At 46.9% G+C, this 122107-nt stretch overlaps 3 protein-coding genes across 6 annotated transcripts; all 3 read right to left on the reverse strand.

The window, feature by feature from the left end:
- Positions 1 to 2312: 2312 nt before the first annotated feature.
- LOC112900711 (MEIOTIC F-BOX protein MOF-like) lies at positions 2313 to 4381 on the reverse strand. The gene is made up of 3 exons (XM_025969533.1): positions 3515 to 4381; positions 3223 to 3399; positions 2313 to 2540 (listed from the first exon to the last, which is right to left on the reverse strand). The coding sequence occupies exons 1-3, from the start codon at positions 4379 to 4381 to the stop codon at positions 2313 to 2315; spliced, it is 1272 nt and encodes a 423-aa protein (XP_025825318.1).
- Positions 4382 to 10070: 5689 nt separating this feature from the next.
- On the reverse strand, positions 10071 to 86604 carry LOC112899565 (beta-hordothionin-like). 4 transcript variants are annotated; one of them, XM_025968076.1, is made up of 3 exons: positions 86326 to 86604; positions 86159 to 86227; positions 10071 to 10465 (listed from the first exon to the last, which is right to left on the reverse strand). In XM_025968076.1, the coding sequence occupies exons 1-3, from the start codon at positions 86555 to 86557 to the stop codon at positions 10359 to 10361; spliced, it is 408 nt and encodes a 135-aa protein (XP_025823861.1). In that variant the 5' UTR covers positions 86558 to 86604; the 3' UTR covers positions 10071 to 10358. The 4 variants fall into 4 exon arrangements, with proteins under 4 accessions (XP_025823861.1, XP_025823860.1, XP_025823862.1 ...); XM_025968075.1 differs by lacking the exons at positions 86159 to 86227; positions 86326 to 86604 and adding exons at positions 10549 to 10617; positions 10711 to 11012 and having other exon boundaries at positions 10093 to 10465; XM_025968077.1 differs by lacking the exon at positions 10071 to 10465 and adding an exon at positions 85718 to 86072.
- Positions 23506 to 24407, reverse strand: LOC112899568 (leaf-specific thionin DB4-like). Its single transcript, XM_025968082.1, has 3 exons — positions 24129 to 24407; positions 23966 to 24034; positions 23506 to 23879 (listed from the first exon to the last, which is right to left on the reverse strand). Exons 1-3 carry the CDS (start codon positions 24355 to 24357, stop codon positions 23779 to 23781), a joined length of 399 nt encoding a protein of 132 aa, XP_025823867.1. The 5' UTR covers positions 24358 to 24407; the 3' UTR covers positions 23506 to 23778.
- Positions 86605 to 122107: the final 35503 nt, after the last annotated feature.

The raw sequence follows: 122107 nt of genomic DNA on the forward strand, positions 1-122107 counted from the left end.
TCTTACTGGCCAGTACTTTTAAGGTGGAGTTTTGACGTGTTTTCTAGTAGTGGTTCCACAAAGCCCTGCATTGTCAAGAATAATTCAGCTTAACTCTCCAACAACCCTTCCACAACCAGATAGCCCAATTACATCACACTCACACAGACACATAGGCTTGCAGAGCCAGCACACAGCCTTAATTAACTTACCAGAGAAACTCAGACATTCTCTCTGATAAAGGATTCAGAACTACTGGAAATTCAGAAGGTTAAGATTGCTACCATTTCAAACCAGCCTAGAATCATTAATTAATTAGCACATACATATTAAATTACTTACTATGTTTCTCTACAAATGCATCATGCATCATGCACGTTGTCCTTTCTGTAACTATTGTCGCAGTAATCAGGAAACACCATAGCTAGAGTTCTCTTTTCAATAAAGCATATCACTCTTGGTTTTTAAATATTTTCCAGGCATGTATTTATCAACTGTTAGTTACTAATTTATATTTAAAAATTTTAATTTTTACCTACACTTTCATTCATCACATAAGACAACAATTTGTAAATCTTTTGCTTATCAAATGGTTGTGAATATTACTTTCATAAAAAAACGTCATTCTGACAACCCTATATATACCAACAGACTGCAGCTACTCATTTAAGGAAGTGCCCTCTATGCCAATATAATAAGGTTAGAAATTTTCTATTAGCAAAATTCACATAATTTCAGTATAGTCAAAGAGACCAACACAAAGTATAGCAGCTCAACCAGCACGTATAGCTTGTTTTTTTTAACTATGGACGTATTTTTCCAGCAACCAATATTGTATTTTAATATGGCTAATAGCACATATGGCAAAATGATATAAAAGAAGTTATAATAAGACTTGATATCATGAAGAGTTTTTTATTTTATGCAGTCAATTCAAACAACGGCAACATAAGTGATATGGCTGTAAATAATTAAATACAAATTAAAAGACCAAAATTATCATCTTAATAATTGCTCATAGTCTTACTATTTTATATGGTAACAACTCTACTCCTAATTTTGCAGATTAATGAAGGTTTTATAGATTGTGGGATGATTCCTACTAGATAGTTGTGTTCATTATGCAAATAAATCACATAATTACATATGGGAAGGCAAACAATCAATCTTAAATATCATCAGGGTGATATCATAGCTGCAACTTGATCATACATGATTTACATACAGTGAAGTATATGATTGCATGCATGCATGGCTGGCTACCTATTCTTGACTTTCCATCTTATCTTATAGTACAAATCGACAATTTTTCATAAGAGTGGCTAATGCCTAAATTTGTTTGTGCGAATGAATAAAATGGCAATGACTTTACGACAACCAAGTATATAATATAAAATGTATTTTTCAGTGCATTATATTCGTTTGCTAGGAATTGCAAAGTTTGGTTCAAGTCCAGCCTTGATTTTAATTTGCATAATTATCATCAGGCACACTGCAACCCCAATCCTCTGATAAATATATCTTTGTGTTCCTAGCTGGCCAAAAAATATATTACAAAAGAGGGACATAAGTGATGGATATGACGGGCAGTTAAAAAGTGTTTGTAGAAGGCGTATCACAGACTCTTCCATATGAAAACTTGTCTATGATAATGTCTCTTTAGAAAGAAAGCCATTTGCAATATTCTACATTCCAGTAATCTGTAAAATCCAATTGAAATTCTTCAATATCCCAAAACGTCATAAAAGGTCGTCACTTATTGTTAAATATCTCAAAGTTTTGAAAAATACATCTGCAATTTTTAGCATCCTAGTACCTTCTTCCGTTTGTGTTATTGTGTGCTCGCCTTGATCTCATCAGGAGGAATTTACCTTTGTCATTATCTCTTCAAAACCCCAGTGAATTGGTGAAAGCTCTAACAAACCGGGCTGTGAGCGCAAACCAGTGGCAGGGGCGCATTCGTCCAGTCCTGGAAAAATGCCGCAGTGCATTTATTTGCACTCTGTGAGATATATAAGATCAGAGCAGCAGTACCACATATAACTAAGAAAGAAGCATACACTTTCAAGAAAAAAAAGCAGAAAAGTGCACAACAAAAGATGGCATCTGTATAAGCAAGGGAGCTAATCAGAACCAACGACTCATGCATATCATTACAGCATCATACTTCAGACAACAGATCATTAACAGTTCAAATTCTCTGATTATTAATTCCACAAGGCACCACGCAATTCCACGGAGGGCAACCATAAGTCATCTAGGGAAAAAAAATCAGAAGTAGATTTGTTGCCTGACATTTTACAACAGACAGTGTATCTCAAAATAGTTTATGACTAGCAAACTCGACACATCACGAACCGATATTTCATATTGGTGAACTTCATTGAATTCTTTGGTGCAGAGATTCCCAGCAGAAGCCTGCGCAGTATCGGAATGTTGGCATCATGTCCATGGTATCTGAGTTCAGTAGACTCCAGCTTCGGACAGTGCAAAGGCACCATGTTTTGAGACTCCTCCTTTGACTTGGCATTGCCTTCCCCTCCAGTGGAACTATCTGAAACCTTTCCACCATAAAGGATTTGTGTACGTTACTGGTAACAAGATAAATTGAGCAATTGTGTAAAATATCAGGCTAATAGAAAAAAAATGAAGTACCTTGCAATATTGTACAATAAGCTTTTCCAAATTTGGAGAGTTTCGCAAACAGTGATGCAATAACCCAAAGTTATCATGTAAACTGCACGAATCCAGGATTAAGGTTCTCAAGTTTTGAAGCGCAGGGTCTTCAACCAGTTCAACAGTTGGTGCCACCTGAAATCAAGGTACAACTTGTTAAGCATCCAAAGAAACTACCTGCTGCACAGAGAACTCAGAAATAAATAAATAAAAGGATAACATATGGCTACTTTCCAGAATTCCCATTTTCCATTGTCAGTAACATGTTAAAATTTCAAATTTTGGCTTTTCTCCTAATTTGGATTGAATTTATGTTCTAATCCTCTTTAACTCTAAGAAACACGTTTCTTTGATACTTTTCAATTCATGTGAAATCAACCAGATAAATTTATCCAAGACTTCCATAGTAACGGTAACTAGGTAGGGTAGATACCATGCAGGGCTCGTGTTAGCCTTCTAATAATAAGTAGTTTCAACAGTAAAAAATCATATCACAGTAAGAATTTATGCAGATCAACAGCAGTCACATATTCACAGTAGACAGACAAATTATAAGTGTGTTCCTACCCAGAAGTTTTCCAAAGTAAGCATCTCCATATTAGGAGTCTTCTGTAGGAATCTTCCAAGAGCCTTGAAATTGTGGACATCACAAACGGTAGAGTTTAGAGAGAATGGGTTGAGAGTCAAGGTTCTCAGATTGTTAAATGTTGGGAGTTTATCAAATAATTCCGTATCCAGAATTGCCTGAAATAGATAAACAGAAATTAAATCAAGCTAAGGATAAACTATCATGGAACCTTCAAATGTCAGTTAACAGATATGTATGCATGGAGCAACAACATAGTAAGGAAGGCCATACCATTGCTTGGAAATCTTTCATCGCCAAACTTGCAACATTGAATAGGCTGCCAAGAATCATGGCTTCATTTCTTGGAGAGAACTCATCACGTTTCAAAGTAACTGATGCCCTCACAAGGGAATTCCCTACATGTAATGAAACACCATTTCTATAGCTGTTGTTGTGAAGAGCCAGGCTCAGGGCAGCGAGACCAGAAGCCCTGATAACAAATACATCTGCAGGTGGGTTTGTACAATACTGGATGGCCAAGTTATTCAGCCTGTCGGATTCAATGCTACAGAACCCAATCTGACATTGAACGAGAACCAAGTCTTCCAGGTGCGGCCACCAATAATGGAGCAGCTTCGCGAAAGAATGGTCCAAGGAGACACCAATAAGCTTCAACCTTTTGAGCCGACGCCAACGGTTACTGGAGCCCAGATGGGGCAACTGATACAAATCATGGCCGTCGGAGGACATGTTCCTTACCTCCAGCACAAAGGGGTTGCCCCTGATGGCACGGCGAACCCATGCATCGATGTGTCGACGCGAATCGTGGCCAGCAGAAGATGCAGCCAGCCGGAAGGCATCCAAGCACGGGGCGTCGTGCAGCACCAGCAGCTTGCTGACGAAACGCTCCATCCTGACCGAGGTCTCCGTCCACGGCTCGTAGGGCGACCTGCGGAAATGCATGAGGTCGAGGTTGATGCCGGGCACCGAGCGCCATAGATCCGCCCACCTCTTGGACAGCACGGTGGTCTGCACGGCCTGCTGGGCCGGGAGGAAGGAGAGGACGTGGCGGAGGAGGTCGTCCGGCAGGGTGCTCAGCCGGTCGCGGCAGATCGAGCCGCCGTCCGCGCGGGCCCGCTTGGTGGCGGCTGCGGCCATCGCGGGTTCTTGATTTACATCAGCGAGGCGAAGCCGAGGGGAGGCCGCGCGCGCGCTCCACCATGAGCATGACAGGCGGCGCGCTCTCTGAGCTGAAGAGGCGTGTCCACGGATTTGGATTCTGGGCTGGGGACAGCGGCTTTGGAGCAAAAGGGGGAGAAGAAGCTAAACCCTAGCTTGTCATCAGCCTGCCTTCCCCAGGGGAGAGACGAGAGAGGAAAGAAATGCGGAGTGGGTGGGATGGGACAGGGAGTGGGACGCCGAGCCGACAGGCTGCCATCACATCACATACCATACGAAGCTCGCCCAGGTCTGACAGCTGGGCCAGAGCTGACTCGCTGAGCGGCAGGCTATCTGACCAGATTCACTAATCACTACCGTATGTCTAGTGCTCGATAAGAACTACTGTGGGATCGTTTCAAAAAAAAAAAGAACTACTGTGAGATGCAAAAATGAACTGCTGCCAGCATTAGAAAAAAAAAGACAAAGGAACTGATGTAAGATGGCAGTGAAATCGATGCAAAAATGAACTGCAAGGCATCGCGGTACTGTCTGTCTAGCCGGCAGTCGTTGCCAGGAGAAGTGTAGGAGATAGCGTGGTGACGGACATCAGACATCATCAGTACACCACAGACCACACATCCAGTTCTCGTTCTCGATGTCCCTGGGGGATGACGGGCCGGGGCACCGTACGGTCCGTACCGGTACCCTAGCTGATCGGCGAGGCAAGCATCCAGCTTATCTACACGTAGTAGGGACTCGTAGGTCGGTAGGTGTCATGTCTCCCGAGTCCTGAGACACGGCCAAAACAGCGGGATTACTGCATGATCATCAGCAACGCAAGCTAGGTGCTGGCCGCGCACGGAGGCTGCGGACCTCGAGCTGTCGATGCAACGTACGCGCGTGAAGAACTGAAAACACAACAAACTTGAGATTTCGTGACGCCCAAAAATTTAGAGAAGAGTCCTTGTGTGCTGATGAAATTATTTTAACAGTTTCTCCATTTTGCCAGCGATGAAATTTTACAGATCCACAATGCCTTCCATCACCTCCATATATCAGTAGGTCTGCCCGGCCACTATATATTCTATTGCAAGTTGCCAGGGCTTTCTCTCTTTCCTCTTCTTTCGCCAAAACAGCAATGTTTTAAATCTCCTACTGTGACATTTAGAGGCAGGACTCTCCCACTCTCATAGCTAATAGTGGATCTAAACAAAGGACTTTGCACTACCGGAAACGCGGTCTTTGCCGAGTGTCCGGGGCTTTGCCGAGTGCTAAATATCGGGCACTCGGCAAAGAGACTCTTTGCCGAGTGCTACACTTGGCAAAGAAAAACACACGATGAACTCCCTTTTTGCCGAGTGCCAGGCACTCGGCAACGAAAAACACTCGGCAAAAAATATTTTGCCGAGTGTCGGCCACTCGGCAAAGGAGGACACTCGGCAAACGAGCGCCACGCAATTAACGGCGTCATTCTTTGCCGAATGCCTAGTCGAAGACACTCGGCAAAGAGGAGTTTTGCCGAGTGCCCGGTCAAGACACTCGCAAAATATACATATTTTTTTCTCTATTTTGTCCAAAATTTTTTCTATTGTCATTCTACATTCTCCTCAACAACATATGTAATTTAGGTTCATTTCTCAAAGTGTCTGCTATATTTCGTCAATTTATTTTATTTTATTAAATTTCTTGAATAATTCAAATTTGAACTGCGTGGTCATTCGAATAGTGGAAAAAAAGAATGAAAAATTATTATTTATGTTAATGAGCATGCTTTGAGGCCTTATCGAAAAAAGGACCAGAAATTTTAAAACTACTATTCACAAAACATGACGACTAAATTGTGTTCGAGTCGTGTTTAAATTGTATAAAAGGCAAATTTGGTCGGAAAGTTATGAAACTTGTCGAGATGTCATGTTATCATGTGAGGATATTGTGATAAAATTTTTATAAGATTTCATGAAAGTTTGCAATCTACGATGCTTAACACCTAATTGGACTTTATATAAAATCATACACCTCTTTGGAAAACTTTCAATTTGTAAGCATCGTATGTTGTAATTTTAATGAAACCTTGTCAGATTTTTATCACAGCTTCCCCATGTGATATCATTACATCTCGAGAAGTTTCATAATTTTCGGACCATATTTGCTTTTTATACATTTTAAAAACAACTGAACAATAAGTTCGTCGTCATGTTTCGTGGACAACAAATTTAAAATTTCTGGTTTTTTTCTCGATAAGGTCTCAACGCATGCTTCAATAACGTGAATATCGGGTTTTGATTCATTATTTTCCATTATTCATGTGACTTGTAGTTCAAATTTTAATAATTACAAGAAATTCAATCAAATGAAATAAATTGACGAAATATAGCAAACACTTCGATTAATGGGCACAAATTGCACATACTATTGCATATAATGTAAGTATCACAACAAAAAATTTTAGTGCCAAATAGTGAAAAAAATTAAAATTGTTTGCCGAGTGCCTATGTGAATATATAATATGCCTGTATGAATATGTGCCTCTGTAAAATGGTGTGGAAAAAAAATTTAAAATCTTTTAAAAAAACTCTTTGCCGAGTGTATAAAAAAGGCACTCGGCAAAGTGACCTGAACTTTGCCGAGCGCCCTCTGGTTGGCGCTCGGCAAAGACTAGGCCCTTTGCCGAGTGCCTATCTTTGCCGAGTGCCATCTCTCAGGCACTCGGCAAAGACGCCGTCACGGCTACTTTTCTTTGCCGAGTGCCTGCCCTGACACTCAGCAAAGCCTTTGCCGAGTGTCGGGCACTCGGCAAAGACGTCTTTGCCGGAATATTCGCTACCGAGTGCCCTTTGCCGAGTGTTACACTCGGCAAAGCGTTTGCCGAGTGTTTTCAGAGTTTTGCCGAGTGTCCCAGACACTCGGCAAAGGTCCTGAATCCGGTAGTGTTGGTAGGTACGTAGGAAATTGGATAATGCTATTGTGTATATTTCAAGCATGATGTTAATTCTAGGAAGATGGACCTGAATCCAGCACAGTTAACTTTTCTTCTATGACTCCCGCAGTTTGTCGTTTGATCGCTGAACTTTCAAAGTATCACGGATTTTTTTTCCTGCTACAATGATGTCTAGACTGTCCTTTTGGCAACACCTGCAATCCTGCATAATGTAATAAGATACATCAATTAGTCCATATCACCATTTGCGTTCATGCTATCATTAACTAGTAAAAAATGGCATTCAATTATAAATTCTACAAAAACTAGAAAGCTCCAACTAATGTTTTATTTGGCTATTCAAAAAAATATTGCATGGACAATTTCTTATAAGACATTCAAAAAAAATATTGCATGTTATATGTTCAATTAATAATGATAAGGAACACTTCACAAAAAGAACATGACAAAGGGGGAGACCCACCCATGATTTTGTACAATATAAGAAGGTACCATGCTTCAAACACGGGTCGCAAGTAGGGGTGGTAACGAATCATGACTCTAGTGATCTCTTCACAATCTAACTTGGCTTATATATATATATATATATATAGCTCAAAATTGTATAAGATCAGAGCCCAATCCTATTAGGAGCCGGCCTTAATTATCTAGACTAAATTTTAAGAAAGCTCTTTACCATCCCTAGTCGCAAGTCGGGGATTTTTAACGACTACCGGAGTCCAATATATGCTCTAACTGGTGAGAAGCTTGGCTATATTGATAGAATATATATCACTATCAACTTAAAAGTGCATGCTAAAATGAAATAAATAATAGATTCATTAACCTTTGTGTTTCTGATCGATCTCAAACTAATGAATGCCAGAATACAGAATGAAGTCAAAAGCTCAGCATAAAAATACTAGTTGAAAGGTGTGTGCTCACCTCTCTATATATGAACAAGATTAATCCCTCTTCTGCAACCTTGCTTTATGTTCAACCTAATTACATATATTGCACAAGGTCAGATGCGCCATGCCTCACTGTCCTCCTTACAAATATTACGAGAAACTGCTGAAGTACAGTAGCGAAATACAAGTGCTCGATTCACAGAGAGGTTGTAATAATGAATACGAAAAATGAGATTTATTCAAATATGTGAATAAAACGAGATGCTGGACAACATAGAGATTAAAGCACCAAGATGCTGTTTGATTGAGGATTGAAAACGTAAACGCAAACGGTATCAAGTAGCAAGCACCGGTAATTTATACAATGTAAGCTAATTCCAGTTTTGTTTGGTTAACCTGCGTAATGGAATCAGAACGCACCGTCTGGCCGGCGCTGGAGCTTCCACTGCCACCCCTGCGCAAACAATTCGAGTAATGTGCCAAACTTGCATATGTAGTTCAAGGTAATCTAGAATTACAACAGAAAAAGTTTAGGTGGAAAAAGGAAAAAAATAAATATGTTTTGCCGAGTGTCCAGAAAAAGCGCTCGGCAAATCACACATTTACCGAGTGTTCGCGATACCGACACTCGGCAAAGCTAACGGTCGTTTGCTGTCGTTCGCAGCTGACGGAGCTTTGCCGAGTGTCCGTTTTTGCCGAGCATAGGGCACTAGGCAAAACGGATTTTGCCGAGTGTCATTGTTTGCCGAGCGCTTGACACTTGGCAAATCTATTGTTCGCCGAGTGTTTCTTTTTGCCGAGTGCGGCACTCGGCAAAGGTCTTATTCGCCGAGTGCCCGACGAAATGCTCTCGGCAAAAATTTTTGCACTCGGCAAAGGTGCCGTCTCCGGTAGTGTGCATCGCGCGTCCGTTAATGCCTAGAGTTCGGCGGTATCAAGTTTCTGATGGGATGGTAACAGTCAGATTACGACTCGGTATCTGTTTACGTATGTGTCGAAACAAACAGAAAAGTAACATATTCCATTAGCAGCGTGATCGGATCATAGGAACAAATGATCCAACCAAACATACCTTCCCCTGTAGAGAGCTCTGAATGGGAAAGTAACTTTTCTGTTAATGGAATATGCTTCAGCAGTGCACGCCAATATTTTTCTCTACTGTGTCAGGGAAATAAGGGTTGTGGGGGGACGAAATCAACGAAGAAAGAGTGAACATGGTGATGAAGATATCTGTAGCATGAGTCTCACGACCTCTATAATGTGGAGACAGGAACGCAACCATTGTGCTCGCGTGGAGCGTGCACAGATCGCCGGGCCAAGAGATGGCAGGGGACCATCCTGTTCGTATGTAGTGTGCCTGATGCATGCAGCCAACGCTGCTGCCACAGCTGGCGACTACGACGAAAACAGATCGTTGGATCTGGAGCCGCCATTATTAGGATGAAGGGTGGTTGCGGGGAGATTTGGACTTGGTAGGTGGCTTACGAAGCAATTAGGTTTTACCACGGATGATTAATTTCAGGGCTGTAGTAGCCATTACAGGAGAGAAAACTTAACAGTGAATTGCTCTCTGAGAATGCCATAAAAAAGGGTGTGATCCAAGCTTCATGCTACTGATATGGTCATACAACACACAACTGCGCATTTGCATTTCATTCCTAGTTCATGTGCTGATTTGCAAGAATTCCTCGAAAGACTTTATGGTTATAACGTAATGTCCCAGAAGAAGAAGTTAAAAAGGAGCTACAACATTTATATAGGCCTAGGTCGAATTCCGCAACAGCGAACTAAGCAATCAAATCCTGAGAATAAACTCTTTAAAGAAAGAAGTGTAAGTCTGCGATAAACAAATAAAAACTTAAAAGTAACATAAAACTGTATATTCATTATAGTGATTATATTAACCGGCCAAGGGTACACACATAAGTCCCGATAGAGATGAGCACACATAGGTAGGAACATGACATCCATCATGGTTGCCTTTATTGGAACAAAGGAACATGAAAAAGGAGCGAGCACACACGTATATAGATAAGATGGCACACTAGCTTGGATCTGACCCATAAGATCCTTCTATGTGGAGTACCATCCATCATGATGAGACCTTGGTCTTCGACAACAAATCCCATGGCATGCACATGCATGATTACGCAGCAATGGACGCGATGTGGGCATCCCCATTGCAGAAACGGTCACATGCATCACTGCAGCTTTCCATGTCGCTCTTCATCTCTTTGCCAACAAATTCTGGAGCTAAAATGGTATAGTATGTCTTAACAATAAACCTTTTCAATTTTCCAAAGAATAATTAAAATTATCCTAGATGATAAATTTACCATTATTCATGGTGTCGCACATAGAAGACACACATCCCAACTTGCAGTACTCAACTGTATCTGGTTCACCTGCCAAACAATTAATCAGCTAGTATGTAAATAAGTTTTTGTCTGTGAGAAATAATAAACAAGCAAGATGGAAATAGTATGTTTCCTCTTTACCAGAGTTCGGGAGAAGGTTCAATTTAGGAAAGCCAGATGGGCATTTAGTGCCTTTTATAATTTTACAGCCACATGTTGTTGCACAGACTGACCGAGCCCCCCTCAGACGACATACATTGTAGCAGTTTCTTGCTAGAGTGCTCTTGCAACAACTCTTGCCCTCTACTTCCAAGATTATCCCTGCTAGTATCAGCACACAAATGATTACACTCTTAAGACCCTTGCTCCCCATTTCTTTCTAGCTTTCTGCAGAAACACAAAGAAATGGATTGGGTTATATGCACTGCAGAGAAGAGAACCATATGGCTCCTATTTATAGGGAGAATAGATGATGGTGTGTGAGTGTCACAACAGGTGAATTTTGAAGTACATGCATTGAGATGATGCTTACTAGATAAACTCGAGACTTCATTGGGGTTGGTACCAATCCACATCTATCATTGAAGGTAATTAAGATGGTGCATGGTTGTGATAGGCTACCTGTTCTTGACTAGATCTTATTGATCAGCGACTAGCAAAAATTGTGAAGAGTAGTTAAGATGGCTCTGTCTCAGCCAATGGAAGAATGGACAAGACTTCAATGGCGACCAAATAAAATCTCTGTATATTTTGGCATAATTGTTGAGAGTATGGCTGCAATTAGATCAGTTATGCTAATTAAGTCGACGTTCTTTTTAATATATGGCCGGTAAGAGTAGGATCTATCTCATCACCTAATGACAGCGTCTATTGATATATGGTTTACTTTAACCAAAATGATAACATATTTGACAAAAGACAAAAGAAAAGTAAATTGAAATAAGACTTGGTATCACGAGACGGCTCTAGGTTGTGTGCACGATCTGGATTATTTCCAAAGATGAAGCCTATCATATCAGTTATTACGGTCTTGCTCTACTTCATTTCAAGTCGGATGCCACCGCTTCATCTTTACCGTCTTCTTGTCGCGTTGCTGGATCACTCATTGCACACGCTGCGCAAGCGACACCTGTCAAGTAAGACGGGACATCAAGTCAACTCGGCTCGGCGTAGCTTAGCTCGAGCTGGCTCGGCTCGGCTCATTATCTTCACGAGCTAAAAATTGGGCTCGGCTCGGCTCAGCCCGTTTGCCAGCTCGAGCCGGCTCGTTTAGCTCGTGAGCCAGCTCAAAAACGTAAGAGCAGCCATGGCCGCCCGGAGCAGGGGCCCGGGACCGTGGGTGCGGAGCGGAGCCTGGGGCCGGGGTGGCGCCGAGGTGCACGGCGGGGAGCGCGGCGCTGGCAGGCCGGGGAGAGCTGCAGCTTGGCGGGGAGCTGCAGGCGGCCCTGACTCTGCTCATCGCCAACCTCCACATGTGTGGTTGTCTCCTCCCCGGACTCCACTCGGAAGGCTCTCACGGGCACGCACGACCGGCACCTCGCCGCGCACGCCGTCCTCGACTCTAAGCGCGCGCTTGGCTTTTGCGACCGCTCTGGAATACCTTGCCGGCGTCATGGCGTCGCGCGTCTTTCTCCCTGCGCAGCCTCGCGGCGACGCGCGCCTTCCGGGAGCGGAAGGTGCCGGGTCCTGGTGGCCTACCTCCGCGGCCGCGCCGGCGTGGAGGTGGACGTCAAGGAGGCCATGTATGGCGGCATGATCAACCTCGTCGCGAGCGTGCTCTTCTGCGCTGACATCGTCAATGTCGGGCTGTCGGCACCGCGTCGGCGCAACCGCGCAGGGCCTGCAAGCGCTCGTGGAGGAGCTCATCGCGTCCGTCGCCAGGCCTAAGTGTCCGAACTCTTCCTGTTCTGTTCTCAGGTCGCTTGACCTGCAAGAATGGCGTCGTTGAGTGACCGGCCACCTGGGCAATAATTTTTTGGTTCTCGACGGCATCATGGACCGCTGGCTGGCCAAGGCCTCCTCCTCCTCGTTCAGGCATGAATTGGATTGGTTGGATGGATAGTTATGTAGGTGAGACTGGATTGGACGGGATTGGATGATGAGGACTATCTAATAGGATTAGACTGGAGGGTAACGTGATATCAATTGGATGCTAATTGGAGATATCGTTAGTTGGATTTTGGGTGATGATCCATTCCCAGGAGTACTCTCACTACAAGAATCAAAACAATTGCCAAGAGGTATTTTATAGTGGCCGAGGGGGATTCACACATCAGCCTTTTCCCTTTTTTAATGAAGGATAACACTATATACATTGGCCAGTACTCAAAGCTCTGCAAAATTCTCGAGAAACTAGAAGTTGACAAGACCATATTGAAGGCCAGAACTAAAGAATAACACTAATCAACTTTTGTGAGTTTTATATAAAGATCCCCTGAAATGTTGGACAGAAGATCAACTAGTTGGGAAACATGCTCCTCTTCTTTGGATATGATTTCAGTTAGCTTGAGCTTCTCGCTGTGGTCTGTGGACATCCACCATGTCCGGACACATGGAAGAAGAGGCCTTCTTCGATTTGGCGGAAGAAGAGACCTTTCTGTTAGTCTTCTTGAAGAACTGTCAGCAGTGTTAAAACGTAAGAAAACATAAATACCTCAGCTAGTAACGAAAGAAGCTAAAAGCCAGAGTACAACATACCATGCAAGAACGCACTGTGAGTTCCTCCAAATTAGGTGAACACCGAAGAAAGTGTCCCCATGTCCGAAAGTTGTCTAGCCCGCACTAGTTCATTATTCGTTCTGTGACAAGGCCCTCAGATTCTTGAATTTGCTAACACCATGGATTCCTAACCGATCACCAGAAGCACATCAGAAAGCCACCGCAACAAGAAAAATGTGAGCAAGATACATCAGCAACGATAGAGAAAACTGTACCACTGCCACAAAGCGTTTGAACTCTAAGCTTATCACATTAGAGATACCGTCCACAAGCTTGCAGCACTCAATTCCGAGGCTCTTCCGCTTTAACGTCACAGTGTTACCATAGGTCAATCGATGCTTTGGCAAGTGATGGCATCTCGTTCAGATGAACGCCACCTGCACACTCCGAAAAACTGATACGGCCAGATGAGCAACAGCAGGGCCCACGATGACAAGGGAGCTGTCACATGTAATGCGGCCTCCGTCAGTAACCAGGCTCTTGAGCTTGGGCGATGTAATTGCAGCAAACCTGGTGCAGCCACAGCCTTCCAGGATCAAGTTCTTGAATGAAGGAGAGGTGATCTCACGAATGTCACACTTGCAAGCTCCAGATGCTCAAAGGACCATCCTGATACACATTGGAAAGATGCATTATCCAGAGCGCTTGCTCCGACCGGGGATTTGCGTGCCAGCCCTGATCTGATCAGGAGGTAACCTTCGTTCCTATCTCTTGGAAAACGCAGCCAATTAGGTAGGGAAAAACTGTAACGAACTTATAATCCTATCTCCTCTCGTATCGTGTGCGATCGGGCTCCCCGGTCCTCGGCATATCTGTAGCAACCGGATCGAGGGCACAGGTTTCTGATGGAGGCTTACATCAAGTTTCCTCCAGAGCTCTCCGTGCACGTGTACTGACGGCTGCCCTCTCCATGAGCAAGCAGAAATGTGAGCGACAAAAGATGGCATCCGCATACCAGGGGAGCTAATCAGAACCAACAATGCATTCAAGACAACAAATCAGTACCAGTACAAGTTCTCACAATCTGCGTACCATAATTTTAGAGAGCATTTCACACAACAGGCCAGTACTAGTTCAAGCTCTCGCATTCTGGGCTCTACTGATAGAAAGTAGATTCACTGCCTGATATTACAACAGACAGACTACGTCTGAAAATAGCTTTAGGCTTGCAACTTGACAGAAACCAGATAACGGGAAGGCCACCTTGAGTCTGGTTGGTAGGTACTTCATACATTTGTAAATGTAATAGTGTTCTTCGGTGCGGCGATGTCCTGCAAAAACCTGTCTAGTTCTGGAACATTGGCATGATCGTAGTATATGATTTCAGTAGACTTTAGCTTTGGACACTTGAAACGCACTAGCAGGTTTCTAGATCCAGAATATGTCTTCTTTGACTTGGCATTTTCTTCAGAGTTACTTGCAGCAAATAAGGTGAGAAGAGGTTACAGTGGGCCAAGATAAAAATAAAAAGAAATACCTTGCAACACCGTACAGTGAGCTTTTCCAAATTAGGTGAGTTCTGCATGCACTGATGCCATAACCCAAAGTTATCATGTAAATCACAATAATCCAGGAATAAGTTTCTCAGGCTTTCAAGTGTTGGGTATTGAACCAGTTCAACAACTTGTGACACCTGAAATCAAGATACAATTTGTTAAACCATCCAAGGTAACTATCTGTAGAGAATTCCAGGGAAAAAAGGATAAACATATAGGTTTTGCTTTATTGCAGTCCCGTAAACTAAGTAGCCAGCATATCATTTTTAGAATAAGAATGCTTTTCAATACTAAAACATTTTTTTAAAAAAATATAGGGGCCTGGGGCAGTGCTTCTTTACATGAGAAAGGGATCAGCAGGGTTAAGAGAAACACATTGTAACAACAACATGATGTGCTATTTCTAATAAAGGAAGCTGTACAGAGTGTTAGATTGCACATTACAGCGAAGAAATAATCAAAACTTGCAACATTCAACTTGCAACATTCAGAGGGTTAAGTAAATTGACTACCTTGCGAAAAGTAGTAAAAAGCTTTAGAGAATTAACTCTATACACAAGGTGCACATTGGAATCTGCCAATGTGAAACTGACAGATAGCCATGCCGGTGGTATTTTTCCAAAACAGCTGATCTTGAAGTGAAAATGAGCCATTTGGCCAGGAAACTTAAATGTTTTCTTCTAGGGGAAAAACAAAGGAAATTTATATGTTCAGCAATATATGCATGAACTAATTCTTAGCAGTTGGCACAAATGAAGAGAGCAGAGTACTTTTAATGATCAGGATTTGCCTTTTTCGCAACAGTAGGGAATACCCTTAGCCTACAGAACAAGTGAAACATAATCTCAACATCATCATTCACCTTGTTTTGGTCACAGTATGGCTATTTTCCAGTGTTTCAATTTTCGTATCTCCAGTCACATGCCGAAGCTTCCATATTTTATTTTCAGTTGTTTTTGAACTATAATAACTCTCTAAGCAACATATCTCTTTTTTTTTAAAAAAAATGTAAGCAACATATCTCTTCAATCGAAGCCAGTCAGGGATCATCCAACTGGACAACGGGACACTGATCTACTGAGAACGGAAACTAGTGGCCACGGCACCATCCGGCTTTCCCGGATCTTGGGCGCATCCTCCCGTAGAAGGTCACTCCGGGACTGTGAAGCCTCCTTTGCGTCTCGGAGGATGTGAGGTCAGCACCTCCTCCACCTGCACTGATACTTGATCCTTCTACCGGCTTGGTACCACACCTGCTAGCCCTGGATCAGACCCACCCGCATAATGGGTAAGTTGTGTGCACGCTTAACATAGTCCCACTAATCATAGTTACCCCCAACCAGTCCTCATATGATGGAGCGAGCATCTTTGTCACATGCGTATCCACCGCAGTGGTCTGCTACTGCACGTGTTACGGGTGCCTCCAACTCCTCAACCAAGTATCCACAAAAGATGCACCCACCACACGTGCTCCGTAGAGTGTGCCAAGATACACACTCCAAGCCCTCGATCCAAAGATCGAGTTAAGTTCGCTTGCTCCCTGCTAAAAGCCCTAATCACCAACTCCTCAGAAGTGTATATCCACTCACGCCAAGACTATCCATCCATTCCTACACATACACATGCAAGTATACCAAGGCATCTCATATATATCAAGTGTATAGGTTTGAAAGGAATTCAGGCAAATAAATGGACTATGCAGGTTCATCTCAATAACAGAATGTAAACCGAGCATATCTAGCATGCAATGCCTAATAGGTAATCAGATCGTAGATGGCCGTGAACCTAGGTTCTCCTCGTAGTCTTCTCGGCTCTTCCGGTAGACCTAGTAGTCCTGGGCGTCGATCGGCTCCTCGTTGATGGGTCTTATTCATAATTACGAATAAGATCGGGGTCAAAGTACAAAAATACCCAAGAGTAGTCAAATAAGATCCAAATTACATCAAAACCTACTCTAACGGATAGTTCATGATTTTAGAAGAATTATAGAACTATTTTCATAATTTTCGGAGGTCCGGTTGATTTATTATGAATTTTCTAAGGAAAAATCTTTTCAGAAATTAATAAAAGGATTTCGGAAAAGAAAAATACTCGGCAGTGACACGTGGCAGTACCAGAGCATGCCACGTGGCATGCTGACATTAGCATGACGTTAGCACGACATCCCTATGGGGTCAGCCTTGCTGCCATCAGCGTTGACCGGTCAACACTGACCGGTCAATGGTCGAGGTCCGCGATCAGCAGGACCCACTGGTCAGCCTCACCCAGAGGCCGATAGGTGGGGTCCACAGGTCCGGCTGGGCTAAAAAAGAAAAAGGAAAAAGGAACATGGCTCGGGTTTTGGGCTGAAAGCAATGGGCCGGCTCGGTCCGGCCCAACGACTTGGCTCGGCACAACGGGCTGGCTTGGCTCCAGGCCTGTCAGGCTGGTGCACGGCCTGCAGGCCGGCTTGGTAGGCTGGCTGGTTAAACAGGCCAACTTGGCCTATGGCTTCGAGGACCGGCTTAGGTCTGGCTCGGCCAGACACGCCGGCTCGGCTAGATGGGCTGGTTTTGGCCCGACTGGTCTGTCCCCCCCCCCTCTCTCTCTTGCAGGGCGGACCCATGGGTCAGCGGCTCTCACTCGCACGCTAACGAGTGGGGCCCGCATGTCAGCCTCTCCACTAGATCCGGTGTGGTTGCGCCCAGATCCGGTGCGGGAACTATGTGTACGTGCGTGCATGTGTGTGCAGCGGTGTGTCAAAGATGGCCGCCCGTAGGGTGCTCGGCGAAATGCCATAGTGACACCTGCAGGCGCGAGGCCACGACGTCCCCACCGCATGACCATGGCGCGATGGCGGTGGCTCGGCGAACGGGCGACAGGGCAAAAGGCACGGCCTTGGCAAGGCTAGGCACGAGCTCGTGTTCATGAGCACCTGGCAGTCTAGGGCCGCGGCGCCGTGGCGGCAGGTCAACGGCGAGGCAAGCAAGGCGAGGTCAGGCAAGGCACACTGTGTGTGTGTGTGTGATCGCAGCGCCTGACACTCCAGGGCTGCGGCATGGCGCCGACTAGGCAGAGCGGTGGCAGTCCATCAGAAGATGGAGCCATGGCTCGGCCTTGGCCGGCAGCTTAGGAGCACACGCACGCGCACGGGTCCTGGCATCCTAGGACCATGGCGTGGCCGTGCTGTGCGCGGGGCACCGGCACTCCAAACTCGCGACGAGAAGGCGACGTCGGCTGTGGGAGACGGAGGCGGCACGATTAGCTCTTGCAAGAGAACCAGCATGGGGTGGGGGCCTAGGAATTCCTACGGCGGGTTCATCGGTGGCGCTAGGCATCACGCCGACAGCAAAGGGGGTCGAGGGAGGTTGGCGCGGCGGCGGCTTACCGGTCGGGTCTGGGGAAGAAGAGGGCAAGGTCGTGGCGAGCTGGTGCAGGTGGATCGAGGCCGTGCAGGACGCACGGCAACGGCAATGTAGACGTATGAGCGTAGGCTCAATGTAGCTCCAGCGGCGGCGTCCTTCTTGAGCTCCTCCTCCTCCTCCTCTTCTCCTTCCCGGCTTCTCCTCCCTCGAGTTGTGGCGGCGGATAAAGGAGAAACCCTAATAGGGTGCTAGGATTGCGGCAGTAGCCGATTGGGAGCTCTTACAGGGGCGCTCTAGGGCTCGATTGGGCACGGACGTCGAGGATTTGGCAGGGAGGGCTTGGCGCGCACGAGGGGGTACGTAGCGGCTATCGTGCGATGCAGCGCTAGGGTTTGGGGCTCGGAGCGGTCACCGGTGAGGTGGAAAGGGGCGCGCAAGCGGTTACACACTTTTGTCGTGGAGCAGGGGCGGTGCGGCACAGGGCGGAGCAGGTGACGCGAGCGGGGTAGAGGCGTGGGCGGCGTCGCAAGGTGGGGGAAAAAGATGACAGGTGGCCCCCACCTATCAGCGGCTGGTTGGTGAAAGGGTGAGGGCGACGGCGGCGGGTCAGGTTGCGCGAGCTGGGCCGGTGTGGGCCGTGTGGCTCGGGCTAGGGTTAAGCAGGGCCGAGGTGGGCGAGTGTGCGGGCTGGGCTGAGGTGCACGGACCAGGTGTTGTGCTGGGCCAGTTCCAGGTAGTGTTAGGTTAGGAATTACCTTTTTGAATTTAAATTGATTGGTGGCCCAATCAATTTAAATTCCGCACAATTTGGTTTAAACAATTTTAATTAAAACCAAATTAAATTTGAGTAAACAAGTTTGCATAAAATCCAAATAGCTCCAAATTATTTTACACTAACATTTTAATGGTCCTTAGTTCAAATTTTGAGTTGAATTTCTAAGAATTTGAGACAGAGAGAATCCACGGTTATATTTGGATCCAGTTAATAGCACATATAAGAAAATTTTTTAAAAACTCATATTTTTACACAATTATAAGGTTCCAAAAAAATCCGGAGGTTACCAGGACCCATCGATCGATGTCGATGCTCATCGTGATGTTCGAAAAAAGCATTCAACCGGAACGCATCCAGGCGGGGAGCTCTGTGTAACATGAGGATGTTGTTGGTGAAATCCTCCATCCTTTTCCAGCCCTTTGTCCAGTCCTCTCTGGAGCCCCTTCGGAAATTAAAGAAGTCGAGGATTATGCGAGGCACCGAACGCCACAGATCCGTCCACCTCTTGGACAGCACGGTGGTCCGCACGACCTCCTGCGCTGGGAGGAAGGAGAGGACGCTGTGGAGCAGCTCGTCCGGCAGGGCGCTGAGCCGGTCGCGGGCCCACTTGGCGGCCGCGGCCATGGCGGTCTTCTTCAGCGCGGCAAAGCGACGGGGGCGCAGGCAGTTGAGGCCTTCCTGCCCGAGCTGAAGAGATGGCTCCGGACCACTCCAGCCGCCGCCGATCCCCGCCTAAGATTGGCGAGATGCAGCCGCCGCCACTACTCAGATTGGCGAAATGCAGCAGGAGGGGAAGAAGCATCTTCCGCAGGGCGACCGCCGACCGGCAAGCGCACACACTTCTGACAGCTATCAGTCTCTCATGTGGGCCACTACGAAACAGAGCGAGATCAGCAACGTGGGCTGAGACCTCAGAGCAGGATCCCGGCCCAAATTGACTAGCTGTCCAGGATGGATGGAGGCCGCGGACCTCTCGTGCATTCAGAGGAGCCAGTCTACGCGCTAGTCTACAAGTTATGCATCTTTACTGCAGTTTGAATTTGAATATGCGTTGCAGTCTGTTGTTTGGTCACTGAACTTTCAAAGTATCTGAAATGAACGTGATGTCACCTAGAGGGGATGAATAGATGTATTTATAAATTTTCACTCCAAAGCAGCAGATAAAATTCACAATCTGCCAAACCCGAAACTTTCGGTTTGCAAATCCGGAATTTCCGAATCTGAGCAGGGCAGTAGATGAAATCGAAACTTCCGGATTTTGCAAACCAAAACTTTCGGGTTTATGCAGAGCAGAGTGAACATAGAAAATGAATACAAATTCAAACCCAAATGCAGAGTAGGCTCAGTGAAGTTTCTGGAGCAGATCCACATAATTCCTGCACACAGAAACAGTACCAACCAAGTAGATCAACTAATTTCACAAATATCACAGTTAGTGCAATCAGAAACAAAATAGTGGGGAACACAAAGATTTGTTTTATCGAAGTTTCAGATTCACTACTTGCTACCAAAGATATTACTAAAGAATCCTACTCTTTATTGAGGAACTCTTTAGGATGTGAGTCTATTCCACCTCACTTTCACCGAGTCAGGTATTCTTCCAACCACTTCCCCACTTCACTAAGCTTGCTTCTTCCCTTGCGGAGGCGAAGTGCAACTTGTACAAACTTTCCGTGGCTCACCACACGATTGGAAGCTCGCCGGGCAACCTAGGAGGCAAGACCTCCAAGAGTAACAAATGCGAGACACACCATTTCGGCCAAACACAAGTGTTCAAGATTTGTTGTGTTCTCTAGTGATTTCAAGCAGTCACTCTCTCAAATCCAACTCAAGGATATTATAAGAATCACACAATCTCACAAAGAGAGGTTGGGAAGAGCTTAACAAGGCTACCAAGCTTTCTTAGAACGATCAGCAAACAACAGAATAATGACTGGAACAGCAGCCCACCAAGGAGAGCCCTCAAGGGTATAAATAGGTGGGTCCAAAGAAACTAGCCGTTATATGACAAACCGGAACTTCTGAATTCACCAACTCGGAACTTCCGAGTTTTCAAACCAACTAGCCATTAGTGCCGTATATGCAAAACCCAGAACTTTCGGGTTGCCCCTGTTAGTTCTAACCAATGTGCACTTGAGGTTTTTTATCTCTCTCAACTCATTTGGGTTACTTGAGCACCGAGACTAAACCAAAACACAATCTGATGCATCCCTCTTGATAGTACGGCATGCCTATACTCAAGATCAAAGGTAGATTACATTTTAACCATCCGAGCTTCACAAAAATGTACCAAGCCTGCCTCGATCAATCTCAACCTGAAGGGTGCAATCAGTTCTGTTTTTTTTTGTTTAAGCACATATTCCTCGAGCTAATGACTTGAACCATCATATTTGAATGAAATTCACTTCTAGTTCAAATCACCATCTTCACAATATGATTCTAGAAAAATTAATACTCGCTAATATAAACACCACACATGATCAAGATTCTTCAAGTTGAATCTAAAGAAAGTTTCTTCACCCTAGCGTTGGTTCCTCGGTACAAACCCGTTGCCCTTCTCCAAGCTTAGTCCCTCGAAACACTATCCCGGATTCCAGCCCTTCGTCGTTGCGTCACATGGAGCTCCATAAAAGTTTGTATCTCAATTAAATCATCCATGAAATCCATTCTTCATAATTCTGTGCAACTTATATCTTCTATTGATAGATTATCCGTTTCTTCATAAGAAATTCCCTTCTAGTGCTATGATTTTGTCAACAAGGTTCATTTGGATATGAGAATAAATAGTTGTCATCAAACACGTGACTGTATTTATTGCTTATCAATATCATCATTTTAATCATAGTCTAATCACAAGTCTTGTCATATGAGACCTTTATCTTTACTTTCAATATCTTTTATCACAAATATTATATTGATATAACAATCAATTCATGGTGTCATTCAATTCACCAAAATCCATTAACGACCTAGATGCACTTTCAGTGTCACAGATTTTTTTCCCTGCTACAAAGATGTCTAGACTGTCCTTTGGCGACACCTGCATAATGTAATAAGATGCAGAAATTTGTCCATATCACCATATGTGTTTATGCTATTGTTAACTAGTAAAAAATGGCATTCAGTTGGAAATTCTACAATGACTAGAAAGCTCCAATGTTTTTATTTGGCTATTCAAATAAATATTGCATGGACAGTGCTTGCAAGTCATATGCTAGCCATCACATATTCTTAAAAGCATAATTTTACCGAATGTAGCGGAGAGACAACTTTTAGTTAGCAGGCTATATCAAGATCAAACAGTTTTGAAAAATAGTGCCAAAGAAAGCACATGGCATTTGGAATTCAGAATATGCTCTGGCATATCCCAGTTATGTGTTCAATTAATAATGATAAGGAACAACACTTCAAAAAAAAAATTGACAAAGGGGGAGACGACCCACCAAGGACTTCGTACAAATATAAGAAGGTACCATGCTTCAAGCACGGGTTGCAAGTCGCAAGTCGGGGAGTTTTAACGACTACCGGAGTCCAATATATGCTCTAACTGGTGAGAAGCTTGGCTATATTGCTGAATATATATCACCATTAATTTAAAGTGCATGCTAAAATAAAATAAATAATAGATTCATTAACCTTTGTGTTTCTGATCGCAGACTAATGAATGTCGGAGTATAGAATGAAGTCAGAAGCTCAGCACAAAAATACTAGTTGAAAGGTGTGTGCTCACCTCTCTATATATGAACAAGATTAATCCCTCTTCTGCAACCTTGCTTTATGTCAACCGTTACGTATAATGCGCAAGGTCAGATGCGCCATGCCTCACTGCCCTCCTTTACAAATATTACGAGAAACTGCTGAAGTACAGTAGTGGCATACAAGTGGTCGATTCACAGAGGTTGTAATAATGAAAACGAAAAATGAGATTTATTCAAATCTGTGAACAATTAAAACGAAATGCTGGACAACATAAGATCAAAGCACCAAATGGAATCGATAGATATTACGAACAGGACGTTTGAGTTACTTCCCCATTCAGAGCTCTCTACAGGGGAAGGGACCTCGCCATGCTCCTCCAGTGCACCAATATTTTTCTCTATGGTTTCAGGGATTTAATTAGGAGCCGCAGAATGCTCTCTATCTGGAGTCGCCATTATTAATTAGGAGGAAGGATTGCGGGGAGATTTGGACTTGTTGGTAGGTGGCTTACGAAGTAATTAGGTTTTACCAGGGATGATTAATTTCAGGGCTGTAGTAGCCATTGCAGGAGAGAAAACTTAACAGTGAATTGCTCTCTGAGAATGCCATAAAAAAGGGTGTGATCCAAGCTTCATGCTACTGATAAGGTCATACAACACTCAACTGCGGCGTATGTGCATTTCATTTCTAGTTCATGTGCTGGTTGGCAAGAATTCCCCGAAAGACTTTATGGTTATAATGTGATGACCCAGAAGTTGAATGTTAAAAAGGAGTTACAGCATTTATATAGGCCTCGATCGAATTCCACAACAGAAAAATTAAGCACACAACTCCAGAAAAATAAAAAAAGAAAAATAAACATAAGTCTACAATAAACAAATAAAACTTAAAAGCAACACAAAACTATATAATTTATAGTGAATATATTAACTGGCCAAGGGTACACATATACATCTCGATAGAGATGAGCACATACAGGTAGGAACATGGCATCCATCGTGTACTGATCGTGTGGTTACCTTTATTGTAACAAAGAAAAAAAAAAGAGCACACACATACATATATAAGATGACACACTGGTTTGGATCTGACCCATGTGACCCTTTTTGTGGAATACCATCCATCATGATGAGACCTTAGCCTTCAACAACAAATCACATGGCATGCACATGCATGATTACGCAGCAACGGACGCGATGCCGGCATCCCCATTGCAGAAACGGTCACATGCATCACTGCAGCGTTCCATGTCGATCTTAATCTCTTCGCCGACAAATTCTGGAGCAATAATGGTATAGTATGTCTTAACAACAAATCTTTTCAGTTTTCAAGAAAATAATTAAAATTATCCTAAATGAATTTACCGTTGTTCATGGTGTTGCACATAGAAGACACACATCCCAAGTTGCAGTACTCAGTGGCATCTGGTTCACCTGCCAAACAATTAAGCAGCTAGTATGTAAATAAGTTCTTCTCCAATGAGAAATAATAAACAAACAGGATGGAAATAGTGTGTTTTCTCTTTACCGGAGTTTGGGAGAAGGTTCAATTTAGGGTAGCCAGGTGGGCATTTAGTTCCTTTTATGATTTTACAGCGACATGTTAGTGCACAGACTGACGAGGGAAACCTCAGACGACATACGATGTAGCAGCTTCTTGCCAAGGTGTTCTTGCAGCAAGTCTTGCCCTCTACTTGCAAGATTATCCCTAGTATCAGCACACACATGATTACACTCTTAAGACCCTTGTTTCCCATTTCTTTCTAGCTTTCTTGCAAAACACAAAGAAATGGCTTGTGTTATTGGGACTGATGAAGAGAGGAGAACCGCACTGCTCCTATTTATAGGGAAAATAGATGATGGTGTGTGGGTGTTACAATTAATGAATTTCGAAGTACATGCCTTGATATGACACTTTCCGTGTAAACTCAAGACATCACCGGGGTTGGTACAATTCCACATCTACAACTGATGGCAAAGGAATGTGTATGATAGATGATCACGTATCGCTTTTATTTTAAATAAACTGGTTGCCATGATAGCAGAATCACAACATAGCATCCAAGATAGAGCCACCAATGAAAGCTATATATATTATTTAATATGCTGCCAACGTACATAGGCAGGATTCACATATTATTTAATATGCTGACTGGGCTACCATATCATCTATATATGCTTGATGCTTCCATGGTGCAAGAGGGATACATATTGCAAGCCAATTGGTAGACATTAAAAAAAAATAAGGATTGGCAATCTTCCGCCTGTAAACAACATTATGGTTATTGCATCGTAAAGAAATATCATTATTATGACATAGCCATGTAGCGCTAAACCAATGCAAGAAACTGCAGCAGCTACTTTAAGGAAGTGCCATCAATAATACCAGTGTGGGGTTAGAAACATGCAAAATGTAGCAAGTGAGCTTTACTAGTGACTTATTTTCAAGAAAGTATTTTATCAATTATATCATAAAGAGGCTGTTTGCACGCATATAGAAGCTTTTCAAGAAACTTATTTTCAAGAAAGTAATTTTTACGCAAATGTGCCTTGGCATTGAGTATTTCATTAAAAGGAAGAAGAATGATGTGACTGTACATAATGATCCAATCCGAGCTAGTAAAAAAAGATCATGAGTGTTCAAAGCAAAGTATTACATAAGAAAAGATTAGCACAACATAAGAACGAACCGCAAATTAAGTCTGTAAGTCATAGAAGCGTGGTTAGCAACTCAAGATGATGATTCCCTGCCAAAGTCCACTGCTGGCCCTCCTCTCTGATCCGCTAGAACAGCAAGACCAGCATTGCAGTTACTCTATTGGATACCCACTGATTCTTCTCCTTCCAAATCATCCCAAGATATCAAAAGCATTAGAGAGTCAAATACCTTGCGGTAGCGCTTTGGTATTATTTTTAACGTGAGCTCTCAACCACCACTCAACTATCCCCGAATCAGATGTAGGTACCATGTTGAGCAAACCCAGAGCACGAAGCAACCGTACCCAAATTTCGTTTGTTATAGAAGCTGCTAGTCTGTCATTCTCATCTGTACTTGAATATTTACAATGAGCTCAGCTTCCAGAACAGTTCATCCATGTATGATGTGGGCAGAACTAATGTAAAGATATTTTGCCATATGTTCAAATAAGCTTGCACCTGATTATTCTTACTTACAAAGACAAGTTTAGTGCTTTTTATTACAATATTGTACAATAATTTAGCCATTTACTGATAGTTCGCATTGATTCTAGATGCCAAACATGTGACGCTTAGCCATTCTCTTCTTTTTTATTATCCGCTTGAGTTGTAATAAACACGGTTCTAGGTTCAAAATATTGGCTACATTTACTCATATGTTGGTAGTTTCATTCCATGTTTGATCTGCTGTTGTCTTCATTGTTTTTTTTTGCTGGCCGGTCTAGCAACGAATGGGATGAGTGCACATATAGCTATATGATAGTGTTTGTGAGGTCATTTACCTAATGAGAGCATTTCTTTATGATGTCCCTGTTATCTTAAATAAAATCATTATATTTATCTAGTCAACTATAAGCATTGGTCCATAGAGTTGAACAAGAGAACTTCTTTTGGTTGCCTACAAATATGCATGACTTATCTACATTGAAGGGTAATTAAGATGGTGCATGGTTGTGATAGGCTACCTGTTATTGACTTGATCTTATTGATCAGCAACTAGCAAAATTTTGTTACGAGTACTTAAGATGGCTTCATCTCAGCCAATGGAAGAATGGACAAGACTTTAGTGGCGATCAAATAAATATCTGTATATTTAGGCATAATTGTTGAGAGTATGGCTGCAATTAGATCAGTTATGCTAAGTGAATGTTCTTTTTAATATTGCTGCTAAGAGTAGGATCTATCTCATCACCTAATGGCTGCAATTTAATATTGCTGCTAAGAGTTGAATTGCTAACACCATGGATTCCTAACTGATAGCCAGAAGCACATCAGAAAGCCACCGCAACAAGAAAAATGTGAACAAGATACATCAGCAACGATAGAGAAAACTGTACCACTGCCACAAAGCGTTTCAACTCTAAGCTGATCACATTAGAGATACTGTCCCCAAGTTTGCAGTAATCAATGCCGAGCACTACCAGAATATGTGAAGTTCCCTAGTGTCAAGAACACTTGGGGCCATGATTAAAACACTCGGGACAAACTTTCCCGAAGGTAGACACTCGGCGGCGTCACGTCGGGAAATTTTAAGGTTCCCTAGTGTATACAGAGAATCGATGCTTTGGCAAGTGATGGCATCTCATTGAGATGAACTTCACCTGCACACTCCGATAAGCAACAGCAGCGCCCACAATGACAAGGGGGCTGTCACATGTAATGCGGCCTCCGTCAATAACCAAGCTCTTGAGCTTGGGCGATGTAATTGCAGGAAACTGGGTGCAGTCACAGCCTTCCAGGATCAAGTTCTTGCCATAAAAAAAGGATCAAGTTCTTGAGTGAAGGAGAGGTGATCTCACGGATGTCACACTCGAAAGCTCCAGATGCTCCAAAGAGTGGCACCGTCACCTAATGTGCTTGGCCAAACGAATCATCCAGATACACATTGGAAAGATGCATCCTCTTGGGGTCTCAGGAAGCATTGTCCAGAGCGCTTGCTCCGATTGGGGGGTTGTGTGCGCGAGCCCTGATCTGATCAGGAGGTAACTTTCATTCCTATCTCATGGATAGACACTACAAGAAAACCTTTAATCTATGACGAATTTTTCGTGACGAGTTTAGAAAATGTCACTAACGGTGCACCATCTATCACGATTGCTATTTTTTCGTCATGGATATGTAGTAACCTGAGCGCCTTACCACTGCCCTACTAACTTGTTTAAGTTGAGTTTGGGCACTATGAGTTTTTAGCTTTGATCCTCAGCCCATTATTGGCCGGTAAAGATAAAAAAATGGTGCTGGGAAGAGTCGAAAAAAATCGGCTTCCCATGGCCATGCTTGGGGAAAAAATGGGCCGAAACTGTAGCTGGCATCTGACAAAAAATGAAAAAAAAAGGCGCAATCGGAGGAGGTCGAACCCACACGGCAGCCTTGAAGCAATGGATTAACCATTGCGCTACTACTTCATGCGCGTCACCTTGAAGCGTTAAAACCCTGTCTAAATCTATAACACGTGGCGGAGCTAAAATGGGAAAAAATAGGAGCAAATACGCTCATGCTTGATTCCAACCAGCGACCTGCGTATTCCCAGCAAGCAAGCGCACCACTACGCTGCAGGTTGTTTTTTGAAGTTGACGGTGAAGTATATTATATTAACAGATCTACAGCCATCTGGAATGAAGATGAAGAACACAAAAATAGTTCATCTTTTCTCTTTTTAATCTGGACTTGAAATTTGTAAGAAGTATTTCTCCCTCTTAAGAACTCCAAATTTGACTATTCTTTTTTCTGAATTTATCTAAAATCATGATCTTTCATTTAGTGTCGTTTGTTTGTATCTAATTACTATTATCAGATCTTTTTTTTGTAAGACATGTTTTATCCATAAAAGTAGAAAATTTAAAATCATTTTTTCTACAGAAATTGCTAATGTAGCTTCATTATTTTTAATATTAAGGTAAACATCAGGTTATGTCCAAATATGAGGAGCATTTGAGTTCAAAAGTATTTTGAGGTGTGTAAATATCCATGATTGACTTAAGTTATATGAAACTAAGTGAGTGATGTACTTAAATGAACAAAGTATAGTCCAACTTTATTAAAATTCTTTGAAACTTTTATGTCAAGCTTATACATACATGAAATGAGTCAATATCAATTTACAGAATTTTCGAAGAAGTTTTAGGTATCATTATCATTATTGTATAATGCGGTTGTAAATAGAAGTTTTAATTGTCCGTAACAAACATTTGAACTTTTTATCCATTTTTAGGATGTGAGCTATAATAGAAAAGACATCCTTAAAATATATTTTTGTAGAATTTTTTAAATACTATTTGAGATAATAGAATAGACGTTCTTAAAATATAGAACTGTGTAAATGGTACTAATAATTATAGCTTTATGAACTTGCTGTAAAAGATGTTGTGTAGCAAATTCAGATTTAGTGGTCTTTTTTTGCGACATTAGTTTCATATTATTTTAGTTTCAATTACTTCAATATGTTCCCTCTGTTGCAGTTTTGAGAAGAAACCTTAACTTGCTAGACAAAATCATTGAGGATGTACTGCTTCTAATTTATTTTGCGCAGACCATCAACTAGGGCATACCTTTCATACAAAATACTGAGCAGACCAGTTCGTGGGGCCCCTTTCTTCGTGCTCAAGCTCCCAGGTAATGGGCCGCATATGCTTGTAGATTGTGTTGTTGATCTACGTCCTCATTATGGTTTCTCATCCTATATATCTATAATTTGTCTGAATTCGTTCCATCTTTGCACAGATGGTTCAGATATTTTCTTCTTCGAGTGCTTCTAGTGTCAGGGTTATCTACGCCCAGATAAGTCCCCATGTTTTCTTATCCTGCAGAATCCTTAAAAAAATTTCACAAAGCTGGCAAACCTACTGAAGAGTGTAGTTTTTAACTGATCTATAAACATTTATGATAGTCCTTTCTTGGCAAATAGTCAGTTCTGCAGAACATAGAAATCCTTTGGGCAATCCAATCCTTAATCATGTTCTTTAGTTAATTTAGGTAAGAACAATTTTTATGCAGTTTATTATCTCATACTATCGGTGTTTTACCGCCACGCCCACCGAGGGATACTCCCGAGGTGGTAAGTTTGTAGATAGGGTGTCGCCGAGATAAGGAACTCGAAGGTACAAAGGAACGCAAGGTTTTAGACAGGTTCGGACTGCTGAGAGCATAATACCCTACATCCTATGTGACAAGTTTCGGTTGGCCCAAAGGGAAGGACAACGCAATTCTGTACATGCGTTGTTACAGAAGTAGTCGTTGAGCAAGGATGATTTAGCTAGCCCAAAGGAGCTCCTTCGGCGGGCCAAGACAAGTCATGAGTTGCCATGCGAAGATATCTCGACTAGCCCGAACGAATACCTTGGGCGGGCCAAGACAAGTTGCACGGCACTGAAGCAAGGATGAACGGACATATCCTGTTTAGCATAAACTCCTTGTTCCCCTAACCGAGTGGTTGAACGAATTCTTTGGGAAAAAACCCCTTGTGTCGAGATGAAACTCGAGACAATGGTTAAACAAATTCCCTAAAGATCTCCGTAAAACCTCCTTGAATAGGGTTGCAGTCTTTTCGTGGGTGATTGGCGATCTTGATTCGTTAGTGGTTGTCGATGAAGCCGTGTCACTTGTTGATGAAGCTGCACCGGTTTGTTGAAGATCCCGACTAGTCGGAATCAATTCTGACTGTCACTAGTGGTGTGAGTCCTGTTTCCGGCTAGTTGAGTAGTCGCAGTAGTCGTCAGTGGGTCGCCGAGTACCCTGGCGATGGCGAAGTAGTCATCGAGGAGTCGAAGGTCATGCCTGCTTGGAGCGGTGCTAGGCCCGATAAGTTGTCGGGGTTGCCGACGCAAAAAGGTGGGCTAAGCTGGGTAGCTTGGAGGGCTCCATGCCCTTCCGATACCATGGCCTGCCCTTCCAAGGTTGTAGTGCAAAAAAGATGGGCTGAGCCGGGTACCTTAGAGGACTCATGCCCTTCCTATGCCCAGGCTCGCCCAACCAAGTCGTAGACGAAGAAAGGTGGGGTAGGTCGGGTAGCTTGGAGGACTTGCGCCCTTCCGATGCCAAGGCCCGCGTGGAGGCGCAAAAAGGGTGGGCTGAGCCGGGTAGGTTCGAGGACTCCTGCCCTTCCGATGCCCTGGCTCGCCCTACCAAGATGGAGGCGCAAAAAGGGTGGGCTGACCCGGGTAGCTTGGAGGACTCCTGCCCTTCCGATGCCCTGACCCGCCCTACCAAGATGGAGGCGCAAAAAGGGTGAGCTGAGCCGGGTAGCTTGGAGGACTCGTGCCCTTGCGATGCCCTGGCCCGCCCTACCAAGATTGGAGTTGTTGATGAAGTCTGAGTAGTCGGCGGGGATGGGCACCATTCGATAGATGCTGGCTGGTCCTTCTCCAACTTGAAGTAGACGATACAAACTGTCGGAGGAAATCCCCAGCCGGGTGGCGGAATGCACCCGCCTAATCCTAGTTCAGGATGGATTTGGAGGAGACTTAGGAGCACTTGATCGATGGGTGGATGAACACAGGAATGACACGAGGATTTTAGAGTGGTTCGGGCCGCCGGAGCGTAACACTCTACGTCCACTTGGGAGTTGCATTGATTGTGTATGCCTGGATGCAACTTAGCTTGAACTTAGCTCCTGTTCTAACGGGTGCACTCTCCCTTTTATAGTCCAAGGGGAGTGCTTACACTGCGCGGGGCCCCGACAGGTGGGCCCGGCCAACAGGAGCCTGTTCTATGAGATATGGAGATCTCCAGCTCCTCACTGTAGTCTTCACGGTTGGGAAGTTGATGTGCGTATCCACAGCCTCGATATGGTTTTGTGCCGCCTTGCCGGCATAGTGCCTGCTGTCAGTGTTACGTACAGTGGAAGACGTGCTACCACTGTTGGGCTAGAGCCCTTTGTCAAGCGTAGGAGCCGTGCTGACCCGCCGCACCGTTGCCTCCACGCGCACTGTGGCAGCGCACGCCTTGGCGCTCCTGTTGCAGGCCATCATCACCCACGCGCGCGGCGCCGTGATGGGACTGTACGCCGCTTGTGCACACTATACGGTGATACAACGCGCCGCCTTGGAAATAGGCGGGCTTACCATGATGTCAGCCTACCTGCCCCGTGTGTCAGTGGCAGGCCATACTTTTAACTTGGACGCCCCCAGCCCACCTACCCGCATTTAATGCGGTAGTTGGGCTGGAGCCCCGCCTTCTGCTACAGGCACGTGGCAGCGCCAGCCCCGCTCCGAACATGGAGGCGGCACGTGGTGGCACCGGACCCCTTCCTGGGGAGAGGGGTCCGGGCCCCCGAGGCCGGTCGGAGCGGTCAGGCCCGTGGAGGCCTGGCCCCCACACGTGGCGGCCCCGGACCTCCCTGAGGAGTCCGGGTCCGCGAAGGCCACCCGAGAGCACTCCTGCCCTAATGGGCATGTGGAGGCCCCGGACCTACAAGAGCACGGGGAAGATCCGGAGACCATGATCCCAGCTGTCAGGCCTGGACCGTATGCCACGTCACCCAGAGGACGAGGAGGGGGGTTACGGATAACGGGACGCTAAGGGTCTGTACACCCTAGCAGGAGGTACCCCTGTCCGTATGTACCGACAGAGGCCTCCGGGCCCACCTCAGGTGAGGAACAAACCCGCAGGTGGGGCCATATCCCAGCGTTGCGCCGGGTGGACAGCTTACTCCCACCGGGAAAGGGCATGAATGTCTTTTCCCCCTTAGCGGGATCCTCGAGCGGCCCGTCCTCCGCCTGCGCCGTGCGCGTCAGGTGGTTTAGATTCTTGTCTTATTCGAGCCCGCCCCGCGGCTCGGGCGGTTCGGATTCCGCCTTTCCCCCCTGCCTCCAGCGGCCACTCCTTTGACTGGCAGGTCCGGACCCACCGATCATTGAGCGTGAGAGGAGGAGGCCTGGTGCAGGCAGCCGTTCGGCTTCTCCTCGATCGCCACGGAGCTCGAGAGGGCACCAACTTTTAGATAAAAGGTAGGCTCCGGAGAGACCGGCTACCTTTTCGCTCTTGCCTTCAGCAGACGCTGCAGTGCCCCTTCATCTCCGCATGCACATTTGCATTCAGCTTCCTTGCGCTCGGCATCCCTTCTCCTTCCTGCTCCCTTGCGATCCATCCCTTGCAATCGCAACGTCCATCACCATGTCTTCGCTCCCTTTTCCACGCCGCTTCCAGAGCCAGACCCAGCTGGACCTGGTGCGCTGCCTTGTGGGATGGACCGCGCCGGAACACTCCAGGAAGATTAGGGCCGGCAAAATCCCCCTCCGCGACCTTGCCGCGGGGGAGTTCATCCTCTTCAACTCATACGCCATGTGCGGGTTGGTGCCTCCGATCTCCTCCTTCTTCCTCCTGCTCCTGGAGGAGTTCGGCCTCCAACTTCATCACCTCACCCCCCACTCTGTCCTCCTCGTGGCGGTCTTCTCCCACTTCATGGAGATGTTCGTGGGGGTCCGCCCCTGCACCACCATCTTCAGGCATTTTTATGCCTTGGTCGGGACTGGGAGGAGCAAGCGCGAGGTCGGTGCTTACTACTTCCAGCTCCGGCATGGGATGGCGAACTCCTACATCAGCGCCTTCTCCAGCTCCAAGTGGGAGGACTGGCGTGAAGGCTAGGTCATCGCCGAGGCCGACCCCCACGACCGCCTGGAGCTACCAATAGAGGGGCCTCAGAGTGACCGGAGCACCTGGAAGGCCAAGCCGTCGATCCCGGAGGAGCTCGTTCCAGTCCTGAATCGGGTTAAGGAGCTGGCGAGGGGTGGCCTGACATCCATGATGGTGCCGGGCGACTTCCTGAAGCGGCGAATCGCTCCCCTGCAGCAGCGGACCAGGATGGCCTACATGTACACGGGTCAAACGACTGCTGCAGGATCGCGCACGGGCCTGGCACCGACTTCACCAGGGCGGAGCTGGAGGTCGCGATCTGGGGAATGACCAGCGACGCGTTCAGCCCAGAGGCCCTGGTCCTCCCGAGCGGGGTCAAGGCCCTGTGCGAGGATGAGGCGTTGCGGTCGTCAGTCCTGGCGTCGATGCCGACCCTCGACGAGGGTGGCCTGGCGGTTCGGCAGCTGGGAGGCGACCCCAATCGCGGGATTCACATCCCCGGTGCCTCCCCCAACCGCCAGTAGCGCGCCAGCCAAGGTCCCGGGGGGCCAAGGTGGAGGAGTTCCTGGCGGAGCGGAGCGCCAGCATCGGTCGAATCGTGAGGTGGGTCGGTGAAGTGAACCCCACACTAGATGCACTTGGGCTAAGTCCCATCCAGGTCATGGAGACCCCACCCTCACTCGGAGCTATCCTCCCGGCGCTGGATTCCACCGCCGAGCAACTTCGACACATGGAGGCTGCCATCTTCGACCTCCTGGAGACAGAGGAGCGGGCGATCGCCCGAGGGATGGCGGAGTACATCCTTACCTGCCTTCGGAGCCACGACCTCTCCTGCCCGCTAACTCCAATTTTGGTCAGTCCGGTCCCGGCGACGGCGGCCGCTGCACAGGAAAGTGTGCAGGAAGCAGCGGACATGGTGGCGACCCGTGGTGATGTTGACCACCGGGGTTGCTTCCGGCCACTTGGTGAATTTATCAATGGCGACGTATAGGTACCGGTACCCGCCAATGGTCCTAGGGAAAGGTCCCAAGATATCCAACCTCCATAAGCAAAGGGCCAAGAGGGAGGAATCATCTGCAGTGTCTGAGCCGGAGTGTGTATTTGCTTTGCATGGAACTGGCATGCGTTGCAGGACCTTACCAACTCAGCTGCATCCTGGAGCGATGTCGGCCAGTAAAAACCATGCCGGAAGGCCTTACCGACCAGCGTGCGGGATGAAGAATGACTTCCGCACTCGCCTCCATGGATCTCCGCGAGCAAGTCGCGGCCCTCTTCCTGGGTGATGCACCGCATGAGAATGCCGTTGGCGCCATGGCGGTAGAGATCCCCTTCTGCCACCGCGTAACGCTTAGCCATTCGAACTATGTGCTCAACAGATGCTTGGTCTTCAGGAAGGAAATTATCTTTCAGGTAGTCCCGGACCTTGGAGATCCATGCATCGGGACCTTCCTGAGAAACTGGGCGTGGCTCCCTGAGGTCTTCGGGACCCTCAAGGGAGCACACAACCCTTGGCGGGCTCCACGGATGGAGCGCCGCCGGGGCCGCTAGCTTCGAGGTGCTAGTCCGATCCCCTTCGCCCAGTTCGGCAGGTTGGGCGGAAGGCTTCAGCAGACGTCTTTGGAAAACGCCCTCCGGCACGGGTGCCTGAGTCGATGCGCTCGCGGAAAGTGCATCAGCTGCTGAGTTGCCTTCACGTGGAACATGTTGCAGTTCCAGCATATCGAAGTCCGCCTCCAGCCTCCTCACATGCATGAGGTAGGCTGCGAGCTGGGGCTTGTTGCAGCAACACTCCCCCCGGATCTGCCTGATGATGAGTTGGGAGTCTCCTTTGACCAGGAGCTCCCGGACCCCCAGGGACAGAGCCACCATGAGTCGAAAGATTAAGGCCTCATATTCCGCCATATTGTTGGTGGCCCCGAAGTCGAGGTGCACCATGTACTTCAACTACTCGCCATGTGGGTCGATGAGGACCACGCCGGCTCCTGCCTTCTTGCTGCGGGCGGACCTGTCGAAGAAGAGCATCCAGTGGGGTCCGGTGAACACCGGAGCCCTGGCTTCCTGACGTGGGGGGTCCGACCCGTGGTCCGGACCCCCTGGGACGCTTGGTGCTGGTGTCCATTCCGCAACAAAATCAGCAAGGACCTGGCTCTTGATGGCGTGACGCGGCTGGAAGTCGAGTTGGAAACCAGCAAGCTAAGCTGCCCACTTGACGATATTGCCCGTGGCGTTGGAATTGTGGAGAATGGCCCTCAATGGGTAGGAGGTCACCACCACAATTTTGTGAGCCTGAAAATAATGACGGAGTTTCCTGGACGCAATAAGTATAGCATAAAGAAGCTTATGCGTCTCAGGATACCTGGCCTTTACCTCATGAAGGACCTCGCTGACGTAATAGACCGGCTTCTGGACGGTCTTGACTTTGCCTGTCGAACCTGGTCCTTCCTCTTGTGCTGGGGACTCGCTGGCCCCCAAGTCGCTTGGTGTTTTCTCGGGTCGGGACCCGACCGGACCCCCCGAAGCTGGGCCGGTTGACTCACTGGTGGAGGCCGGACCTCCTTCCCCAGCGAGGGAAACCGCAGGGCCCCCCTGCTGGAGCTGCTCGGACCTCTCAGCAACCAGCACCATGCTGATTACTTCAGTCGTTGCTGCAAGATAAAGAAACAGTGTCTCACCTGGGTCCGGTGCAACCAGGACCGGCAAGGAAGTGAGGTACTGCTTCATCTCCTAAAAGGCTTGTTCTGCCTCTTCAGTCCATGCGAATGGACCGGACCCCCTCATCAGTTTGAAGAAGGGTAGCGCCCTCTCTGCCAGCCTCGAAAAGACGCGGCTGAGAGCTGCAAGGGACCCCGCCAGCCTCTGTACGTCCTTGAGGCGTGCAGGGGGTCTCATTGCCTCGATCGCTCGGATCTTATCCGGGTTGGTTTCGATCCCACGGTGGGAGACCAGGAAACCAAGGAGCTTACCCGCCGACACACCGAAAACGCATTTCTCAGGGTTAAGCTTGGTGGAGGTCGCGCACAGCTTGTCGAAGACTTGAGCTAAATTTTCTAGGAGGGAATTTGATTCTCTAGTCTTGACAACGATGTCATCAACATACACCTCCACTATATCTCTAACCAAATCACCTAAAGTGATGTTCATTGCACGAGCAAAGGTGGGTAGAGCATTAAGCAATCCATAAGGCATCACTATATAATAATAGAGACCATCCACTGTTACAAAAGCAGTATGCTTCCTATCATCCCTAGCTATTTTGATTTGGTGAAAATCAGAATAGGCATCTATGAAGGACAGCAAATCACACCCGAAGGTGGAGTCTACAATCTGATCTATTCGTGGAAGTGGATCAGGGTCTTTTGGACATGCTTTATTGAGATTGGTGTAGTCGATGCACATCCGAAGCTTCCCATTAGCCTTCGGGACCACGACTGGATTGGCCAACCACACTGGGTGGTAGACCTCCTCGATGAAGCCAGCCTGCAGCAGCTTGCGGACCTCTTCACGGATGAAGTTTTGCCGCTCGATGGACTGCTTGCGTGGCTTCTGCGGACCGGCCTGGCGTCGGCGCGGATCTTCAGATGGTGCTCAATCACCTCCCTAGGGATCCCGGGCATCTGTCACGGTTCCCAGGCGAACACGTCAACATTTGCCCGGAGAAAGGCGATGAGCGCGCTTTCCTATTTCTCTCCCAGATTCCCACCGATGCGGGTGGTCTGGGAGGCCTCCGCTCCGACCTGGATGGTCTTCACGGGAACATCGTCCGTATCAGACAGACGGATCTTGGGTGCCTTGGCCAGGGCCTTGGCATTCGAGGATGAGGGGTCGGACCCCTCGGCGCCGGCTGCGGGGTCAAGTCCTGTTGCCAGCGCGTGGAGCTTCTCAACCGCCATGACGGCAGCGGCCCAGTCGCTCTGCACTATGAGGACGCCTGCCGGAGAAGGCATCTTCAGGACCAGGTACCCATAGTGGGCCACGGCCATGAACTGGTCTGCCGATGATGGCGTTGAAGGATAGGTTAACTTCCTCAACCTCGAACTGCACGTTCTCGGTGCGGAAGTTGTCCTCCGTCCCGAATGTGACCGGCAGGGAGATGGTCCCTACCGGGTACACGGGATCCGGGCCCACTCCGGAGAATGGGCGCGAAGGAGTCAGCTTAGACTCCGGGATCTGCAGGTGCTTGAACGCTGCATAGCTGATGACACTGAGGCCTGCAACTCCGTCAATCAGCACGTGGTGAAGGCAGACGTTGGAGATGGTGGGTGCCGTGACCAGCGGCAACACACCTACGGCCGCCATGTTCTCCGGGTAGTCGGATGGCCCGAAGGAGATGGTGATGTTCTTCCACCGCTGGTGGGGCGCCGCCTTTGGCGTCACCGGCTTCACCGAGAGGACTTCCCGGCGAAGGGTCTTGACGTCTCGGCGGGAGATGAGCTCCGAACTGCTGCCGTACATGACATACAGCTTCTTACGGCGCTCGTCTCCACCAGACTCAGAGTCGGACTTGTGGAAGAGACCCTTGAGGTCTTTGTTGGGGTTTTGATACCCCAACTCCCGCTCCGTCACGGCTGCATCGGCATCGGAGGCTTTCTCCTTGCCGGACCGCCGCGGAGGGGAGGAGCCTTCCCTTGAGGCTTGGTCGCGCCTCTTGCTAAGGCGCTCCGCGAGCTTCTGGATCTCGCGGCACTCGGTGGCGCTGTGGCGAGCCCCAAGATGAACAGGGCACGACCTGGGGTCGGTGCGCTGTTGTCGTGGGCGCTTGCCTCGGGAGTTTGGCCCCCGGTCGTCGCAACAGCAACGGCCGGACTCCCGATCCGTGACTTGTCAAAGCCACGGTTCTTCTTGTTCTTTTTCTTGCCGCTGCCAGGGGCAGCGACACTAGGTCCGCTCATCTGAGCGAGTCCTGCCTGCGTCGCAGAGTGCCATGCACGGCCTTCTGCAGCCCTGGCGCATTTGTCCGCCAAAGCGAACAAGGTGGTGATGGTTTCCACCTGATGAGTCGCCAGCTTCTCTAGTATCTTCTCGTCACGGACCCCCTGGCGGAAGGCCGTGATGATAGATGCATCGGAGATACGTGGGATGGTTCCACGCACCTTGGTGAAGCGGGAGATGAAGGCCCGGAGGGTTTCTCCGGGTTGTTGCCTCACGGCGTGGAGGTGGGCCTCGACACCATGCTGCTGGTACGCACTGGCGAAGTTCGCCGTGAACTGTGGTCAAAGCTCACCCCAGGACTGGATGGTCCCCGGAGTGAGGTTCATGAGCCAAGTCCGGGCTGGCCCGGTCAAGGCTACATGAAAGTAGCTTGCCATGACGGCTTCGTTACCTCCTGCTGCCATGATGGCGGTGATATAGACCTGTAGGAATTCTGACGGGTTGGAAGTCCCATCGTACTTCTCCGACAGGTGTGGCCGAAACTTGGACAGCCAGGCGACCGCGCGAAGGTGGTCTGCGAGCGTTGCGCAGCCCACCCCGGACACCGGTGCCTGGACTAGTCCCTGCGGCGCCGGTGCTACCGCAACAAGTTCGGCATCGAGGTCATGACCCTCGATGTTGAGCCGGTGACCACGCGCCCGCTCAATGGAGACACGGGCGTCCTCTCCCGCACGTCTGCGGTTGAGCTCCGTCCGGAGGTGCTCGGTTCATGCACTCCTCACCGATGGTGAGTGCACAGAACTGGATGCGCTGCCCTGGCGACGGCGTTGCTTGGACACAGACCCCCCCCCCCTCCCGCTGAGCCTGGGGAAGTCTGCGCCAGGTTGAGGAGGCGGTCGACGTTGTCACGCCATTGCATCTGGGCGTTAGGCGAGGCTGCCTCACCAGGGGGGTTGCGAAGCAACTCCCTGGCCGCCACGAGCGGCCCGTTCGGTGCAGGCACCGATTGGGCCACGGAGGCACGCTCCGCCGCACGCTGCGGAGCAGCTCGCGCTGCCACCCTGGATGTAGGACGGCGTGAGGCGTGTGGCATCGTGGACGCCACTTCCTCACCCAACTGGAGGTCGTGATGACCATTTTCCTGCGCCATTGCAGTCTTGGACTTCGACCGAGCGCAAACCAAACCTAGCCCCTACCTGGCGCACCAAATGTCGGAGGAAATCCCCAGCCGGGTGGCGGAATGCACCCGCCTAATTCTAGTTAAGGATGGGTTTGGAGGAGACTTAGGAGTACTTGATCGATGGGTGGATGAACGCAGGAATGACATGAGGATTTTAGAGTGGTTCGGGCCGCCGGAGCGTAACACCCTACGTCCACTTAGGAGTTGTATTGACTGTGTATGCCTGGATGCAACTTAGCTTGAACTTAGCTCCTGTTCTAACGGGTGCACTCTCCCGTTTATAGGCCAATGAGAGTGCTTACACTGCGCGGGGTCCCGACAGGTGGGCCCGGCCAACAGGAGCCTGTTCTATGAGATATGGAGATCTCCAGCTCCTCACTGTAGTCTTCACGGTTGGGAAGTTGATGTGCGTATCCACAGCCTCGATATGGTTTTGTGCCGCCTTGCCGGCACAGTGCCTGCTGTCAGTGTTACGTACAGTGGAAGACGTGTTGTCACTGTTGGGCTAGAGCCCTTTGTCAGGCGTAGGAGCCGTGCTGACCCGCCGCACCGTTGCCTCCACGCGCAATGTGGCAGCGCACGCCTTGGCGCTCCTGTTGCAGGCCATCATCACCCACGCGCGCGGCGCCGTGATGGGACTGTAGGCCGCTTATGCACAGTATATGGTGATACGACGCGCCGCCTTGGAAACAGGCGGGCTTACCGTGGTGTCAGACTATCTGCCCCGTGTGTCAGTGGCAGGCCATACTTTTGACTTGGGCGCCCCCAGCCCACCTACCCGTATTTAATGCGGTAGTTGGGCTGGAGCCCCGTGAAGGGCCTTCTGTTACGGGCACGTGGCAGGGCCAGCCCCGCTCCGAACGTGGAGGCGGCATGTGGCGGCACCGGACCCCTTCCTGGGGGAGAGGGGTCCGGGCCCCCGAGGCCGGTCGAAGCGGTCAGGCCCGTGGAGGTCTGGCCCCCACACGTGGCGGCCCCGGACCACCCTGAGGAGTCCAGGTCCGCGAAGGCCACTCGAGAGCACTCCTGCCCTCATGGGCACGTGGAGGCCCCGGACCCACAAGAGCACGGGGAAGGTCCGGTGAAGCGTCCCCCCATCAGGGAAGACTTAAAAGTGTCTCTTTATCAGTCCCAGGAGGCTGATAACACTTTTATTACATCAGATGGTACATCACCGTACAGCTCTACGCGGTAATGGGCAGTGAAGCGCCACTATCGCGAGGATTACAACCAGAACCCACACAACTACACTAGCTACGAACAAAGGATCATCAGAGTCTTGCGCCATGCGGAGCTCCAACGGTGACCTCACCCACAGGCAAGACTGGGTGCAGGACGGGACCCTACTCGTCGTTCTCGGGGATGTAGTCGGGATCCTCCACTGTAGAGTAAAAACGGGGTGAGTACAAACGTACTCAGCAAGTCCAATCACACCCACGGGGGGGGGGGGGGGGTTATAACAGAATTAGATGCACAGGATAATCCAAGGATAAAGTTACGGTTCTTTTGCGGAAACATAATTATATGCAAGGGTTCGTTTTAAAAGCATTTTTCAAATCCAGTTTTCAAGTGTCTAAGAACACACGATGTCGGTCCTTACGGATCCAAGTTTCAAGCCGCTACCGGACTCCCCGTCCGTCGTAGCACACAACACCATTGCCGAATACTTTTTAGACAACTCACACCAGTTCAACCCTTTCCAGAGAGAAACACTAGTTATGTGACCACACCGTAACTTGCCCAGTACCGTGGGCACGGCTATTCGAATAGATTTTAACTCTGCAGAGGTGTGCAACTTTACCCACAGGTGGGGTACCACAGCACGAACACCTTAGTGCCGGTGCAGATCCCATCGAAGCCCTTACCCACCGTAGCTAAACCTGATTAGCCATCACGGGATCTATCAAGGGGTCATTCGACCTAACACCGAGGTTTAACCGGGGCATAAGTCACACAGAGCTTATCCCGTCTCCTTGATCACCCGTTGCTCCCAGCTCTCCTGATGGCTATCAGACTAACTAGTGGGGTTAGGCCAAGCCGTTGCCCATACAACGGTCAAGTGGTTCGCACTACGAGAAGCTAGGTGAGATGTCACATCAACTCGGTCCTTAGGGGTGACAAGATGGATATCTCCCATCCACGCTCAACCACACAGGTACGAGCACACCAACGGCACTTCACACAGAAATGCCATCCATCTCGTCTAACTTGCTTTCCAAAACCATATTTTATCCCTTCCCACACACACGCATTTCCTTTATAAATCAGGCAGTCAAAGTATGGTTATTTCAAACAAGGGTGGCTATCCTACCGGGTTTCCAGCACGCAAAACAATGCAATTTTATAAAACAGGCCATTGGGTCGTGTTTATAAAAACTAGGACAGCAATATGCATCAAAGGGCGGAATTGAACTTGCCATCGTCAAACCCTTGCGGGAAGTCCTGATCGGAGCACTGTCCTTCGGGTTCGGGGTTGCAGTACTGGTCCTCAGTTGCTTGGTCGCGGTCGGGAACCTCGTCGTTCACTCCGTGTCCTACGACGCAAACAACAGACAAACAATCAAGCGAAAGAACTAAAAGCTTTTACCGATAGGCTTGAATCGGAATTAATTTGGTTACGGAGATAGGGTTAATATTTCTGGGTGGTTTCTTAATGGCACGGCTAAAACTATACTAGAAGCGGAGTGGTAAAGTTTCGGATCAATCGGAGGTCGTTTCGCATATAAAATGACGCGCTAAAGCGGGTTTTAGGGCTTAAACCGGGCTCTGGGGGTTTATTCGTAAGTATCTGGAGGGAACAAGGGCCTATTTGCAATTTCTAAAATACGCGGGACACGTTGAAAGATGTCGAGTGTAATTAGGTTTACGTGGTGGAGGGACTTGGTTTGGAATAATAAAAAGAGTGAGGTTTTATTAGCAAAAGGAGTAGTTAAAGGAGGGGGGGGGGTTTTCTTTGGAAAAACAGAAAAGGGGGAGGGGGTTTTGGCAAATAATCCCTTTCTTCCTCCTTCCTCCGCACAGAGCAGGGGAGGGGATGGGGGGGGCGCCGGCGGCCCAAATTCCGGCCGGCCAGGGCCAGGGCGGCTCGGGGGTGTGGGGGAAAAGGGAGAGGGGGCCAGGGGGACTCGATTCCCCTGCTCACCTTGAGCCGAGGTGGAGCGAGGGGGCCGGGCGGCGGCGGGCAGTGGGCGGCGGCGGAGCCGCGTGCGGCGGCGGCACTGGGAGCAAGGGAGGAGGCAAGCGGCGGCGGAGGGAGTTGTGGGGGAGTGAGGGGCTGCGCAAGGGGCCGTTTTATAGCCGGGGAAACGGCGGGGCGGTGGTGGCCGGTGAGGGGCCATTAATGGCGCCTCGGCCGCACTCCGTCGTCGCGACGCGGCGTGGCGGGGAGGGCGCCGAGCTCGCACGTGGTGCTGGGCCGGCACAGGAGCGGCGCGAGCGGCAAGGCGGGGTGCACAGCGGCGAGCGGCACGGCGAACGGCGGGCGGCGCGGCCGCGTGCGCGCGCGGGGCGGCGTGGCGCGGCCCGGGGCGCAGCGCGTCGCGCGGAGGGCGCAGCACGGCGCGGGCCAGAGCGGGCGCGTGCGCGCGCGCGGCGCTGCAGCGCACGGCGTGCGCGCGCGCGGCACTGCCGGGCGGGGCCAGCGCGCAGCGGCGCTCGGGCGCCCGGGAACAGAGCCAGGGGAAAGAGAGGGGAGAGGAAGGGAAGAGGGAAAAAGAAAGGAGGAAGGAAAAAAAAAGGGAAGAAAAAGGAAAAGGGGAGAGAGGAAAGGAGAGAAAGAGAAAAAGAGAGAGAGGTTGGAAAAGAAAAGAAAAAGGAAAAAAAATGGGGGGGAAAGAAAAAGAAAAAGAGAGAGGAGAGAAAAAAAAAGGACGCGCCGGCGCCGATCGCGGCGGCGACCGCGGCCACGCGCGCGCGGGGTTCGCTCGCGGCACGAGGAGCGTCGGCGCATCTTGCGGCATTGGTCGCGGCTGGTCGGCCATGCGCGCGGCACGAGGAGAGGAGAAAAAGGAAGGGGGTCGCGTCTGCGTTAATTACGGCGGACGGTCGCGCGTGAGCGGTGCGAGATGTGACGGCGGTTAAGTCCGCTGTTGGACATGAGGGGCTAGGTTTAGGGTTTCGAGTGGTTTTTCATTGAAACACATTAGCGCGCGATTTACTTGGGTAAATTTTTCAGGGCGTTACAAACCTACCCCACTTAAATGAATCTCGTCCTCGAGATTCGGCTGGCTCCTAAACAGATGGGGAAATTCTTTCTTTAGAGCCTCCTCGCGTTCCCAGGTGGCTTCTTCTACTCCGTGTCTGCTCCACTGAACTCTGCATATCCGTACTTCGGAGTTTCTGGTCCTCTTAGTGACAGTGTCTAGAATCTTGACCGGCACTTCCTGATATCGCAAATCCGGCTGCAGGTCTATTGTTTCCACCGGCACATGTTCTCCCTCGGGTACTCTCAGACACCTTCTTAATTGCGAGACATGAAATACTGGGTGTATATCCGACATTTCTTCTGGTAATTCCAGTCGGTACGCCACGGCTCCAACTTTCTTTAGAACTCGATACGGCCCAATGTATCGAGGGGCTAATTTTCCTTGTACCTGAAATCTCCGTGTCCCTCGAATGGGTGAGACTTTGAGATAGACCAAATCTCCTGGGTGGAAACTTACCTCTCGCCTCTTTCTGTCTGCGTAACTCTTTTGTCGGGACTGAGCTGCTTTCAATTTCTCGCGGATCTCCGCTACTTTTTCCTCTGCCTCTTTTATAAAGTCGGGTCCTTCTAGGGGACGTTCTCCGACTTCCGACCACATTAAGGGAGTTTTGCACTTTCTTCCGTAGAGGGCTTCGAATGGCGACATACCCAGGCTGGCTTGGTAACTATTATTGTACGAGAATTCCGCGTAGGGCAGACTCTGTTCCCAATCATTCCCATAGGTTAGTACACATGCTCTCAGCATATCTTCCATGATCTGATTTACCCTTTCGGTTTGACCATCCGTCTGTGGGTGGTATGCGGAGCTAAAATCTAACTTAGTGCCCATGGCTTTATGTAGGCTTTTCCAAAACCTAGATGTAAATTGGGTCCCTCTATCCGAGACGATTCTGCCGGGCACTCCATGTAGCTTCACTATATTTTCTACGTAAAGTTTTGCCAGCTTTTCTCCGCCATAAGTGGTCCTTACAGGTATGAAATGTGCCGATTTAGTGAGTCGATCCACGATTACCCATATGGAATCGTGTCCTTTCTGTGTTCTGGGCAGTCCCACTACAAAGTCCATGCCTATCTCGTCCCATTTCCAAACTGGAATGGGTAGGGGTTGCAATAATCCTGCCGGCCTTTGATGTTCGGCCTTGATCCTTTGGCAAGTATCACACTGCGCCACAAATCGCGCAATATCCGCTTTCATTCCATTCCACCAATATTTTTGTCTTATGTCCATATACATTTTAGTGGATCCTGGGTGGATGGAGTAGGCCGAGTTATGGGCTTCGTCCATGATCAATTGCCGGAAATCTCCATTCTGGGGTACACAAATCCTATCCTCGTACCATAATGTCCCCTTATCGTCTACTCTGAAACCCGGCGCTTTGTTTTCTCCAGTTTGTTTGCAGATTTTCATTAACTCCTGATCCGAGCTTTGAGCCTTTCTAATTCTATCCTCTAGGGTTGATTGGACGCTTAACACATGGCTGGAACCTCGAGGAACAATGTGCACATTTAATCGTGCCATTTCCTCGCGCAGGTTGTCATCCTTGGGTCCATAGGATTTCCGGCTTAAGGCGTCGGCTACTACGTTGGCTTTCCCAGGGTGATACTGAATTTCCAAATTGTAGTCCTTGACCAATTCCAACCATCTTCTTTGCCTTAGATTTAGGTCCGGCTGAGTGAAGATATACTTCAGGCTCTTGTGGTCGGTGTAAACCTCACACTTATTCCCGATCAGGTAATGCCTCCAAATCTTAAGGGCATGCACTACGGCTGCTAGCTCCAGATCATGGGTCGGATAGTTCTGCTCATGAGTCTTGAGTTGGCGGGAGGCATATGCAACGACTTTCCCGTCTTGCATCAGTACGCACCCTAATCCTTGTCGGGATGCGTCACAATAGATGACAAAATCCCGATGAATGTCCGGTAGGGTCAGCACTGGGGCGGTTGTCAGCCTTCGCTTCAAGTCTTGGAAACTCCTCTCACAGGATTCTGTCCAAGCGAACTTTTTCTCCTTCTTAAGAAGTTCCGTCATGGGTCGGGCTATCTTAGAGAATCCTTCAATAAATCTTCGATAATATCCGGCTAGTCCAAGAAAACTTCTGATCTCACTAACGTTAGTCGGTTGCTGCCAATTGGAAACGGCTTCGACCTTCTCTGGGTCCACTGCTACGCCTTCCGCAGTCAGAATGTGACCAAGAAAAGCTACTCTCTCCAGCCAGAAGTCGCACTTGCTGAACTTGGCATATAACCTATGTGCCCTCAGCTTTTCCAATACTACCCGCAGATGTTGCTCATGTTCCTGAATGCTCTTAGAGTAGATAAGTATGTCGTCGATAAAGACTACGACAAACTTATCCAGTTCGTCCATAAACACTTTGTTCATGAGGTTCATAAAATAGGCAGGGGCATTGGTTAGTCCGAAGGACATTACGGTGAACTCAAACTGCCCATAGCGGGTGACAAACGCTGTCTTAGGGATGTCACTTTCCCTAATCTTGAGCTGAAAATATCCTGACCTTAGATCGATCTTGGAAAAGTACTTAGCTCCCTTTAGCTGATCGAACAGGTCATCAATCCTGGGAAGAGGGTACTTGTTCTTAATGGTAACTTCATTCAGTGCCCGGTAATCCACACACATCCTCATACTCCCATCTTTCTTTTTGACAAACAGGACTGGGGCTCCCCAAGGCGACGAGCTTGGTCTGATGAAACCAATCCGTTGCAGTTCTTCTAGTTGCTTCTTTAATTCCGTCAATTCCGAGGCCGCCATCCTATAGGGTCTCTTGGCTATCGGAGATGTTCCGGGGATAAGGTCTATGACGAACTCTATATCCCTATCTGGCGGCATACCGGGAAGCTCTTCGGGGAATACGTCTGGGTATTCGCTTACCACCGGGACTCCTTCTAAAGGCTTAGCTTCCATGCTAAATACCATTGGATCAAACTTACTATCTCGGGTTCGGCAGATCACTTGTACTCCTTCGTGGTTTGTTAGGTGTACTACTTTGTCGGTGCAGCCTATGAGACCATTGTGTCGGCTTAACCAATCCATCCCAAGGATCACGTCTATTCCCCCAGGCTTAAGTACTACCAAATCTGCTAGAAAGTCTACCCCACTTAAGTTGATCCTTACCCGTGAACAACCTAATTGGCAATTGATGTCGCCTCCAGGCGTCCGGGTCAATAGGGGTGTCTTTAGTAGTACTGTAGGTATTTTATGTTTCTCCACATAGCTCGAGGATATAAACGAGTGTGATACTCCGGAATCAAATAATACTGTTGCCAGGGCTGAGTTGACTAGGTACTCACCGAGCGCTACGCCCTGAGCTTCCTGAGCCTCCTGCGCGTCGATGTGGTTGACGCGGGCTCGTCCAAAGGATTGCTGCTTCTGCTGTTGGCTGCCGTCGTTGTTGCGGATGGGCACTCGGTTAGCACCAGTCAGGGCTGGTCTGGGCCCATTCACCGTGTTGGAGAAGGCTGACGTGGCCGGCTTATTCTTGGCGTAGGGGCAATTGGCGATGAAGTGCCCCGTCTCACGGCAGTTGAAACAGGCCCTGACATTGTTGTTGTCGGTGGTGGTCTGACTTGCACTGCTTTGTGGGGCCCTCGAGGTATTCTGGCTTCTAGGCGGGGCCTGTGATCCTGTCACCTGGGACTGAGTTCTATACTGCATTGGGGCCTGAGTTCCTGGTGCAGTATAGCTGGAATTTCTCTGCTTCTGGAAACGGTCTTGTTGGCGAGCCTTACTTTCCAAGAACTTGCGCTTGTTGTCCTTTCTTTCTTCTGCCTTGGCCCTTTCCGTGAGGATGGCCTTGTTCATTAGGGTGTTGAAGTCCGGATAGATCTGGGGAGTAAGCAATGTCCGAAGCTCTGGGCTTAACCCCTTCTTGAACATGTCTTGCTTTTTATCGTCATCGTTCACCTCTTCCGGCGCATATCGGGCCAATTCTATGAACCGGTGGGTGTATTCTTCCACCGTCATGCTCCCTTGTTGTAGTGCGCGGAATTCATCCGCCTTGCGCTTCATAGTGGCTGAAGGGATGTGGTAGCGGCGGAACTCCCTTACAAATTCTCCCCAGGTGATGGTGGAGGCATCTTCGGCGGCAGCACAATAGTTCTCCCACCAGGATAATGCTGTTCCGGTGAGCTGGTGGGCTGCCAGAAGGACTTTATCCCGGTCCTGGCATTCGAATGGTTCGAGCTTCCTCTGAATTACTCGCAACCAGTCGTCAGCATCCAACGGGTTGCAGGATCCGGCGAAGGTGGGTGGCTTGGTCCTTAGGAAGGCCGTCAGCTTGTCGTTCATATTCTGCCCTCGCGGCTGCCGGTTAATGAGGGCATTCGCCAGGGTCTCCAGTATGAGGGTCTGGTTATGGATGATCTGCGCCAGGTCTCCGAGGGGCGGGGGTGGTGGTAGTTGTTCTCCTTCTTGACTTCCCCTTCGGTTCTGGCTTACTTCTTGCTCTTCTTGGGGAAGATCTTGTTCAGCGGGCTGTGCTCCGACACTAGCGGCTACGGGGTTCCGGCCGCGGGAGGCCCTCGCGATGTTCCGGGGAGTCACCTGTTGATTGGGTAAATTGAGGTTACGGTTATGTGATGTTTAAGTTGTTTAATTCGTATATATATAAGGCAGAATCTACCTTCTGCCGATATCTATATAATTAAGCAGCACACAACACATCAGCACACAACATCACAAGCAACAAGCACCAACTATTTTATTAAGCAGGGAGGATACAACTTAGGGGTACGATTAAGTCTCGTGCTACCCGGCCAGGGTCTTGCAAAAGGGCACGTCTTAAACAGGAAGGCTGGGAAGGCGTCACTGGGATGGCGTCGGTCACTCTACTTGCGTGGTGTGTCTTCTTCCGGGGCGGACAGGGTGAGAGGTTCTCGTTCGCCGTCTTCTGGGTTCCCATCGGTCAGGGGTTGCATAGCAGCATCCCCTCCATCGGCGGCAGCAGAGCTTTCAGGGTTCTTGGGTGGGGCTCGTGCGCTCCCGAAGAGTGATCCCCACCCTATGACGGGCGTCCCGAGTAAAACGTGGTCTTCCCCTATCGCCGGGACTGGTGTTCCACTCTGGGTCCAATCTTGCATACGCCGGTCACGGGCCTGCCTGAGGCTTTCTTGGGCGACAGCTTCGCTACTGGCCGCGGCTGCGGCTCTCGCCTCGGCATGGGCGGCTCGGATCTGCTGTATCCTTACCGCGAGCTCTGCTTGCTCGGCTCGGTGAGTCTGCTCCCTCAGAAGGTTGGCTTGCTCGTCAAAGAGTTGGTCCAGGGCGGCTAGGTAGGTAGCCACTTGGTACAGGGGGCCTTCTTCGTGGCGACGTCGCTCCAGGTTTCTCATGCGCGCTTCCCAGACTGGGGTTCTGATGGCCGGTGGGAAGAACTTCGCTGGTGCAGGGGCGAGGTGTTCTTCAAAAATCCGGCACAAGTAACGGAGTGCTTTTCTGATGGCCAAGGGGTAGGTATCTTGGTGTCTAAACCCTGTGGCGGTCGCGCGCCAGGGCTGGATGTCGGGGTAGCGGTTGCTCCTGGCGATGACCAGGATCACCCTGCAGCGGAGGGTACCATGGTGTTCGTACTCTCGGCTGTAGTACCTTGGGCGTTCCGTAACGCCAAGGTCCTCCAGGGTGTTGATCAAGAGGCTGGGGAATCCAGGTGCAGCTTGGCAATCGCCCTGGGTCCATCCTTCCTCAGCCATCTGAAACAGAAATAGGGTGAACAATCTGGTACAGGTGCAAAAGCGAGTAGATGATATTTATTATTACAACAGGGGTGGTACAGTTTTCATGAATACGTGGTCATTAGGGTAGGGTTTTTGCTAGGGGTGCTAATCCTATCATGGGGATTCTTCCTCGGTCCTGATGGAGCGCTTCTTTATAGGAAGGAACCGATCCATCTCGTTTTCGGTCTGCGTACCCTTATCCCAGTGGGTTTCCATGGGTTCTTCTTCTTCTTCTTCGATCCATCCACCTATTCCGTTGCGGGTCTCGTATTCTTGCATCTGGGCTTGGAGGGCGGCTAAGGAATACTCGGCGTTTGCGGCTCTTGTCCGTTGTTCCTCCAGCTCCTGGGTTAACTTTTCAACCCCATGGATTAGCTTCTTCAGTTGTGCCGACTGTTCACGGCAGAGTGCATCCAAGCCAGTAAGGTAGATGGATAGGTGGGAGACCGCATCTTCTAAATCTTCTTCTTCTCGTCCAAGTCCCCTCATCCGGGCAATCCAAGTGCGTCCACTTCTTTCAGCGGGTGGGAAAAATCCCATAGGAGTCCGCTGGAGGTGGTGCCTATAGAGCACGCGTAATCGGCGCAGGGCTTTACGGGCGGCCTTTCGGTAGGTGTCGGGGAATCGGAAGCCCTTTGTGGAGATGAACCACGGGTCCACCTCAGGGTAGCGGGGGCTTCTTTCCACAAAGATCATCGTGTCGCACCGAAGGGTGCCACCGGAGATGTATTCCCGGTAGGCGTATTCCGGCGTTTCCATAACCCCAACGCGTTCCAGGCTGAGCAACAATAACTTAGGAAGGCTAGGCTCTGCGTAACAGACTCCGTTGACCCATCCGTTGTCAGCCATCTGGAACAGGGTAAAAGCCAGGGGTAAGTGTGCGTGCAAAAAGATATCTAAGCTAGAACAAGTCTTAGGGTCTGAAAAGGGGTCTCGCTCCTAGGGTCACGTCCTACGGCTAGTCTACGGCTCCGATACCACCTGAAGCGTCCCCCCATCAGGGAAGACTTAAAAGTGTCTCTTTATCAGTCCCAGGAGGCTGATAACACTTTTATTACATCAGATGGTACATCACCGTACAGCTCTACGCGGTAATGGGCAGTGAAGCGCCACTATCGCGAGGATTACAACCAGAACCCACACAACTACACTAGCTACGAACAAAGGATCATCAGAGTCTTGCGCCATGCGGAGCTCCAACGGTGACCTCACCCACAGGCAAGACTGGGTGCAGGACGGGACCCTACTCGTCGTTCTCGGGGATGTAGTCGGGATCCTCCACTGTAGAGTAAAAACGGGGTGAGTACAAACGTACTCAGCAAGTCCAATCACACCCACGGGGGGGGGGGTTATAACAGAATTAGATGCACAGGATAATCCAAGGATAAAGTTACGGTTCTTTTGCGGAAACACAATTATATGCAAGGGTTCGTTTTAAAAGCATTTTTCAAATCCAGTTTTCAAGTGTCTAAGAACACACGATGTCGGTCCTTACGGATCCAAGTTTCAAGCCGCTACCGGACTCCCCGTCCGTCGTAGCACACAACACCATTGCCGAATACTTTTTAGACAACTCACACCAGTTCAACCCTTTCCAGAGAGAAACACTAGTTATGTGACCACACCGTAACTTGCCCAGTACCGTGGGCACGGCTATTCGAATAGATTTTAACTCTGCAGAGGTGTGCAACTTTACCCACAGGTGGGGTACCACAGCACGAACACCTTAGTGCCGGTGCAGATCCCATCGAAGCCCTTACCCACCGTAGCTAAACCTGATTAGCCATCACGGGATCTATCAAGGGGTCATTCGACCTAACACCGAGGTTTAACCGGGACATAAGTCACACAGAGCTTATCCCGTCTCCTTGATCACCCGTTGCTCCCAGCTCTCCTGATGGCTATCAGACTAACTAGTGGGGTTAGGCCAAGCCGTTGCCCATACAACGGTCAAGTGGTTCGCACTACGAGAAGCTAGGTGAGATGTCACATCAACTCGGTCCTTAGGGGTGACAAGATGGATATCTCCCATCCACGCTCAACCACACAGGTACGAGCACACCAACGGCACTTCACACAGAAATGCCATCCATCTCGTCTAACTTGCTTTCCAAAATCATATTTTATCCCTTCCCACACACACGCATTTCCTTTATAAATCAGGCAGTCAAAGTATGGTTATTTCAAACAAGGGTGGCTATCCTACCGGGTTTCCAGCACGCAAAACAATGCAATTTTATAAAACAGGCCATTGGGTCGTGTTTATAAAAACTAGGACAGCAATATGCATCAAAGGGCGGAATTGAACTTGCCATCGTCAAACCCTTGCGGGAAGTCCTGATCGGAGCACTGTCCTTCGGGTTCGGGGTTGCAGTACTGGTCCTCAGTTGCTTGGTCGCGGTCGGGAACCTCGTCGTTCACTCCGTGTCCTACGACGCAAACAACAGACAAACAATCAAGCGAAAGAACTAAAAGCTTTTACCGATAGGCTTGAATCGGAATTAATTTGGTTACGGAGATAGGGTTAATATTTCTGGGTGGTTTCTTAATGGCACGGCTAAAACTATACTAGAAGCGGAGTGGTAAAGTTTCGGATCAATCGGAGGTCGTTTCGCACATAAAATGACGCGCTAAAGCGGGTTTTAGGGCTTAAACCGGGCTCTGGGGGTTTATTCGTAAGTATCTGGAGGGAACAAGGGCCTATTTGCAATTTCTAAAATACGCGGGACACGTTGAAAGATGTCGAGTGTAATTAGGTTTACGTGGTGGAGGGACTTGGTTTGGAATAATAAAAAGAGTGAGGTTTTATTAGCAAAAGGAGTAGTTAAAGGAGGGGGGGGGGTTTTCTTTGGAAAAACAGAAAAGGGGGAGGGGGTTTTGGCAAATAATCCCTTTCTTCCTCCTTCCTCCGCACAGAGCAGGGGAGGGGATGGGGGGGGCGCCGGCGGCCCAAATTCCGGCCGGCCAGGGCCAGGGCGGCTCGGGGGTGTGGGGGAAAAGGGAGAGGGGGCCAGGGGGACTCGATTCCCCTGCTCACCTTGAGCCGAGGTGGAGCGAGGGGGCCGGGCGGCGGCGGGCAGTGGGCGGCGGCGGAGCCGCGTGCGGCGGCGGCACTGGGAGCAAGGGAGGAGGCAAGCGGCGGCGGAGGGAGTTGTGGGGGAGTGAGGGCTGCGCAAGGGGCCGTTTTATAGCCGGGGAAACGGCGGGGCGGTGGTGGCCGGTGAGGGGCCATTAATGGCGCCTCGGCCGCACTCCGTCGTCGCGACGCGGCGTGGCGGGGAGGGCGCCGAGCTCGCACGTGGTGCTGGGCCGGCACAGGAGCGGCGCGAGCGGCAAGGCGGGGTGCACAGCGGCGAGCGGCACGGCGAACGGCGGGCGGCGCGGCCGCGTGCGCGCGCGGGGCGGCGTGGCGCGGCCCGGGGCGCAGCGCGTCGCGCGGAGGGCGCAGCACGGCGCGGGCCAGAGCGGGCGCGTGCGCGCGCGCGGCGCTGCAGCGCACGGCGTGCGCGCGCGCGGCACTGCCGGGCGGGGCCAGCGCGCAGCGGCGCTCGGGCGCCCGGGAACAGAGCCAGGGGAAAGAGAGGGGAGAGGAAGGGAAGAGGGAAAAAGAAAGGAGGAAGGAAAAAAAAAGGGAAGAAAAAGGAAAAGGGGAGAGAGGAAAGGAGAGAAAGAGAAAAAGAGAGAGAGGTTGGAAAAGAAAAGAAAAAGGAAAAAAAATGGGGGGGAAAGAAAAAGAAAAAGAGAGAGGAGAGAAAAAAAAAGGACGCGCCGGCGCCGATCGCGGCGGCGACCGCGGCCACGCGCGCGCGGGGTTCGCTCGCGGCACGAGGAGCGTCGGCGCATCTTGCGGCATTGGTCGCGGCTGGTCGGCCATGCGCGCGGCACGAGGAGAGGAGAAAAAGGAAGGGGGTCGCGTCTGCGTTAATTACGGCGGACGGTCGCGCGTGAGCGGTGCGAGATGTGACGGCGGTTAAGTCCGCTGTTGGACATGAGGGGCTAGGTTTAGGGTTTCGAGTGGTTTTTCATTGAAACACATTAGCGCGCTATTTACTTGGGTAAATTTTTCAGGGCGTTACATCCGGAGACCATGATCCCAGCTGTCAGGCCCGGGCCGTATGCCACGTCACCCAGAGGACGAGGAGGGGGCTACCGATAACGGGACGCTAAGGGTCTGGAGACCCTAGCAGGAGGTACCCCTGTCCGTATGTACCGACACAAACCCTCCTCCGACTTGTAGTAGAGGACCTCCGACCGAGGGGGATTTGGTTCGAGGGGTTCCGAGTCGTCAATCGAGTCGTCGATTGCACAGTTGATTGCTATGCGGGTGGTACGGTTGCTTTATGCTGCTTCTAGTCGGGAAAAACTGAATTCTGTCGAAACCATTGGCAAAGTTGTGCGAGAGCAAGGCCCCTTCAGTAAACTGCGCGTAATACTAGTCGGAGACCGGTAAACAGAGTGTTACTCGTAGTTTGGGAGCAAGGCCCCTTCAGTAACACAGCAAACTAGTCGGGAACTAGTAATCTGTGTGTTACTGGAAGTGTTTGATAGATAATCATGTAGCTGCTGTATTTGATTAATTAAAGGGTTCCACTAGTCATAACCAAACGAGGCAACCACTCATGGCGGTCGCATGGTTCGGCTGTAACAAGGTTTCCTGAGTTTAGCGAGGGAGTCGTGATTATCCCGAGTAAATAAACATAAATAGCGACCCTGACTAAGTGGTAAATAAGGGATACTTGTAGGTGTACGTAACCTCTTGTTTCGGGATAGGGTCCCAAAATAATGGTTTAAACAAAAGAAACACCAAAAAAGACCCTGAGATAACCTCCTTGAATCGGGTACGAAATTTATGAGTAAATCATTGGTCGGGTAGTCCTGTCGCCTTTCTTCGTGGACTTGGTGGAGCTCCCAAGGCCTTCCAAAGGGCTTGATATTCAAAAGTAGAATGCTTGCTCTTCGGGTGGTACAGGCATTGCCCGTAGAGGACTTCCTCGAGTCGTTTTTTGGAACTGGGAGTCTTTTTTCTGCGGGTGGATTGTTCCACGACTTCTAGCTTGCGCTTTCGAGTAGTCCCCAAGTACTCGGGAGGGTGTTGGTTGTGGGTGGTGCTGTAGGCTTCCACTTCTTCACACTCCTGCTGCTTGACAATGATGATATTGCAGGCGTCCCGGCCAGCGTTGATGATGGATCGAAGATCACCCGTGGAGAAGTCGTGGAGGTTACAGTTTCCCTGTTGGTTCGTCTTGACGGCGCGGTGCCTGCTTTGAGCATGCTTCGCATTGATGAGCCTGCGGCATTCCTTTTGGATGTCATCTGCGTCATCCACCTTGGTGTTGGATGAGGATTCCCTATCCATTGATACTTCCGTGTCTTCATCGAGTGGATCAAGAAGGTAGTCGTTGTAGTCATCCAGCTGGACCCGCTCTAGGCCTTCACAGTCCTCCTTGGCATGAATCATGAGTACTTCTCGATTGAAGCATTTGGCACGCCGCACCACTTGGCCGTCGTCTTCATCGTCAGATGGGGGAGGGGTCTGCCCTCTTGAAAGGGGAGTTTCCTGGGTGTGGCAATGAATCGTGGTGGACTTGATTTGGGGGACCTGGAGGGTTTCTTGCCCTTTCGCTGTCCAAACCTGCCAACCAATCTGATCCCTTTACCAGACCTTGGGTCACATGAGTAGATGGATCCGAGTGGTTGTCAGAAACCATACCCCCTAATAAGCGGTGGCTTCTCCTTCTCCGAGTGATGAAGGATGATCAAAATCATCCTCCAATGCGGAGAGGGTCCTAGGTTGAACCATCTCAACCCGATCTTGATCCATGAGCAATTTGTTGATGGAGCCAACTAGTCGGAGCCGATTCCGACTAGTTGTTGACCGAGCAGAGCTATTCGCCGAGTAGTTTGCGGCTCGGTCCTGACTGGTTTCTAGTCAAGACGGGTTGTCAATTTTGTCGATAGCGCTGCCGAGTTGTCGAGGCAGTCGTGACTTCGGCGAGAGTCGAGTAGTCGAGGTTGTCGCGGCAGCACGTCGATGTAGAGCGGAGTAGTCAAAAATTTCCGGCTCCCTGGGGTCGATTCGCCGAGGGGTGGATTGTGCCACAAGGTGGGGGTCGGATTCGAGTACTTCAGAGGGCTCTAGACCATTCCAGTATCGGAAACAACCTTGCAGCTTGGAAGTTATAGTTAAACCCGGATGACTTCCCAAAAACGACTCGGAATAGTCATCGGGTTGTGAGTGGATAACGAGAACTGGGGCCTCCCGACAAGCGGTAGCTCTCCCGTCCTCGAGTCCTCCTCGGTCTGGAATTGTAGTTGACTGGTACTCTTTAATTGAATCAGAATCGTAGTCCAGAATAGGGGGCCCTGACGCGCGGTGGCTCCTTCATCTCGGATCTTGAAGAGGCGATCCAAGTCCTACTCCGAGTCGGGGAGGGACTTGGATCGCGAGGCTTCCTCAAATCGGTTTGGATCCGATCCGAGTCCTGGTGCAGCACGACTTGGAGTCGCATTGAAAATGGATATGCTTTCGATCTACCTGGGCAGATCTAGGAGCAACAACTCATCGAGATTGTCGATGAAGGAGTCGAGGTTACTACGTCAAGTTGCTGCAGAGGCCTCCGGCTTCCTGGAGTCGGTTAGGTGACTGTTGAAGCCACCCAAACCGTTGGTGGCGCAGATCCAGGAGCCGAAGATGAAGGTTGTGCCCTCTTCGAGCACGTTGCTAGTGAAGCTGAGAGATGCCATCGAGTTCTCTAGTGGATGCTCAATGAACTCCCCTGCCTGGCGCGCTAGCTGTCGGTGTTTTACCGCCACGCCAACCGAGGGATACCCCCGAGGTGGTGAGTTTGTAGGTAGAGTGTCGCCGAGATCAGGAACTCAAAGGTACAAAGGAACGCAAGGTTTTAGACAGGTTCGGGCCGCTAAGAGCGTAATACCCTACGTCTTGTGTGGTTTGTATTGCCTTTGATGATGATTGGGTGATCTACTAGGTGATTTCCTGGATGATCGCTAGGTCCCTCTCTGGAGGGGGTCCTATCCACCCTTATATAGTCTGGGAGGACAGGTTTATATGGAAATCCTAGTCGAGTACAAGCTCAGGAGTCCTACCCGAGTACTTCTCGGGTAGTTTCCTACCGTGTCCGGCTAGTTTTACTACTGTACGAGCAATCCTACTGCATTACGAGTAGTTACAACACATATAAGGCGTGGGCCATGTCCCATCCCATATCCTAGGAGAAGTGTGCCACACGTAGACAGTCCCGTGTGCCCGGATCTGACACATACCATAGTGAAATTTAGTGTCGGCAAGGATCCACTGTCATTTTAGATACATGAGCTTACCTGACTACATCATTAAATCAAAGCATCTTTATTATTTTTCATGTATACTATCATCTATGCCTGAGTTTGCTAGGTCATGCAACTATGCGATAATTTCTGCCAGTTTCAGTAGTTTTCATCACAAATATTGCCCTCTGATTAATATTTGGCAATGTGTTCTTTTCATGTTGAGGATGAAATGGAACAGGAAGAAGCAGTGAGAAGAGATTGGAAATTTGAAGGCAAATGCTGGAACTTTTGCTGTTTTTGTTCCTGGTCCGTTGCTTTAGATGCAAGATGAAAACATGAATGTAACTTGCTATTTTGATTTGCTTCTCAATGTAAATCTGAGATATTGTATTTGATTTGATGCTGTGGTAAATGGGCTGAAAATTTTGGTATGTCTTCTGGGCTGAAATGACTATTCTAATAAAATGGCTATTTTCATATCATAGTATACGGGCTAAAACGTCACGAGGCGTAATTTTTGACGCTTGATATATGTTGTTATGCAAAATCATCATAGACACTGTTTTATGATGGTTTTTCAGCGATATATGATGAAAGTTTTCTGTCATAGATTAACAGATTTCTTATAGTGAGAGCTCTTTTACGGCGCACAATACTACCGTATACTACGATCTAAAAAGGACTCATATGTACACATCGTACGCTTGAGATTTATTCTATACTACTAAAACATTGATCAGTGGTACGAGGTAGTATCGCTAGATAGTATATGTAGCAATATGGGAAAGATTATTATCGCTATTTCTTTTTAATTATCATTCTCTTTTCATACTTTATATTTCATGCCTTCATTTCTCCTCTTCTCTTCTCCTTTCTATCACGAGCAAGTAGCGGTGCTAGGGTTTCTAGCACCCGCGCCGGAATCACCGCTGGGGAATCATCCCACGCTTGCCGCCGTGTAGTCAGCCCCCGCACGCCGCCACCTATTGCTGCCAGGGAGTCGGCCTGCGCACGCCCCACCGCTCGCCTCCGGGGATTCAGATCAGGCTCCTGCTCGGCGCTCGACTCCTTAGCGGTGGCGGCCCCTGCGACCCGTGGCCTCCGACAGGAATGATGACGCTCGGCTCACGGATCCGTGTCTTCCAGTGGGGATGGCGGCCGCGACGTCCGGATCAGCCCCTCCTGCGCCCCATCATGGACAGGATGGCGGCTATTCCCTACGCCCGACGTTCGAGGGAAGGGAGATGTGATGGCGGGAGCACTGGTGGCGCCATGGAGGTCCACCCGTGGCTGACTCTCGCTGCCGGGAGGCGGCTTGGGGCTGCAGGACGACCCACGCTGATGCAGCGTCGATCGAAGTGTGTGACATTCCAGCCCAACAAGGATGAATTTGAACCTACTAGTGGCCTAAGTGTGAGTGGCATGGCATGTGTGAGGAGTTATCCCACCTTGTTGAGGGTGAGTCTCACCGATATATAAACCCAAGTGCTAAGTGCATTTCAACAATGGGTTAACACTTTTATGCAAAGCGAGGATGAAAGCGTAAGCGGGGTTGGTGCGAGTGCGTGTTTTACTCAACGTGCGAGTAGAACTGAGTCATATTTGGGACTGGGGCGTTACAATTTGGTATCAAAACCGACCCTCGGGGTTACACAGGCGTGTGCGTGTGTGCTAAGAGGGGAAGTTCCTGGTCGATTGCCCCAGTGTATGCGGGTATGTTGCCGACGAGGACGTCGGGTCCTTTAGAGGGGTGTATGAGATATCCCGGCCTAACAAGGATGAATTTGAGCCTACCAGTGATCCAAATATGAGTGGCATAGCATGTGTGGGGATTTATCGCACCTTACTAGTTGAGAGTGAGCCTCACTAACATATAAACCCAAGTGCAAGTGCCAAGTGCATTTCAACCGCCGGTAACCATTTTACACAAAATGAGGATGAAAGTATAAGCGGGGTTGGTGCAAGTGCGTATTTTATTCAACATGCGAGTAGAACTGAAACATATTTAGTACTTGCACGTTATAAAGTGGGTGCAGGCGTGCAGCCGTAACTGCGGTTGTCGAAGCACCGGAGCCGCGGATCCCGGTGGTGAGTACCAGAGCCAACCTTGGTGACCTTGGAAGCACGGAAGCCGAACTCTTAACTGTACCTCGCTGCCGTCGAACGCCGCGTCCCGCTGATCAATGCCATAGGAGTAGGGGAAAAGCCCAGTCCTGGTTGAGTGCAGAGCACAGCGTCGTGCTGCGGCAGATGATGGATCTGCTGGGAGGAGCCGTAAGAGGTGGTGAACGAATTGGGCGTGCTCCTGCATGGCTGCTCAGACATGCCCATGTCTGTGTTTATGCTGTCCTTGTTAGTTAGTCAGGCCTTGTTGCAAAGGCAAATGGCCTAGTTAACTTTGTTACGTGGTTGAACCAACCTGGTATTTACAGAGCATAGCCGCAAGAGGTAGGTGACGACCTAGTTTCTCCTCCATTTTTCTTTGTCTTGTTAGCTAAAGAAAGGCTACATGATACAAAGGTTTGCCTGTCTCTTTTTTGTTAAGTACTGAAAGACTTGGCACTAGGCTCATACAATGTAAAGAAAGTTTATGATGTTTGTGTTGGATTGATCTCCCAGAGACCCACTCGGATCTCAACGGGCCCGATGGGCCTCCTCTCTCACGCGCCTTGATCGGGAGCGCTCCAGCCCATTGGTAGCTGGTGAGCCCCTGTCGCACTGCGCTATAAAGAGGAGGTGGGGGCCAGTGGCACATAAAACGAGGTTGACCGTGCCGCCACCACACCACCTATAGACCTAAACCCTAGCCGATCTAGTGGACGCGCAGTAGCAGTGGGAAGACTCACCGGCGAGCCATCATCGACACCGCCGCCTCGTCCCCGCATTTCCCCTTGGCGGCCCGAAGGACGCCGAGATCTGCACCGAGCTGTGGCTACCTCAAGCATCACCACCACCTGAAGTGATGGCTGGATCATCTGCTACTCCCGCGATGCAGGGATACGATGGTGTGATCACCAGTGCCCCTTCTTCTCTCTCCCTCTCTCTCACTCGACTTGTTTTAGATCCACTTGTCTACACCTGATCCTATCACGCAGTAGTCGATCCACGGATAAAGTAGTTGATCGACGTTTAATCTAGTCAATTGAGAGATCTAACAATAGTATCAGAGCCTAATCCTACTCACGTTGATTAGAGATTGGGAAGATAACAGAAACCCACAGAAACCCAAAGAAATCCACGGAAACCCTAACCCTAGCCAAACAGAAAAGGGGATGACTTACCTCTTCTCTCCTTGCGCCGTCCACCGTCGACGCGTTCAGGACGCCGGCACGTCGACCCGACCTCGCGAGGCCATGGGCCGAGCGCGGACAGAGGCCGCGCGAGCCACCGCCGCAGGCCGGATCTAGGCACCACGATGATGCCGCTCGACGCGGTGCGGTCACCTTGCGGTGGACGCGCGCGCCGGCGAGGGGGCTCACCGTGGCGCCGCGCACCGCCTAATGCCGCCGCTCTCGCTCGCTCGGGTGGAGAAGACGGAGGCGCTGGGAGAGGAAATGAGCTAGGGTTAACTCGACCTCGTCGTCGCCCGGGATTTTGTTTCACCGAGAAGAGCGCGCGGCCGTTGATCTCCGTTCGACGGTCGAGATCGACCCGTGCCTCACGGGCTTCTTTCAGCCCAGGCAGGACGGCGCTTTGGCGGCCCGGGCCCAGGTTGCCTCGCGTGATGCCGCGAGCGCACGCGCGGGCGCGCAGGCCGGCCCCTAACAGGCCGTTGCCGCGGGCCGCCGCACGCGCACGGGCCAGTCTTGCTGCTCGGCCGCCGCGAGCACAAGAAAGGCCGTGCGGGCTGAATTCAAGAGATACACAGTGAACGATTTTTTCTTTTCCAGAAGCACCTTTTGCAATAGAATTTCAATGAATTTGATGCATTTCAAATTCAAGTTTGATTGAACTTTGATGCAATTCTTCTAAAAGACAAAATTAGACATAAATTTTGATAGAATTTAATTTTTCCGCTGCAAAGCTAAATAGATTATTTAGCTAGTGATTGCTTGTCTTGCTATTCAAATCCGAACCAACGGGTGAATTTAAATTTTCAAGGCAAATAGATAATTTTTGAATTGTAATATTGTTATTTTTTTACCAACGTTACAATGACAATATTGCAATTATTATGCTATTATCCTTTTGATAGACATTTTTCATGCATTAATTCTAATTCTGCCCAACGGTGTTTTAGACTTAATACAAAAAGTTATTATGCTATTATCTTTTTGATAGATATTTTTCATTTATTAATTCTAATTCTGCCCAACGGTGTTTTAGACTTAATACAAAAAATTATTGCATGTTTTAAATTCTAACCAACGTTATTTTTAAAATATGCAACAATATATTCGAATTTATTCTAATGTTCTCATCACTCATGAATATTTTTTAGAAGGGTTATCAATGATGTTTTCCATCAATGATATTCCTTTCTTAAAGGGAGATAATTACCATAATGGTACAGAAAACTAGACCTGTATTTCATTATGAGTGAACTGGATTGGGTCCTAGCTACACCAACTCCTACAGAGCCTATGTTTCCTGTGAGGAAGGACACAGACACAGATGATTCTTGGAAGCAAACAGAGCTTTCTTATAAGAAAGCAAAAGCAGATTATGAGAAGCTTTAGCATAAATGGTTCCCTGCTAACAAGAAATGCTTGGCAGTGGTAAAGAACACGATTGAGCCTGCAATTATGGGCTCAATACCAGACTATGCCACTGTCACAGAGTATCTTGAGAAGTTAAAGAACCAGTACACTGGTTCTTCAAAGACTTATGCTACCCAGTTGATCAAACAACTGGTTTCAGAGAGATACAATGGAGGTGGCATCAGAGAGCATATTCATCGTATGGTCAACCAGAACAACAAGCTTAAATCATTGGATCTTGCCTTCAAGGAGGACCACATTGTCCATTTGGTTTTTGCCTCGTTGCCTAAAGAGTTTGACACTTTTGTTATCAACTATAACACCCAAACCACATACTTCGGATGTAGAAAAGACCATTGCGATGTGTGTTCAGGAAGAGGAGAGGATAAAGTCCGCCACTGGTGGATCTTTAAACTATGTGAACAGAAAAAGAAATGCCAATTTCAAGGGCAATTTTACTTCTTCCTCCTCTAAAGGAAAAGGCTCTCATCAGTTTCAACACAGATGTCAAGAACGACAGGCTCTAGTAGAGAAGGACCAGTGTCTCTACTGCAAAGAAAGGGGACATTATAAGAAAAATTGTCACAGATCCTTAAAGATGATCATGGAAAAGAGAGGTGAGAACATTATTTCATTTGTAAATGAATCCCTATATATAGATTATTCCAAAACCACTTGGTGGATTGATTCAGGAGCAACTATTCATGTTGCAAATTCATTGCAGGGATTCAGTTCGATGAGAACCACTCAAAGAAGCGAATGGCAAATTATAGTTGCCAACGGAGCCCAGGCCGATGTTGAAGCAGTGGGAGATGTTCACTTGGAACTCAACACTGGCTTTATCATAATTCTTAGAGATATTTTATATGTACCTTCTTTACAGAGGAACTTACTCAGTGTGTCTTGCCTGGACAAAAATGGTTATACCTATCTTTTTTGAGATGGCAGGTGTTTAATAGAATGTAATGATACAGTTATTTCCATTGCATTCAGAAGAAACGATCTTTATTTGATATCGTTACGTGAAAGTGTGAATTTCGTATGCGATAACAACGCGAATGTATTCTCGTCTACAATCGCGAATAGAAAACGGAATACTACGGTTGGTAGTTGGTGGGCCCCCGTCGCACTGCGCTATAAAGAGGAGGTGGGGGCCAGCGGCACACAAAACGAGGTTGACCGTGCCGCCACCACACCACTATAGACCTAAACCCTAGCCGATCTAGTGGACGCGCAGTAGCAGCGGGAAGACTCACCGGCGAGCCGTCATCGACACCGCCGCCTCGTCCCCGCATTTCCCCTTGGCGGCCCGAAGGACGCCGAGATCTGCACCGAGCTGTGGCTACCTCAAGCATCACCACCACCTGAAGTGATGGCTGGATCATCTGCTGCTCCCGCGATGCAGGGACACGATGGTATGATCACCAGTGCCCCTTCTTCTCTCTCCCTCTCTCTCACTCGACTTGTTTTAGATCCACTTGTCTACACCCAATCCTATCACGCAGTAGTCGATCCACGGATAAAGTAGTCGATCGACGTTTAATCTAGTCGATTGAGAGATCTAACAGTTTGAACTATGGTGCAAAAATTCATATCGTCTTTCTGAAAGAGACAATTATCTCCCTGAAAAAAATAAACGAGAGACAATTATTCAGATTTCAGAACACTTTCAAGCACTGTTAGTTAATTCCATCAATGGCGCTTGCAGTAATAGATTTGAACAAGCCGTTTACTTTATTTGTGACACGGACATCTTTGGATACAATGAAACGAAGTGTATAGAAGAGCAGCATAGGGCAAATATTCACATGTTCTTTCTCCAAGTGAAGGCAACCAGTCTCAGCTGTCCAGGCAAAGCAAATAAGATTATTTTCCTCGCCCTGCTCATATATTCTGGACACATCTGTATGTTTTATATCTCGCCATCCTAAAGATCCTCCAGTGTATTGTAGCCGCTGTTAGGTCGCAACCTGCATATTGTTCTGCTACATGAACCCTTGCAACAATCATAGACAAGAAGCCAATGAAATGCAACTAGCAGAGAAAAGGCTAAGCTAGAGCATGCCAGTTTGATTCCAGAGAACTTCGCCATCAGTTTCATTGGCACTTTTAGGAAGTACACTGTGGCCCATTTGAATTCCCGAGCGTAGAGCGACCTGGGCAGGTGTTTTCTGCATCTTCTCAGCAACAGAGATCACAAATTCACAATGGAGTTGTTGAGGACGTTTGGGGCATTGACCCCGGCCAGGCGATCCAGGTGAACCTAAGGGCGAAAAGGCCTTAACAACAAGAGTAAGAGTATACAGAAGGAAATCTGATCAATGACAGCTGAAATCTAAATGCAGGAATATTTGATTAGATTATGCCAAGCTTACAGAAAGATGAACACCCTTTCGACTGACAAAGCTTGTCTTGCTGCCAAACCAGATGGCACTCAACCTGGTTGACTGCTGGAGGCACACGTGCAACGGCGAACAAATCCTCCAGCTTCTTACACGAACAATTACTCCCACCGATTGCACGAGCTTTGCTAGAGCCGTATAGCTTCTCCATTGCTCCCCCCATGTAGCAGGGATGTCAGTTGGGATAAGGTTTTCAGGGCTCATCGTACTTCCCTTCTTGATACGGATTGGGTACGGCGGCTGCGGTGGTGGCGCAGGCAGAGGGCCTGGTCACCTCGGCGAGACGGAGTCGCCGCTTGCCCTGAAGACCCGCGACAGCCGCACAAGGGCGAGTACGGCAGGCGCACACACTTGACTCTTCCGCAGCAATCACCAATCAGTCTCTCATGTGGGCCACTACGGAACAGCGTGAGATGAGCAAAGTGGGCTGAGACCTGAGAGCAGATCTCGGCCCAAATTGACTGTCCAGGATGGATGGAGGCCGCGGACCTCTCGTGCATGCAGAGGAGCCAGTCTACGTGCTAGTCTACAAGTTATGCACCTTTGCTGCAGTCCGAACATACGTTGCAGTTTGTTGTTTGGTCACTGAACTTTCAAAGTATCACGGATTATTTTTTCCTGCTACAAAGATGTCTAGACTGTCCTTCGGCAACACATGCATAATGTAATGCAACAAATTGTCCATATCACCATATGTGTTTATGCTATCGTTAACTAGTAAAAAATGGCATTCAATTGGAAATTCTACAGTAACTAGGAAGCTCCAATGCTTTTATTTGGCTATTCAAATAAATATTGCACGGACAGTACTTATGATAAGTCATATGCTAGCCATCGCATGTTCTTTATAATTTTTACTGAATGTAGCGTAGGGAGAACTTTTAGTTAGCAGGCTATATCAAGATCAAACAGTTTTGAAATATAGTGCCAAAGAAAGCACATGACCTTTGGAATTCAGAATATGCTCTGGGCATATCCCAGTATGTTCAATTAATAATGATAAGGAACAGTTCAGAAAAAAATAATTCGACTAAGGGGGAGACCCACCGAGGACTTTGTACAAATATAAGAAGGTACAATACTTCAAGCAAGGGTCGCAAGTGGCAACGGAAGTTTCAACGACTACCGAAGTCCAATGCTCTAACCGGTGAGAAGCTTGGCTATATTGCTGAATATATATCACTATCAATTTAATTAAAGGCCATGCTAAAATAAAATAAATAATAGATTCATTAACCTTTGTGTTTTTGATCGCAAACTAATAGATGTCAGAATATAGAATGAAGTCAGAAGCTCAGCATGAAAATACTATTCCCTCCGTTCTAAAATATAGTTTGTTTTGACTTCTCTAGATTTATAGATATTGATATACACTTAGATATACATTATATCTAGATACATAGTAAATACTATGAATTTAGAAAAATCAAAATAAACTATATTTGGAACTGAGGGGGTAGTTGAAAGAGGTGTGCTCACCTCTCCATGAACAAGATTAATCCCTCTTCTGCAACCTCGCTTTATGTTCAACCTAATTACATATATTGCGCGAGGTTAGATGCGCCATGCCTCACTGCCCCTCCACAATACATGGCAATGCAGCGAACGTTTCATGACCAGAATTCGTGGTCTAATTGAAGTCCGGCGAGGCTGCCCAGTCTCATGGCGACAAGATGCACCGGCGGCCAGGAGCCATGCCAGGGCGCCTGGACTGCGAGGTCGAGTCCGCATCAATCGTCTGCTCTCCTTCGTTGTCATGTGATGAGGAACAAAGGCCGCCGCCGTGGCAGACCAACTGAACACGACATCCTCAGAGAGGCTGCTGCCTTCCTGGGCGACGCCGGGGCGCTCTCTGAATGGAGCTCGGCGCTCACTGCAGGCAACTAGTCAGTCAGGGGGAGAGTGCGGTGGTGGATCGGCGAGGATTGAGAAGAAGGAAGGAGCTGCTGCCCATCTGAAGAGGTGGGCGGGTACTTATTTATAAATAACTAGGGATCTCTATGCAAAATATCGATCCAAATTAGGGGGCTGGCTTTATGTAAAATACGGATCGAATATTTATATAAAACCTCTAAAATAATCACGATCCAAATCAGAGATCGTAGTGTAAAATACCGATATGCAATTTCTATAGACCACCCTGGATTTGGAATTTCCATGGGCAGCCAGATGATGGCCCACGAGGGGGCGCCGCTGCCAGCGGCCGTCGCGATTCAAGTGCCACCTCCACTGGCTCACGCAGTTACATGTCACCAGACGCTCGAGCTCCGCGACGACAGAGGCAACGGAGCTTGGAAATACGGGCTGGTGCACTCTTCGATGAGGCCGCCGCCTGAGCGACTGACGCGGCCGTTAGTGCAGGGTGTCGCGCACGTGGATGGGTGTCAGAGGAGATGGTGGTATTGGAGACGCCACCCTTGATGCACCCGAAGGGCGAAGATCACCGACAGAAGGTTCAAGTCCCATGCCGAAGGTCCAAAACCGAAGGAGGAAACCGGAGGCACAGCGCAAGGCGAGGCAGAATAGCATGGGAGGGCGACCGCCGAAACAAGATGGCAAGACCGAAGGTTCAAGTTCCCAGGCCAAAGGTCCAAGACCGAAGGAGGAGACCGGAGGCACGGCATTGGATATGGAGGCCCCGAAGAGCGGACCCTTCGTAGTTACCAGATATGGAGACCCCGTAGGGCGGATCCCTCTTAGTTACCAGACCCTTCGTAGTTACCGGACGCTTCGTCACCTATGCTGAGCAATAAAGATGTAAAGGCAAGAATGCAGAAGGAAATTACCACGTAACCCTAGGATACCCTCAAATATAGCAGTTGAAGTAGTAAAAAGTGTGATCTTCGGAGTAGGGTAGTTGGGGAGGCACTGTAAATACCTCTGAGATTATAATTTGATGGGACGGCTGATTCGAAGCCTAATACATAATATTTGAGTTGATTTCCAGTGTCGCTTCGTTGTCATGCAGAAGTCTTTTCATCTGTTACGGGCTATTATGACGCCTCTCCGTTCCGGAGGGCATCCTACACCAGCAGTTTTGACGCCCCTGTCGGCCCGAACCCACGACCAACAGGTGGTAGAAGCGGTCGAGACGCGGACGGACGTGCACAAGCCCGCTGCATCGACGCCGGCATTGGCGCGAAGGATGGGTCGGCGGCGGCGAGCGTCGCCTTCTCCTGCCGAGGAGACGACTGACTGATGAGGAGAGGACAGACGACGGCAGTCCTCTCTGATTTGCTGCCTCTGAATCTTGGATGCTTTTTTTTTTGAAAAGTACATCTTGGATGCTAATCATCATTTGTTCTCTGCATTTTGTAGCCCTCCACAACTCATGGCAATGCATCAGAGTATCAGACTCGTATTCTCTAATTTGGATGACCAGAATTCGTGGTTCTAATTAAATCAAGTCAGGCGAGTCTGCTCAGTCTCTTCTTCTTCTTTTTTTCAACTGCGATCCATGTTTCATCTTTTTCTTTGAAGTCTTTTTCTTTCACAACCTGTATACGGTACCTGATCAAATCAACTAGTCATATCTGTAATACATATTACCCAACCTTTTCATGAAAAAGTATACACGACCGAATCAGTCAGTCCTCTTTATAAGACATATTGCTCAAACTTTTTCGTCGAAGTCAACAAAACTGTCCGTCTCCTTCACTTAAAAAAAAAGAAAAAAATGAAAACGAAACTGCTGAAGTACAGTGGTGAAATACAAGTTGTTCGATTCACGGAGGTTGTAATAATCAATAGGGAAAATGAGATTATTCAAATCTGTGAATAAAACGAAATGCTGGACAAAATAGAGATTAAAGCACCAAATGGAACCAATAGGAACAGGACATTTTAATCACCGAGGCATGTTTGGGTGATTGGAAGGTACTAATAGTACTTGATGTTTTTTCTCTCTCTGATTTTTCCTATCCGTTGATCTGAGATTGATTAATTAAAGGAGTTGAAAAATAACTAAAGGGTATTTCAGTTATTTTTTATTTTTCGTGTGCTGTGGAAACAAATTCCGTGCAGAGGCATGTAAATAAGGATGTTAGTATTTTTTGAATCAGCTAATTAATTACGATAGCATACCATTTTAATTTATTTCTCCTTTCAAATTATTTACGCAGAATGCTATTTCAAATTATTTTATCAATTTTTTGATTTGATATGATGATCAGTCAAAATATATATAACTTGCATCCTGTATCTAAATCGCCCTCCGTGCAGCCCAAGTCCGATGTGCGCCGCGTGGGCAGCTGAAGGATCCAACACACATGAGGAATAGGCTCGTTTCGATGACGCTCACTCGGATGTCAGACGCGGCTACTTTTCCCAAACCGCCGGCCGGCGCCGCTCCAATGTTCCGCGCCGCTCACGCCCGCCACCGGCGCTGCCGCGTCCTCATCCTGGCCGATTCTGCCACCGCCGCCTCCGGACGCCCTCCCGGAGACCCGATCTCCTTGTCGCCTTGTTTTGCCTCTAAGGTGCGCTCGCTAGCAGCAGCGGATGGGCTTGCATCCGTGCCTCCGTGGTCGCCGCGCTTAACATTTCCCCGACGCGTATGGGTGTTCAGGAGTTTGTGATCCGTCTTGGTTCTTTTTTTCTCGCCTTTTGCTGTTGCTCATGGCGTAGAGCTGGTGAACTGAGTTTCTGTCAGATTTGGATGGGGTACTGCATATTCAGAAAACTGCTTTCCAAAGAAAGAGTGTGCTGGCGAGGAACAATTAGGGGATTGCTGCTGATCGTGTTGCCCATGAAAGCTTCATGAATTATCTCAGGAACACTCTGAATTCCAGTGCGATGGTCACATGTTTTCATGATTGAAGAATCATGTTTTTGCATGATGATCACCTATATTTGAAGGATCAAATGCATTTGTGTCGGCTGTAGATGGAAATACAAAAGTTCAGAAATTATCTGTATCATGATCACCCGTGTTTGAAGAGTCAAATGAATTTGCGCCGGCTGTAGGGTCCTCTCCGACGGCAGCAACAATGCCAGCCTCCATGGCAGCTGTTAGGTCTGAGCAAGATGATGGCTTCGGTGACTAGGGCACGCGAGGCTGGCGCAACTCGAGCGCTGGTCTAGCGGCTGTGGCAATTTGATGCCCTGGTCCGTGGAACCGATCCGTACCTGCCGAGTCTTCCCATGTAAGCCGATCGCTGCAAGCCTCGCTCCGTCGCTCGCGTGGGAGTATGGGAGCCGAGTGCTCGCTCGCGTGGGAGCTGCGCAAGCAACAGGCGTCGGATTGCCTGGGCGTGGGAAACAAATCCTTTTCCCGGATCAAAGAAAACATAGAAATTGAATTTACCAATTTGCCCTTTACTAGATTGAAATATTTAAATTAAAATAGGTACCGATCCCATCATATTTGGTACTTCTCAATACCTTTTCCCTGGTACCTCCTATGTTTCAACAGTTCGATGTCGCTGGATGGACGATTCCTATTTTTTTCAACCACCATAAAATAGGTGCCGAGTGCTCTCTGAGAATGCCATAAAAAAGGATGTGATGAAAGCTAATATAGAGACGCCAATGAAAGCTATATATATATATGTATATATATTATTTAATATGCTGCCAACACATATAGGCATGATTCTCCTTATCCCTACTTGACTGAATACACCCCCGCCACCACCACATACGCACAGGCATACACAGCAAAACTTTGGCCCATCGAACTGTGACCCACGCCATCCTTAGCTCCTCGCAGACCAACAACGTAACCTAAATAAAACCTTACATGTCTTAGCTAAATCTTATCTAGACAAGAAATTAAGTTAACAGATTGTGCTGTGGTATTTTTGTTAACAAATTATTTTAAAGTAAGTAAATAATATTTTTAAACAAACTGTATTAATTTTTATCTTTTCTTACATCAAATAATATTTGTTCAAGCAACACTAAGCCATTGTTGATGCTTTGTTAACAATAGCTACCGAATGACAATCTCCATAGTAGTGGCTGCCTGGGCTACCATATTAGAAACAGCTGCAGCTTCTTGCATTTTTATCTATATATGCTTGATGCTTCCATGGTGCAAGAGGATAAATATGCAATCCAATTGGTAAACATTAAAAATAAGGGATTGTCAATTTTCCACTTGTAAACAACATTATGATTATTCATCGTAAAAAAAATCATTATGACATAGCCATGTAACGCTAAACCAATGCAAGAAGCTGCCGCTGTTACTTTAATGAAGTGTCATCAATAATATCAGTGTGGGGTTAGAAACATGAAAAATGTAGCAAGCGAGCTTTACTATTGAAGCGTGGTTAGCAACTCTAGATGACATAAGATCTGTTACTTTAAAGATTAGCACGACATAAGAGCGAATCGCAAAGTCTGTAAGTCATAGAAGCGTGGTTAGCAACTCTAGATGACGATTATTCCCCACCAAAATCCACTTCTGGCCCTCCTCTCTGATCCGCTAGAACAGCAAGACCGACATTGCAGCTACTCTATTGAATACCCACTGGTTCTTCTCCTTTCAAATCATCCAAAAATATCAAAAGCATTAGCAAGTCAAATACCTTGCGGCAGTGCTTTGGTATTATTTTTTGTCGCGAGCTCAACCACCACTCAACTATCCGTAAATCAGATGCAGGTACCATGTTGAGCAAACCCAGAGTACAAAGCAATCAAGCCCAATCTCTTCTTTTTTTTGTTATCCGCTTGAGTTGCAATAAACACGGTTCTAGATGCAAAATATTGGCTACACATATTCATAGGTTGGTAGTATAATTCCATGTTTGATCAGCAGTTGTCTTCATTGTTTTCTTTTGCTGGTCTAGCAACGAATGGGATGAGTGCACATATAGCTAATATGGTAGTGTGCGTGAGGTCAATTACCTAATGAGAGCATTTCTTTGTGATGATGTCCCTGTTATCTTAAATCAAATCATTCTATTTATATAGTCAACTATAAGCATTGGTCCATAGAGTTGAACAAGAGAACTTCTTTTGGTTGCCTACAAATATGCATGACTTACCTACATTGGAGGGTAATTAAGATGGTGCATGGTTGTGATAGGCTACCTGTTCTTGACTTGATCTTATTGATCAGCAACTAGCAAAATTTTGTTAAGAGTAGTTAAGATGGCTCCGTCTCAGCCAATGGAAGAATGGATAAGACTTCAGTGGCGACCAACTAAAATATCTGTATATTTAGGCACAATTGTTGAGAGTATTGGCTGCAATTAAATCAGTTATGCTAAGTCAACATTCTTTTTAATATGGCTGGTAAGAGTAGGATCTATCTCATCACCAAATGACAGCATCTCTTGACATATGGTTTACTTTAACCAAAATGATAACATATTTGACAAAAGGCAAAATAAAGAAAGATAAATTGAAATGAAACTTTGGTATCATGAAACGACTCAGGTCGCGCTGGACTCGCGCACGCGACCTGTATTATTTCCCAAGATGAAGCCTATCAAGTCGGACGCCACCTCTTCATCATTACCGTCTTCCTGTCGCATTGCCGGATCAGTCATCGCACACACCGCCGCAAGCGGCACTTGTCAAGAGCCAATGAGGGCACACTGCGTGCCGGAGACACACCAAGCCTCCCTGCCGCTGCCATCATTCCATCAACCCATCATGCAGCTCATGCCGACTGCTGAGTTACCGATGTGCAAGGTTCCATCTTCTATCTTGCTAATCCTAGAATTCATGTACCGATTAAAATTTAAATCATTAGCTTTGTTTGGTACCTTGGTTTATATCAATCAACAAGCTAAGATATTTATTAATTTCCTCAATCCATTGCATCATGCCTCGTAGAAGTGGGAAGTACATGGTTCTGGTCATAGTGTCATGTACTTAGAATTATCATAAAAGTTCGATTTTCAATTTTCAACTACAAAATCGGATAACAAAGGCCATTCAACTGTCGAAACCGGAAAAATTTGGCCCTTTGGGTGGTTTCCAATGTGGTTTTCCATTTTATGAAAATTAAAAATATTCAAATTTAAACTAAAAAATTTATATGTAATTCATTTTAAATAAAATACAAAATAGGTATTAAAATTTTTCTAAAAATGTAGCCTATCTATTGGCACTGTACTTGTTAGTTATTCAGATCCAATTTTTTTCATATTCATAGTAAGTGGTTGCTTGTAGTTACTTTTTAGAAAATTTTTGGTACTAGTTTCATATTTTTCTGATTTAAAATGAATTAGTTTTGATTTTGTAGATCTAATTATAATTTTTTAAAAAAATACAAAACCATCTTCGAAACCACCCTAAGAGCCAAATTTGCTCGATTTCAACAGTTGGATGCCTTGTGTTATCCGATTTTGCAGTTGAAGGTTAAAAATTAAAAATTTATGTAGTTCGAGAGTATAAATGGAACTGAAAGGATGATTCCAAACGGAGGGCGACTGCCAACCGGCAGGCACAAACACTTCCGCAGCAATCAGCCCCTCATGTGTGCCACTAAGAAACAGCGCGAGATGAGCAACGTGGGCTGATACCTGAGAGCAGGATCTCAGCTCAAATTGACTACCGGTAGCGTTCGAGCTGTCCAGGATGGATGGAGGCCGCGGACCTCTCGTGCATTCAGATGAGCGAGTCTATGTGCTAGTATACAAGTTATATGCATCTGTACTGCAGTCTGAATATACAATTATACATTACAAGCGCTAGCGACGGAAGTGCAATAATGCTGGTTGCCGTTTAAGTGAGCAGTGTGCTTGCATGGTTGCTTTTGTTACAATTTTATGGGTTACAATATAACAACCACTTTTCATGTCAGGATGATCATGAACCCTTAGTTAATACACATTATTCAGAAACACATCTATGCATTTCTCCACCGTGACCGCAACCAAGATCTCCAAATACCACAAGACATTTTGATTAAACGAGAAATTTGGTATTAGGTACGTAGGGAATTGGACAATGCTATAATTTTGTGTATTTCAAGCACAATATTGTTCTAGCAACTCCCGCAGTTTGTTGTTTGGTCACTGAACTTTCAAAGTATCACGGATTTCTTTTCCTGCTACAAAGATGCGAGGCTGTCCTTTGGCAACACCTGGATAATGTAATAAGATGAAGAAATTAGTCCACATCACCATGTGTGTTTATGCAATCATTGTTGTCGGTCAAAACCCACCGGCGAGCAGCGACAGGCAACACGAGGAGCCGGGAGGCTTCCGGGACTGCTGGTACGCCCCGGTCCCTCGGTCAACGGCCCAAGAGTCCGGCACACGCCCTGACTTGGTGAAGTGCTAGGCATGCCACCTGACCAATACCTGATCAGGAAGGTGTAGAAGTCGTTCGTCAGCTATCTTCCTGCATGCACAGACATGTTAAACATTAGTCCGAGCCATGATCGGCTCTTACAATGACTCCCATGGTCAGCCAAAGAAGCCGACGGAGTCATTGTACTTGGTCAGACCTGTCCTCGTGCCACGCTGGACCTTCAGGTACTCTATCAGAATCGGCTAGAAGAAGCCGACTGCTATGTTCAACAGATCGGATCTACTAAACATATGATTGTTTGCACTAATCCGACAAGAAAAGGTGAAAACATGCTCTGCAATTACCAAATTAATCTAACCTGCGACGATAAAGTTTTCACTGCATAACCGGAACATCCTACGCGCGATTGAGCCTAACAAACATGAAAGATTACCATACACTAACCCAAAAAGAGGCCTAAAAACCAACTAACAAGTCGATCCCCGGAACGATCCCTCGTCAAGCTATCATAAGGCACCAAACATGCAGCTGGAACATTCAACCCGTTTGAAGGGCCTAATCATGCAAATATTAAACCAATTCTTTGCAAGACAAAGAACTACCATAACAGATTGGATCTACTAGGTAATAACAGAGCAAGACGCTACCCCCGCGCCCGAGATCGGACACAAGGACAGCTCAACGATTACAAGCAGCAAACAAAGTATGATTTACTATCCGAACCAATGCAGCATCATAATCGTTTAAGATAACTAGCGCTACTCGCCATCAAAAACGCTTCAGTACGAGCAACACAAGGATAAACAGATAAACGCAACACTGCCCCGACCATGCAGGGCATGATCGGAGCAGCATGTCGATTACCTGGAGAAGAGCCCTTGTAAGGGGTGGCGATGCGCCGAGAGTTTGTTTGTGGATGATTGATTGTGTTTATTGATTCTCACGATACATATTTATAGTCCGGAGACTTTGATCTTAACTAACCCTAACTGATTACGATTCAATCTCTAACTCACTATATTTAAACTATCCTTAGATACGCGGCCATCCTGGCCCTTGACATGTTTGTACAGAGGCCGATTCGCAGACCATTACAATGATTCTCTTCAGCCCATGTTGCTCTCGGCCCATCCTTTGGCCCAGCCAAATTATGGTGATAACACATGCCCCCTGGTTTGGCAATGATAATTCCAAAACCATTGTTTTTTCAACTTCTTGGACTTGCGTACGCACGTACTGTTCTCAACGCCACCAGACACGGCCCTTCGACTTCCAAGGCCTGTACACACGCATCACCTTCCAATCTTATTGGGCGCGTCCCTTCGTCTTCTCCCTCAGGAAACGCGGTACCGCCGCTTCGCCTTCCGTCTTTGCCTCTTTAAACCGGTATCAGCGGATTCACTTCCACCATCTTCTTTCCCCGTGCATTAGCCGTGCTAGCTCACTTTGCATCCCCCGATAATGGCTTCTTCTTCCTCCGTTTCTTCCAACTCCCCTTCGTCTTCTCTCATCATCTCCATCACTTCTCCTGACTCTGAAACCATTTCCATTACCTCTCCTGATTCTGAAACCATTTCCATTACCTCTCCTGATTCTGAAACCTCCAGAGAGGCAACGCTGGAATTCGATCCAATGGCTTCATATGAAGATCTCGCTCCTCTGTATTGGGATGCAGAGGAGTGGGACTACAGTACCTGGTCAGAGGACGACGAGCCCCTGACCGACGATGAAGACCTCCAGATCCTTCTTCACGGGGCTCTGGACGAAGACGACGACGACTCCTGGGATGGCGACTTCTTTTCTTACTCGGAAGAAGATACCCAGATTATTTCTTCGGACGGTGATTCGGCAGCGAGAAGATACCTCTGCGGCGGATCGTCATCTTCAGAGGACGACGAAGACTCCAGAGACGACGCCAGTCGTAGCAGTGATGATGGCGACGACAGCAGCAGCACTGGCGATGGCGATGGCGACGACGACACCAGTGTTTCCCCCCCGTATAAGCGCCACAGAACCCTAGGGGCTTACTGGTGGTAGTTCATAGGGTCTTCCGCCATTGCGCGCAGAGCCGGTAGATCGGCTTCTTTTGTAACCACCCTTTTGTAAATAAATCCTTTGTTTTCGTCAAGCCAATCCTTGACTTTTAATCTCAAAGTCCGATGGCATCGCATCGGTCCTTTCCCTTGCATTATTCGAACTAATCTCGAGTTCTTCTTTTATTCCGGGTTAACAAAATCTCAAGAACTCGAGTACTTTGTGAATGTTCCTGTTCTTTTAAGATCAATAGACTCCTGCGATCGTCCTCTCTGTTTTTATCAAGACCCAGAATTGAGAGGACCCAACTACTGCTTCTAAAGTCGATGGCTTAACATCGGCTATTCAATCCTTAATTCTGCGTATGGACCGGCACTACTTTTCCTCCACAGGTCTGACTTGTTCATCTTATCCCATCCTGTAGCCTGATGCGTTGCACCGGCTTCCAAAGTACTCGATGAATGCTGTCTTGCAGCCTACAAAGTACCCGGTTAGATCAACTCGATGTGCTGCAAAGTACTCGATTATATCCCTGCCAATGCCCTGATTATACTAGTCCATAGCCTGATGTATCACATCGGCTTTATTACTCGTCTTCCCACATGCACGGAAAATATTTCTTGAGATGTTGACCGTTGACAGCCACTGGAAATTTACTACCATCTAATTCCTCAAGCATGTATGCGTTCCCTGGTATAACTTGGTCAACTCTATAAGGCCCGTGCCAATTTGGAGACCATTTACCATATGCCGCGTCCTTAGTCCCCAATGGCAGCACCGCTTCCCATACTAAATCCCCAACTTGGAATTTCTTCGGTTTAACCTTCTTGTTGTATGCACGGGCTACCTTGGCCTTATTTTCCTTGATCTTTTCCAGCGACCGAAGCCTGAGTTCTGTAATATCTTCCACATTATCGCTCATTAGTGCTGCATATTCTTTAGCAGTCAACTCATTCTGGAACTCTATTCGTCTTGAACCGGCCGTAATTTCCCATGGCAATACGGCCTCCTGCCCATATACCAGATGATATGGCGAAGTTCTTGTTGCCCCGTGACATGAAACACGATAAGCCCACAATGCCTCTGATAATACCTCATGCCAACGCCGTGGAAATTCATCAATCTTCCTCTTGATCAACTTGATCAGGCTCTGATTGGACGCTTCGGCTTGTCCATTCGCTTGAGCATAGTATGGAGATAACCTGATTAACTTAATCCCCATGTCGGCAGCGAACTTTTTGAATTCATCAGATATGAACACCAACCCTCCATCTGTTGTAATGGTCTGAGGGATTCCAAACCTATGGATAACATGTTCTTTGACGAAATTGATGACGTCCCTTGATGTTACCGACTTCATGGGCACAGCCTCTACCCATTTAGTAAAATAATCTGTAATGGCGAAGATGAACTGATGGCCTTTACTCGATGGAGGATTAATCTTACCGATCATGTCCATGCCCCAACCCCTGAATGGCCAAGGCTTGATGATAGGATTCATGCCTGATGCTGGTACTATCTGTACTCTTCCAAACCTCTGACAGGCCTGGCATCCTTTGTAGTACTTGAAACAATCTTCCAGCATATCAGGCCAATGATATCCCGAGCGCCTGATCAACCACTTGTGGGCCGATTGATGAGTTCCACACGTACCTTCATGGACTTCATGTAGAAGCCGATTGGATTCAATCGGCCCCAAGCACTTAAGCAATAATCCTTCCAGAGTCCTGTAGAACAAGTCGTCCCCTATCAGGACGTACTTCATGGCTCTGTAGCGTATCTTCTTAGGTGCCCCCCGAGCCGGATCCTTCAAGTAATTGAAGATATCGGCTCTCCAATCCTCCTGACCCAACAGGTGTATTGGAAACTCAGCTTCAACCGCTGTATCCTTATAACCGGAGGCCATCTGAGCAAGATCATTGGCCTCAGAATTTTGTATCCTTGGTATCCAGTAGAGATTTATATATCTGAACTGGGCCATTAACTCCTGGCATTGTCTCCACAAAGAAAACAACAACTCGCTTTCACATCTATACGTCTCTGTGAGCTGAGAAATGACCAGTTTTGAATCCCCGAACACCTCTACTGCCTCTGCTCCTGCTTCGAGGAGTAACTCCATACCTTTTCGCACCGCTTCATATTCGGCTAGATTATTGGTGCAAGGTGTTGTCAACCTGATCGAAAAAGAATATGTTGCCCCCCGAGGTGAAACGAGCAAGATACCTATTCCAGAACCATCACCACAGACCGACCCGTCAAAATACATTGCCCATACGCGGATGGAAAGGCCCGATATGTCTGTGCTGGTCCTTTCTGCAACAAGGTCAGCCAGCGCCTGTCCTTTGACTACTTTCGCCGGTTGGTACCGGACATCAAATTCAGACAGAGCGAACATCCATTTACCAAGTCGGCCTTTCAACACTGGGGCCGACAGCATGTGTTTGATAACATCCGATTTGCAGATGACAATTGTCTCAGCAGAAAGCAGGATGTGGCGGAGCTTCATACAAGTAAAGAATAGACAAAGGCATAATTTCTCAATTTCAGGGTACCTTGTCTCTGCATCCAGCATCCTCCTGCTGAGATAAAAAACAACTCTCTCCTTGCCATCTTGCACTTGTATGATGACTGAAGCAATGGAAGTGGCACCTACTGACAGATAAACATAGAATGGCTTACCCTGCTGGGGTGGGATTAACACGGGCGGCTTGGATAAATATTCCTTGATTTCTTCGAACGCCTGTTGTTGTTCTGCCCCCAGCGGAACTCATCATTGGTTTTAAGTTTCACCAACTCCATGAATGGCTCGATTCGCCCTGACAGATTGGAAATGAACCTCCTAACAAAGTTGATCTTACCAATGAGTTGCTGGAGTTCCTTCTTCGTAGTAGGTGGCACCATTGTTTTTACAGCTTCTTGACTCTTCAGACCGATCTCGATCCCTCGTTCATGAACCAGAAAACCCAGGAACTAACCGGCCGATACACCAAAAGCACATTTTTTTAGGATTCATTCTAAGCCCAAACATCCTAGTTCGTTCCAGAACTCGTCGCAGATCCCCTATATGTCCCTTAGCCGATGCAGATTTCACCACCACATCATCAATATAGATTTCCACCAGCTTGCTGATTAAATCATGAAACATGTAGTTCATGGCTCGCTGATATGTGGCACCAGCATTTTTGAGCCCAAAAGTCATGACCACGTACTCGAATAACCCGACTGCATCTGGTACTCTGAATGCGGTCTTGTGAATATCTTCTAGAGCCATAAAAATTTGATTATAACCAGCATTACCATCCATGAAACTCAACATCTTATGACCAGCAGCTGCATTAATCAATGTTTCCGCAACTGGCATCGGGTATTCATCCTTTGGTGTTGCTCTATTGAGATCCCTAAAGTCCACACAGACTCTCCACCGGCCATCCTTCTTTTATACAGGTACAACACTAGAAATCCATTCGGCATACCTGCAAATCCTGATGAAGCCTGCTTCTATCATCTTTTCGACTTCTTTTTTGACTTCTTCCAGGATTTCAGCCTTCATTTGCCGTGCTCGCTGCTGGAACGGCCGAAATCCTGGCTTGAGAGGGAGCCGATGCTCAACGATACTTCTGCCCAACCCAGGCATCTCTGTGTAGTCCCAAGCAAAGCAATCTGCATATTCTTTTAGAATAATATCATTGACTCCCTTAACTCTGGATTTAACTTCTTACTGATAAATGTTGGACGTGGCTTATCCCCAGGACCAATGTCGACTTCTTCTAGCTCGTCAGCAGATGTAAATCTGTATCCTAGTTTTTCGTCATCCATCAAGTCGATACTGCAGATGAACAATGAATATGGTATAAAATGATTTGGCCGATCGCAGGGATCAGCCGACTTGTTCTTTTCATTAACTTGTGCACATAGCCGGCTGCTTGAGCGGGCTTCTTTGTGAACTAAATAAAAATGTAATATGGATGACAAAAACAACTCGAATTCTACTTTTTGGGGCCGATCGCGGGGATCGGCCTCTCCTGTCTCTTTGGCGCAAGCTGGCTTGGGCACCCTATCTACTCTGTAAGGCCGGTGGATAAGACCAGCCTCACCCCGTTTTTTGTAGCCTCCACACGGTCACAGCCCTCCAAGCTGATCCCCGAGATTGGTTCTTGGTCTTCCGCGTCCCAGACACTCATGGTGGCGTGAGACACTTCGGCAGAATCATCCGCGTGGACTACTTCGACTTCATCTCCATCCCATTGAATTAGACATTGGTGCATTGTAGAAGGGATACAGCAATTGGCGTGAATCCAATCTCTCCCAAGCAGAACGGTGTATGAACCCTTGCTGTTGACCATAAAAAATGATGTAGGGCCAGTTTTACCTCCTACCGTCAGTTCCACGCTGAGAACTCCTTGTGCTTCTGATGTTTGTCCATTGAAGTCACTTAGCATGATATTGGTCTTAATTAAGTCCCCAGCAGAATGCCCCAACTTACGCAGCACTGCTTATGGCATTATATTGACTGCTGCTCCTGTATCGACTAGCATCCTACTGACGGGTTGGCCGTTGATGTACCCTTTGAGATATAACGCTTTCAGGTGCCTGTAATTCTTTTCTCGGGGCTTCTCGAATATAACTGGCCGTGGACCCAGGTCAAGTTGAGCCACTGGTACCTCCTCACGACCTGGCGCATGGAACTCTGCAGGGAGAACAAACACCATGTGTGCGTCAGCCGATGTGTTCACATCGGCTTTCGACTTCTTGGGCCGCCATACCTTCTTGGGAGTACTCTCTACTCGTTGAGGGTCGTGGACCTTTTCTGCCAAATCTGGCCGCGCTTTTCTTAATGTTTCCAAGTACTAGGCTTCGGCTTCTTCCAGGCTACGCAGCCGCTGTATCCTCCGCTTCTGAGACCGGTTGAGCCTATCAGGGCACCAGCGTGGCCGGTGATATCTGTCCTCTTCATCCTCAGAATTGCCCCCTGCGCGTGATGTCTCAACTTGTTCATGACGAGGCCGTTCTGGTCCCAAACGCTGAAAGACTGAAGTGCTTCTTGTATCTTGCTTCTGAAAGTTGCATTCTGGACAATCTTCAAGCGTGGGTAATCTTTTCATACCAGAATCCCAACAGTATATGAAGAAAGGGCAATGCCAATGATCCCGTGTATCTTCTCGCCTTCTGAGGCGTTTCCCAGTGCGTCGCTCATATTCTTCTTCTTCAGTTTCATGTTGGAGACGCTGATGATACTAGTACTAGTATTTTCTTAGGAGATGAGAGGAAACTGGTCGTTGATTCCTGACATGCCTGACCTGTTCCTCGGTGATATAGTCCCTTTCTTCTTTTTGGGGCCGATCGCGGGAATCGGCCTCTTGCCTCCTTGAATGTGAACGTAATGTATGTCCTGCCATATTGATACCAAGCGTGAAATCCAGTTGTCGACGTGTTGATCGGTCGTACCCTTCCACCATATTTACATTCGGAAATGGCTGAGTATCAACCTTCATGGCGTATTGCCCTAAGATTAATCGGCCTTGCTCAATGGCCGATTGTATTTGTCGCCGGAGTTCTTTGCAGTCGCCAGTACTATGGGTGAAAGAATTGTGCCACTTGCAGTATACCCTCCCCTGAAGCTCCTGAGCTGTTGGGACCTTGAAACCTTCAGGGAAATTTAGTTGCTTCTCTTTCAGGAGCAAGTCGAATATCTGTTCAACTTTGTTCACATCAAAATCGAATCCTTTTAAAGGACCCTGCTGCTTCACCCACTTGCAGGACACGGGTTTTGCTCCCCGAGCCCACTCCACGACTGCGATTTCTTGGTCATCTTCGGAGTCTTCAGAATCTTCAGCATCAACCATTACCACTTGACGCTTGAACTTGTCTTGGTACAACTCTGGATGGCGTTGCTCGTATACCATCATCTTTTGTACCAGATGCGCCAAAGAGTTGAACTCCAGCTAGAAAACCAAATCCCTGACTGGTTTTACCAACCCCAAGATTGCTAATTCAACAGTTTCTTTCTCTGAAATTCGAATCGAGTAGCATCGATTTTTGACTTCCCTAAAACGCTGGATGTATTCCGCCACTGTTTCTCCTCGTTTCTGGCGGATCTGTGCCAAATCAGCAATCCCAGCTTCTGCAGCTTCTGAATGATATTGAATATGGAACTGTTCCTCCAGCTGCTTCCAAGTGCGGATAGAATCAGGACCCAATGATGTGTACCATCCAAAAGCCGGTCCTGTGAGCTAGAGACTGTGAGAAGAACCTTACTCGCAAAGGATCTGAAACCGAAATCATCCCCAATTGTGCTAGATATCGGCTTATATGTTCTATGGAGCTGGATCCTTCTGCTCCGTTGAACTTAGTGAACTAAGGTAGCCGATACTTAGGTGGCAGAGGAATCAAGTCGAAGTCACTTGGATACGGCTTGGTGTAGCCGATCGCTCGCCTTCTTGGGAGGATGCCAAATTGATCCCTCAAAATAGCACTGATTTGATCTACAGAATGAATTCTTGGGGCCGAGTGCATACCTTCCTGACTCGGCCTCGTTGCGTAAGCATCCAGCCATGCTTGTTTGTCGGCATCGACTACGGGTGCTCCTCCAGTTGCTCTCTGCGGAAGTTGCGCCGGGTGACCACCATCTGGTATGTATGCACAAATATATCCATGCGGCACCTCCTTGGGGGGTTCGCTGAAGAATTGGTGATCAGCAGGATCACCTCCCACCTTGTATATGACATATGCTGGAGAATTCTGTTGCTCCGGGGCAGCAAATGCATAAGGCAATGGCGGCCTGGCTTGAGAAGGCAACTCCCCTCTGTGACTTACTAAAGCAGGTCCTGTTGGAGAGTACTGGTGCTTCATAATTTCCTGCACCACGTGCAGCGCAACACGCTCAAGTGTATTCACCAGACTCTCAGAATGGCGATGCAACGAGTGAGCCACCATATAATTGACCTCCTGACGGAGAGCCCGAGTACGTTCTTCTGTAGGGGTAGATAGATCCACTTCATCGAGAGCCCCTTCAGATGAAAACCCCTTCCATCTGATGCCATGGTGACGAGTCCTCTCAAACGAGCCGAGGAGATCGGCCTCAAAAGCAGCCTTTATTTGATCATACTTCTGCTTATGCTCTTCAGACAACTCCTCATAAGTGATCGGGTTCTCACTCGGCATCTTGTCAATGGAAGTTGATGAAGCCGAAGAAAATGATGTAGCCGACTACAGTTGATGTAGTCGAAGTAGTCGCTGAAGTAATCGAAGTAGTTGACGCAGTAGTTAATGTAGTCCATGTAGTCGATACGTCAACGCAGTTGTCGATGTTGCTCCCACTGGGCGTGCCAGAATGTGTTGTCGGTCAAAACCCACCGGCGAGCAGCGACAGGCAACACGAGGAGCCGGGAGGCTTCCGGGACAGCTGGTGGGCCCCGGTCCCTCAGTCAACGGCCCAAGAGTCCGGCACACGCCCTGGCTTGGTGAAGTGCTAGGCGTGCCACCTGACCTATACCTGATCAGGAAGGTGTAGAAGTCGTTCGTCAGCTATCTTCCTGCATGCACAGACATGTTAAACATTAGTCCGAGCCGTGATCGGCTCTTACAATGACTCCCATGGTCAGCCAAAGAAGCCGACGGAGTCATTGTACTTGGTCAGACCTGTCCTCGTGCCATGCTGGACCTTCAGGTACTCTATCAGAATCGGCTAGAAGAAGCCGACTGCTATGTTCAACAGATCGGATCTACTAAACATATGATTGTTTGCACGAATCCGACAAGAAAAGGTGAAAACATGCTCTGCAATTACCAAATTAATCTAACCTGCGACGATAAAGCTTTCACTGCATAACCGGAACATCCTACGCGCGATTAAGCCTAACAAACATGAAAGATTACCATACACTAACACAAAAAGAGGCCAAAAACCAACTAACAAGTTGATCCCCGGAACGATCCCTCGTCAAGCTATCATAAGGCACCAAACATGCAGCCGGAACATTCAACCCGTTTGAAGGGCCTAATCATGCAGATATTAAACCAATTCTTTGCAAGATAAAGAACTACCATAACAGATTGGATCTACTAGGTAATAACAGAGCAAGACGCTACCCCCGCGTTCGAGATCGGACACAAGGACAGCTCAACGATTACAAGCAGCAAACAAAGTATGATTTACTATCCGAACCAATGCAGCATCATAATCGTTTAAGATAACTAGCGCTACTCGCCATCAAAAACGCTTCAGTACGAGCAACACAAGGATAAACAGATAAACGCAACACTGCCCCGACCATGCAGGGCATGATCGGAGCAGCATGTCGATTACCTGGAGTAGAGCCCTTGGAAGGGGTGGCGATGCGCCGAGAGTTTGTTTGTGGATGATTGATTGTGTTTATTGATTCTCATGATACATATTTATAGTCCGGAGACTTTGATCTTAACTAACCCTACCTGATTACGATTCAATCTCTAACTCACTATATTTAAACTATCCTTAGACACGCGGCCATCCTGCCCCTTGACATGTTTGTACAGAGGCCGGTTCGTAGACCATTACGATGATTCTCTTCAGCCCATTTTGCTCTCGCCCCATCCTTTGGTCCAGCCAAATTATGGTGATAACAATCATTAACTAGTAAAAAGTGACATTCAATTGGAAATTCTACCATAACTAGAAAGCACCAATGTTTTATTTGGCTATTCAAATAAATATTGCATGGACAGTGCTTATAAGTCACATATATGCTAGCCATCACATATTCTTAAAAGCATAATTTTACTGAATGTAGCGTAGGGAGACTCTTTAGATTTTAGTTAGCTGGCTATATCAAGATCAAACGGTTTTGAAAAAGTAGTACCAGAGAAAGCATGCACATGACCTTTGGAATTCAGAATATGCTCTGGGCATATCCCAGTTATGTGTTCATTTAATAATAATGATACGAAACACTCAAAAAAACAAAAAAACTAGACAAAGGGGGAGACCCACTCAGGAGTTTGTACAAATATACTTTGTCCATTCTAAATTATTAGTCGTTTTGGCTTTTCTAGTTGCATAATTTTTATTATGCGTGTATATATATAGTTTTTATCTACACTCGTATGTAGCTATTCTCACCATTAGTATACCAACGTGCATATGTTCACATACTTATTTATCACTTTGAATATGTTTATATACTTATTCTAAGATAATTCAAAGGGATATATACGAAAAATTTCAAAAGCACCCCTATTTTTTAAATATATTATAATTATACCTTAGTACTGGTATATAAAAATTAGTATATCCACATACTCTACGTATGGTCACATACCCAATGTATATACCATTACAGATGGTCTAGTATGATCACATACACCTCGTACATACCTTTTGTTGGGTCATATACACCCTATATCATGATATACAAATATATGAGTAGCTACAAGCGCGTGTAGAATTGATTTTTCATATATATATAGACGCGTGCATATTAAAATCTATGCATCTAGAAAAACTAAAACGACTAATAATTTTGGACGGAGAGAGTAAGAAGGTACCATGCTTTGCTTCAAGCACAGGTCGCAAGCCGCAACGTGGAGTTTCTTACCGGAGTCTAATGCTCTAGCCGTCGAGAAGCTTGGCTATATTGCTGAATATATATCACTATCAACTTAAAATGCATGCAAAAGTGAAATAAATAATAGACTCATTAACCTTTAGTTACTTCCCCATTCAGAGCTCTACAGGGAAAGGACCTCGCCATGCACCTGCAGTGCGCCAATACTTTTTTCTACAGTGTTAGAGAAATTAGGATTGTGGGAGGACGAAATTAACGATGGAGTGTACAGGGTTAGGGACTTTGGGAGGGGATCATGAGCTCACACGGTGATGATATGTAGCATAATCTTGACGATTAAAATTGGCACAGCTGTACATACCGGTCACACCGGTGTGCACAAACCGGTCAAACCGGTTTAGGTGACTTTGCCAAAAAAAAATTGACTTCTCCATTGCATAGCTCTTGTTGAGATGATCAAAATGTATATATAGAACGCTAGATTTGGAGTTCGGATGAGAGAGTTATGACTTCGGGAAGATTTGACCCAGATCGGACCGGTCAGACCGGTTGAGTAGGACGGTTAGACTGGTTTTGGCTGCGCTAGTCCTAGTTAGAAGTTGTATTTTGATACGAGATGTATTAGGATTTCGACTTCTAATGGGGTAAGAACTCCCCTCTCTATTTATAAAGGGCCACGGCCGATTGAGGGTACGCAAGCGATCAAAATCATATCAATCTATTACTTTCTATCCTTTCACCTTCTCCAAACCTAACTTTTCCAACCCCAATACGTTGTTCTTTCTTCATCTCTATGGCGTTTGAGGACGCTCTAGGTAGTACCGATCATAGAGCAGCCAAGGTGTGTCTGCCCCGACCGGGTCTCTCCCGGATGGACGTTCGTTAGATCCTCGTCGGGCTGCCCCGACAAGACCGGTCTCACCGGTTCATGCAGCGGCGCTGCAAGATGTGCCCCTGTGCATTGCACGTTGAGTACTCGATATTTGGCGCGATATGTTTTCACATTAACACATGAGTCTCGCAACCTCCATAACATGGAGACGGGAAGGTAGCAATTGCTTGCGTGGTTGGTGCACAGATCGCAAGGCCAGAGATGGCAGGGGAGCCATCCTGTTCGTACATATGCAGTGTGCCTGATGCAGCCAACGCTGCTGCCACAGCTAGCGGCAACGGCTAAACCAAATTGTTGGATCTGCAGCCGCCATTAGGAGGAAGAGTTGCGCGGAGATATGGCTTGGTAGGTGGCTTGTGTAGTAATTAGGTTTGTCAAGGATGATTAATTTCAAGTCTGTAGTAGCAATTCCAGGAGAGAAAACTTAACAGTGAATTGCTCTCTAAGAATGCCATAAAAAATTATGATAAAATAAGCTTCATGCTACTGATGGTCATACAACACTCAACTGTGTATTTGCATTCATGTGCTGATTAGCAAGAATTCCCTGAAAGATTTTATGGTTATAACGTGATGTCCCAGAACTTGAAAACTGAAAAGGAGTTACAATATTTATATATATAGGCCTCTCATAGAAGTTGAAAATTAAAAAGGAGATACAACATTTATATATAGGTCTCGGTCGAATTCCGCAATAGCAAATTAAGCAATCAAATCTAGAAAAATAAAAACTTTTTAAATAAATAAACATAAGTCTACTATTAACAAATAATAACTTAAAAGTAACACGAAACAATATAATTTATAGTGATCATATTAACTGGCCAAGGGTACACGCATACATCTGGATAAAGATGAGCACATACTAGGAACACGACATCCATCGTGTGGTTACCTTTATTGTAACAAAGAAAAAGAAAGAGCACGCACATACATATATAAGATGACACGCTGGCTTGCATCTGGCCCATGAGATCCTATTTGTGGACTATCATCCATCGTGATGAGACCTTGGCCTTCGACAACAAATCTCATAGCATCCACATGCATGATTATGCATCAACGGACGCGATGCGGGTATCCCCATTGCAGAAACGGTCACATGCATCACTGCAGCGTTCCATGTCGATTTTCGTCTCTTCGCCAACAAATTCTAGAGCTAAAATGGTATAGTATGTCTTAATAACAAATCTTTTAAGCTTTCTAGAAAATAACTAAAATTATCCTCGATGAATTTACCATTGTTCATGGTGTCGCACATAGAAGACACACATCCTAAGTTGCAGTACTCAATGGCATCTGGTTCACCTGCCAAACAATTAAGCAGCTAGCTTAGTATGTAAATAAGTTCTTGTTCGTGAGAAATAATAAACAAGCAAGATGGAAATAGTGTGTTTTCTCTTTACCGGAGTTTGGGAGAAGGTTCAATTTAGGGTAACCAGGTGGGCATTTAGTGCCATTTATGATTTTACAGCCACATGTTTTTGCACAGACTAGCCGGTGAATCCTCAGACGAAGACATATGTTGTAGCAGTTTCTTGCAGGGGTGCTCTTGCAGCAACTCTTGCCCTCCACTTGCAAGATTATCCCTAGTATCAGCACACACATGATTACACTCTTAAGACCCTTGCTCCCCATATCTTTCTGGCTTTCTTGCAAAGCACAAAGAAATGACTTGGGTTATTGGCACTGAAGAGAAGAGAACCACATGGCTCCTATTTATAGAGAAAATAGATGATGGTGTGTGGTTGTTTGAACTGATGAGTTTTTAAGTACATACCTTGAGGTGACACTTTCCATGTAAACTCAAGACATCACCGGGGTTGGTACAATTCCACATCTATAATTGATGGCAAAGGAATGTGTATGATAGATGATCACGTATCGCTTTTATTTTAAATAAACTGGCTGCTATGATACGCAGAATCACAATATAGCATCCAAGTTGGAGCCATCAATGAAAACCCTGTTTAATGTGCTGCCAACACACGTAGACAGGATTTACCTTATCCCTCTTTGACTGAGCGCACGCACACACCGCACCCGCCACCACCACATACACAAAGGAGTACACACCAAAACTCAGCCCCGTCAAGTGTTGTGACCCCTGCCATGCTCAGCTTCTCCCAGACCAACAACGTAACCTAAATAAAACCTCACATCTCTCATGTAAATTTTGTCCAGACAAGTAATTAAGTTCACAAATTGTGTTCTGATATTTTTGTTAATAAATGATTTTAAAGTAATCAATTAATATTTTTAAATAAACTGTAATATTTTTTAACTATTCTTCATCAGATAAGATATGTTAATTGTGTTATGGTGAAAGAATAAGATATGCTTTGTGAACAATAGCTACCGAATGACAACCTCCAGAGTAGTGGTTGCCTGGGCCACCATATTATCTATATATGCTTGATGTTTCCATAGTTCCATGGTGCTCGAGGGATACATATTGCAAGCCAATTGGTAGACATTAAAAGAATAAAGGATTGCCAATCTTCCTCCTGTAAACAACATTATGATTATTGCATCGTAAAGAAATATCATTATTATGACATAGCCATATAGCGTAAACCAATGCAAGAAACTGCAGCAGCTACTTTAAGGAAGTGCCATCAATAATACCAGTGTGGGGTTAGAAACATGCAAAATGTAGCAAGTGAGCTTTACTAGTGACTTATTTTCAAGAAAGTATTTTATCAATCATATCATAACAGAGGCTGTTTGCACGCATATAGAAGCTTTTCAAGAAACTTATTTTCAAGAAAGTATTTTTTTCGCAAATGTGCCTTGGCATTGAGTATTTCATTAAAAGGAAGAAGAATGATGTGACTGTACATAATGATCCAATCCGAGCTAGTAAAAAAAGATCATGAGTGTTCAAAGCAGAGTATTACATAAGAAAAGATTAGCACGACATAAGAGCGAACCGCAAATTAAGTCTGTAAGTCATAGAAGCGTGGTTAGCAACTCAAGATGATGATTCCCTGCCAAAGTCCACTGCTGGCCCTCCTCTCTGATCCGCTAGAACAGCAAGACCAGCATTGCAGTTACTCTATTGAATACCCACTGATTCTTCTCCTTCCAAATCATCCCAAGATATCAAAAGCATTAGAGAGTCAAATACCTTGCGGTAGCGCTTTGGTATTATTTTTAACGTGAGCTCTCAACCACCACTCAACTACCCCCGAATCAGATGTAGGTACCATGTTGAGCAAACCCAGAGCACGAAGCAACTGTACCCAAATTTCGTTTGTTATAGAAGCTGCTAGTCTGTCATTCTCATCTGTACTTGAATATTTACAATGAGCTCAGCTTCCAGAACAGTTCATCCATGTATGATGCGGGCAGAACTAATGTAAAGATATTTTGCCATATGTTCAAATAAGCTTGCACCTGATTATTCTTACTTACAAAGACAAGTTTAGTGCTTTTTATTACAATATTGTACAATAATTTTGCCATTTACTGATTGTTCGCATTGATTCTAGATGCCAAACATGTCAAACATGTGACGCTTAGCCATTCTCTTCTTTTCTATTATCCGCTTGAGTTGTAATAAACACGGTTCTAGGTCCAAAATATTGGCTATATGTACTCATATGTTGGTAGTTTCATTCCATGTTTGATCTGCTGTTGTCTTTATTGTTTTTTTTTTGCTGGCCGGTCTAGCAACGAATGGGATGAGTGCACATATAGCTATATGATAGTGTTTATGAGGTCATTTACCTGATGAGAGCATTTCTTTATGATGTCCCTGTTATCTTAAATAAAATCATTCTATTTATCTAGTCAACTATAAGCATTGGTCCATAGAGTTGAACAAGAGAACTTCTTTTGGTTGCCTACAAATATGCATGACTTATCTACATTGAAGGGTAATTAAGATGGTGCATGATTGTGATAGGCTACCTGTTATTGACTTGATCTTATTGATCAGCAACTAGCAAAATTTTGTTACGAGTACTTAAGATGGCTCCATCTCAGCCAATGGAAGAATGGACAAGACTTTAGTGGCGATCAAATAAATATCTGTATATTTAGGCATAATTGTTGAGAGTATGGCTGCAATTAGATCAGTTATGCTAAGTGAATGTTCTTTTTAATATTGCTGCTAAGAGTAGGATCTATCTCATCACCTAATGGCTGCAATTTAATATTGCTGCTAAGAGTTGAATTGCTAACACCATGGATTCCTAACTGATAGCCAGAAGCACATCAGAAAGCCACCGCAACAAGAAAAATGTGAACAAGATACATCAGCAACGATAGAGAAAACTGTACCACTGCCACAAAGCGTTTCAACTCTAAGCTGATCACATTAGAGATACTGTCCCCAAGTTTGCAGTAATCAATGCCGAGCACTACCAGAATATGTGAAGTTCCCTAGTGTCAAGAACACTTGGGGCCGTGATGAAAACACTCAGGACAAACTTTCCCGAAGGTAGACACTCGGCGGCGTCACGTCGGGAAATTTTAAGGTTCCCAAGTGTATACAGAGAATCGATGCTTTGGCAAGTGATGGCATCTCATTGAAATGAACTTCACCTGCACACTCCGATAAAGCAACAGCAGGGCCCACAATGACAAGGGGGCTGTCACATGTAATGCGGCCTCCGTCAATAACCAAGCTCTTGAGCTTGGGCGATGTAATTGCAGGAAACTGGGTGCAGTCACAGCCTTCCAGGATCAAGTTCTTGCCATAAAAAAAGGATCAAGTTCTTGAGTGAAGGAGAGGTGATCTCACGGATGTCACATTTGAAAGCTCCAGATGCTCCAAAGAGTGGCACCGTGACCTAATGTGCTTGGCCAAACGAATCATCCAGATACACATTGGAAAGATGCATCCTCTTGGGGTCTCAGGAAGCATTGTCCAGAGCGCTTGCTCCGATTGGGGGGTTGTGTGCGCGAGCCCTGATCTGATCAGGAGGTAACTTTCATTCCTATCTCATGGATAGACACTACAAGAAATTCTTTAATCTATGACGAATTTTTCATGACGAGTTTAGAAAATGTCACTAACGGTGCACCATCTATGACGATTGCTATTTTTTACGTCATAGATATGTAGTAACCTGAGCGCTTTACCACTGCCCTGCTAACTTGTTTAAGTTGAGTTTGGGCACTATGAGTTTTTAGCTTTGATCCTCAGCCCATTATTGGCCGGTAAAGATAAAAAAATGGTGCTGGGAAGAGTCGAAAAAGTCGGCTTCCCATGGCCATGCTCGGGGAAAAAATGGGCCGAAACTGTAGCTGGCATCTGACAAAAAAAAAAGGCGCAATTGCAGGAGGTCGAACCCACACGGCAGCCTTGAAGCAATGGATTAACCATTGCGCTACTACTTCATGCGCGTCATCTTGAAGCGTTAAAACCCTGTCTAAATCTATAACACGTGGCGGAACTAAAATGGGAAAAAATAGGAGCAAATAGCTCATGCTTGATTCCATCCAACGACCTGCGTATTCCCAGCAAGCAAGCGCACCACTACGCTGCAGGTTGTTTTTTGAAGTTGACGGTGAAGTATATTATATTAACAGATCTACAGCCATCTGGAATGAAGATGAAGAACACAAAAATAGTTCATCTTTTCTCTTTTTAATCTGGACTTGAAATTTGTAAGAAGTATTTCTCCCTCTTAAGAACTCCAAATTTAACTATTCTTTTTTCTGAATTTATCTAAAATCATGATCTTTCATTTAGTGTTGTTTGTTTGTATCTAATTACTATTATCAGATCTTTTTTTGTAAGACATGTTTTATCCATAAAAGTAGAAAATTTAAAATCATTTTTTCTATAGAAATTGCTAATGTAGCTTCATTCTTTTTAATATAAAGGTAAACATCAGGTTATGTCCAAATATAAGGAGCATTTGAGTTCAAAAGTATTTTGAGGTGTGTAAATATCCATGATTGACTTAAGTTATATGAAACTAAGTGAGTGATGTACTTAAATGAACAAAGTATAGTCCAACTTTATTAAAATTCTTTGAAACTTTTATGTCAAGCTTATACATACATGAAATGAGTCAATATCAATTTACAGAATTTTCGAAGAAGTTTTAGGTATCATTATCATTATTGTATAATGCGGTTGTAAATAGAAGTTTTAATTGTCCGTAACAAACATTTGAACTTTTTATCCATTTTTAGGATGTGAGCTATAATTGAACAGACATCCTTAAAATATATTTTTGTAGAATTTTTTAAATACTATTTGAGATAATAGAATAGACGTTCTTAAAATATAGAACTGTGTAAATGGTACTAATAATTATAGCTTTATGAACTTGCTGTAAAAGATGTTGTCTAGCAAATTTAGATTTAGTGGTCTTTTTTTGCGACATTAGTTTCATATTATTTTAGTTTCAATTACTTCAATATGTTCCCTCTGTTGCAGTTTTGAGAAGAAACCTTAACTTGCTAGACAAAATCATGAAGGATGTACTGCTTCTAATTTATTTTGAGCAGACCATCAACTAGGGCATACCTTTCATACAAAATACTGAGCAGACCAGTTCGTGGGGCCCCTTTCTTCGTGCTCAAGCTCCCAGGTAATGGGCCGCATATGCTTGTAGATTGTGTTGTTGATCTACGTCCTCATTATGGCTTCTCATCCTATATATCTATAATTTGTCTGAATTCGTTCCATCTTTGCACAGATGGTTCAGATATTTTCTTCTTCGAGTGCTTCTAGTGTCAGGGTTATCTACGCCCAGAAAAGTCCCCATGTTTTCTTATCCCTGCAGAATCCTTAAAAAAATTTCACAAAGCTGGCAAACCTACTGAAGAGTGTAGTTTTTAACTGATCTATAAACATTTATGATAGCCCTTTCCTGGCAAATAGTCAGTTTTGCAGAACATAGAAATCCTTTGGGCAATCCAATCCTTAATCATGTTCTTTAGTTAATTTTGGTAAGAACAATTTTTATGCAGTTTATTATCTCATACTGTCTGTGTTTTACCGCCACGCTCACCGAGGGTTACCCCCGAGGTGGTAAGTTTGTAGGTAGGGTGTCGCCAAGATAAGAAACTCGAAGGTACAAAGGAACGTAAGGTTTTAGATAGGTTCGGACCGCTGAGAGCATAATACCCTACGTCCTGTGTGACAAGTCTTGGTTGGCCCAAAGGGAAGGACAACGTAATCCTGTACATGCGTTGTTACAGAAGTAGTCGTTGAGCAAGGACGATTTGGCTAGCCCAAAGGAGCTTCTTCGGCGGGCCAAGACAAGTCATGAGTTGCCATGCGAAGATATCTCGACTAGCCCGAAGGAATACCCTGGGCGGGCCAAGACAAGTTGTACGGCACTGAAGCAAGGATGAACGGACATGTCCTGTTTAGCGTAAACTCCTTGTTCCCCTGACCGAGTGGTTGAACAAATTCTTTGGAAAAAAAACCCCTTGTGTCGATATGAAACTCGAGACAATGGTTAAACAAATTCCCTAAAGATCTCCGTAAAACCTCCTTGAATAGGGTCACAGTCTTTTCGTGGGTGATTGGTGATCTTGATTCGTTAGTGGTTGCTGACGAAGCCGTGTCGCTTGTTGATGAAGCTGTGCCGGTTTGTTGAAGATCCTGACTAGTCGGAATCAATTCTGACTAGTCACTAGTGGTGTGAGTCCTGTTTCCGGCTAGTTGAGTAGTCGCAGTAGTCGTCGGCGGGTCACCGAGTACCCTGGCGACGGCGAAGTAGTCATCAAGGAGTCAAGTGTCATGCCTGCTTGGAGCGGTGCTAGGCTCGACAAGTTGTCGGGGTTGCCGACGTAAAAAGGTGGGCTAAGCTGGGTAGCTTGGAGGGCTCCATGCCCTTCCGATACCATGGCCTGCCCTTCCAATGTTGTAGTGCAAAAAAGATGGGTTGAGCCAGGTACCTTAGAGGACTCGTGCCCTTCCTATGCCCAGGCTCACCCAACCAAGTCGTAGGCGAAGAAAGGTGGGGTAGGTCGGGTAGCTTGGAGGACTTGCGCCCTTCCGATGCCTAGGCCCGCGTGGAGGCGCAAAAAGGGTGGGCTGAGCCGAGTAGGTTGGAGGACTCCTGCCCTTCCGATGCCCTGGCCCGCCCTACCAAGATGGAGGCGCAAAAAGGGTGGGCTGACCCGGGTAGCTTGGAGGACTCCTGCCCTTCCGATGCCCTGGCCCGCCCTACCAAGATGGAGGCGCAAAAAGGGTGAGCTGAGCCGGGTAGCTTGGAGGACTCGTGCCCTTCCGATGCCCTGGCCCGCCCTACCAAGATTTGAGTTGTTGATGAAGTCCGAGTAGTCGGCGGGGATGGGCACCATTTGATAGATGTTGGCTGGTCCTTCTCCAACTTGAAGTAGACGATCCAAACCCTTCTCTGACTTGTAGTAGAGGACCTCCGACCGAGGGGGATTTGGTTCGAGGGGTTCCGAGTCGTTGATTGCACGGTTGATTTCCATGCGGGTGGTACGGTTGCTTTATGCTGCTTCTAGTCGGGAAAAACTGAATTCTGTTGAAACCATTGGCAAAGTTGTGCGGGAGCAAGGCCCCTTCAGTAAACTGCGCGTAATACTAGTCGGAGACCGGTAAACAGAGTGTTACTCGTAGTTTGGGAGCAAAGCCCCTTCAGTAACACAGCAAACTAGTCGGGAACTAGTAATCTGTGTGTTACTGGAAGTTTTTGATAGATAATCATGTAGCTGCTGTATTTGATTAATTAAAAGGTTCCACTAGTCATTGCCAAATGAGGCAACCACTCATGGCGGTCGCATTGTTCGGCTGTAACAAGGTTCCCTGAGTTTAGCGAGGGAGTCATGATTATCCCGAGTAAATAAACATAAATAGCGACCCTGACTAATTGATAAATAAGGGGTACTTGTAGGTGCACGTAACCTCTTGTTTCGGGATAGGGTCCCAAAACAATGGTTTAAACAAACGAAACACCAAAAAAGACCCTCAGATAACCTCCTTGAATCGGGTACGAAATTTATGAGTAAATCATTGGTCGGGTAGTCCCGTCGCCTTTCTTCGTGGACTTGGTGGAGCTCCAAAGGTCTTCCGAAGGGCTTGATATTCAAAAGTAGAATGCTTGCTCTTCGGGTGGTACAGGCATTGCCCGTAGAGGACTTCCTCGAGTCATTTTTTTTGGAACTGGGAGTCTTTTTTCTGCGGGTGGATTGTTCCACGACTTCTGGCTTGCACTTCTGAGTAGTCCCCAAGTACTCGGGAGGGTGTTGGTTGCGGGTGGTGCTGTAGGCTTCCACTTCTTCACGCTCCTGCTGCTTGACAATGATGATATTGCGGGCGTCCCGGCCAGCGTTGATGATGGCTCGAAGATCACCCGTGGAGAAGTTGTGGAGGTTACGGTTTCCTTGCTGGTTCGTCTTGACGGCGCGGTGCCTGCTTTGAGCATGCTTCGCATTGATGAGCCTATGGCGTTCCTTTTGGATATCATCTGCGTCATCCACCTTGGTGTTGGATGAGGATTCCCTATCCATTGATACTTCCACGTCTTCATCAAGTGGATCAAGAAGGTAGTCGTTGTAGTCATCCAGCTGGACCCGCTCTAGGCCTTCACAGTCCTCCTTGGCATGAATCGTGAGTACTTCTCGATTGAAGCATTTGGCACGCCGCACCACTTGGCCATCGTCTTCATCGTCAGATGGGGTGAGGGGCCTGCCCTCTTGAAAGGGGAGTTTCCTGGGTGTGGCAATAAATCGTGGTGGACTTGATTTGTGGGACCTGGAGGGTTTCTTGCCCTTTCGCTATCCAAACCTGCCCAACCAATCTGATCCCTTTACCAGACCTTGGGTCACATGAGTAGATGGATCCGAGTGGTTGTCGGAAACCATAGCCCCCTAACAAGCGGTGGCTTCTCCTTCTCCGAGTGATGAAGGATGATCAAAATCATCCTCCAACACGGAGAGGGTCCTAGGTTGAACTATCTCAACCCGATTTTGATCCGTGAGCAATTTGTTGATGGAGCCAACTAGTCGGAGCTGATTCCGACTAGTTGTTGACCGAGCGGAGCTATTCGCCGAGTAGTTTGCGGCTCGGTCCTGACTGGTTTCTAGTCAAGACGGGTTGTCAATTTTGTCGATAGCGCTGCCTATTTGTCGAGGCAGTCGTGACTTCAGCGTGAGTCGAGTAGTTGAGGTTGTCGCGGCAGCACGTCGATGTAGAGTGGAGTAGTCAAAAATTTCTGGCTCCCTAGGGTCGATTCGCCGAGGGGTGGATTGTGCCACAAGGTGGGGGTCGGATTCGAGTACTTCAGAGGGCTCTAGACCCTTCCAGTATCGGAAACAACCTTGCAGCTTGGAAGTTATAGTTAAACCCGGATGACTTCCCAAAAATGACTCGGAGTAGTCATCGGGTTGTGAGTGGATAACGAGAACTGGGGCCTCCCGACAAGCGGTAGCTCTCCCGTCCTCGAGTCCTCCTTGGTCTGGAATTGTAGTTGACTGGTACTCTTTAATTGAATCTGAATCGTAGTCGAGAATGGGGGGGCCCTAACGCGCGGTGGCTCCTTCGTCTCGGATCTTGAAGAGGCGATCCAAGTCCTACTCCGAGTCGGGAAGGGACTTGGATCGCAAGGCTTCCTCAAATCGGTTTGGATCCGATCCGAGTACTAGTGCAGCATGACTTGGAGTCGCGTTGAAAATGGATATGCTTTCGATCTGCCTGGGCAGATCTGGGAGCAACAACTCATCGAGATTGTCGATGACGGAGTCGAGGTTGCTACGTCGAGTTGCTGCAGACGCCTACGGCTTCCTGAAGTCAGTTAGGTGACTGTTGAAGCCACCCAAACCGTTGGCGGCACAGATCCAGGAGCTGAAGATGAAGGTTGTGCCCTCGTCGAGCATGTTGCTGGTGAAGCTGAGAGATGCCATCGAGTTCTCCAGTGGATGCTCAATGAACTCCCCTACCTGGCGCGCCAGCTGTCGGTGTTTTACCGCCACGCCAACCGAGGGATACCCCCAAGCTGGTGAGTTTGTAGGTAGAGTGTCGCCGAGATCAGAAACTCGAAGGTACAAAGGAACGCAAGGTTTTAGACAGGTTCGGGCCGCTAAGAGCGTAATACCCTACGTCCTTTGTGGTTTGTATTGCCTTTGATGATGATTGGGTGATCTACTAGGTGATTTCCTGGATGATCACTAGGTCCCTCTCTAGAGGGGGTCCTGTCCACCCTTATATAGTCTGGGAGGATAGGTTTATATGAAAGTTCTAGTCGAGTGCAAGCTCAGGAGTCCTACCCGAGTACTTCTCGGGTAGTTTCCTACCGTGTCCGGCTAGTTTTACTACTATACGAGCAATCCTACTGCATTACGAGTAGTTACAACACATATAGGGCGTGGGCCGTGTCCCATCCCGTATCCTAAGAGAAGTGTGCCACATGTAGACAGTCGCGTGTGCCCGGATCTGACACATACCATAGTGAAATTTAGTGTCGGCAAGGATCCACTGTCATTTTAGATACATGAGCTTACTTGACTACATCATTAAATCAAAGCATCTTTATTATTTTTCGTGTATACTATCATCTATGCCTGAGTTTGCTAGGTCATGCAACAATGCGATAATTTCTGCCAGTTTCAGTAGTTTTCATCACAAATATTGCCCTCTGATTAATATTTGCAATGTGTTCTTTTCATGTTGAGGATGAAATGGAACAGGAAGCAGTGAGAAGAGATTGGAAATTTGAAGGCAAATGCTGGAACTTTTGCTGTTTTTGTTTCTGGTCCGTTGCTTTAGATGCATGAATGTAACTTGCTATTTTGATTTGCTTCTCAATGTAAATCTGAGATATTGTATTTGATTTGATGCTGTGGTAAATGGGCTGAAAATTTTGGTATGTCTTCTGGGCTGAAATGACTATTCTAATAAAATGGCTATTTTCATATCATAGTATACGGGCTAAAACGTCACGAGGCGTAATTTGTGACGCTTGATATATGATGTTATGCAAAATCATCATAGACACTGTTTTATGATGGTTTTTCAGCGATATATGATGAAAGTTTTCCGTCATAGATTAACAGATTTCTTATAGTGAGAGCTCTTTTACGGCGCACAATACTACTGTATACTACAATCTAAAAAGGACTCATATGTAAACATCATACGCTCGAGATTTATTCTATACTACTAAAATATTGATCAGTGGTACGAGATAGTATCGCTAGATAGTATATGTAGTAATATGGGAAAGATTATTATCGCTATTTCTTTTTAATTATCATTCTCTTTCCATACTTTATATTTCATGCCTTCATTTCTCCTCTTCTCTTCTCCTTTCTATCACAAGCAAGTAGCGGCGCTAGGGTTTCCAGCACCCGCGCCGGAATCGCCGCTGGGGAATCGTCCCACGCTCGCCGCCGTGAAGTCAGCCCCCGCACGCCGCCACCTCTTGCTGCCAGGGAGTCAGCCTGCACACGCCCCACTGCTCGCCTCCGGGGATTCAGATCAGGATCCCGCTCGGCGCTCGATTCCTTAGCGGCGGCGGCCCCTGCGACCCGTGGCCTCCGGCAGGAATGGTGACGCTCGGCTCGCGGATCCGTGTCTTCCAGTGGGGATGGCGGCCGCGACGTCCGGATCAGCCCCTCCCTACGCCCCATCATGGACAGGATGGCGGCTGTTCCCTACGCCCGACGTTCGAGGGAAGGGAGGTGTGACGGCGGGAGCATTGGTGGCGCCGTGGAGGTCCGCCCGCGGCTGACTCTCGATGCCGGGAGGCGGCTTGGGACTGCAGGACGACCCGCGCTGATGTAGCGTTGATTGAAGTCTGTGATATTCCAGCCCAATAAGGATGAATTTGAGCCTACTAGTGGCCTAAGTGTGAGTGGCATGGCATGTGTGAGGAGTTATCCCACCTTGCTAGTTGAGGGTGAGTCTCACCGATATATAAACCCAAGTGCTAAGTGCATTTCAACCCCTGGGTTAACCCTTTTACGCGAAGCGAGGACGAAAGCGTAAGTGGGGTTGGTGCGAGTGCGTGTTTTACTCAACGTGCGAGTAGCTGAGTCATATTTGGAAATGGGGCGTTACAATTTGGTATCAGAACCGACCCTCGCGGTTACACAGACGTGTGCGTGTGTGCTAAGAGGGGAAGTTCCTGGTCGATTGCCCCAGTGTGTGCGGGTATGTTGCCGACGAGGACGTCGGGTCCTTTAGAGGGGTGTATGAGACATCTCGGCCTAACAAGGATGAATTTGAGCCCACCAGTGATCCAAATGTGAGTGGCATAGCATGTGTGGGGAGTTATCCAACCTTACTAGTTGAGAGTGAGCCTCACTAGCGTATAAACCCAAGTGCAAGTTGCAAGTGTATTTCAACCACCGGGTTAACCCTTTTACGCGAAATGAGGATGAAAGCATAAGCGGGGTTGGTGCAAGTGCGTATTTTATTCAACGTGCGAGTAGAACTAAACCATATTATTTAGTACTTGCACGTTATAAAGTGGGTGCAGGCGTGCAGCCGTAACTGCGGTCGTCGAAGCACCGGAGCCGCGGATCCCGGCGGTGAGTACCAGAGCCAACCTTGGTGACCTTGGAAGCACGGAAGCCGAACTCTTAACTCTACCTCGTTGCCGTCGAACGCCGCGTCCTGCTGATCAGTGCCATAGGAGCAGGGGAAAAGCCCAGTCCTGGTTGAGTGCAGAGCGCTGCGTCGTGCTGCTGCGGCAGATGATGGATCTGCTGGGAGGAGCCGTAAGAGGTGGTGAACGAATTGGGCGTGCTCCTGCATGGCTGCTCAGACATGCCCATGTCTGTGTTTATGCTGTCCTTCTTAGTTAGTCAGGCCTTGTTGCAAAGGCAAATGGCCTAGTTAACTTTGTTACGTGGTTGAACCAACCTGGTATTTACAGAGCATAGCCGCAAGAGGTAGGTGACGACCTGGTTTCTCCTCCATTTTTCTTTGTCTTGTTAGCTAAAGAAAGGCTACATGATACAAAGGTTGGCCTGTCTCTTTTTTTGTTAAGTACTGAAAGACTTGGCACTAGGCTCATACAATGTAAAGAAAGTTTATGATGTTTGAACTATGGTGCAAAAATTCATATCGTCTTTCTGAAAGAGACAATTATCTCCCTGAAAAAAATAAACGAGAGACAATTATTCAGATTTCAGAACACTTTCAAGCACTGTTGGTTAATTCCATCAATGGCGCTTGCAGTAATAGATTTGAACAAGCCGTTTACTTTATTTGTGACACAGACATTTTTGGATATACAATGAAACGAAGTGTATAGAAGAGCAGCATAGGGCAAATATTCACGTGTTCTTTCTCCAAGTGAAGGCAATCAGTCTCAGCTGTCCAGGCAAAGCATATAAGATTATTTTTCTCGCCCTGCTCATTTATTCTGGACACATCTGTATGTTTTATATCTCGCCATCCTAAAGATCCTCCAGTGTATTGTAGCCGCTGTTAGGTCGCAACCTGCATATTGTTCTGCTACATGAACCCTTGCAACAATCATAGACAAGAAGCCAATGAAATGCAACTAGCAGAGAAAAGGCTAAGCTAGAGCATGCCAGTTTGATTCCAGAGAACTTCGCCATCAGTTTCATTGGCACTTTTAGGAAGTACACTGTGGCCCATTTGAATTCCCGAGCGTAGAGCGACCTGGGCAGGTGTTTTCTGCATCTTCTCAGCAACAGAGATCACAAATTCACAATGGAGTTGTTGAGGACGCTTGGGGCATTGACCCCGGCCAGGCGATCCAGGTGAACCTAAGGGCGAAAAGGCCTTAACAACAAGAGTAAGAGTATACAGAAGGAAATCTGATCAATGACAGCTGAAATCTAAATGCCGGAATATTTGATTAGATTATGCCAAGCTTACAGAAAGATGAACACCCTTTCGACTGACAAAGCTTGTCTTGCTGCCAAACCGGATGGCACTCAACCTGGTTGACTGCTGGAGGCACACGTGCAACGGCGAACAAATCCTCCAGCTTCTTACACGAACAATTACTCACTACAGGAAACCGGGGGTAACTTTCGACGGCTAAACCGTCGGAAGTTACGGTAGCGCTAAGCCGTTGGAAGTTTGCTCGACGGGCTGAAGTCGTCGGAAATTTTCAACTTCCGACGGCTTAACACCAAAACCGTCGGAAGTTTATTAACTTCCGATAGCCTGGTGAAACCGTTGGAAGTTAAGCCTCGCAAACTTCCGACGGCTGCCCAAAAACCGTCGGAAGTTAAGCTTCCCAAACTAACAGCACAACTTGAAACCTCAAAACCAACCACAAACATTATATATAATTAAATTTCATCCACAATTATAATTCACAATCACAAATTGCACGCAAGTATACAATTCATATATCCACGTACATAAATTTCACAGATTCATAATCAAACTTCACAAACTTCATACAAGTATCATATTAAACAAATTCATACAGCAATAATGTTTCACTTAAGTTTGGCCATCTCCATCACCTGGTTGAGTTGATCCGCTACTTCCAATGAATTGATCCGCCCAATTCGATGTTGGATCAACGTGTGAGTCTCCCGGTGTCGCTAAGTTAGGTGGTGGGTGTGAAAAGTCTACAAAAAATAAATGGACAAGATTAGTTTGAAAGATAACTAATTGGATAACCTTTATTTAGAGTGACCATATTTTGCAATGACTATGAACTAACATTTGAATCCTTGACTATCATACCTGAGGTGAAGCTGATGGTCAACTGGCCTGTGCAAAAGGTGGAGGTACTAGTGGTGGCACTTGTATATTCTGTTGGGTCGCTATTTGCTGAAAGATCAACTTTATCAGTAAGAATGTAACTTAACCTAAGTTGTAACAATTAAGATTTATCTGCAGTATTGCATTCTGTTGTGCAAGTTGAGCTTGGAACCACTGCTGCTGTAGCTCCTGCTGTCTTAATTTTTCACGCAGCCTTACAACCTCCGCGCTGTCGTCGCCACTACTTGTGCTACAACTTGCTGACCGCGACGATCCCGCTCTTTGACGCGACGGCACCTGACTCGAGTCAATGACTTTGTCGAATAATGGATACCTACAAATATTGACCGACTATAGCAAATTCAAAATATGTATTTTTGCTTAAATTATAAAATTAGATTGAAATTTAAAGAAATCTAACCGGCCATGAGGTTTTCCACCACCACTACTGTAAACGGCCTCAGGATCAATAGGCGCGTTTCTACAGTCATAACCCTCTCCATGTCGAGCAATCATTTGGTCACCATATGCCGCCTTCAAAGAACAAAATCACACAATTACATAAGATTGTTTCATGACAACTCGATAGTGCTAATTTTATAAATTTAGATATATCAGACGCTCTGAAGCCGCCTGAGAGCATAACTGATCCGGATTTGTAGGATCACGTCCTCTATGACCTTCGAGGTAGACCTGAATATCACTCGGCGCTACACCTGTGCGAACTTCCTATACATACAACAAAAAATTAAAGAAGCATGCATTGATAAATGAAATTAATAGAATTCAATTCAAAGAGTTCACTTACAATACGTTTGGCCAATCGGAAGTGCCCATCACCTCCGTAGGTGTGATAGGACTCAGTTCCACGATTTCCTCTATTTCTCTGGGAAATGCTTTTGAACTCATCTGTGGTCCAATAGTGACATAAGGCATGATAAGCCTCCTCACGTGTGGCCATCCACGGAATCATTTCCTGTACAACAATATTTCGTTTCAAAGGTAACAAACAGAATCATACTAATTGCAACTTGCAACAGTTTACCTCGCAGTATTGCTCCTCTATCAAGTAATATTTTCTAGCATCCCGTTTCTTCTCAAATCTTATCCCTTGAGTCCGTTCCAGATAAGAAGCAACAACCTGAATTCTGGCATAAGAAATCATATCTCTAACTACAATGTGTGCGTTATGGTGGAACACACGTCTGGCATGATCATCATAAGCTCCCTCCTCAGGCAACTTGTAATATTTCTGCAAAAATTTTACACAATCAGTAGCCATCGTATGTAGAAAATTAAATCAGTACATAAGAGCAATCATACCCAAAACTCAGCCCAAACTGCCTTTTGGGCCGAACGTTATGTTGACACCATATCTATAATAATTCCAAGATGTAGCAGGGATCCGTTCACCAGATACAAGTTCTACCATTCCAGGCCAAAGCATACGGCATATGTTATCTAAAATTTTGTTCACCTATCTTAAATGACCAACGTCTGGAAAATTAGGCTCAAACCAAGACCTACAAGTATATAAAACAATTAGAATCAATTTGGAATAAGGATTATGTACTAAAATATAGAAAAAATATACTAACCCATCTCCATTCGGTGTGATCACGCACTTTTCTTCTTCTCGTGGAGGTTTAGGCGGCGGAATCCAACCAATCTTCGACCGCCGCCTACGTGTCCGACCCTGCCCTCCAGATCCTCCAGCTTCTGACCCTCCAGCCCCAGCCCCAGCCTCTCCAGCTCCTGCCCCTTCATCACCAGCTACTGTCCCCGCATCACCAGCACTAGTCTCTCCAGCTCTTGACCCTCCAACTCTTGACCCTTGACCTGCCGCCCCTCCACCTGCAGATCCTTCAGACCATCTATCCCAACCACCTAAGTCATTCTCTTTCTGCAACTTCTCCATCATCTCTTTCTTGATTTCTTTAGCACAAAGTTGCCGATAGAAGTAGCTTAACTCAGCCAATACTTTCCACACATCATCATGTACAAATCCGCGAAACATAACAGGAAGAAGTCTCTCCATAATTATATGGTAATCATGACTCTTCAACCCATTTATTTTTCCGGTCTTCAAATTCACAGCCCTCCTAAAACCTGCCGCATAACCATCGGGGAACTTCAAATTCTTCAACCACTTCATTACCTCTTTTTTCTGTTTGGATTTCAGACAAAAAGCAGCCCGTGGCTTACCACCACTTTCAGTCAACTCTAGGGACAGTCGATTACAAATCTGTGCCAAGTCCTTTCTGGCCTTTACATTGTCTTTCGTTCTATCAGTAAATTCCATGCACGTACACCAACATTACGTTCCTGGTGCATCAAATTGATATTGTGCATTAGAATCAGCGCTTTGACATAAGGAAGGTCCCATAATCCACATATATGAGTCCAGTTGTGCTCAGTTCCAAAACCAACATATCCATTTCCATCTGTATTCATCTTTAAATCTTTCAACATAGCTAGAATCTCTGTTCCACTCATACACTTCGGTGGCCCCTTCGTGACAATAGTATCCTTCCTGAAAGCGTTCCTCTGAAATCTGAATGGATGATTCTTTGGCAAAAAGCGTCTGTGGCAATCAAAGTAACATATCTTACCACCGAACTCAAGGCGGAAACAGCCTGTATCTTTACCACAGATCGGACAGGTTAAAAGTCCATGACAGCTCCAGCCAGCTGTGGCAGAACCGCTCGAATTATTCCGGCTCAAGTGCGCTATTGATCGCCGTACAACTGCAATCAGCTTGACGCACTTCAAACGGAACAATCCTTTGGTCTGTCGGGTCTCCGCCCGATACAACCACGGTTCAGCAGGATCGAAGCAGGTTTACCTCGCACGAAGGCGAGTTCACATCACAGAATAGCTCATCAACTTTTTAATTTACAACCATACATACATATTTACAAACCGAGTTCAAAGATAGTAAATTTATACAAACCATGTTCAAACTGACAAGCGTAACAGCTTGTCTAAACTCACAGCGGAAGAAAAAGTTTTACGCGACTACACACATCGCGAAGGCGAACACCAAGCTTAGCCCAGGACCTGGTGTCACTCCGGAGGGTCAGTGCCGGCCGGGGACGGGTCCCACTCCACGGACCAGCCAAAAGGAACGGACGTTGACCACACAAGGTTGTCCGAGGGATTTTCGAAGGTTATACTTGAAACAGATATTGGCAAGGCTGAGTATTCTAATACTCAGCAAGGCTTACCCGGGGTTGGGTATACTTAGCCCGTAACTAGACTTATGCAAGCATTGTAGGGGCTCTAGGTTTATTTTCAGCTGAAAAGCAACAAAGAGTATGAACTACTTTCAAGTTTTAGCTTTCATTTTCTAGTTGAGTATTTATTCTAGATTAGCACCTACACTAAGCAAGCAAGGTAGTGATTATCATCCATCAAGATTATCCATCATTAGTTCCACTTCTTACTCAATGTGGTAAAAGGGATAAGCAGTCTCATGCATCGTGAGAGGCGGACGATTCCTGAATCGAGATTCAACCTTGCAAGGTAAACCTAACACACACGCTTGGAACATCCACAAGTTGTTCCGAAGCAACCGTTTACCTTTCATTCCGGGTCGTGGATCAGGTCCACCACAAGCGACTGTAGGACCGTACGCACACCCAATGTGTGCAGGACATACGTCTGTAGCGCGACTACAAAACCCGTATTCCTGTCTGCCTTGCAGAACGTACTCCCACACGTCGGTGCGTGTGAACATAACATAAAATCGAGTGGTGGGAGGTATGTCCACTTGCCGGGCCGATTGGTTACTAGGCTTACCGCTTTACCATATTTCGCGGCATGTGGCTAGTACTGTTCAAACGCTTAACCACCACTACCACACATATCGACCTTATCCATTTTTAACGAAACAGACAGGGTAAACTTCCAGGTCATGATACAGCACATGACCCTGTCCGTCATCCTTATAGTGGTTGCGGTAATGTAAACATGCAACTCCTATATCGCGCGAGTGACAGGAAATCACTCGACTTCTACCGGCCCTATTAGCGGAGCATCTATCCGATAAAGACTCGGAAGCATCACATTGGATTCCTAGGATTCATGCATCTAGGGTTTCACTCCAACTCCTAGACTTAATGCATAAGTTTAGATAAATAGATATAGATTGCAGTGTAAATAAAGTAATGGGATATGTCCGGGGCTTGCCTTCTAGAGTGGGGTTGAGGGTAGGAGTGTCAGAGGTTTCCGAACTCGGGTTCGGAGTTTCAGTTAGTCCCTCGACGACTTGCGCTGGGTCTTCTAAAAAACCCTGTCTTGTCCTAAGACCAATTCGTAGTCCCCGTCGTCGAGCGTTGTTGATTCTATATGAGATGCAACAAATTAAATAAGATGAAATTTAAATTTAAGATTTCACATTTCAAATGTTATAACTCATCCAATTAACACACGAGAATTCATTAAAACATTGCTGATTTTGTTGCAAACAAGTACTAAACATTTAAATTTGAATTTAAGATGAACCAAAACAAATTCAAAACTTTAAATAAAGGATCATAGGTTTTGGAAACTTGATTATACATTAACATCAAATAATATCACATTGGAGAGTGACACTAGATTTTAATTAGAAAAGGTTATACAATAAGTTTAGTTAATATTTCAAATTTGAAAGTTCAAACTAAAAGAAGTTAAGTTTAAATCAAATTTGGGTTTGAAACTTGCACAAAGCTACCTAGAGTTTATAAAATATTTATGCCAAATATCATAATTAACCAAGCATGAAATATTAAAGTTAAGCATAAACTACCCCTTAATCTTAAGTTTAAAATAAAGGCAAAAGTATTTTGTTTCAAACTAAACTCTATTAACAAAAATCATAGAGTTTGAAATCTAGTTTCTAACAAAACTAGTTTTGCTATTTTTGGATTTTTCTGTGAATTGTTACGAATTTTACAAGGCAGAAATCACACACACATGAAATAACAGATTCACTAGGGGGGGGGGGTTTGGATATTTTGCACTTGGGTCCCTAAAAGAAGTTTTCTTCTCATGAACAGGCCCCTACCCGTCTGGATATCACCGGCTGCTCAACCTCCGGCGCGTTCTCGCCGGCGGGGAGGTCGCCGGCGGGGAAGAGCCGGTCGAGCAGGATCTATGTGACTCGAGGGAAGCTGTGAGGGTGCACACGCACAGTGGACAACAGGGGAAACGAGAGACCGACAGAGAGATGCGGCGGCCATGGCAACACGCCGTCGTTCCCGGCGAAGGGCCGGCGAACGCGGGGAAATAGCGCGCGCACGAGCACCAACAACGTGTAGGGAGTCGATTTCCGTACGTGGCTCGGCCGGAGAGGTGGCGATACGGGCTGACGACGGTGAAGCTGAGCTTGGCGGCACCAATGGAGGGGCGGCTCGGGGTGAAGCAAATCCGGCGAGGGGGATGGCCGGGGCTGGACTGGATCGGGTTGCGGGGCAAGGGCAGGTGGTGGGGAGGCTCTAGGCCAGTGGAATCGGAGTGGGGTTGTGTGGGCGGGGAGAATTCCTGGCGGCAACAGAGCGGCGGCACTTCGGTGCTGTGGATCGCCGGGAGGAGGAAAGGGAAAATCAACAGAGGGAGGAGCACGGCTGGGTCTTGAAGGGCAAGCACGGCTCCACTGGAAGGAGGATAAGGAAGAGCGCACGGCCGGGCACGGAATGGGGAGGCGGCACCGGCGGGTCGGCCAGAGCGGCGTGGCGGCCGTTCGGGGCCTCTGCCCGACGTGGAGGGAGGGGAGATGGCCAGCGCGGGTACTGCAAGCAGTGGGAGGAAGCACAGCGTGACGCGTGGAGTGGGGCGCAGAAGGGCGCAGTGCGGCGGCCGGGGGAGCTGCACCAGCGGCGGAGCAGAGGGGAAACAGAGCAGAGGAGGCAGTGGCGCCAGGAGGAAGAAAGGGGAAGGAACTGAACTGAGGACTGATTTGCAATATCAGGGAAAAGCAGGGACCTCACTGAAAAGGACTTGCAACTTTTATACCAGTGCTCAAATGAAGATGGTCCAAAAAGCAAAAGTGCATGGTTTTTCAAACTCTACAACTTCTCTTTAAGGTTCATCTGCATTTGAGCAATAGTTTTGGAGATAAAATAGACTTAGTAAAATCTTCACATTTTATGTAAGTCCTATGGTTAAAAACACTTTTACATATATACCCAAGGGTAATTTCACATATTTTTTTGCAATTTAACCACAGGTTTCACTTTTTGCAAAACAACCCTCTTACTTTTAAACTGTTCCCTCTATTTCCACCCATTTTGCATAAAAGGACCTCTAGTTAAAATTAATTACATAAACATCACTTTTTCCATAACATTGCATACATAAAACACACATTTGCCATACTTTGGACATAAAAGCATACCAAAACTCTAGGGTGTGACCAAGCTAATTACCTGAGTGTCACAGCCTTCCCCCCTAAAAAGAATCTCGTCCCGAGATTCCGAAACAGGATAGAATGGAATGATCAGGTTCAGAGGTTGGCTCGGAAGAAGTCAGGAAAGTTATGCTGGAGATAAGATTCAGTTTCCCATGTTGCTTCTTCTTCCGTGTGATGGTTCCATTGAATCTTGTACATTCTGGTGGTTTCTCTTCTGGTGCTTCTCTCTTTAGTGTCTAGGATTCTGATTGGATGCTCTGTATAGGTCAGATCTGGTTCGATTTCGATAGCTTGGGAATTGATGACTTCGGTGGGGATCTTAACACACTTCCTGAGTTGGGATACATGAAAGATGTTATGGATGGCTGCTAATTGAGGAGGAAGTTGGAGACGATAAGCTACAGGTCCACAGATTTCAAGGATCTCAAAGGGTCCGATGTATCGAGGAGCAAGTTTTCCTTTTACACCGAATCTTTGAACACCTCGGGTGGGAGATACTCGAAGATATACGAAGTCTCCGACTTGAAACTGTAATGGTCTTCTTCATATATCAGCGTAGCTTTTCTGTCGAGATTGGGCGGCCTTTAGATTGTTCTGAATAAGCCTGACTTTATCCTCTGCTTCCATAACTAGATCGGGTCCAAAAATTTTACGCTCGCCGGTTTGTGACCAACTCAAAGGAGTTCGGCATCGGCGACCGTATAATGCTTCAAATGGGGCCATCTTAATACTTGTCTGATAGCTATTATTATAAGAGAATTCTGCCAGTGACAAGTATTTATCCCAATTTTTGTCAAATTGGAGTACACAAGCTCTGAGCATATCTTCCAGAATCTGGTTTACTCGCTCAGTTTGCCCATCTGTCTGAGGATGATAGGCAGAGCTTCGAATTAACTTAGTTCCAAGAGCATCATGAAGTTGCTTCCAGAACCTAGCGACGAATTGCGCTCCACGATCAGAAATGATCGTTTTAGGTACTCCATGAAGACGAACAATTTGATCTAAATAGATCTCGGCATACTTCTTGGCAATATACGTAGTATGCACGGGAAGGAAATGTGCAGTCTTGGTTAATCGATCAACGATTACCCAAATAGAGTCATGCTTCCGGGAAGTGTTGGGCAGGCCAATAATAAAGTCCATACTGATATCCTCCCACTTCCACGAGGGAATGGGTAGAGGTTGAAGGATACCAGCAGTCTTCAAATGACTGGCTTTAACTCTTTGGCAGATATCGCATTCCGACACATATTTGGCAATTTCTCGTCTCATACGAGTCCACCAAAAGTTCTGTTTCAGATCCTGATACATCTTCGTACTGCCAGGATGTATAGAGAATTTGGACAAGTGGGCCTCGTCCATTATTTGCCTGCGGAGCCTATGGTCCTTGGGTACAACAATACGTTCGTTGAACCATAAAACTCCTTTAGGATCCACTCGGAAGCATTTATACTTCCCTTCTCCTTGCATTAACTTCTGTTTAATGATTCTGACCCCTTTATTACGCTGTTGTGCTAGAACAATATTATCTCTGAGTGTGGCTTCAACCGAAAGATGGTTCAAGTCACCTTGGGAAACGATCTCTAGATTGAGCTTTCTCATTTCCCAACAGAGAGTCTCGTTGAACGCTTCAACGGATAGGCAGGAACAATGTGCCTTGCGGCTGAGGGCATCGGCAACAACATTAGCCTTGCCGGGGTGATAGTGTACTTCTAAATCATAATCCTTGATTAGTTCTAGCCAACGTCTCTGCCTCATATTTAAATCTGCTTGGGTAAAGATATATTTGAGGCTTTTATGATCAGTATAGATATGACTCTTTGCACCCAATAGATGGTGTCTCCAAATTTTCAAGGCATGGATGACAGCTGCTAATTCGAGGTCATGGGTAGGATAATTTTGTTCATGAACTCTGAGTGCCCGTGATGCATATGCAATTACTCGGTGATTTTGCATAAGGACACAACCAAGACCGGTTCCAGATGCATCGCAATAGATGTCAAAAGGTTGTGACACATCGGGTTGAGCCAAGACTGGGGCGGTAGTAAGACGATCTCTGAGAACATGGAAGGCATCATTACATTTTTGATCCCAAGAGAATTTGGCACCTTTTCTTAATAGCTCGGTCATAGGTTTGGCTATTCTGGAGAAGTCTGGAATAAACCGACGGTAATAGCCAGCGAGACCGAGAAAACTACGAATCTGATGGACTGACGTTGGAGGTTGCCAATCCATCACTTCTTGTACCTTACTGGGATCAACGGATATTCCATCTCCAGAAATGGTGTGACCCAAAAATTTTACTGTATCTAACCAAAACTCACATTTGGAGAATTTGGCATACAGGCGATGGTCTCTTAACCGTTGAAGGATGACATGAAGATGATGGGCATGATCTTCTAAGTTTTTGGAGTAGATCAAGATGTCATCAATGAAAACTACGACAAATTTGTCGAGTTCTTGCATGAAAACAGAGTTCATAAGGTACATGAAATATGCTGGAGCGTTGGTAAGACCAAACGACATAACCAGATACTCATATAAACCATATCCGGTAGAGAAGGCTGTTTTGGGAATATCACTAGGTCGAATTTTAATTTGATGATAGCCGGAACGAAGATCTATTTTAGAAAATATCTTGGCTCCGGCTAATTGATCAAAGAGGATATCAATGCGGGGTAAGGGATACTAATTTTTGATAGTCACCGCATTGAGAGGACGATAATCCACACATAGCCTTAAGCTACTATCTTTCTTTTTCACAAATAAGGCTGGACAACCCCAGGGTGACGCACTTGGACGAATGAAACCTTTATCTAAGAGATCTTGGAGTTGGATTTTCAATTCAGCCAACTCATTAGGAGGCATGCGATAAGATTTCTTAGAAATAGGGGCTGTGCCAGGTTGGAGTTCTATGATAAACTCGATATCTCTATCTGGGGGCATTCCAGGTAAGTCATCTAGAAAAACATCTGGATATTCACAGACGACTGGAATATCCTCAAGTTTGACCTTAGATGCAGCATAGGTGCAAGAGTTAAAGGACTTTGATTGTGGAAGATAAAGAATGGTAGGTTCATTCTCCGGTGAACCTATTTCCACAGTGCGAGAAGAGATATCTAAAGACACATGGTGCTGCGCCATCCAGTTCATTCCCAAAAGAACATCCATTCCCTTTAGGTCTAGCAGAAGTAAGTCTGCTTTTATCACCTGACTACCCAAGAGAAGTGGTACTTTCATACAGATTTGATTTGATAGAGTTTTCCCACCAGGAGTGATTATCTTATAATCTTCTTTAGTAGGGTAAATATCCAAACCTACTTTACTTCCACATTCTTTACTGATAAAACTATGGGTAGCACCGGAATCAAATAGAACAATAACGGGATGATGGTTGATAGAAAATGTACCCGTCATTATCGGTGTCCCCTCAGGAAGTTCGGAGAGCGTAGTAAGATTCACCCTCCCTTGACGGACCTGCACCACTTGCCTCTTGCCCTTGCCCTTGTTGCTTGGATTAGACGTTTGCCCTTGGAAAGATTTTCTAGGTTGAGGGCAATCCTTAATGAAGTGGGACGGGCTTCCGCAATTGAAACAACGATAATTGTTATTTCCTAGAGTAGCTGGCGGAAAGCTCGGCCGCAAACCTTGTTGGGGTTGTTGCTGATTTTGTGGCAGTAGTGGTCGGTTGAATTGTGCTTGTTGGGGAGGTCGAGCTACCCATCTGCCAGGCAAATTGCCTCGAGGCGGAGCTCGAGGGGCATTACTCGGGACCAACCGATAACTTGGTGACTGTGAAGTTGCAGGTCCTGTAGGTGTCTTCCGCTTCTTCTCTGCTCGGTGGGCGGCAATGCAATCCTCCTGAGTAATGGCCATATTGACCAACTCATTAAAATTTTCAGCCTTCACCAAATTCAGCCATTCTTTAAGCTTAGTGTTTAGGCCTCGGCGAAAGCGACCACATTTGCGGGCATCAGTGTCCGCATGAGATCCTGCATACTGGCACAAGTGATTGAAAACTTGCGCATACTGTGTGACAGTACGGGTACCCTGGGTCAAGCTCAAAAATTCATTGAGCTTCCACTCAATGAGTCCCGCTGGTATGTGATGTGCTCGAAATGCAGTTCGAAACTCATCCCAGGTGACGACATGATCGGTGGGTTGCATCGCATGAAACTGGTCCCACCAAAGACGGGCAGTGTTTCGAAGTTGCTGGGCTGCAAAGAGCACCTTGTTCTCATCTGAACATGGAACTGGTAATAAGGTGAACTTGGATTCGATAGTTCGAAGCCAAGCATCTGCGTCCAAAGGTTCATCGGCCTTATGGAATAATGGCGGTTGAGTGCTGAGGAAGTCCTGGTAACTGGCCGACAGAAGTTCACCTCGGCCTCGAGGTTGCTGCTGGAAGTGGCCCATCTGAGCTTGCACAAGTTGATTTAGAAGCTCGGTTTGCCGGGCCATAACCTCGGCCAGGTTTGGAGGTGGCGGTGGTGGATATTGAGAACTACCAGGTTGACCTGCCCGGAATCCTTCCGGGGTTCCACGAGTAGCTCCAACCATCTGAAATAAAGGAGATATCCATTATCAACCATAATCTTACTCCAATTTCAGATAATATGCAATTATCAGACGGAATGGTAATGCATATGTTCCATTCAAACCACTGATAGTCGACACAAGGATATTGAACCGGGTAACCAAACATAGGATTTAGATTACTATACAGATACTGATATCCTTACATCTTACGTCAACACACTCAAACCATCACAACCCCTGCCTAAGCCACATATACAACCAGTGGCTCTATAACTAGGTAAACTACACACCACCTAGGTTACATCCAATACAGCGAGGAGAGCGACAGGCTAAAAGTCGTCGAGGTTTCCCACTGACGATATTCTTCCGGAAGAAGAGTGGTTAAATTAGGGATTTTGGGGCAGGATCACCGTGTTCGGAGTCAAGACCCGATTCTCCTTCTATTTCTTCTGGCTCTTCTTCTTCTTCTTCTTCCTCACTCTCACTTTCTTCTGGCACTAGAAGTGGTGTGGGTGGCTCATGGAGATCGTTGATATGGTTGACAGCATCATCAAGCTCAATGGTGAGATCTTGAACCTGATCCTGGAGGAACTCAATAATGGTATTGCGCTGTGCAATAACTGTCTCCCTCTCGTGGATTTGGTGTTCTTGATTGTTGATGATCACATCGCGCTGGGCCAACAGGTCAACTTGGGCATTTGTGACAGTGTGAAGCTCATTTAGCTCATCAAGCTGCTGAGTGATAGTTCCATGGTGATAAGTTAGACAACTGATTTATGCTCCGACGTTGCAGCAGCTGATATTGATGCTGCACGTTCATGAATCGGATTAGAGCTTGCAGTGTCTCATGAGACAGATCTCCCAATAGATGACTGTAATAAGAGATCCTGAAGGTCCACTCGGAGTCACGGGGATCTGTGGCTAGGAATAAACCAATCGGATAGGCAGCCACTTCTTCAGGGTGCTTGTCACAGAAAATGTGAATAGCTTCAAGTGCTGCAGACTCAAAGGTATCCACAAGGCGGTGGCCAACCGTGCAAATTGTGATAGGTTGCCACAAGTAGCGAGAAGGATGCTGCGGAATGGTCATCTTCACCCTACACCGAGGAACGCCTGTTTCAACAAACTCATATCCATCATAGAGTGGGGGTGCATCATAGCCAAAAATCTGAAGTGACTCCCACAAGAGACGGGGAAAACCCTCCCAATGCAAAGCATTGGTATGAGCATGTCCTTCGCGATCCCAACGAATATTTGGAGTCTCAGCCATCTGAAGCAAGATTTCAAATGGTGAGATACAGAAATACAGCAACACAGAACAGGAGCCCAATGGATTGATGACACAATTGCATTGAATGACTGAAATGCAATTATCTTACAGAAGACTTACAAGATAACTATACTTGAGATAACTGATTCTGATAAGAGCCAAGACTGGAAAACAGATGGAAAACCAAGATTTCACATAAGATGCCCAACCTAAAGCTATCTTTAACACTTTATTAGCCCATTCCAAAGACAAACAACATATCCTTTATTTATGAAAATCCTTTTCTTTTTTTTTAACAGATTATGCATGCACTTACTACTCATCCTCACAACCAAAACAACTGCCGAATATGTTCGGACTTACGTAGTTAATTCCGGTGGCATAACCATACGTCTCTCACTATATATAACTAATCGATAAACCCTACGCATCCTAATAGCGTAAACGTGGTTAGTGTACCTGCAAAAGAATACACATATATATCTCATGAACCTTTCATGGCAGCACGACATGAAAGCGTCCCCAAACATTACTGTTCACTATAGAAACAGCATCTGTACAATTACCGCCGTACAGACAACGTTAACATACGTCATCTAAACAACGTATTCACGGGGGGTACCGCAAAATGCGGGGGTATGAACAGCGATCGCCATACCCTGCGCCGAACCATATACTCTCAATATAATCAACCTAAGTTGGTATATTGGCAGCATCTCAAGTAGGCCACTGCTTGAGAAACAGCGTTCGGTTCGCATCACCGACGGGAAGGCCAAGCTCCCTCAGTTGGCTGAGGATCCTTACCTTCTTACCTCCGTTCGTAGATGTCGTTACAGGAAATAAAATTGGATTGTGCAGGAATTTAAGTTTTGACGGAAAGTAGTGCTGCAAGTCAGAACTATCTATACATATATAGATACTAATAGCCACCTGATACTTTCCCATATAAACCCCTAGGGCTTTACGTTCTAATCACCAACCTTAACGGATCCAGCGTGCTTTGTAAATTCATTTGTTGGCAACTTTTATCCAGAAAACACTTTTTAAGAGCTTCTCTGGATGTAAAAATAAACCTACAGCTCTGATACCAGCTGTGGCAGAACCGCTCGAATTATTCCGGCTCAAGTGCGCTATTGATCGCCGTACAACTGCAATCAGCTTGACGCACTTCAAACGGAACAATCCTTTGGTCTGTCGGGTCTCCGCCCGATACAACCACGGTTCAGCAGGATCGAAGCAGGTTTACCTCGCACGAAGGCGAGTTCACATCACAGAATAGCTCATCAACTTTTTAATTTACAACCATACATACATATTTACAAACCGAGTTCAAAGATAGTAAATTTATACAAACCATGTTCAAACTGACAAGCGTAACAGCTTGTCTAAACTCACAGCGGAAGAAAAAGTTTTACGCGACTACACACATCGCGAAGGCGAACACCAAGCTTAGCCCAGGGCCTGGTGTCACTCCGGAGGGTCAGTGCCGGCCGGGGACGGGTCCCACTCCACGGACCAGCCAAAAGGAACGGACGTTGGCCACACAAGGTTGTCCGAGGGATTTTCGAAGGTTATACCTGAAACAGATATTGGCAAGGCTGAGTATTCTAATACTCAGCAAGGCTTACCCCGGGTTGGGTATACTTAGCCCGTAACTAGACTTATGCAAGCATTGTAGGGGCTCTGGGTTTATTTTCAGCTGAAAAGCAACAAAGAGTATGAACTACTTTCAAGTTTTAGCTTTCATTTTCTAGTTGAGTATTTATTCTAGATTAGCACCTACACTAAGCAAGCAAGGTAGTGATTATCATCCATCAAGATTATCCATCATTAGTTCCACTTCTTACTCAATGTGGTAAAAGGGATAAGCAGTCTCATGCATCGTGAGAGGCGGACGATTACTGAGTCGAGATTCAACCTTGCAAGGTAAACCTAACACACACGCTTGGAACATCCACAAGTTGTTCCGAAGCAACCGTTTACCTTTCATTCCGGGTCGTGGATCAGGTCCACCACAAGCGACTGTAGGACCGTACGCACACCCAATGTGTGCAGGACATACGTCTGTAGCGCGACTACAAAACCCGTATTCCTGTCTGCCTTGCAGAACGTACTCCCACACGTCGGTGCGTGTGAACATAACATAAAATCGAGTGGTGGGAGGTATGTCCACTTGCCGGGCCGATTGGTTACTAGGCTTACCGCTTTACCATATTTCGCGGCATGTGGCTAGTACTGTTCAAACACTTAACCACCACTACCACACATATCGACCTTATCCATTTTTAACAAAACAGACAGGGTAAACTTCCAGGTCATGATACAGCACATGACCCTGTCCGTCATCCTTATAGTGGTTGCAGTAATGTAAACATGCAACTCCTATATCGCGCGAGTGACAGGAAATCACTCGACTTCTACCGGCCCTATTAGCGGAGCATCTATCCGATAAAGACTCGGAAGCATCACATTGGATTCCTAGGATTCATGCATCTAGGGTTTCACTCCAACTCCTAGACTTAATGCATAAGTTTAGATAAATAGATATAGATTGCAGTGTAAATAAAGTAATGGGATATGTCCGGGGCTTGCCTTCTAGAGTGGGGTTGAGGGTAGGAGTGTCAGAGGTTTCCGAACTCGGGTTCGGAGTTTCAGTTAGTCCCTCGACGACTTGCGCTGGGTCTTCTGAAAAACCTTGGTCTTGTCCTAAGACCAATTCGTAGTCCCCGTCGTCGAGCGTTGTTGATTCTATATGAGATGCAACAAATTAAATAAGGTGAAATTTAAATTTAAGATTTCACATTTCAAATGTTATAACTCATCCAATTAACACACGAGAATTCATTAAAACATTGCTGATTTTGTTGCAAACAAGTACTAAACATTTAAATTTGAATTTAAGATGAACCAAAACAAATTCAAAACTTTAAATAAAGGATCATAGGTTTTGGAAACTTGATTATACATTAACATCAAATAATATCACATTGGAGAGTGACACTAGATTTTAATTAGAAAAGGTTATACAATAAGTTTAGTTAATATTTCAAATTTGAAAGTTCAAACTAAGAGAAGTTAAGTTTAAATCAAATTTGGGTTTGAAACTTGCACAAAGCTACCTAGAGTTTATAAAATATTTATGCCAAATATCATAATTAACCAAGCATGAAATATTAAAGTTAAGCATAAACTACCCCTTAATCTTAAGTTTAAAATAAAGGCAAAAGTATTTTGTTTCAAACTAAACTCTATTAACAAAAGTCATAGAGTTTGAAATCTAGTTTCTAACAAAACTAGTTTTGCTATTTTTGGATTTTTCTGTGAATTGTTACGAATTTTACAAGGCAGAAATCACACACACATGAAATAACAGATTCACTAAGGGGAGGGGGTTTGGATATTTTGCACTTGGGTCCCTAAAAGAAGTTTTCTTCTCATGAACAGGCCCCTACCTGTCTGGGTATCACCGGCTGCTCAACCTCCGGCGCGTTCTCGCCGGCGGGGAGGTCGCCGGCGGGGAAGAGCTGGTCGAGCAGGATCTATGTGACTCGAGGGAAGCTGTGAGGGTGCACACGCATAGTGGACAACAGGGGAAACGAGAGACCGACAGAGAGATGCGGCGGCCGTGGCAACACGCCGTCGTTCCCGGCGAAGGGCTGGCGAACGTGAGGAAATAGCGCGCGCACGAGCACCAACAAGGTGTAGGGAGTCGATTTCCGTACGTGGCTCGGCCGGAGAGGTGGCGATACGGGCTGACGACGGTGAAGCTGAGCTTGGCGGCACCAATGGAGGGGCGGCTCGGGGTGAAGCAAATCCGGCGAGGGGGATGGCCGGGGCTGGACTGGATCGGGTTGCGGGGCAAGGGGAGGTGGTGGGGAGGCTCTAGGCCAGTGGAATCGGAGTGGGGTTGTGTGGGCGGGGAGAATTCCTGGCGGCAACAGAGCGGCGGCACTTCGGTGCTGTGGATCGCCGGGAGGAGGAAAGGGAAAATCAACAGAGGGAGGAGCACGGCTGGGTCTTGAAGGGCAAGCACGGCTCCACTGGAAGGAGGATAAGGAAGAGCGCACGGCCGGGCACGGAATGGGGAGGCGGCGCCAGCGGGTCGGCCAGAGCGGCGTGGCGGCCGTTCGGGGCCTCTGCCCGACGTGGAGTGAGGGGAGATGGCCAGCGCGGGTACTGCAAGCGGTGGGAGGAAGCACAGCGTGACGCGTGGAGCGGGGCGCAGAAGGGCGCAGTGCGGCGGCCGGGGGAGCTGCACCAGCGGCGAAGCAGAGGGGAAACAGAGCAGAGGAGGCAGTGGCGCCAGGAGGAAGAAAGGGGAAGGAACTGAACTGAGGACTGATTTGCAATATCAGGGAAAAGCAGGGACCTCACTGAAAAGGACTTGCAACTTTTAAACCAGTGCTCAAATGAAGATGGTCCAAAAAGCAAAAGTGCATGGTTTTTCAAACTCTACAACTTCTCTTTAAGGTTCATCTGCATTTGAGCAATAGTTTTGGAGATAAAATAGACTTAGTAAAATCTTCACATTTTATGTAAGTCCTATGGTTAAAAACACTTTTACATATATACCCAAGGGTAATTTCACATATTTTTTTGCAATTTAACCACAGGTTTCACTTTTTGCAAAACAACCCTCTTACTTTTAAACTGTTCCCTCTATTTCCACCCATTTTGCATAAAAGGACCTCTAGTTAAAATTAATTACATAAACATCACTTTTTCCATAACATTGCATACATAAAACACACATTTGCCATACTTTGGACATAAAAGCATACCAAAACTCTAGGGTGTGACCAAGCTAATTACCTGAGTGTCACACCAGCAAATATACCATATGCCGGGAAATCATGGATCGACCATAGAAATGCAGCTCGAAGGGTAAATCTTTGTTTCTTGTAACAGTCATATGCCTCAACACCTTGCCACAACTTATCTAGATCATCGATTAAAGGTTGCATCATCACATGAAGTCGTGTTCCAGGATGTTCCGGACCAGGAATTACAAGACACAAGAACATATAATCATATTTCATGCAAAGATGTGGTGGAAGGTTGTACGAAATAGCAAATACCGGCCAACAAGAATATGATGATGCAGTCATATTAAAAGGTGAGAAACCATCCGTCGCCAAACTAAGCCGAATATTTCTCGCATCACTAGCAAAATTTGGATCAAAATCATCTAAAGCTTTCCATGCATCAGTATCAGACAGGTGCATCATCAACTCTGGGTTTGCACGCACCCTCTCTTTGTGCCATCTCATGTGCTTAGCAATATTCTTTGATAAAAAATAACCACTTCAACCGAGGCATAAGAGGCATGTAGCGAAGTTGCTTTTGTGCTATCTCTGTAGTCACCTTTTCACCATCTTCATTTACAACCTCCACGAATCTCGATTCTTGACACTTTCGACACTTCTTCAAATCTATTTCATTTTTCCAAAAAAGCATACAGTTATTTGGACAAACATCAATCTTTTTTTAGTCCATACCAAGCCCAGACAACAATTTCCTTGACTGGTAAACATCTTTAGGCATCTTGTGATTTGCTGGAAGTATATCACCAATCAAATTCAAGATCATATTGTAACAATTGTGAGATAATGTGAATTTGGACTTAATAGCCATGAGTCGAGTCATGGAAGTAAGGACAGTCACTTTTGTGTGCTCGTGCAACGGCTCTTCTGAAGCTTTAAGGAGCTCGAAAAAAATTTTAGCCTCCGACGTAGGTGGATCCTCAGTCTCGGATGGGAGCTCCATATCTTCCCCTAAATCACGAAGCATCTCATCCATTCTATCATACTCTCCATTATCATTATTTAGAACTTGTGGTGATGTCGCCACTTCTAATGGTATTTGGACTTCTGGTGCATTCTAAGGAGGTAAAACTTCACCGTGATACACCCACACCTTATAGTTAGGCATGAAACCATACTTTATCAGATGTGAGGACAAAACTTTCCTAGTCTGACAATGGCAAATACGACAACGGCTACATGGGCATCTCACATCATTTCCATTCTTTGACATAGCAAAATCACGCTTAATAAATTCCTCCGTATTAGCTATCCATTTATCTGACAAATTAGGCCAACCTTCGTACATCCATCGTCGATCCTCACCCATACTTTAAGTTAAATAATTGCAAGTTAGAATATAGTTATCTTGAGCGATTAGTTTTAAATTAGATATATCATAATTATAAAGCTTTAGTTACTAAACTTAAGCGATTAGTGTTTAATCACTATAATATGCATATCAAATATAATATTTTATTTAACTTCCGACAGTGCTTCACTAACCTGGGCAGCGGGGGGTCGGGCGGCGCGGCCGGGCGGCGGCGCGGCCCGGGGGCGGAGGCGGCAGCACAGCCGGGGGCGGCGACGCGGCCCGGGGGCAGAGGCGGCAGCGCGGCCGGGGCCCGGGGGCGAAGGCGGCAGCGCGCTGGGGGGCAGCGGCACGGCGGCGGGGCCGGGCGGCGCGGCCGAGGGCAGAGGCGGCGCGGCCCGGGGCAGGGGCGGCACGGCCGGGGGCAGGGGCCGCTCGGCCGGGGGGCGGCGGCGGGGACGGGCGGCGGCACGGCGGACGGGGCGAGCTGGGGCCGGCGGTGCGGCGGGAGATAGCGATGGATGTGGAATTGAGAAAACAGATCCAATTGAGATAACGCGAGCCCGGCCGGGGGGTAACGGCGGGCCGCTCAACTTCCGACGGCCCGCCCTAGGCCGTCGGAAGTTACTTAACTTCCGACGGCTCTATCTTCGGCCGTTGGAAGTTACTTAACTTCCGACGGCTCTGTCCTCGGCCGTCGGAAGTTAAATGACTTTCGACGGGGCCGTCGAAAGTTTGTTTTAGCCGTCAGAAGTTTGCTGTTTTCCTGCAGTGCCTCCCACCGATTGCACGAGCTTTGCTAGAGCCTAATAGCTTCTCCATTGCTCCCCCTGTGTAGCAGGGATGTCAGTTGGGATAAGATTTTCAGGGCTCATCGTACTTCCCTTCTTGATACGGATTGGGTACGGCGGCTGCGGTGGTTGCGCAGGCAGAGGGCCTGGTCACCTCGGCGAGACGGAGTCGCCGCTTGCCCTGAAGACCCGCGACAGCCGCACAAGGGCGAGTACGGCAGGCGCACACACTTGACTCTTCCGCAGCAATCACCAATCAGTCTCTCATGTGGGCCACTACGGAACAGCGTGAGATGAGCAAAGTGGGCTGAGACCTGAGAGCAGATCTCGGCCCAAATTGACTGTCCAGGATGGATGGAGGCCGCGGACCTCTCGTGCATGCAGAGGAGCCAGTCTACGTGCTAGTCTACAAGTTATGCACCTTTGCTGCAGTCCGAACATACGTTGCAGTTTGTTGTTTGGTCACTGAACTTTCAAAGTATCACGGATTATTTTTTCCTGCTACAAAGATGTCTAGACTGTCCTTCGGCAACACATGCATAATGTAATGCAACAAATTGTCCATATCACCATATGTGTTTATGCTATCGTTAACTAGTAAAAAATGGCATTCAATTGGAAATTCTACAGTAACTAGGAAGCTCCAATGCTTTTATTTGGCTATTCAAATAAATATTGCACGGACAGTACTTATGATAAGTCATATGCTAGCCATCGCATGTTCTTTATAATTTTTACTGAATGTAGCGTAGGGAGAACTTTTAGTTAGCAGGCTATATCAAGATCAAACAGTTTTGAAATATAGTGCCAAAGAAAGCACATGACCTTTGGAATTCAGAATATGCTCTGGGCATATCCCAGTATGTTCAATTAATAATGATAAGGAACAGTTCAGAAAAAAATAATTCGACTAAGGGGGAGACCCACCGAGGACTTTGTACAAATATAAGAAGGTACAATACTTCAAGCAAGGGTCGCAAGTGGCAACGGAAGTTTCAACGACTACCGGAGTCCAATGCTCTAACCGGTGAGAAGCTTGGCTATATTGCTGAATATATATCACTATCAATTTAATTAAAGGCCATGCTAAAATAAAATAAATAATAGATTTATTAACCTTTGTGTTTTTTATCGCAAACTAATAGATGTCAGAATATAGAATGAAGTCAGAAGCTCAGCATGAAAATACTATTCCCTCCGTTCCAAAATATAGTTTGTTTTGACTTCTCTAGATTTATAGATATTGATATACACTTAGATATACATTATATCTAGATACATAGTAAATACTATGAATTTAGAAAAATCAAAACAAACTACATTTGGAACTGAGGGGGTAGTTGAAAAAGGTGTGCTCACCTCTCCATGAACAAGATTAATCCCTCTTCTGCAACCTCGCTTTATGTTCAACCTAATTACATATATTGCGCGAGGTTAGATGCGCCATGCCTCACTGCCCCTCCACAATACATGGCAATGCAGCGAACGTTTCATGACCAGAATTCGTGGTCTAATTGAAGTCCGGCGAGGCTGCCCAGTCTCATGGCGACAAGATGCACCGGCGGCCAGGAGCCATGCCAGGGCGCCTGGACTGCGAGGTCGAGTCCGCATCAATCGTCTGCTCTCCTTCGTTGTCATGTGATGAGGAACAAAGGCCGCCGCCGTGGCAGACCAACTGAACACGACATCCTCAGAGAGGCTGCTGCCTTCCTTGGCGACGCCGGGGCGCTCTCTGAATGGAGCTCGGCGCTCACTGCAGGCAACTAGTCAGTCAGGGGGAGAGTGCGGTGGTGGATCGGCGAGGATTGAGAAGAAGGAAGGAGCTGCTGCCCATCTGAAGAGGTGGGCGGGTACTTATTTATAAATAACTAGGGATCTCTATGCAAAATATCGATCCAAATTAAGGGGCTGGCTTTATATAAAATACGGATCGAATATTTATATAAAACCTCTAAAATAGTCACGATCCAAATTAGAGATCGTAGTGTAAAATACCGATATGCAATTTCTATAGACCACCCTGGATTTGGAATTTCCATGGGCAGCCAGATGATGGCCCACGAGGGGGCGCCACTGCCAGCGGCCGTCGCGATTCAAGTGCCACCTCCACTGGCTCACGCAGTTACATGTCACCAGACGCTCGAGCTCCGCGACGACAGAGGCAACGGAGCTTGGAAATACGGGCTGGTGCACTCTTCGATGAGGCCGCCGCCTGAGCGACTGACGCGGCCGTTAGTGCAGGGTGTCGCGCACGTGGATGGGTGTCAGAGGAGATGGTGGTATTGGAGACGCCACCCTTGATGCACCCGAAGGGCGAAGATCACCGACAGAAGGTTCAAGTCCCATGCCGAAGGTCCAAAACCGAAGGAGGAAACCGGAGGCACAGCGCAAGGCGAGGCAGAATAGCATGGGAGGGCGACCGCCGAAACAAGATGGC

The sequence above is a fragment of the Panicum hallii genome, chromosome 7 (assembly GCF_002211085.1).
Source record: "Panicum hallii strain FIL2 chromosome 7, PHallii_v3.1, whole genome shotgun sequence".
NCBI lineage: Eukaryota > Viridiplantae > Streptophyta > Magnoliopsida > Poales > Poaceae > Panicum > Panicum hallii.

Coding starts and splice junctions, on each gene's coding strand:
- LOC112899568 (XM_025968082.1), bottom strand. CDS start 24,357: ATGGGAAACAAGGGTCTTAAGAGTGTAATCATGTGTGTGCTGATACTA. Junction 24,035..24,128: donor GAACCTTCTCCCAAACTCCG/GTAAAGAGAAAA, acceptor ATTGTTTGGCAG/GTGAACCAGATGCCACTGAG. Junction 23,880..23,965: donor GTGCAACACCATGAACAACG/GTAAATTCATTT, acceptor TTATTGCTCCAG/AATTTGTCGGCGAAGAGATT.
- LOC112899565 (XM_025968076.1), bottom strand. CDS start 86,557: ATGGGGAGCAAGGGTCTTAAGAGTGTAATCATGTGTGTGCTGATACTA. Junction 86,228..86,325: donor GAACCTTCTCCCAAACTCCG/GTAAAGAGAAAA, acceptor ATTGTTTGGCAG/GTGAACCAGATGCCATTGAG. Junction 10,466..86,158: donor GTGCGACACCATGAACAATG/GTAAATTCATCG, acceptor ATACCATTTTAG/CTCCAGAATTTGTTGGCAAA.
- LOC112900711 (XM_025969533.1), bottom strand. CDS start 4,381: ATGGCCGCAGCCGCCACCAAGCGGGCCCGCGCGGACGGCGGCTCGATC. Junction 3,400..3,514: donor TGAAAGATTTCCAAGCAATG/GTATGGCCTTCC, acceptor TATCTATTTCAG/GCAATTCTGGATACGGAATT. Junction 2,541..3,222: donor TTACTTTGGAAAACTTCTGG/GTAGGAACACAC, acceptor TATGGTGGAAAG/GTTTCAGATAGTTCCACTGG.